Here is a 144179-nt window from a genome sequence, read left to right on the forward strand (position 1 = left end):
TATTAGCACAACACTGTAACCAATTGAGTTAATAAATCAATTACATTATAAAATAAATAATGTTATACATAACACTAAAATTTTTAATGTATATTTAATGTGCATGTAAATTTAAATAATAAATTTTGTGACAATTAATTTTGATATAACTCATACGAATTATTTAATTTGTATATTCTTTTATAAATAAAAAATATACTATTAAAAAAATTTAATATATTAATAATTAAAAAACATATTTTTGAAAAAAATTAAAAATAAAAACACTTACGAATCAGTTGATCCGTGGGCCTCAGTTGATCCATAAGCCTCTAATCCATATGAAGTTGATCCGTATGATCCCACGGATCAGCTCATATGGATCAACTGATCTGTGAGCCTTATACGGATATGGATCAACTGATCCATAAGAGGCTTACGGATTAGCTGATCCATATGAGGCTTACGGATCAGCTGATCCGTCTCCTTTTACGAAAGGGCAAAATGAGAAAAATGCGAAATTGTTGGGTATACCAGCAATTTCACTGGGTGGGCATAGCAGTGCCCAACTTTTTTTGATGAAAAGCTATTATTTTATCACCAAAAAAAGTTATACTTATAACTACAAGAATCTCAATAATTGAATAATACAAGCAAAACTATATACAACTTTTCCAATCTCCTAAGCTCTCACAAGAGCTTCCGAGAATGGGCAGTATATCATGCACCACAAGCCTGCACTACTAGAAAAATCTCATTTTACATCGGTGGAAAACGTATTTCAAAGACGGGTGGACGCCCGTCTTTGAAACGAGTGTCGTTGTAGAGGGCAGATTTCTACGACGGTCGTAAAAGGACCGTCTTAGAAACACGTGATTTTCTACATCGATGGTGTTGTAGACACGACTTCTTTTATGATGTGTTCTACGATGGTCCTTTTATGACCGATGTAGAAAGTTATGATTTCTACATCGCTACCTTCAAAGAAACGACTTTGTTTATCACATGTTCTACATCGGTCCTTTTACGACCGATGTAGAAAGCTTTATTTTCTAGACATATTCATACATTGGTGCCTATTTATATATAAATTAACCAACATAATGAAATGCACCCTTAGCTAGCATAGAAAGAAAAAAAAGTAAGCACCCCATTCCGCATTTTAAAACATAAAGCAACAAATATTAAAAATGAAATGCAATAGTGAATAATATAAAGAATAAAACCTAAAAAGGTGGTGTTAGTGTTAGTATTACCTCCTGGTGAGCAGATCTACGAGTTCTGTCAGTTTGGCAGGCAAGACATATCTTCTTGAGGACATACCTAATTTTACAAACACAAAAAATAACAACATAATAATGAAAATTTTTATATATATATATATATATATATATATGCAAGTTTTTCATGAGTGTGAGTGAGAATAAGGAAACATGAGAGAGACACGATAAGAGTGAGTGGGCTCACCTTTTGTTTTCGTGCCTGCGTCTGACAAATAGAGCTGAAGCAAAGGAACCTCTTCCAATGTGTTCAAGAATTTCAGGTAGACAAAACATGAGTTAAAAATTCATAACATATCCAAACCAAGGTAATAACATATTAAGTTAAATGATTGAATTTGTCTACTTAATACAAAGTTTAGCTTCTACCTAAGTTTTATCTCTCGAGTTTTTTAGCTTCTAATTTTTAATCCCTCAAATTTTTTATAATAACTTTTAGTCTTTTATTAATTTTTTTGACATCACTTTTAGTCCCTCTAAATTTTTTGTCTATTTTTAATCCCTCATTTATTTTTATTGTTCAAAATTACTCTCAAATATAAAATAAATAAGGGGCTAAAAATAGACAAAACATGAATTAATTTTAAGAAATAAAAATAAACAAGGGACTAAAAATAGAGAAAAATTTAAAGGAACTAAAAATACTAAGAAAAATTGAGGAAAGACTGAAAATTACCCAAAAAAACTTGAAGGACCAAAAATTAAAATTTGAGGGACTAAAATCCTAATTAATCCAACTTTTTTTTTTGTTTTCATCACTTGTCATGGAGGAGAGGTTATATACCAATTTGGCCCCAGCCATGAGGTTACGTACTTATGTAAAAGAAAAGAATAGAAACAATTTAATAGCTTGTGCATTTGATTAAATAACAAGGAAATAATGGTCATACACAAATACACAAGTAGAGGAAAACCAAATTCACAATACTAAAACTATTAATAGCTTGTGCATTTGATTAATTAACAAAGAAATAATAGCCATACACAAATACACAAGAGGAAAACCAAATAATAGTCGTACACAAATAATAGCCATACACATACTGCTAATAGCTCAACTCAATCATGTTTGACGGGGGCTTTGATCCAATGAACACAAGTCACAAGCAGGCCCATCACCCAAAAGGAAAATCCACAAATAATATTTCAAAAAATATTATATATTCCTTTAATTGTCTGTGTAAATTTTTGAAATTGAATTATAGTAATATAATCATATCGGCGAGAATGATTTAATTAGTGAAAAAAATGTGTATTTAATTTTTACCGTGATTAGTTTTTAATTCAATTGATTGGAAAGCAAATATAATTTCTGACCTAACAAATAAATGTTTATAAGATTTGTTAAGTTATACTTTCTTATTTTTTTAATTAAAATAAATTAATGAATTATAACTAAAAATTATCTTAAAATCAGAATGTAACCTATTAACATACTTTAATTAAAATACAAGTTTATAACAATAAAGCAATTTATTTTACCAGAAGCAATAACTTTTCAAGTAAGCAAAAGTAATTCATTCTCTAAAAGCAAATAAACTTACATGTTTAGCCATTCCAAAGTCTGTCAGCTTGATTTCACCATTAGGATCAACTAGAATGTTAGCCCCTCTAAAACAAATGAAGACTTAAGGCAACAGTATTGAAGGCTTAAGGCAACATGCATAAAACTTTAAAAATAATAGAATTACCTGATTAAGTTGTTTGAGGCACTCTTTTGATGATTGGTCATCACAGACAACCCTGACTTCTTTTATTGCACACAATTGTCCACTATCACTGTCAAAGTTGCAACACAAGTGTTTTAGAGATGTACAACAAACATAGGAAGCACAATATATATAGTTTCAAACTTGTCCATAGCATTGGCATTTGGACAGAGTGCAGATTCTAAAAGAAGGCTGATGATACCATTCTGTAAACATAGTTGTACTTCAAAGCTAGTTTTTTTTTCTATTGCCAATAACAAGTAGCACTGTAATATTTCCTTTTGTAACCTACAGATTTGCTTCAAAAACCACAAGTAAGTTTCCTATTAAAATTGTGCACACTCTTTATTCACATGTAGGAGCATCAAATCATCATGGCATGTACCCAAAATTTTCAAATTTGAGTAATCTTTCAAGATAATATATATATAATCAAATTCAATTAATCACTTGTTAATAAATAAATATACTTACAGGTTGTTTGCTAACACGGCACAAGTAATGCATATGCTAAGCAGAGCAAGCCAAACATTACTTGAAGGGAAAAAAAACACATCATTCAAAGAGCACATAAAAGAAAAGTAGAAGCATTAGTTACAAGAGTAGAAAAGCATACAATTGATCACAAGTAATGCAGCAACTATAGCTTCTTATGGAGATGGAGGCCAATACATTCCTGCCACCAGCCACAAAGTCCCAGGCCAAGTACTCTGATGACAAGTAACACCACCTTCATTAATTTAATTTTCTTCCAGCCCAAGAGATATACAATGTCCTAGGATATCAACTTAACTAAATGAGTACTGTTTAATGTGAAATAACAACATTAAAACTATACTAAAATGAGTCAAATTTACAGCCTTAACAAGGTTACATTAAAAAAAATCTATTCTCACCTATTCGTTTGAAGAAAATTTGAGTCAAGTATTCAAAAACCTCCACCTATACAAGATACTAATATGAATATAAACCATATGCTAGAAATCATACACATGAAAATGCAAGTATGGAGCTGAAGAAATATAGTATAAAAAGGATATATTTATCACACACATAATGTAACATATAAAAAACCAAGCATCATATAACATGACCAGAAATCTCTTACCTGGAATTGTCATTTCTAACAGTTTTTGCATTACCAAATGCTTCAAGAACTGGATTTGACTGCATCATTACAATTTAAAACATTAAGGGGAGTGATGAGTTCAACATTTGCCAGAAATAAACTATGAAATATGAACCAATTGACTAACCAAGAGAAGAGTAATCAAAACCAGAATGCTAATTTTGTGGACACTCCTATGAATCCCAATACCAAGCTACTGGAACAAGGAAGCCTTTTCTCTAATTTAACCCAATGTGATAAAAGATTAGTTGGAAAACTGAATTACCTCACAACAATTTGTCTAGATATCTAATTTCCTATTATCAACCTATTTTTTTAAATATCCATTTTGTATCAAAAAGACTGTTGAGGTAGAATTCTTTTGTCCAAATGGTTACATGCTTCCATCACAATATTCCATCCAGTAAGTCAGTAATCACACTCGATTTACGTAAATTCAGGCTTCTTTTTCTTTCCCAACTCTAACATTGTGCTTCCTTTTTAGATTTTGCACCTATGCTTTATCATTGTTGTTATTGTGTGTTCATTTTATACAAGTTTGCCTCTGTTGCCCCTGCTTAAGACGCTTTTAACATTTTTTTTTCCAGTTTGTTCTCTGAACCCAATATTCTGAGCTTTAAGATCCTCTTTAGCTTTTAGCTTTTTGGGTTTATGATGATGACAAGGGTCGATGTTAAGTTGTGAAGTCTGTTGTGCCCAATGCACAAAAATTAATTGTTTTGATTTCTTTAAATTTGCATCTAATATTGTCTATTTGACTTTCACAGATTGGAACTCCAATCTGCATTCCTTCCAGAGAGTTCATTGATATTGGTCGCATTGCCTCCATTGAGAATAACCATCTACCTGTTGATTATGCAAGGAAGGGGCAGAAAGTAGCCATTAAGGTATGTTCTTGGACTATAATAAAACTATTAACTTCCGGGTTTTTCTACTTGTTTTTCTTTCACTAATTTCTTGGTACATCATCAAGAAATGAGTTTTCCATATTTTGACAGAGTCCTATCATTTCCCTACCATGCATATACAGCACTTTAATTTGCCAAAATATAATGAGACTTTACAATTGAGAAGTAATTTATCCGTAGCTTAAAAGCTGCAGAACACAGAAAACAACTTGTCGTTTTGTGCTAAAAAAAATCTTTCTTTTATATGTAAGCTAGTTCACGTATGTTAGAACTTAGAAGTCTATCTGAGATTGCCTTCCAAATAAAAGCTACGATTTTCAATGGGACCAGTAACTTATAGGAGAAATTTTTGTATTTTGGAGAAGACATGCTTAGCAAATAAAATTAAAAAGAATATAAATTCTTACATTTTTTAAAAAAGATTGAAGAGGCTAAGGTTATCGTTCATTACTCACGGCCCTGAGAACCACCACTTTGACCAATCTGTTTGGACAACTTTCCTTTGAATGAATGAGATTGTATGCTGACTTTGTAGTGTGTGTATATATACCCCCCCCCCCCCCCCCCCAAAAAAAAGCTCATCACTACCATCAAATTGTTTTTCACAATTTATGTAACTTAGGCAATAAAATTTTATATAATACAAATTAATATATAGATGATCACATGGAGATCTTAAAAGTAATATAAATAAATAAATTAAATGAATTTATTAGTATTTTATATTAAATTATTTTTATTATAATTAATTTAAGAATTTGTCTCCTCTTTCATGTTTTTCTTTAATTTACTATCTTTGCTTGGACAGAAAACAAAGAAGATATATTATATACGGGGCACCCCGGGCTACAAAAGCTTTTTTTATCCAAATTTGGCTTAGATTAGTATCATTTGTTTCTGTAGTTGACATTACGAGTGCAGGGCAAATACTTGTAATAGGTTCTGCTATGAGCCCCATTCTGGGGTGGACCAAACAGTTGGCTGAATTCAAATACAGCAGATTTGTAATCTCAATCCTATACCTTTTAGTACCTCTGGTACTCATTTAATATACATATATATTTATTTTGGCTGACCAAAAAAAATTTGTTTCTGTAGTCTCCTTTGTTTCCAATTAAAATTTTTACTATAAGAGTCAAAAAAGGACAGTAGCATGGCTTAATTGTTCAAAATAAGTATTAATCAAGTAAAAAGCCTTCCATCCATATGAATTTATGGAACAATAAACCTCTCTCCATTTTAACAGAATAATATTTAACAAACCATTTGTAATGTCCTTATCATTCAACAAGATATTGTCTTGATTCAAAGCAACTTGTCCTTCAGGTTTCATCTCATTGAGTGTTGCATCCCCGCCAACAAAGATTTCCTTACTATCATCGTTCGAGGTATGTATGTGATTCTCACACTTATGTGCTTAAGTATGTGATTCTCACACTTATGGGAACAAACTTTTGGGTCAATTTTTTTTTGTCTGATAAGCATGGTGTTTTGATATATAGTTTGGGTGTTAATTACTATTCTAAATATATTTGCATATAGCTTTTAGCTAGCAGTCACAATCGTTTTGAAAATATTAGCCTAAAAATTCAATTTGCGTTAAAGGAACAATGTTAATAATTACTATTCTAAATATATTTGCATATAGCTTTTAGCTAGCAGTCACAATCGTTTTGAAAATATTACCCTAAAAGTTCAAATATTTGGTGGGTTTGAAGTTGAAGTCGCATGGTCAGCCTCTTCTTTACTTTCTTGATTATCATCTGAAGGAGGAGTACCTTCTTTTTCTTCCTCTGGATTTCATTCTGCTTCTTGTGATGGTTCTTTTTCAGTTGGTTGTGTTTCTTTCTTAGGGACTTTCCCCGGAATCATTGGAATTGTAATGATGACAGTTTTGCCATCAAACTTCCCCTTAATTTTTGTTGATGTCACAATATTCTGGAACTTGATATAATGCATTGAAACGTGCCCTTGTATTGTTTTCAAGTGATCTTTTACCGTAAACTCTCACCTTTCCCAAATCGTACTCAGTTTTAGCTCCAATATGCTCTCTTGCAAAACCTGTACATAGGAATATCATGAGAAACAACATGCATATGGTTATAGAAAGGAAAATGGACAACTTACACTCCAAAAATGAGGCATTGGGTAGAAGGAAGGAAGAAAGATCAAAATGATAAAGAAAGAGAGAAAATTATAGATGTGAGGAGAAATTAATAGATAATTAAGGAAGAAAAATGAAGCTGAAACGAGATCAAAGAGAAAAAAGATACATATGATAATAACTAGTACAAAAATGGTTTTGACAAACATAACTCATACACAAACCATAATAATCCAAGAAAAAAGGACTAACAAATAGAAAAATCATTGACAATACCTCCAATGTCCCATTTACCAAATTCCTACCAATTACTAACAAAGCATTAAACTTTGTTATAAAATAATACATTACATTCCTTTGGAATGATAAAACTAAATAATTCCATAGAATTGCAGAGATAATAATGTTTGTAGAAACCCCATTAGCCCAAAAAACAAAAAATACAAAATTTCAGTTTTTCTAACACCATTCTTGATTACTCAAATCATAACTCAAATTTCAGCCAGAACCTAAAGGTGTTTTTAGCTTGACGATAATGACACCCTGCTAGCATAACCTCAGTCTTAGCTAACGAACAAAATATGTCACCATGTTCCATACTTGTTCATTTGGTGTTTTTAGCTAACGAACACCAAATGAAATAGACAAATATAAAATATGAAGGAAAATTAAAAGACACACTCTTTTGATGTTCTAGCTTTTCCCCTGATTATTTATATAAAAGAAAAACAAAATGAGCAAAAATGAAAGAATAATATAAAAAAAAGAAAGATTCTGGGAAACAAAAGGGGCAGAGCAAATATGAAGGTACAGTGAAGAAAAAGTGATTTTTATTACCGGGAAAACAAGAGGGCGCATTTCTAGAAGGATAAGGTCTTTGTGTGGTTTATGTAAGTGATTTAGTAATAATTGAGATACTTACCCTTCAACATATTGAAGAAGCTCTTTCTGTTTTGGTGCAACTGCATCTCGATTCCTATCCTATAGTATCAGTTCAAACTCATCTATACCAGCTTCCAGCTTATTAAGTAGTTCAACTCCATGTTCTTTATTTGATTCAGCTAACCCCCCAAAAAATATATTAGTAGAGTCTTATTCACCAAATCAATGCCCTGAAGGAAAAGAATGCCAAATTATAAAGCAACTTATTATACCCTAGGTCATGCAAAGCGTAGGAAAGGGATTTTGGGCCACAAAAGTGAATGCCGGCTTGGTAGCTGAACAAGTTAGGAAGGCCAAGTCAGAATCAACACTCTAAGGTGTATTTGAAGCTATTAAAAAGAAGCATGTAAATTAAAAAAATAAAATGGTAGTACAAGATTCTAGTAATCACAAACTTCTTAGGCGACTAAATGTCTCAGAGGACACTTTTATCTTTTCTGAGTTACAAAATAAAGATGCCAATGAATTCCAGACAGAAATTTCAGGAAGCTTCCCCTGACTTATCATGTCCTCCAACCATATAACTGCTTCATATTGCCTACCCAAGAAGCAAAGACCCCTAATGAGTGAATTGTAACTGTTGGTACAAGGCCAGTATGATTTAATTGACATTTTCTCCAAAAGTTGGCTTGCCTCAAGATACCTTCTCTCACCACAAAGCATTACATTGAGATTGACTAGGAAAATTAATTTGATGGATGCAGTGAAGTTTTCTGAAGGAAATCAAGAAGCTCACATCACATCTTGTTATGTTCTCAAGAGGATAAATTCTCAATGTCCGGCTGGTATTTTGATCCAGCATGCGAATTCCATCCAAACCAATCTGAGCAGACAAAGGTTAACAGAGTTCAGATCAACATTATGTAGATAATGTGACCAACATATTTTAGAAGCAAAAATAAGATCAGGCATTTTCTATGAAAGCCCAAGTTTCTAATAAAATTTGCAGCAAAAGTTAGTAAAAAAAGAGCAGTATATGAACAATAAGTATGGCAAAGATTTGTTGGTTTCTTTATACTAACATGTGTGTCTTACAATGAAAGAATAGAATAATCTTAGACACAGAGAGACAAAGAGAGCATTGCATAGGCATAAAGCATCCAAAAGAGTTCTATAGACCATAATATCCTCACCACTTTATCAGCTTCATCCACCAGCCCGACATTCGCATATGTCTTGATAACAGACACAAAAACAGAATCTTTGCATTCACATGAATCCTCTTTCATCTGCTCAATCACATCCCTCATCTCATTGAGTCTCCCTAATGTTCCAAGGATGCTGATCATGGTGGCATAAACAGGACCATTGTGGTAGTAATTGGGGTACCTGGATTTGAGTCTTTTCCAATTGTAATTATTTTTTTATCTGCTTCCAATTGTAATTATAATTTTTTTATCAGCAAAAAGGTTATTAATATAACTGGTACCTAAATCAGTGGTACCTAAATCAGAATCATGTTTCAATACAAATCAAAGGTAAAGCCTAAGGTTAATGGATATGATCTTCGTACCAAAGCATAACCCCAGCAAACCCGAAATTGCATCAGCGCCCCACATATATACCTCCAGTAAATACAGATGGAGATAGCAAATAATTAGATAAGTAGATTATTACTCATGCATCCTTGGTAGTAGTTGACAAGACACAATGCAGGTGTTAGCTGGATTTATTAGAAAAGTATATATATTTTACTCTTCCCTCCCCATTTTGATTTTTGAGACCTATTGGAATAAAATTACATTTTTAAACTTGCAAATTACATTTTTAAACTTGCAAATTGTTACAAGCTTTGCTATGATGCAGGTGTTACTGTTAAGGCGTGTGGTGGTTGTTAAGGATAGCAATATAGTTGATACTTTTTCATTTAGGATACTGTCATCTCATTGAGTGTTGCATCCCCGCCAACAAAGATTTCCTTACTATCATCGTTCGAGGTATGTATGTGATTCTCACACTTATGTGCTTAAGTATTATAGGCAATGGTTGACATGTTACTATTCTTTAGTAGTACATTGTAATTCATTGAGTGAGCCATAGTTCCCCGTTTGAGATTGAATACAACGATTAATACGGACAGTTTGGATTAATTGTTGTATTCAATCTTGAATTGTCCGTTTGGACAGTTTGGAAAGACAAATTTTTTTTACTTCATTTTGACTTATAAGTTAAGTATGTTGTGTTATTTTTTACTAAATTTTGAACAATGCATCTTGCTTTGTTCTCTGGGTGCATACATGATAGGCGTGAATTGATGTCACCGCTTTCATGTTGTGTACTTGGAGACCAAAGCGAAATGCTGCCAAAATTTTGTCAAAATTAACATAACCGTCTTAACTTGTTTGTTTGAATGAAGTAAAAAATTGTCTTTCTGAATGGGGTAGGGTCATACCTTTTTATGAAAAAGAGAGGTTGACATGCATATCAGTTAATGTGCGGGCTATGGCAGAACACCAGAATGGATCGAAGTTGGATGACAAGACCACGCATAAGTGACGAGTATGACAATGGAGTTGAAGATTTCTTGCAATTTGCCAAACATAAAGCAGCACCCATTGGTGGACTATACTTATGTCCATGTGTTAATTGTTTGAATGGACGACGACAATCTTTGGATGACATTAGAACACATCTTATATGTGATGGTATCAGTCCAAAATATACGAAATGGATTTGGCATGGTGAATTACCACAAATGTCATCAAGCCCTCCGACTGCTGCAGTTGACCAAGAAGTTGGTGATCGTATAGAAGACATGCTACGTGATCTTGGACAAGAGGGTTTTAGGCAAGCACATTCACCTTACTATGAAAGCTTAGATATTGATTCTACGACTCCATTGTATATGGGATGCACAAAGTACACACGGTTATCAGCGGTCTTAGGTTTGGTGAATTTGAAAGCAAGATTTGGGTGGAGTGACAAAAGTTTCAATGAATTACTTTTGTTATTGAAGAATATGCTTTCTGTAGATAACACATTACCTAAGAACCATTACGAGGCAAAGAAGATATTATGCCCTGTGGGTATGGAATACCACAAAATACATGCTTGCCCTAATGATTGTATTTTGTATAGACATCAATTTGCTGAAATGCGTAGCTGCCCTACACGTGGAGCGTCACGTTACAAAGTGAAGTATGATGAAAGCAGTGTTAATGGAAGCACATACAAAGATTGTCCATCAAAAGTGTGTTGGTATCTTCCAGTAATACCAAGGTTTAAGCGATTTTTTGCTAATGCACAAGATGCAAAAAACCTAACATGGCATGCTGATGGGAGGATTAAAGATGGATTGCTCAGTCATCCTACTGATTCTCCTCAATGGAAGTCAATTGATGAGTTGTATCCGGAATTTGGACAAGATCCCAAAAACCTAAGGGTTGGTCTCGCCTCCGATGGAATGAATCCTTTTGGGAACTTGAGCTGCAACCACAGTTCCTGGCCTGTTTTGTTGATGATTTACAACCTTCCTCCTTGGTTGTGCATCAAACGAAAGTACATAATGATGTGCATGATGATAGCCGGTCCCAGACAGCCAGGAAATGACATTGATGTGTATCTTGCTCCGTTGATTGAAGACCTCAGGAAATTGTGGGTAGAAGGGGTTGATGTGTATGACAGGAATGCTCAGGAGACATTCAGGTTGCGTGTAATGATTTTTTGCACCATTAACGACTTTCTGGCATATGGGAATTTGAGTGGATATAGCGTCAAAGGCCACCACGCATGTCCTATATGTGAGTGATTTATTACAACATTGACAGTCAGGCATATATAAGCAAGAAAAATAGAAGATAAATAGTCATAATGCTACCCAAATTACACCAAATATATACCTCCACTTCCAAAGAAACCAGGCTTCGTCGGAGTGTTTGTTAGTGGTGCAGATGGCCTAACAAGAAAGTTCCAAACAGATTAGACCAAAAGCAGGCATAAAAAATAATTTATTAGCATAGTATAGACAAGGAAAGTACAACATGAAGGACAATCATAGCGTAGGAAGCAATGATTGCAGACCTGCATCTTATCCATTCTAGAACGCACCATACTTCTAATCACCAAATTCCAAAGGAAACAGGGCTCCAAGGGATACCACCAATGTAACCATTAGGCCACTATAGGAATGTTTTTAGACACCAAATTCTCAAGACCCAGATCATTCTACAACACTTAAAACTGATATCCAACTAGTCTGTATTAGCATCTACAAAACTGTAATCTTAAATGGCAATAATAAAAGCTCTTTTGTTTTTCTCTATTCTCTTGACAATTACACCACAATCCTAAACAAAAACAAACAGTAGATAGGAGTTCTAGAAAAAGGGGTGTTAGTAGAGGTCAAATGCAATGCACAAACTATCAGGCATTCAGGCCTCATCAATACATTATAGGGTACAAACCATACTCCACTAGAGCTCACAGAACTCTATTGGTTAAATTTTTTGGATTTTCCTTAAGTCATTTTCCAAACCCAAGCAACTGAAAATAGAGAAAATGTTTCAAGCAGAGCAGGTCATTATTACCTTTCAAAACCCATGTTCAATGGAGTACTCAATTGGCTAAAGCTTGAGACTGACAATGGACCATTACTTTATGTGGGACTTGAGTGTTTGAAGCAATGCAGCAGTTTTAGCCCATGTAAATCGCTCTAGAGACTTGTTAGGCTCAAATATGTTGGCTAGCTGCTGCTATAAAGTAAGAAAATAGGAGACTTTCGTTGCTCAACCCAAACCCTCTAGTCTTGCTTCCGTGTACCACCTAATATACACATGCTGTTGCAAATATGGGATGTTTATTTGGTTGTTGCTTTCATCAAAGTAGCATATAAAGTAGCATATAAATTAGTACGAAAATGAAGGGGTTCCATACTAATCATTCATTCAAAACAAAATGCATGTGATTATTTTAGAACAGGGACATGAATTAATAGTTAGTTTTTCCAAAAGCATCACTTGCAATCCTCACTTAAGTTATTACTTACTTTCTATATATCCAAAACAAAATGCATGTGATTATTATTTTATTGAAAGGCTTAATTATGTTTATAGTCTTTAAAATTTAGGGTGAATCCAATTCTGGTTCTCAAATTTTAAAAGAAAAAATATCTTAATCTCGCATATGATTGTGTATTGTATTAAGGCCATCTCATACTATGACTGTGCAATGTATTAGGGAAAAATGCTTCCATATATGTAGTTTTTAGTAATGTACAGCAGTAAGGTACACCAGACTGTTTTGTCAACTTTTTATAAGCAGCTTGCAACCTTCTAGTGACTGGTATATATATTATTTAATTGCGGTGGAAATGTGGTCTATGCAATAACAAATTTAACTTTGTCTATTTATTATTTTAGGCCAAATTTGACATACCTGAAGGTTTAACTGTGAAGAAGAAGGTTATGTCCACCGTTGGGACCAGATGGAGGCAATTTAAGTCCTCCCTGACAACCAGATATGTATATGCTGAGAATGACGATGAACAAAACAAGGATCCATCTGCTAAGTATGGTATTGATCGAAATACATGGGAAGAATTTGCAAAGACTCAACAGACCCCTACTTGGAAGGTTTAAATTTCAATCTTTTTACAGAACATTTTAGTTACGTAATTTAGTTGTTAATGTCAAACATGTTTGAGTTGTATTTGAAAATGCTGACAGGGAATACGCAAAAAAGCACAGGAAATTCAAAAATTCAATGAATCTCCCCACGTACTCTCTCGTGGAGGCTACGATGTGCTTGAAAAAAAATTAATGGCCGAGAAAACAAAGTCAAGACTGAATGAAGGTGACAATAGTCAAAATGCAGATATGGTCGTCGACCCTCCATCCCCTATTGCGAGACATGAGAAGTGGAAAAAGGCTAGGACAAACAAATTTGGACAAATGACATCTGCAGCAGCTCAAGAAATCGCAGACAAAATTGTAAGTTGAATATATGCCACAATTATAAATTGTAATTTGTAACCATAACAACGAGTTAATTTGTTGTCAATGTCATAGGATGAATTACAAGAACAAGCTAAACAGGGAGCTTTTGTCCCACATGGTCGTCAAGACATCCTAAACACTGCCATTGGTCGTCCAGAGCATCCTGGACGTGTTTGTGTCGGTGGACATGGTGTGACCATAACCAACTACTTTGGACATGCTTCCTGTGGGTCCCATAGTTCTTCGCCTGCGATCACCGCTGAAAGATTGGTTGAAATCATACAAACTATAAAGCAAGAGGTGAAGAAAGAGGTAGAAGACGAGAACAAAGACCGTATGGACAAGATGAAAATGGAGTTGGATGCGATCAAGAGTGAATTATCCCAAATTCATACGCAACAGTCAGCTCCCCCAAGACCGTCTAACCCTGACGTATTTGTTGCACGTGTTAGCATGAAAGAGAGTTGTGCTGAAGCTGCTAATAATGTTGTTGGTAACGAGCGGTCTACATTTGATACATGTAGTATGGGTTTCTACATTGTTTGTGGTGACAGTACACAGCTGGTGGCAGGGGGAAAGGTCTTTGGAGTAGGTGGCACGATACACACTGTTGCTTATGGAGATGATGTAGTAAGGGTGTGTGTTGACACTGTATACGATGGTGAAGTCATTGTCCCGTTACCCACTTCAGAGATTCAGTATTTCAGGGACGTCGTGAACTCATTCATTGGATGGCCCAGACATCTAGTGAAACCTGTATCTTATGTAAGTAATATAATAATCCCCCTGCCAAATTGTCATTTGAATACATACTTGTAATATTTGTTAAGTTGTTGATTAAATTTAATACTTATTTTCTTGTACCACTTAGGATTCTGACCTTAATGTGCGGAAGCCAGTTGAACATAGTAGTGATGCAAAGCTTGCAGGTGAATCTGATCCATTGGGAGAGTTGATGAAGATATTGTTTTATGTGTACCAGAATCCAGTGGGAGGCGAACCAATTTGGACTTCCTGAGATTGGGGCAAAATTTTACATCACACATGCAGATCTAGCGGAAATAATATCAGGTGACAAGTGTTTAAACATAGCGATACTACAATTGTGGAGCATGTAAGTCATTTTCCTGCAACCTTTATGTTTGATTACCTGATAACCATTATTTTTAAATCTAAAACATTTAAAAATAATCATGACTTGTCTTCCAAATAGATTTATGAATGAGTGCAGTAGAAGCAAAGCTGATCAGTCACTATATGGTTTGCTGGAGCCTCAATCTATACAAAATGCTAAGGAAAGACGTCAACAATGCCAACAATACATTGAAATATGGGACAAGGAATCACAAAGGCAGTTGTATTTAGGAGCTTACTTGCATCAGTAAGTTCAATTGTTCTTCGAATTTAAGTTTTTTTTTGTTGTTGTACAATTCTGTTATTATAATTGTCCAATTCAGGGCACATTGGCAACTATTTGTTCTCCACCCAAGGGAAAACACGGTCGTTTGGTTTTGTTCTCTGAGGAAGAAGCCTGATATTAACATCAAAGGTGCAATTAACAGGTTCTATTCAAATATACAAATCATGGCACCCTTTAGTTGGTAATTGTTGTTACATATACAGCAAAAATTGTTGTCATATATATGCTATTTTTTTTAACTAGTGCAATGAAGACAATAACCAGTTCTTTTGAAGGCATGTCTAATCAAGGTGCACCTCGGTGGGTTGAACCCAAGGTAATCAGTACTTGTTTGTAATGAACCGTTTGTACATCTTTAAGTGTTGAATGTTAAGTAACCATTAAAAATGTTATATGTAGACTAATGTGCAAAGTGGAGGGTTTGAGTGCGGATATTATGTCATGCACTGGATGTGGTGCATCGTGACTGCTGGTTTGAAGGATGACTGGCACAAGGCAAACATAATGCATGGAGTTACAATTGTAACTTTGGTTAATATTTGTTAAGTTACTAATAATTTTATCTAATGTTAATTTTGTAGTGGTTTTCTGATGGCTCATCGTTAGACGTGGAGGCCATCACAACAGTTCGACAGAAATGGGCAACTTACTTTTTATCTTTTAGGAAAAGCAGTTGCTAAATTTGATTTGTATTATGTACTAGTACATTTTTCCCATGGTTTCATCAAAGAATTAGAACAATTATGGCTACAACTTTGTATGTTGGATACATTAGAGAATCATTAATTGAAAAAAGGGTATTCAATTTGCATGGACTTATATATGTAGGATGCATGTCATTTGATGCTATTGTTCAGATTTCATTTGATGCTATTATTTAATTTGCATGGTCTGATTTAATTTATAGGTACCAGAGATCAATGTAAAAAAAATGCATCAATAAAACGAAGAAAATAAAAAAAATAGACATACAAAGACGGTTCCCGAAAACGTCGTAAAATGACAACATAATGTAGACCTACAAAGACGGTTCCCATAACCGTCGTAAATTGGCATAACATACAAAGACATTTCCCATAAAATGTCTTAGTATGCAGTCTTGACATGTCATCTAAGACAGTCATAAAAACCGTCGTAAATTGGCATAACATACAAAGACGGTCATAAAAACCGTCGTAGACGATGCGCACCTACTAAGACGGTCATCGTAACCGTCTTCGTATCCCAAAATTATCTGTAGACTTTAAGACGGTTATAGAAGAAACGTTGTAATATTTTGCACATACTAAGACGGTTATTGCTGATTGTCATAGTATTCAAAACTTACAACGACGGTTTCTATAATCGTCGTAAAATAGCTTATACATTTTACGACGTTGGCATTAACGACGGTTGAAAACCGTCGTGACATGGGCATAAGAGCTGACTTAAAATCCAATTTTTATAGTAGAAGTACTACTCGTGTTTAACATTGGAGTTTCTAAAACTAAAATTAATCAATATGCCCCTTTTTTCCATTAAGTGGCCAACCCTGCCTTGACAAAGGAAAAAACCTTTAAACACTGTGGAATGAATAAATTACGTGCACGGATTGGATTTAAGATTGATTCAAAAGATAACAAAAAGAAAGGGATGATAGATTACCTAAATAATTAAAGACTTAAACCGCTTTCTTTTCGCTTTGCTATGCATCTTGAACACGAGTACTTATTCTTCTGATATGTGGCATCAAAACTAATGACATCACCAAAGAATTCATAATTTAGTTGGCTTTCACCCTCAGGCCAGAATTTGAACTCATTAGGCATGCACCCTTTCTACACATAAGCCTTAACTTCAAATTAGTTAGTTTGGGCCACATATCCATTTTCCATAACACTTCAAAAGTCATATAATGGGCCTTGCACACAAAAACATAACCAAACCATTCAGGGGACCATAAGCAGAATTGGTTCGGCCTCGTACTGTTCAACTTCCACCTTACACCGATTATGTTGGAACTCGAACTCAAACAATAACCACCGCACTAGAGTCGAGTACAACGCATAAAAAAAATGACACAGAACATTCAAACAACAAAAATATGATATCGATTCAACGAATCACATAAATACAACTTACGCATATCGATTCAACAAATCAACCTCGGTTACTTATTAGCATCACCACACTCAATTTCTCCACATGCCCTACCATTTCTTCTCAACCTCAGTTTCGTCAAAACAACTACTCTCCCAAACAACATTCCCACCTAAAACTCCACTGCCACCGCCAATTACATTCCAACCTAGCACGTACTAAACATATCAATAATCATTTATATTAATTTTAACTAATCCTACTCAAAGGCAAAATGTGTCAAACACAATAACTTAAATGATTTATATTTAAATATAACGAAAGGGGCAAACATGTCAAAAAAACAACTATTAAAAACAATAAACAAATAGAGAAGGTTCAACAGAAACAATTTAGTCATTCAATATTATATTGTTATATCTAACGGTTATTAAAAATTTCTCCACCATATGCAAATTAGTATATTTGACCCTGTTAGCCGGCGCATGTAATGTATGAATAGAATGAAAAGTGAAAACGTGAGACTAATCAGTCAATGTATGCTTCAGGTGAGATCTTTCTTTCTCACAGGTAATGTGGGGGTAAAAAAGGATAGCACATGGTTATGTTTGATAAGAAAGAGAAAAATAATATACTAAAAAAAATTAAATTAAAAAAATTATTTTATTTGGTGAGATTCACATCTCTTATATTTTATTTTAATTCAAAAATTTATCTTTTCTAAATCAAACATCTCTTAAGGGAATGAAAGCTTTCCTTGGCAAATACTTGCAGGGCACGACAACTAAAGGTCACCAGTCCAAGGTCACAGTGGTGAGAAACTCAGGCACACGCGACGCAGAGCTCAGGTGGTGCGACAACCTAGGGTTTGTTTGCCAACGTAGGTCACGGTGGTGCACTAGGGTTCCTCTGTGGAGGTCACGGTGGTGCACCTAGTGTTCCTTTGTGGGGCAGCTGAAGAAGAAGATAGAGAGGGTTTTCGAGTAATGAGCCGCTTTTCATTATTTATTGTCTAACCTTAATGACGGCGTATAAGTAGATGCAGTCTTTGTGGTAGAGGATATCTTAGTAGTGATTCCTGAGACCAATCAATTATAGAGATAAGATATAATTTGAATAAGATACGATCAAATATAATTTTTATATGAATAGTATATGATAAGAAATATACGGATAAGATATTTTTATAAATTATAGAGATAAGATATAATTTTAATAAGATATGATTAAATATAATTTTTATATGATTAGTATATGATAAGATGCAGTGAGATACATGCACATTTTGTAATAATTTTGAAAAAAATGTGGTTAATTTTCTAAATTTGATAAAAAGTTTATAGATTTTTCCTTTGTATATTTTAATACAAATTTTCTCTTCTGTAAGAATGTTTAATGTTTCTTGCAATTGCTTTTAAAAAAAATATAGATAAATTTTCTTTTTTTATTTAATAACAAAAAAAAGTTTTACAAGCCATAAAAAATAATACAATATTATTAACAAAGTAGAAATCATATTGTAATATTATAAAATATAATTAATTTAAACTATTTAACATTTAGATAATTTCATTAAATATTTAAAATCATCTCTAAAAGATAATATTTAACTTATATTTTATAGGAATAAATTTGTCTTAAATTTATAATTCTTTTCAAAACTATCCTTATAATTAATACTCCTCTATCTTTAAATTGTTTATCAATACATTATTTCTCTTCTTTAAATTATGATTATTTCTAGTGAAAAATAATCAATGTAATGAATATTATGGATTTGATTATATTAAAAGGAATAAACATCATTTTTAACTTGAGTCTTATAAATATGAACATTCAGGTATTGAAAAACTAGAGAGGTACTTATTATAGGTATTAGTGGAAAAAATAATTAATACTATTATATTGAAAAACTAACATAATGGTTATTTTGAAATATAATTTTTTCAAATGCAACACTTATTTTGACATGAAAAAAATAATTGAGAGTATAATTGAAAACACAAATATTATCTTGAATTTTGAAAACAAAAAATAAATAAATAAATTCAAATATTCAGCAATTAAAAAGCAACCGAAGTAATTTTTATGTATAATTAATTAGTGCATTCTATATTGTTTTACACTTATAAAAAAACTAACACTACTAAAAATATCCTATTTTACGACGCACATTCTACGTCGGTCATTCAGTAGCCGACGTAGTAGTCAACGCGGTGGCATTTACGTAATTATATACGATTTTTAAACGGTACATTTTGTAAACGACGACGTTTGAATATAACCCCGACTTTGTACGTTTGGTTCAACTTATCGAAGACGGTGCTTTTGAAGACACCGTCGTAGAAATAAAAGGATACAAAGACGGTGTTGCTTATACACCGTCTTAAATTTTGTACTATATATACTCGCGTTTCCATTGATTCAACACTTCATCTCCTGTCTTCGAAAACTCTATGACGAAAACCTAAAACCTAGCGCACATTCTACTCATCCCACTCGATCTCTTTTGTGCCCACCCTCACATCGCCGTTCCCTGACCTCCGTCGTGCCCACCCTAGCTACCTGTTGTTCCCACCACCGCCATAGCCGAAGTCGTGCTCTTTGGAGTGGTGTCGCGACCTTGCTACTGTCAAGGTAAGGATGTCGAAGTACTCAGAGTTCTTGTTTGCTGATATATATGTGTTATAGTATTAGGGGTTTACTTAAGTAAGACTTTTAAAATGTGATTATTAATGTGTTGAGTTGCCCTAACAATGTCATCGTTGAATATGCCAAAAGGATTATCTAGTCTTGATATATATAGTCTCAGATTAATGGTTTCAGCCATGATACATATTGAGTTTTATCTAGTCTTTATTGTGAATTGAAAAACTCAACTACGTATCACGTAGAGATTGACTAAAACTATAGATACATAGATCATATCATAATTTCTACCAGACAATAGTATAATTTTCAAAATGAAGAGCTTCCGGTGAACATGAATGTAGCCACTATGAACAGTAGAAGTTGAAAACAATTTCAGTTGTTTTTTTGCTATATTGTCACTTATAAATGTGAAAATCCAATCATATATATTAAGAAACAAAACAGTGAAAAAAGTTTGGTGTTTCTTACTTGCAAGCCTAGCAACAGAGTGAGTGTTACTAAGTATATCAGTAACATTTGTTTAAAAACCAATCTTAATCCACAGATTGAGAGGTATACATGAGACTATACTCCAGATAAACATTCCATAACCAAAATAACCGAAAGATATAGCATTTTAGTGGTTCAGCCATTTTAGCAAACATGTATCAAGCAGGAACAAGAAAAAAAGGAAACAACACAGAAAACCAAAACTTTAAAAATCAACACCAATGTAACTCAGATCAAGATATTAATAATAAAAGAAACTCTTGGCTCATAAAACATACATTAGTCTTAAGAAATTCAATACTTTGTATTCTCTGAATTAGTCTATTAGTCTCTTCTCTTGGTGCCTCTTAGTCTACCCTTTTTTTGTCCTATGATGTGTCTCTGCAAAATGATAGTGTGTGATAGTAGAAGGAATAACATTTAGTCAATGGTCTAGTAACTATTGTGTCCTTTCTTTTGTAGTAGGGGTTTCATTAGGGAGTAGGGATCAATATATGTATACTTTGCTTCCCATATTTTGGTTCCCAATCAGACTTATGATGTCTGACTGAGGAACCATTTTTATGGTGACTAACTCTGTAATCAGTACCTCTGGTACTTCCAGGTTATATATATATATACTTTATCTTTGCTGATAAAAAAAAAGAAGACTAATAAAGCAGAAATTTGAAACTGTAGTGAACAAAGCTTCTTATTGTGGGTTTGAATTAATTTCGTTACATTTTTTCAGAGGAAGTTATATCAATTGGAAGAGTTACTCAAGAAGTTTTTGAACGTATTGCTGCCACAAGCATAAGGACTGAACCAGCTTTTGAATCTATTGCTGCCACAACCACAAGGTACTTTTTGTTTATTAAATATACTTTGTGCATTTAGAAATGATTAAAAATATAAAATTTTCTTATGGGTTGTTATTGGTTGGTAACTTTGTGTATCTTAGTTTTTTTTGTTGATTGGTAAGTTGGTATTAAATGCATGCGTGTCAATTTTGATTGATGCTTTGCCAAGTGATTCAGCAATCTTACTGCCAATACAGTAAGATGTAGACTGAATGGTTACCATGGGGTTGATTCAGCATTCTTACTGGCAATACAGTAAGTTGGTATTAAATGCACCCATGTCAATTTTGATTGATGCCCTTTCACCTCACCAAACTCAACACTTTTTCCTTTTGTGCTCTTCTCATTTATGTCTACTTTCTTCATCAAATCTTGTATGGTGATTTGGAGGTTTCTCAACTCCTGTGCATCACAATGAAGTCTTTCTAAAATCTTGCTTTGGTTCCCTATTTCTCCATTCTTTGTGAAAGGAAAAATCTAATTATTTCATATTTCTCCATTAGGGGTACAAATAATTTGAAATGTAGAAGAAACTAAAGACCTTCTCTTTTAGTAGTGATTAAGTCAAATTGAATACATATATTATAAGTGGAAAAATTCTTGCTTAAAGTATTTAACCCACTTCCATATACTTAATACTTGAATTTTAAGACTATTAGTTACTCCATACACTTGATTGATAAAAATGTCTGTAAATAAACCTCTAAAATGAATAGAAGTTCTTTGAAGTATCAAGCACACCAAAATATACTATATCTCTTCCTTTCTTTTTTGTTAGTTTTTCCCTCACTCTCTGACAGACTCCACATGCTCCTAGAGAGAGGCCCAAGCCAAATACCCACCCACGTTATTGTGTCTGCATACAAGTGCTATGAAATGACCACAGCATATCTGCCTCATCTCTGACCCACGCATTCACACACCTCACTTCCCTCCTTTTTCTTTATGTTCTTGGCAAAAAGTTTGTCTCCTTTTTCTCCGCTTCCCTAACACCTTAGACCCTTCACCTTTATAACGAACATTATTGAGACATGACAAAGGCTCGACAATACAACACATCCTTTTACATCTATTTATGCCACTTGACCCGATGGGTATATAGGTGAGTTCGACATTAATTATGAGAACTGGATTTTTTTTCTATCTTTCCTTCTCATGGATTATGTTTGCCAAATGAAAATTTTCCTCTGCAAGGGTTTTACTTTCTTATTTTTTCGATGTGCTGCGTAAGGTTGCATATTTATCTTCTCATTAATTAGAAGCAAAGAACAAATTCAACCTATAAAAAACTGCATTTTTATTCATTTACTCCACCCTCCCCCATCATTTCCACTATCATTTCCCTTTTTTTTTTTCATACCAAGAATATTTGTGATAGTAGAACTAAGATCCTTTTAAAAGATACATATATATTATCACTTTGTTTTTTTCCCCCATCAAATTAATTTTTTCTTCCTAACATTCAAAAGTAGAAAGTATTGTTGAAAGAAATGTACAAGATTAGTTATATCATTTAATTTGAAACATCCACGAAATCTCGATAGTAAGATTTGTTAGGCCGAATTGATAACGAACAATATATACATATGGAATTAAAGAAAAAAAAATGTTATTATATAGTTTGTAATAACTACTGATGCTGACTCTAGAAAACACATATACAACTAACTTTGCCAATTATTTGTTTATTTTGAAATAGTAGCTCAAGCCTCAAAGTGTATTGGTAAGTCAAGAAGTGAAGAACCCCTGAAGCTATTTTTTTAAATAAAAATTTCCTTGGTTATTTGTGCTCTAACCAGATCACTGAAAGTAAATATTATTTTCAGCATTGATTCAGCAAATGATTTGCAGTTAAAAGTTAAACATACATGTTATAGAATAAAAAATAGTTTCACCCTTAATAATAACTATTTAACTAAAAAAAATATGGCGAATCTTAGTAAGTTTCTTTTTGCTGATTATCTAGAAACCACATTCCTAACAACGTAGGGTAGACAGCTTTGACTCCACCTTCTCCCGTTGCGAAAGGTTAGCGATGTGAGGCAGTTAGCTTCTTTTATTGAAACAAATATCAAATTTTCAAATAATATAATACTACTTGAAAATTTAATGTGAACAATATAAATACATGTACATTTTTCTTTAACAGGAACTGGTTTCACACATCCCTTGATAAGTCCAGAACTGATTTCTTATGTATTTTAACAACTCTTATCTGTGTCATGCACTCAGATTTTGACACCCCAAATTCCACCCTTTTTTTCTTACGTAATGTAATTAAAAAAATAATCATACATTTTTTTATGATTAAAAATAATTGTAGGTGAATCATTTTTCATTTTAAATACATCATCAATATTTTTTTGCTATCACATTATAAATTTTATTATATTTATATTTTTTATTTCTTTTTTATTTTCTCTCTAAGTGTAGGATAATATATGGAGTATTTATGAAACATTTTCTTAAAAAAAAAGTTTTCACTGCGAGTTTTTTATTCTTCCGACCCAATTTTTTCAACACTTGCCTTGCCATCTTCATATATATAGACCCCATAACTCCTCTCTCACACACTCTTTAGGCTCCTTTATAGCTGTTTTGTTCCCTCTGCAAGAGAAAAAAGCAAAAAATTAAACATAAAAAATAAAAATATTCCTCTGGTCAGTTTAAAGAAAGAAAAACATCTCTTCTTGGGTCACTCAAATTTTCCTCTCTTCTCTGTGCATCATCACTTTGGAATTGCTTGGTTTCCACTTCTTTTTGTTCCTTCTGCTTCTGCAGGAGATTGACACACACTCACACACATATATATATTCTCTCTTCCTCTATTATGTGAAAGCCCAACATCATCCAGTTTTATGCAATTTTTCTGCTTTTGTATCTCTTTGCTCCATTCAAGGTCATGGACATTCTCTTCTGTTTTCACATGCATACACCTGTAATACATGTAATGTAACACACATAAGCATGATGAAATTTGCATGACCATGTCTAAAGCAAGTTCTAGTCAATGCACTAGTGTTATCAAATTGTCATCCTCATTAGCATCTTCTCTGCCCAGAAGGCCAATTTCTACTTATATTTCAAATTATTTGTACCCCTAAAAGAGAAGGTCTTTAGTTTCTTCTACATTCTTTGTGAAAGGAAAAATCTAATTATGTCATATTTCTCCATTCCTGTTCAGCGAGTCTATGCTAATTGCTAAACATATATATTTCCAATGAGTGTTTTTTTGTTGTCAAGCCAATAAGTACTTGGTTTGTATTCCATGGACCGTCCTTACCTATGGCCTAAATAAAGCTATTTTTGCAAATTGTGTTGCTTTGCTGCTGCTTGAAGATAACCTTGAGGTCTTTCCACCAAGGAGAGTCTAAACTGCAGTTCCTATGAGAAATCAAATCCCTCCAACCACCATATCTAGACAATAGAATTGTGGCCCACAACTGATTCTGATTATTTGCCAACTCCCACCCCCATTTAGCAAGCAAAGCCTCATTGAATTTAATCAAATCTTTGATCCCTAACCCACCTTTACTCTTAGGTAGGCAGACTATGTCCCACCTCACCCAAGGAATCTTAATGGAGTCTTGGAGGCTGCCCCATAAAAAATTCCTTTGTATAGATGTAATATTTTGCACCACAAGCTTAGGAATCTTGAAGAAGGATAGCAAATAAATGGGTAAGGCTGTTAAGACTGAATTAATGAGGGTTATTCTACCCCCCATTGATAGATTTCTTTGCTTCCATTTTGTAAGTTTAGCCTCGCATTTGCTAATAATGGGCTGCCACACAGACCTATTTTTAGAGCTCACCCCTACAGGAATTCCAAGGTAAGAGAATGGAATATCCATTTGACTACAATTGAGAGAAGATGCTGCCTCCCTACACCAGTCCTCCGATTTGCCCAAACACCCAAATTTGCTCTTTCAGGATACACTTTAGACCAGAGACCAATTCAAAGCTTTTCAGGATACACTTTAGAATTTTCCCCATATCTTCTCCATATGCAATGGCCACCTTCACGATTTGAAATCAAATAAAGATTGGTTGGTAGTGCTTTCTCTTGTGTCCAGCAATTTCTTTGGAAGAACATGAAAATTTTAGATTTTAAAATATATAATATTTAAGTGATTTTTTTTTTGCTTTTTTTATATTTACAAAAAAATTATTTATTGATTGAAATTCAAAGTGAGGTCTATTTAATAACCTTCTCATGTGTAGAGATATTCATTTTAGTAGACATGTTTGTCACATGTGTTTCTAGTTGATTAATTTATAATATGTAATTTCTATTTTTTAATGTGTTGATTAATAACAATGAAATTTTTTTTTATAGTTTTTAATTTTAATATACTTACAACAAGCAATATTAATATCATTAGAAACCCTCAATGAAAGACTGATTGAATTTTTTCGAAAAATATCATTTTTGTAGATATTTATTACGATTAATATATTTTTTCTATGATCAATTAATGTTGTATGATTATGTTAAGAAAAAAAATACTTATGTTACAAAATATAACAATTAGTATGTTTTTCTCTCGCAAGTACAAGATACTGCTAATAAACACCTTTAGCAACTCATGTAACAAAATTACTAATGAAATATGAATTGTCTATTAAAGAATAAAAGATTAATTATTTTATTTTAAATAATATTTAATTTTAATAGTTTTCATATAATTAATTGTTATTTATATTTACATATTATTCAAAATATTATTATAAATTTTAAATATCATAAATTAATTAAATCATACAAGTGAAGGAAATTTACTATTTTGGCTTTTGATTTCTAATAAATATTTCATTTTTCTCTTCGGTCTCTAATGAATTTTTAGTTTACGCTGAGTCGTTACTAAAATAACAATTTTATATTTTATTTTTGATATTTTGTTTTAGTCTCTCATAAATTAGTTAATTTGTATTTACTCCATAATAAAATAATAAATTTTTTTTAGTGTCGACTAATAACAAATAATTTTTTTTATTAAGGAGTAAATACAAAATTTACTAATTTATTAGGAACTAAGAATAAGTGTTAAGGGTCAAAATAAAATTATTTTTTTCATTAAGAACTCAACGCAAAATACAAATTTATTAAAGAGTAAACGCAAAATCAGATATTTATCAGGAATCAAAAATATATTTAAGCCTACTATTTTTACTCACAATCATTTAAAAATAGCTCTCCCACTAGATATATTCCTTACAACATTTTTAATATTATTTAAAATTATTCATTTCCCAATTATTAATAATTTAAATAATTGAAACAAAATATAGAATTTCAATTTGAAAATTTTTAGTTATTGAGGGGCATAAACAACGTAATCCTTAATGATTTTCTTTATTATTGTTATTTATATATAAAAATTTATTTTGGTGAATAGCTCTAGTTTAGTATTTTCCTTTTCTTTAAATATTTAACGAGAAATTTATATAAACAGGAAATAATGTAAACAGTGACTATGGTCTATTCTTGTCTGCTTACATGAGTTGAAATCTCACTATATTCTTAGTTGTCATGGACTCATCGCGAAGATGGGATAATGCAGTGTGTTTTAGCATAAATGATAGGAGGTTTGCACTGCAAACTTTTAGTTTCTAGTTAATTATTTTCTTGGTGCAAATTATGTCTTCGTAGCATACTAGTCCACTAGAAATCATTAGAGGACGAGTCTTGAGAAAGCCACATGCTGAGATGGTTACCTTGTATTGAATTTGGAGTTTCTTTCTTACCTTAGTCCTCCAACTTGCTGCAGCAATCACTCCTAAGCACTTCTTTTTCTTCATTCCATTCTTTACATTTTCAAGTATGAATCTCTCAGCTTTACATCCAGTGAGGATCACTGCACCATTGCCTACAGAATCAACCAACCAAGTGGAGTCAGTTCCCTTCTTATCTCCTGTTCTGCAACCATAACAGCATGAACCACAATAGTCATCTGCTGAGGAATTTATAGCCACAGACTCTACTTTGAAGCCCATTTTCTCACATCCTTGTATGAGAATTTGGTTCAGAAAGCTTTCATTGTTGCACTTTTCTGTTACACCAATCCTTCTTTGTATGATGCAATCAAATTTTATAATCTCTACAGGCTGATATTACTAATCAAGGAAAAATAGACATTCCTTGGTTTCTAATTTCATTCATTTGTTAGAGTTTTTTCCCAATATCTAAGGGGGTGTTTGTTCCAAGGTTTCTAATTACATTCCTTGGATTCTTATTTTTGGTGGCATTACTATGAGCAAGAACTCCATTCTCTGGTATTTTGGGCAAAAAAAAACCATTTGCTTAGTGTACCGTCCAGATATGTCTTGACTAAGCATGATGTGGCCCTTTATGAAGCTCCATCTGTGTTCAGAGCTTCAAGGACTGTGTACCATGGCACTCAGATATAACTCAGTCAATCCTGATGTGCCCCCCTATCAGGCTCCATTGCCTCTATTGAGTGAACAGCTTGGGCCTTTGCATCATCTGGATATAGAATCCAACATGTTGTACTCAACCTCAACCCATCCCGTTGCACATTCACTTCTCTACCCCTCCAGCCTGATAAATGTTTCTGCCCTATTAAAAAAACAAATTGACCTCTAATTCCATATGAACAATAGGTTGATTTTCAACAATATCCCTAAGTCAATCAGACCAATACCTCCCACCAATTGATATCAGGACTGGTCACAATTTAAGATCCCATTAAATTTTCCATCAATATACCACCAGTTTAACCCCATCACATGGAACCTTCACCCTTTAGACTCAGGCTAGGCTAGTCCAAGCTCCCTTTCTGGGCTAATATGGTCAATGAGAGTTGTATGCATCATTATCAATTCCTGAATACAGATGCAGAGCATTTCACCCCAAAACTGGTATAGTAGGATAGTAGATAGTGGAATAACCACTATTATGAAATTTATAGATATAAATTAAGTAATTTATATTACATTATATGCTTAATCATATTAAAAATTTACACAAATAGTTTCTTTTAATTTTTTTTTGTCAGCAAACATAGATATGATATATTAATAATGAGTACCAGTGGTACTGAAGTTACAAATTTTAGGGGCCAGCTGGTTCCTATGATTATTAGTAGGAACAAAGCCAGCACCATAGCACCCTGCTACCTAACCCATGCTACAAAAGTCCAGCCCCCACACTCCCAAGCTAAGTATAGAAACCTAGTGTTACATTGGAAGAACATTGATTAAAGTGAAGTGTAAAATCTTTCTCGTTGGACTTGAGCCATGACCAAAGTAAAAGCAGAGCATCATCCAAATGCTAGCTGTAATTTGTAGATGCCAAGATATGATGTTGTGATATCAGATTCAATAAAGGAAAGCAAAATCTAAGTACATGTCAAATGAAACAGGGCAAGGGCATAGAGATTCCATCCAAATGCTAGGACAATAATTTCTACAATACAAATCAGATCATATTGGAACATTTCCATTTCAAAATTTACACTAATTGTTTTTTTGGAGCCATTTCTTAATTATATATTCCTGTCTTGCAATGATGATTTCAGCTTTATATAGCTAGAAAGAATATGATGTAGTGAAGACCTTCTTCCATCATTTGAGATTTATATATGACTGTTGGAACTCTGTCTTCACTGCTTTCTTTAGTAAATGCCTTGCAATTTAATTCTGTATCATATCAAGTTGATTGCCACAAATTATTTTCTACATATTACACAAATGTTTGTCATAGAAGCGGTTGATTGACCAAAGTGTTATTATTTTTCAGGCTGAATCAGGCACCAAAGAATCACCAAAGAACTCCTTTCATTATTTGCAGGTGTGTTTATTGTTTCTAGTAATAGTTTAAAATATGTTTTTGAAATTCCACAAATCACAAACATGTATGATGCCTGAAAACATGTATTCGTTTAATGCCTTCATATTCATGCCGTGTAATTGTTCTTTTGAGCTGTCTAGTATGATGTTTATTATGTCTTTTTGTGCCAATATCATACAATTACGAGAGTACCATAGGTACTATAGGAACAAGTATAAATTAACCCCAATTGTGGTTGAATTTTAGGATGGTATTGTGGACCAGCTACACCCCATAACTTAATTACATGTATGCTGCACCTCTTGGAAGAGGTGTCAGCATTTACCCTTCCTTTGTTGTTTTTTTTGCAAGGCAAAAAGCAAATATATTATGTATAAAATTCAGTACTAGGTGTACTGAAATATTCTACAATAAATCTCTTCATCTCCGCCTTTTTATGTCCTTACCCGACCACCCCCAGAACATGTATTGCAAGGTGTTCAAATTTCTCGAGTCCCGTTGCATGCACACCATGTCATTGACCGCTGGAAGATGGCTAATGGAGTTGTCGTTCATGAGACAACCTGGTCTTGACCTCCACATGCAACTGCTACATATGGATGGTGTAGTCCCTGGTGTAGTCCTTCTCTGCACATTTTAACGAAGACCAAGTGTGGAACAAGGTATCATCGATGACCTTTTCAGGATCAAACGGCTGGTTCTTGAAAATCATAGCATTTCTATGATGCCAGACGAAGAAGGATAGAGCTAACCACACAAATTTCCATCTGTTGTTTATACTAGCTTTGTTGTTCCATTGACTGAATTGCAAAAAGTGGTTCTTTGGGTCTGTGGAAAAAGGACCCACTCTATTAACCCATCTCAAAGGCTCCCACCAAAGTCTCCTTGTCATTGTACAGTTGCAAATAAGATGTATGTGACCAGAATGAATCTCCTCTACAAAGTCAGCTGCCATTTGTATTTCATAGTCAAAAAAGTCCCTTCTCCAAGATAACTTCCATTCCCATCTGCCGTCCACAAATTCTCCCATAGAATTAATTAGAGAATTCTGCTGTTTACTTATTACATATAATTGGGGATACTTTCCTTGGATATTACAGTTGTCCTGCAGCCATAAATCGTTCCGCAAACTAATATTGGACCCCGTACCCACCCTCCACTTTAAATTATCATTAAAGCAGTTATTGTGTTGCTGCTGAAAGATACTCTTTAAATCCTGCCACCATTAGGAAGTGAAATTTCTTCTACCACCAGAAATCAACTACTTTGACATAGATTATTTTTCCCAAATTCAGCTGATTTGATTTTATAAATGTTTAAAAAATGATGTTGAATTTCAATTGCACCACTTTCGTCATTAAATTTCGATGTTGTCGTTTGTGCATTTTTTTCTTCATTTTTTCTTATAAGCATTGGTAATAGAGGCCAACAAACTGAAAAATGCCGAATCCCTTGAAACAACCATGCACCATTTTTCTTGTTAGCATTGCTGGTCCAACTAACTGCAATTGCTAATGTGTTTTCCACTGCAGCGTTTTGTACAAAAGGTGCAGTTCTGGTGTGTTTTCTACTGCAATTGGTGCTCTATGCTTGTGATGCATGTCAAGTAACCCCTAAGCCACTAACATTTGACATAGAAGGTGTAACATGGATCGAAGTTGGATGAACGCATCACGTATAACTGAAGAGTACGAGAATGGTGTTGAAGAGTTTTTTGCTATTTGCTCAAAGTAAAGCGCAACCTATGTGGGGAAAATTTTTTTGTCCATGTGTGAAGTGTGGAAATGGGAGGCGCCAACAATTGATGACATAAGAACTCATCTTATTTGTGAGGGAATAATTCGTAGCTACACAAAGTGGATATGGCATGGGGAATCCCTCGATACAGCTGACATGTCACAGGCTGACGATGTTACTACAGACAGCGGAAATCCTATAGAAGAAATGATTCGTGATCTTGGGCAAGAGGGGTTTGAAGAGGCACATGCAGCGTTGTATGACAACATAGAAGTTGATTCAAAAATGCCTTTGTATTCCGGCTGCATATCTTTCACAAAATTGTCAGCTGTGTTAGCTCTGGTTAACTTGAAGGCTCGATTTGGGTGGAGTGACAAGAGTTTTAGTGAGTTGCTGATGTTGTTGACAAACATGCTTCCTGCTGATAACATCTTGCCAAAGAATCACTACCAAGCAAAGAAGATTTTATGTCCAGTTGGGATGCAGTACGAAAAAATTCATGCATGTTGTAATGACTGCATTTTGTACAGAGATGATTTTGCTGAACTAGATTACTGTCCTGTGTGTGGGGTTTCTCGGTACAGACCGACCAACGGAGATTCTACTGTACTAGTCTCAGACGCCGACCGCCGTCCAGCAAAGGTGTGTTGGTATCTCCCAATAATACCAAGGTTTAAACGGTTGTTTGCTAATGGGGAAGATGCAAAGAACCTTATATGGCATGCAAATACTAGAAAATCAGATGGATTGATGCGACATCCTGCAGATAGCCCGCAATGGAAGGCAATTGATCGTCTGTATCCTGAATTTGGGGCCGAGCCTAGAAATTTAAGGCTTGGTCTTGCAACGGACGGAATGAACCCATTTGGAACCTTAACTACTAACCATAGCTCGTGGCCCGTTTTGCTGTTCATTTATAATCTCCCTCCGTGGTTGTGCATGAAGCGAAAGTATGTTATGCTGAGTATGATGATAGCTGGTCCAAGACAACCAGGTAATGATATTGACGTATATCTAAGACCTTTAATTGACGATTTGCGGAAATTGTGGGATGAAGGGGTTGATGTATGGGACGCAAATTTGCAGCATGCTTTCAAGTTGCGTGCAATGGTTTTTTGTACCATCAATGACTTTCCAGCCTACGGAAATTTAAGTGGATATAGTGTCAAAGGACATCACGCATGTCCTATATGTGAGCAGAATACTAGTTTCCGCCAACTTAAACATGGAAAGAAGACTGTGTATACTAGGCATCGAAGATTTCTCAAACAGTATCATCCGTATCGACGCTTGAAGAAGGCATTCGATGGAAGTCAAGAACATGAAACCGCGCCAAATCCATTAACTGGTGATGAAGTATATCAGCGGGTCAAGGATGTCGTAAATATGTTCGGCAAGTCCCAAAAAAAACCATCATCCACTTCAAACATGTGGAAAAAGAAGTCTATTTTCTTTGATCTTCCGTACTGGTCCGATCATCATGTTAGGCATTGTATAGACGTCATGCATGTCGAGAAAAATGTTTGTGATTCTTTAATTGGGACCCTCCTAAATATTAAAGGCAAGACAAAGGATGGTTTCAAGTGTCGTCAAGACTTGGTTGACATGGGTATACGTCAGGTGTTGCATCCTATCTCAAAAGGTAATAGGACATATCTGCCCCCAGCCTGTTACACAATGTCAACAGCTGAAAAGAGAAGTTTTGTGAATGCTTGCGTAATATCAAAGTCCCACAAGGCTACTCATCAAACATCAAGAGTCTTGTGTCTGTGAATGAGCTTAAGTTGGTTGGCTTGAAATCACATGATTGTCATGTGTTAATGCAACAACTTTTGCCTGTTGCAATCCGCGGAACATTGCCTGAGAAGGTCCGTGTTGCAATCAGTCGCTTGTGTTTCATTTTTAATGCTATATGTGCCAAGGTCATTGACCCTAAACAGTTGGATGCTTTGGAAGATGAGGTTGTCGTTGTCCTTTGTCAAATGGAGATGTTTTTCCCTCCTTCATTTTTTGACATTATGGTACACTTAGTTGTTCATCTGGTAAGGGAAATAAGGTGTTGTGGTCCTACGTATTTTAGATGGATGTATCCAGTTGAGCGGTACATGAAGGTCTTAAAGGGTTATACGAAGAATCGACATCGACCAGAGGCCTCAATAGTGGAAAGATACGTTGCTGAAGAATGCATTGAGTTTGCCTCACAGTACATTGACTCATTGAAACCTGTCGGTGTTCCTGCATCCCGGCATGAACAGCCAATAGCCGGCAATGGTACTCGTGGATACAATGTTGTGACAATGACTAGACATGACGTGTCACAAGCACATTTGTATATATTAAACAACACAACAGAGGTGTTTCCGTACATAGAGGCTCACAAAAAACATGTTAGAGATAGTCACCCCAAAATGAACATGATGGGTATTGCAAGAGCACAACAAAACTTTCATAAATTGGTTTAGACAAACAATACTTGCTGATAAAAGTGTTTCCAGACGACTGACATTGTTAGCCATTGGCCCAAATTTGAATGTCCCTACATGGAAGGGGTATGACATTAACAATTATTCATTCTACACAAAGTCCGAAGATGATAAAAGTTCGGTACAAAACAGTGGGGTCTGTGTTGATGCTGATTCGGAGCACTTTTCCAGTACATCGGATAACAACCCCATTCGAGCATCCATGTCTTACTTTGGTGTCATTCAAGAAATTTGGGAGGTTGATTATACATCATTTAGAGTGCCTGTTTTTAAGTGTCAGTGGGTGAACGGGACAACGGGTCTGTTTCAAGATCCATTGGGATTTACTTTGGTAGACCTTAGTAAGGTGGCATATATAGACGAACCTTTCATTATGGCAGCACAAGCCAGACAAGTTTTCTATGTACAAGATCCATGTAATTCAAGTTTGTCTGTGGCTCTGCAAGGAAGACCAAGTGGAATGACTTACCATAATGATGAGTCAACCCTTGACATTGGTCAAATGTCTAGTTTTTCAAAACAATTGCCTTCAATGAATGAAGCTGATGAAGTGGATGATGGACATGCAAATCGTGTAGATCATGATGAAGGTCTATGGGAAAACATCCCTACAGGCTGAGTGCGAAAGTAATGCTTTGTTTAATGTGTAAATATAATGATTATGTTAGTATTACGCCTTTGCTTTTGTTAATGTCTAAATGTAATCGTTAATATTAATTGTGTATTTTATTTACAGGATCATGGCCACAGATCCGACGTCTCCTCCACAGTCCGATGGTCAATCAGAGGCGACTTCCAAGAGGAGTAGAACAACGACACGGCTGAGAACATTGACATTAAGAACCGTGGATCAGCCCAGACCGGCTGTTTATGTGGATCCCGCTACCGGGAGAGCATCCGGACCGATGCGTGAAAAGTTCCACAGCTACCTAGGCGTAGTGGCGCGAGAAAAGGTTCCCATTATCCACAATAATTGGAAAGACGTACCTGAAACGCTAAAGGAGATTGTGTGGAATGACATTCTAGTAAGTCCCTCATACCAATTACAATATTTGAATTAAGAATCAATTTTTCTGTTAAAAACATAATTGACTTTAACAAATAGTTGTCCTTTATAATCTCTACATGTGTTTCATGCCCTTTATTTTAAATGACTTGTCCTTTATTTGAATAGTTAATCACTATCCTAGACTCCTATATTTGTAAAGAACAGCACAAGGGCAATTTTTATTTTAAACATGAATATTAGTTAGTTAGATGAGGTTGAGAACAAATATTGTCAGATCAAAGTTAGAGACCAGAACAAATCATGTGTATAATAAGTTCACAAATTTAAATTGATAACTTAAACAAATGAAAATTGGCATGGGTTTTGTGTTAGGGAGCAGGGGTAGTATTTTTATCCTTAAATACTTAATAGGGTAATGCATATTATTTTTTATGCTAATGTAACCATAAGTTTGATTTTTATGTTATACTATTTTTGTATGGAATAAATTGATTTGTATCACTGTAAACATCCCAAATTTCCTAAAACTATGACAATAGCTGCCTACCCACTTGCACCGCCAAATAAAGCATTGCTTTCCAATCCACATAATCCAGTGACCCTCCAAATATTATGATTAATAGGAACTTCTTTTCTTTTTTGTTTTTTACAAACACTTAGAATTATACAAACTCAGTTAATACTTAATAGCATTTTTGTCACACAGTTTTTTTTTTTTGGAAGGCTGAAAATATATATATTATTCATAAGAGAACCAGTACCAGTGGTACCAGAAAAAGAGATTATCATACAGTTAATACTTAATCTTGTGTAAGTATAATGTTTTTATATTAACAAACTATTTTGTGTTTGAAAAATTTACAATAAAATCAAATGTTTTAAAACACGCTTTAAATAATAATATTTTTAATATGTTTTCAAAAGAAAGTCCAAATTAAGGTTAATAACGTTAAGCACATCTGAGAACAAAACCTGAAGCTGTGCAAAGAAAATTACTCTAGTATTCATCCTTATCATATATGAAGGTACTGAAAATGAGTTATTAAATAATTTATTATTATGCATTTTTGTATCAATATTTATTATCATCCTTATCATTATATGAAGCTCGTATTAAAATCTTTATCTTTCAACTTCCAGATTTTCTTATATATGTTCCCATATCAGTTTGCTGTACTGGGAATAGTGCAAAAATTGTTTATTATGCCATGCACATTGTCAACAAAAAATTCCCATTTATTATCAACAAAAATTCCCATTAGGCTGATAGAAGAATCCTGCTGGTAGCTCACTTGATACAAAGTAGGGTATTTTTCTTGAAGAGTTAAATCATCCTCCCTCCATTTATCCTTCCAGAACCTGATTTTAGCCCCATTACCCAACTTCCAACACAAATTATTGGACAACCTATTAGTGTGCTGCTGCTGGAAAATAGATTTTAAGTCCTTCCACCAGTTAGAGAAAGCTGTGGAGTTTCTGCCATGAATCAGAGCATTCCAGCCACCATACTTGGACATTACAATTCTGGCCCAAAAGTGATTCTGATTAGTCGCCAATTCCCAGCCCCATTTGCCCAGCAAGGCCTCATTAAATTTCTTCAAATCTTTAATACCTGTATTATGGTACTATCATGCAAGTACCCTTTGCACTATAAAAATCTTACTTTGAAACCTCTTAGCCTCTTATGTTTCAAAAATTAACTTTGTTTCTGCTCCCACATAATTTAATTTTAAGCTTGGCAAAAGTTACTTGTATCTTGAATTCATTAGTATGCTTCAAGTAAATTATGCCAATCTGCTTCAGTAATTTAAGGATATGTTTCTGTTATCTGAGTCAAGGAAGCTAAAGTTTGCAAAACAAAAGTTTACTTCAGATCTTCTCTGGCTTCAAATGGTATAAGAGAACTTATAGAACAAACATGAAATTAATCAAATAACAATTATTGAAAGGGCCTTCCTAAAATATTTCCCAAACAAGACTTCTTTGGCCTCTTCGAAGACATTATTTGGGTCAGCAAAGAAACAAATCCTTGTTTTATTATTTCTACTTTCTATACAATATTTCTAAGGTCATTGATATTGTCTGAGAACACAAACTTCAAATTTTCAGGTGTCTCTACCTGCAATAGAAACATACAACATATTCATGTATACAACTCTAGTGTCTTATCTAAGCTCGAGTCCACACCACATCATGGAGTTGCTTGCTGATTGATTTAACAGTTACTTGGTCATCCTCACCATATAGAATCCAGAAAGATTAGTCAAACCTAACTTCTGGTATATGAAATTTAGTATTGGAGAGATATATTCGACAGTTATCTTCATAGGGTGCACAAGTTTATCAGTCTTATTTACAGTTTTCGGCCCTGTATTTACTGTTCCAATAGAACTTAAATCTTGCAGTTGCTGGGGTGGGGTAGGACAATTTTTAGCATGCTAAAAATTCATGTCTAGCAGTTTGTGCTGGGGACATCACAAATTCGTCTGCAGAATCCTTGGAAGCAGCATCTTTGTACGAGCAGGCAGCAATTATTTCCTTGTTTATTGTGCCATGCACAATGTCAACAACTTTAACATAAAAGAGATGAAGAGGTAAGTTACAATTGCAAGTCTTAAGTTATTTCCTTGTTTAAATCACACCAAGCTTAATATTGTTAGGCTTCTTCCTTGTGTCAACTTGTCAAAAGGTGCCCTCTTACGAACAAAGAGGATAGGCTTACAGGCATAAGTGTCCCTCACCTGAGAAGTGCTTCACAGGCAAATGCTCTTCCAGTCATTGGTGAGACTCTTGTAGAAAGCATAATACTCCTCCTTTGTGATCTCCTCAGGCTCTGTCATCCAAATGGCCTTATGCTTGTTCACCAACGAGCATTCATGTGACACTTCCTTGCTGAGGAAAAAAAAATGTGACACTTCCTTAATCTTCTTTAAATTATTTTCTTCCTTCTCCTTCTCTTTGTCAACATCCTCCACCTAAGTACATTAAAAAATTAGATATTGAAGTCAAATTGTAATTCAAAAAGTACCAAAAAAAATAAATAAATGTTTGGAAGTACTTCTTTAGATGTTATTCCTTATGGTTCAAGTAGCAATAACGATGACAATTGTATGCATGTTTTGTTTGATATTGATTTCATTTTTTGCATAAAACAAAGAGGGGAACGACCAACAATTTGAAAGTTGTACATTCAGGAACTAAAGAATTCAAAATAGCTAGTAATAAGAGGGATTTGTTTTTGGGATTTTCTGAGCACCAAGAGCGGCTACGCAAGAAGCTTGCACTTGAGGAGGGAAGGATGTTTGTAGATAATGAACAACTTTCTTAACTACTTGTCCTTCAAACTTTCCTGGTTCTTCTTGTTAATATGTACATCACAATAGTATAAGCTATAGCGTAAAAACATGGTCTATATTGACTTCTAAGATTGTTAGGGGTCAAAAAGACCATGTCCATAAGCCATAGCCTTATACTATTTATATTTACATATTACCAAAAGAAACGGTCAAATTTGAACGGCAAATAGTTAAGAAAGTTGTTCATTAGCTGCCAATATGCTTCCCTCCTCAAGTGCAAGCTTCTAGCGTACCCGCTATTGGTGCTCAGAAAATCCCAAAAACAAATCCCTCTTATTACTAGCTATTTTGAATTCTTTAGTTCCTGAATGTACAACCTTCAAATTGTTGCTCGTTCCCGTATTTGTTTTTTGCAAAAAAGAAAATTAATCGGAAACAATTCAAGCTGAATTGTTATCGTTATTATTACTCGAACCATAAGGAATAACAGCTAAACAAGTAATTTAAAATGTAACTTTTAAATTATGTGGTATTTTCTTAATTACAATTTTACTTCAATATCTAATTTTGTTAATCTACTTAGGTCATTTTTTAAATATAAATATGAATTTAAAGGTGATCTACTGATAATATAAAGTACTTGCTAATCACAAATTATGATACCTATCATTTTAAATTTTAACTTAATTTTATAAATATTAATAAATTTATAATAAGACAATTTTTTAACATGTGCTGCAGTGATTCATTTGACTTCACTATAATCTCCCTTCTCAAGCCTTTGATTGTCTATGTTAACTTCTTTGCCTCTGATACTGTATAACTCTTCAACATGCCATTGCAGCAATTATTTTACCAGGCACATACATTTTTAATTACAATTCCTTTAATTTGTATAAGGATACAAAAATAAAACACGTGTAGCTGAATGGCAAATAAAAAATGAAGGAAGCATGAGGCTGTCAAAATATTATGTTTATACATAATATGTTTATATATGATAGCATGAGACTGTCAAAATAAGTAAAGGAAGCATGTACTTTAATGTATTATTTTTTGAAATCATTAGGCCTTAGTCTTAGCTTGTTTTCATTTGGCTTTATGGCTACTGCATAAGGAATGAGACACAGTCATATGAGTTCTTTGTCTGATTTGACAGTAGAGGATATGAACATATATATGGGTGCTTTATTGTGATATTATTCAATATATCAGTTTTTTTTATGTTCTGCCACTGCTATATCTAGTAGTATCTATTTTCATATCTAGGATGCCTTGAGGGTGTATTCTGATTTGGGGTTCAGCCGCAACTTGATGGACTTCATGGTTACCACTAAGGAGCCTAAATTTCTTAGAGATGTTGATGGGACGGAACATAGTTCTAATTCAGCTGAACAAGTATCTGGTAGCTCCAGCAGGTTTGGGAGTGGAAGATATTCCACATTTTAGGTCAGAGTGAGACTACTTCGAAACAGGATGGGGTTTCTGCTTCGAATTCAAAGAATTTTAATTCTGTTGCTACTAAGCTTATCTGGTTTGAAGTTAATTGCTGAGACATTTGATTGGAGTCATGATGCCTAGGCTTGTGAACTTTCCTTGCTTGCAAAATGTGTAGATTTGTTGTTAGTGCATTATTTGTGGATTTCAGATTCATTTTTAGTAAGTTTTTGGATTGAAGGGCACATTGCTTCTTGGTTGAATAACCTGTTTGTACATAGCTGAAATAAAATTTTCAATACTAGCACTACTGGTCCTTTTTTTTGCAATTCTGTTACCAGCTTTTGGTTTTTTGATGTGTCAATTTCTTGGCTTATTTTACGTAAGATTTTGAATTAATTTAAGACATGTTTCTTCAGAGATAATTAGGCATCAAACGTAAATACCTCTTACAGCATACATTCAGACCTTTTTTGTCGCCTTGTGAGAGATAAATACCTCTTCATATTTTTTTAAATTTGTAATAAAAGGTAGGTATTCTTCTATTTTAAACACTTTGACTATATTTTGTTTCTTCTTCTATCACATCATATAATTTATTATATTTATATTTTTTAACCATGTATCTCAATATTTAATTAGATGTTAGGTGTTAAATAGGTGGTATGATGTCCACAAATTAATTATAATGCATAGTTGGTAATTTGTGATAACAACATCAGCATAAAGGTAATTTGTGATTGAACCATGAAATTCTAGCACCCAAATTTTGGAAAACAGCAAATAGTATCTGCATAGTTGGAAGATGAATTCACTAATCACCTGGTTATGTAGGCAAAGTTTGATATCGCAGAAGCTACGAAGGTGAAGACGAAGGTTATGTCAACAGTAGCGACGAGATGGCGGCAATTTAAGTCCACATTGACTAGCAAATTTGTGTTTGCTAAGACTGAAGGTCAACAAACACAGGATGTTGTGACAAAATATGGACTAGATCCTGAAGCGTGGAAACAATTTGAAGAAACCAGCCTGACACCTAACTGGGAGGTTAGTTGAATCTGTTTATGGTAACTTCAAATGAATATTTTTTTGCCAATTTGATTATTTTAATTTCAAAAAAATCTCCGTAATTATGTATGTCACATTACAGGGTATTAGGAAACGAGCACAATCAATTCAAAAACACAACGACTGCCCTCACGTACTTTCACGTGGGGGATATGATTTGCTTGAGAAGAAATTGTTAGACCAGAAACGAAAAAGGATACAAGAGGAAGCATTGTTGAGTGAAAATCCAGCAAGTGTTGATGAACCCCCATCCCCAATAAAAAGGCATGTTAAGTGGAAGGTTGCTCGGACCAGGGCTGTTGGCAATATGACATCTGACTCCGCACAGGAAATTGCAGATAAAATAGTAAGTTCACCAATATGTTGCAATGTTCATATGTTTAAGTATTTTGTAATGCAAATGACTGCACGTTGTGTATTTTTGTGTCACTTGTTTTGTGTAGGACTCCTTAGAAGAGCAGGTAACGCAGGGTTCGTTTGTACCCCATGGTCGGCAAGACATACTGAACACTGCCATTGGCCGACCTGACCATGGGGGTCGCGTTCGGGCAGCAGGCTCAGGTGTCACTATTACTCAGTACTACGGAAGGGCATCAAGGACATGCAGCAGCTCGTCCACGTCCATCAGCCAACAACAACTAGATGAAGTTGTTGCAAGGCTTAGGGAAGACATGACTGGCCAGATTAGGGAAGAATTGAGGACTCAAATTAAGGAAGAATTGAGGACTCAGCTAGAAGAGGAAAATAAAAGGACCTTGGAAATAATGACCAATGCATTGAAAGAGGCTATTAAAAAAGAGTTGTCAAATAAAGGATCCCAAGAGGCACTCCAAATTCAGCCGGACATACAACAACTAGGTGCGCGTGTCAGCACACAGGGAAGTAATGCTGTTACCAATGCGCAGGCTTCACAAGAACAGGATGCTGATGCCATACCATTGATGGGACTGTTTGTGCAGCGTAACGATGGTACACAAAGGTTTGTAGAAATATTACCTTACTTACAATTGAATCGGAGTTTTGTTTTTTCTTGCAGCTGTAATTGTTGGGTTTGGTTTGTGTTTTGTTCATGGTTTAGTTTGTGTTTTATATGCATTAAAACAAGCTTTGTTTATGGTTCATTTAAGGTTGGTGGCCATGGGGAAAATAATGGAGGGGGATTCAATCATACACACAGTGGCATATGCAGATGATGTTGTCAGGGTAAGTGTAGAAACAGTTATTGATCCTGAGGCTGAGGTCCCCTATGCCACCTCAGAAATACAATATGTGAAGCAGGCCGTCAATACATTTGTAGCTTGACCCACACACCTTGTGAAAGCTGTATTAGATGAGGTAACATGTTTCATTTGACATACGTAAAGTAAAACATTCATAGATTACAGTACAAATAGTCACCCACTTTCATTAACCATGTAGCATCCACAACGTATTCCACACAACGAGGATGCACATGTGCCGAAGCCGGCTAATGTGGACGCAGATGATCCGTTGCGTGGATTGATGAAGTACAGTTTCGATATTTACGACAAGCCACTTGAAATCAGCTTTGATGGGAGCTTTCTTGGAATTGTAGATGCATCTACATCGATATTCATCACATAAGTCTGAACATATCTGTCATACAATTATGGTTAATGTAAGTGAAATCCTTCATTTATTTATTCCTCATTCATTCTATATCATGATCCACTACAATACTTTCAAATCATGTGAATAGGTATATGCATGAGTGGAGTCAGATATTCAGTCAAGGTTTCATGTATGCATTCCTTGAGCCACAGTCGTTGGTTTGTTCAAAGGATAGACGCAGCGAATGCGAACAATATCTTGAAAGATGTCTTAAGGAATCTGACCGAGAGGTGTACATTGGACCTTACTTCCATCAGTAAGTGCTATTTAACAAACATACTTCAAATGATGTTTGGGTGTATACGTATCTAATGTGAATGACATGCAGGGCACATTGGCAACTCGTAATTTTGTGTCCTAGGCAACATGTTGTTGTTTGGTTCTGTTCTTTGCATAGGAAACCTGATATGCATATCAAAGCTACAATTAATAGGTTATCTCATACCATATAACTTTTTGCAAGCCTTCTTTAATGGTCATTATTGATTGACATTTTGTTGTATATGCGTTGATGTGGTTTTTTAAAAGCAGTGTAATGACAAAATTGAAGAAGACCTTGTCTCCTGAAACTAAGGCAGTTGCACCTAAGTGGATTGAAGTAAAGGTAAGTCAGCTATGTACCATGCGTTAGTGTTGTCTAGTTAAGTCATGAACTTATGTAATGTATACGATGTTCAAATGTTTTCCATATGTAGAGTCACGTTCAAACCGGCTGTTATGAATGTGGATATTACATAATGCATTGGATCTGGAACATCATAACCAGCGACATAAAGAGTGATTGGTCCATGGTATGCATAAACTTCAGTACAATTGGAACTGAATTTTTATATTTGCAGTACTAACTTACAATTATGAATACTTGCAGTGGTTTGCTAATGACACACCGTTGGACATCGACATCATCACCACAATTCGAAAGAAATGGGCAACATTTTTTTTAAAGACAGCAATAAGTCAAAACGGCTAATGATGGCGTTGGAGTATTTTTTTTTCCTGTATTTGAGACAATTGTTATGTTATTTGACACAGCGGCTATTTTATTTTCGGTCATGCTACTAATATTCTATTCTTAGTATTACCTACTCAATTTCATATAATTGTAGTAATATATTGTCTTTACCCCCTTCTACTGCATTGCATCTGCATTTGATTACCACAGCAACAATTTAGTGCAGCTATAGTACCACCAAGCTTGCCACTGCAGCAGTTAAGTGAACAAATGAAGTGTCCACAGTCATTGGATGGTTGCTTGGTAGAGGTACATGCTAATAACTAATAAGATTTCCTGTGCAGGGTATCATTGTTTTTGCATGACTGATGGCTACCTTGGGGCTGGAGATTTTGGTTGAATCTGCCTCAAGTGTTATTTTGAAGGTAATTGAGATAATCTTTTGTTGTTGTTTGTTTATTATATACCTAAATTTGGGTTCAAGACTAGTTATTCAATATGTGGATTATCTACCATAAGATTGTTCTAATAAGTGATTTTATCATTTGAGCAGATGATATTATCATTTGACCTTGCTTTTGCTTTGATTCCGCTCCTAAAGTTCAGTAGCAGCAAAATGACTAGCAGCACAAGCATTGAAGAGGTGTGTTTCCTCCTTGTTTGTGGATTCATGAACTATAAGTTAATACATGAAACTGAAAAATGTTCTAGTTCTAAAATTTGATTAGCTAGGCTTACATGAATTGTTGAATTGATCAGCTAGGCATACATTATATCAACTGTTAGTGTCATTTTTTCAGTCTAATAATATTTTGGTTGATATTATCATTATTATGATTAAAGAGATTGCAGGGATTCCAAGGGAAGGGGACCAAGGGATGAAAAATATGATTAAAGAGAGTTCTTGAGGAGTTTGTCACATGCTCAGGTAATTAGTGCTAAAGCAGTTGGGTGAAATTCTCATATTTTGAATGCTGCATGCAATTAATATCGTCATTTGATGAAATGCAGAATCTTCCTGACTAGTTTAGTGCATGTTTCATTGATTGCATTCCATTTAAAATATTATTAATCAAGAGGAGTCTTGCTTAATTGAATTCAGTGTTGAGCGTGCTGCATTTGTCTTATGTAGTAGTTCATTCATTTATTTAATTTTAGTTGACAACTTGTGGAATGGTGATATCAAAATATAACCTATGAAAGAGGATAATCTTGTCAGCTAATTGTTGAGTGGTTCATTTTTTTGTTTTGTCTTTTATGTTGCATTTGATGACTTTGTTTCTTTTCTTGTAGGGAAGTGGAAGATTTTGCACGAAGGTTAAATTCTGCTTGGCCTGAAAGGATGCAAATTTGATCTTTGGCCCAACACAGAAGACTAGTAACAATTTCTATGAATAGCAATGGTTCAACGCAGCTGTATACAGGTATGTTCTATCTATCTTCTCAATATTCGCGGTGAACCCTACTTGCTGCCTTGTTTTCTATCAGAAGCATCATTAAATTTTGTTGACATGCACATGACTGGAATCAACTAGTTATAAGTTACTTCATCACTCTCATGCATTTCATTCATCACATACAACACTCTCTCCAAAGTTCAAATTAAGACTGAGGGGTGAGAAAGAGAGAATTAATATGGGTGCCGGTCTACTTGCATTCCTCTTAATGGTTCTTGTGCAATTGGTCTATGCAGTGATGAACATTACTTAAATGCTTGCAATAGAATCTGGAATGAGCCCTCTTGTCCTTGTTGCTTATCGACAACTCTTTGCTACTGTGTCCATTGCTCCCTTTGCTTATTGGCTCGAGTGGTAATTATATATATATATACCCTTTCTGGTTTTGTTTTATTTTCATATATATAAACAATGCATGCATGAAAGGCTTTGATGAACTTTGAACCACCTATAACATTCTCACTGTGAGTGTCACCGTCGATATCCCTTTTCTTTTGGTTGATGCATGATTGTGTTATTTATCCTTTAAATGTATTTATATATGTTTGTTGTATATAAATGTAGCTTTGTTTTTGAAATTTGAATGGTATAACCCAAATTTTGTGAGCAGTCAACGACGGTCCTTATCAAAACCCGTCTTTATAGCCTTATTTACCAACAACGACGGGTGCTCGAGCCACCGTCGTTGAAACCTCAAAGAACAATGACGGTGTCCTCACCACCGACGTTGACATACTGCCAAACAACATCGGTGGTGAGCCCGCCACCGATGTTGACAGGAAACAAAACAAATACAGGTGTTAGGCGTACCCGACGTTGATATGGACAACAACAACGACGAGTCTTGCTAACCCGACGTTGAAATGGACCAAAACAACAACGGGTCTTAGCCTACCCGTCGTTGAAATGGACCCCAACAACGACGGGTTCTTCAAAATGTGCGTCGTTGAATCCTTTTTTATAACGTCTATTCTTTTATAGCCACTGACGTTGTATTCTTGCATTACACAAACGGGTCCTAGGATGACCGATGTTGTTGTTGTCGACATACAACGACATCTGGAACAAAGACGGTGTGGGGCCCGTCGTAAATACCGGTTTTCAACCGATGTAGAAGCTTCTTTTTGTAGTTGTGTAATAATAGTAATTTCATAAAACTAATCTTAGAATTAATATTATATTAAAAATCTAAAGTGACGTTTACAAGAGACATTAGTTGAAAAAGTAATGGATTGGCTCTACGGGTGCTAAGATAAAAAAAGAGGGCACAAAAGGTGTCTGCCCCTTCTCTTATAAATCATAAACCTCTGAATGTTTTGTGTTACCTGATAGACAACTGCATCATCTTACCAAGGTGTAAGGTTTATTATAAGGTGAAAGGCAGGCACCGTAAAGTCTATACTTTGGCTGATGGGAAAATAACTCGTGATGGAATCAAGTGTAACTGTTGCATGGGAATATACAGTTTTGTTGGCTTTGAAAATCATGCTAGTGGCAATAGTACCTGCAGACCCTCTGCTAGTATCTTTTTGGAAGATGGTAGATCACTATTAGATTGCCAGATAAAAATGATGCATGATCATAAGACAAGGGAAACTAGTGGAAAATCATTCAGTGGTTTGTCTTTAGTTGAGAATGACTACATTTGTTATGTTTGTCACTATGGTGATGAACTTATTTTATGTGATAAATGTTCGTCTTCATTTCATAAGACATGTCTTGGTTTGGAGGTAGATTAACCATTTTCCTTCTCAATCATGCTATACTTAGTGCTATTTTGTTTTTACTTATTATATAAAATCATTTTGGTACTTAACTAACATTTCTAAAAATTAGCAAACAGTTAGTTAGTTTGTTAGTAACATAATTAAACAAAATGAATAGAATTGCACAAAATTGAACAGAATTGAACATGTCAGCATAACTGACTAGACAAAGCCTAGAACATGTTATTGACTATTACATTGAAAAACTAACATAATAGTTATTTTGAATTTTTTTTTTTAAATGCAACACTTATTTTGAGATGAAAAAGATAATTGAGAGTATAATTGAAAACACAAATATTATCTTGAATTTTGAAAACAAAAAATAAATAAATAAATTCAAATATTAAGCAATTAAAAAGCAACCGGAGTAATTTCTATGTATAATTAATTATTGCATTCTATATTGTTTTACACTTATATAAAAAACTAATAATAGTAATTTCATAAAACTAATCTTAGTATTAATATTATATTAAAAATCTAAAGTGTCGTTTACTAGAGACATTAGTTGAAAAAGTAATAGAAAAGTTATCATTATATTTATTTTAAGACATTTTTTTCAAATGCAAACACTTATCTTGAGAAAATAATATTGACAATGGTATAACTGAAAACATAAATATTATCTTAAATTTCAAAAACAATAAATAAATAAAAAAAAATTTCAAAGATTCAAAGTTAAAAAGAAGAGGTTAATGGATATGCATTCTAATCACAAATCACCGTTTACAATCAATAATGTAGAAATATAATATTACTCATTTCCTCCTTTTCTTTTTAAAAATTTTATTGAATTTTTATATGTTTATTTCAAAAGAAAGTATTATTTACTCTATTTCATTATTTTTTTCAATTCGGATATTTTACTGTATTTCAAAATATTTATTACATAAAAAATGAACAAATTTAGTGTAGTTTTCATTTCTAGATTAAATTTCATAGAATGAACCATTCTTTTGATTTTTTTTAAAATGTAGCATGTAATGGAACAAGATTAGATGAATGTCATAATCGTTTACTTACAGCCTATATTAATTTATTAAATAATTTGATTAATGATTAAGTAATAAGAAATTTTTATATAATTACAAATGGTCATAAAGATGCAAACTTTTGTATAAAGATATGGTCACTACTAACCAACTGCTTATATATATATATATATATAACCCTCTTGTTTATTAGAAGAAAGAGTTTTTGGCTAATCCGAAGTTTAATTAAAAGATAAATAACATTTGATCAAGAATTATTTTTGCTCAAAAGTGTGAAACACTGACACAATAATCCCTAAAAGATAAAAAAAATTCAAATTTAGTCTCGTGCAAAAGTGCGACAAATTAGTCTTGTGGATAATTTAATGACAAATTGATTCCCAAAATTTACAACTTAATATGTCAAATTTGTCTTTAAAAAATATATTTTTTTTATCAAATTGGCCATTGAACATTAGAACTTAGTGACAAAATAATCTCACACATATAATGACAAGACTAATTTGTCATACTTTTTATATATTTAGGGATTAAATTTATATTTTCATCTTTTAATAATCAATTTGTCTAATTTAATTATTTGTCTTTATATTTTCTCACTCGATCTTGTACAATGCAGAATTCCTTATAAGCATAATGATAAGAGCATCTCTAATGAGATTTCTTTAAAAAAAAATTAAGTGAAAAAACTGTTTTTTTATAGTTTTTTTTCATTGGAGTAAGTTTATGTGACAAAAAGAGTTTTTTAAAAATAAGGTTTGTATCATTTACAAAAAATTGTTTCTTAATAATAAAAAATAATATTTATCTAATATATAATAATACCATAATTAAGTAAAAAATCAATAAAAACATAAATTTTTTGAAATTTCTTATCACGATAACAAAATTATATATGAATTTTTTACCAAAACACTACCAGAACAACCTACCAATCAATTATGTTATTTTCATAAATTATAGAGATAAGATATTTTCATAAATTATAGAGATAAGATATAGTTTGAATAAGATATGAGCAAATATAATTTTTATATGATTAGTATATGATAAGATGCGGTGAGATACATGCAAATTTTGCAATAATTTTGAAAAAAATATGGTTAATTTTCTAAATTTGATGAAAAGTTTATAGATTTTTCCTTTTTAATATTTTAATACAAATTTTATTTTCTTTAAGAATGTTTAATGTTTCTTGCAATTGCTTTTAAAAAAATTATAGATAAATTTTCTTTTTCTTATATAATAACAAAAAAAAGTTTTACAAGTCATAAAAAATAATACAATATTATTAACAAAGTAGAAAACATATTGTAATATTATAAAATATAATTAATTTAAAATATTTAATATTTAGATAATTTCATTAAATATTTAAAATCATCTCTAAATGATAATATTTTACTTATATTTTATAATTTTAATTATTTTGATCCCTCTTAATTTTTTCTTTCAAGTTATTTTGTTGATAATGATCTTAGCCCACAAGATTAGCAAACAGTTAGTTAGTTAGTAACATAATTAAACAAAATGAATAGAATTTCACAAAATTGAACAGAATTGAACATGTCAGCAGAGCTGACTGGACAAAACCTAAAACATGTTATTGAACCCAACCACCATGGTTTGGGATCCAAGTGGATTGAAAAAATAGCATTTTTATTGAACCCATAGTGATCTATAAATATACTGTCACCTCTAATCCAATGTCTCCTTTGGTTGAGTTTGAGAGAGGGGACCGTAAGTTCGGTCTGTGTGTTGATGTGGACTATGAGAAAGCTTGGTGGGAAGGTGTTATATTCGACGACCACTGTGACGGAATGGAGAAGAGGAGTGTGTTTTTTCCCGATTTGGGTGATGAAATGCAAGTTGGAATTCATCGGTTGCGGATTACTAAGGACTGGCATGAAGTTACTGGGGAGTGGGAGCAGCAGGGGAACTTGGTGTTTCTTGATTTGGTTGAGGAGCGGAAGAGGAAATCGTTTGTTGCAGTTTCGGCTAAGCAGATTTGGTATGATGTACGCATAAAAAATGGAATTGAGAAGATTCGAGAGTGGACATGTAATATGAAGTACTTGTGGAGAAATCTAGTAATGGAGGTGATTAATGACTACTTATCTCTTACGGTAAATGAAGTTATCTTAGTGTTGAACCTTCCATGGAGTTTATTAAATGAAGCACCGGAACCCGAATCTGTTGAAGCTATGGCTAGTGTTGACTTAAGCGTGACCTTTCCTGATAAGGAAATTGTTGTGCAAAAAGAACCAGTTCCTCCTGTTAAAGAGGTCTTACCCAAGTTGCAAAAAGAAATTGGCCCCGGTGGTGCTTTCTGGTCTGAAGAAAATAGAGAAAATAGATCCTCAACTCATTTAAGGTCACACTATTGGAAACCTCTGAAGTTGCATTATGTAGGGAATATCTACTTGCTCTCAACCGAGCAGATAGGGCATTATGGATGGAAAAATTACAAAAACATCTTGTATGTCTTGGATGGAAAATTGAGTGGTTAAATAAAAATAATATTAAGCGTTACAGGTATAATGTTCCTGATAAGCAGGGCAAAAAGTTTTACCTTTCGCTCATTGAAGTTTGTAGAGATATGGAAAAGGACCCCAACACGAACTCCTTGCAGCTCCAAAATGATCAGAGTATAGTTGATCCTACAGTAGACTGTCATCTTCCATATGTGCCTCTTAATCCATCAGAAAATTTCAGAATCCAGATATCTTTCCTCCAACTATTTCATCTTCTCTGGTTGAAGATGAAGTTGAAGATGTACCTAAGTTTTGTCCTGAGGCTGTTGAGCAGTATTATCGCTCGTATATATCCAACATGAGTCGGGCTGATAAAAAACAATAGATACTGAAAGCAAAGAACCATTTGTTAAAAGGATGAATTTTTGACTATCCACCTCCAACTAATAAGAAAAGGGGAATAATATACATTTCTCCACTAAATCGAAGATTCCCAACACTCCATGTAGCATGCAGATTTTGTATGGGAAAAAGTATTTCTAAATTGGCTAGGTCTGACATGAAACATTTAAATGTCTCAGGCATGAATGAAAAAAAATGTTGATCAGGTTTGGAGCGGGGATCTAGTTTGTAGATCAGCTGGAAATCGAAAGCGGAAGAGCTTGGGGAATTCAAAGGCCAACATACCCAAGTGCCAAAGCAATGGATTGGCTCCACGGGTGCTAAGATAAAAAAAGAGGACACAAAAGGTGTCTGCCCCTTCTCTTATAAATCATAAACCTCTGAATGTTTTGTCTTACCTGATAGACAACAGCATCATCTTACCAAGGTGTAAGGTTTATTATAAGGTGAAAGGCAGGCACCGTAAAGTCTGTACTTTTGCTGATGGGAAAATAACTCGTGATGGAATCAAGTGTAACTGTTGCATGGGAATATACAGTTTTGTTGGCTTGGAAAATCATGCTAGTGGCAGTAGTACCTGCAGACCCTCTGCTGGTATCTTTTTGGAAGATGGTAGATCACTATTAGATTGCTAGATAAAAATGATGCATGATCATAAGACAAGGGAAACTAGTGGAAAATCATTCAGTGGTTTGTCTCTAGTTGAGAATGACTACATTTGTTCTGTTTGTCACTATGGTGGTGAACTTATTTTATGTGATAAATGTTCGTCTTCATTTCATAAGACATGTCTTGGTTTGGAGGTAGATTAACCATTTTCCTTCTCAATCATGCTATATTTAGTGCTATTTTGTTTTTACTTATTATATAAAATCATTTTGATACTTAACTAACATTTCTAAAAATTAGCAAACAGTTAGTTAGTTAGTAACATAATTAAACAAAATGAATAGAATTGCACAAAATTGAACAGAATTGAACATGTCAGCATTGCTGACTAGACAAAGCCAAAAACTAACATAATAGTTATTTTGAAATATTTTTTTTTCAAATGCAACACTTATTTTGAGATGAAAAAGATAATTGAGAGTATAATTGAAAACACAAATATTATCTTGAATTTTGAAAACAAAAAATAAATAAATAAATTCAAATATTAAGCAATTAAAAAGCAACCGAAGTAATTTTTATGTATAATTAATTATTGCATTCTATATTGTTTTACACTTATAAGAAAAATTAATAATAGTAATTTCATAAAACTAATCTTAGTATTAATATTATATTAAAAATCTAAAGTGACGTTTACTAGAGACATTAGTTGAAAAAGTAATAGAAAAGTTATCATGATATTTATTTTAAGACATTTTTTTTTTCAAATGCAAATACTTATCTTGAGAAAATAATATTGACAATGGTATAACTGAAAACATAAATATTATCTTAAGTTTCAAAAACAATAAATAAATAGATTTTTTTTTCCAAAGATTCAAAGTTAAAAAGAAGAGTTTAATGAATATGCATTCTAATCACAAATCACCGTTTACAATCGATAATGTAGAAATATAATATTACTCATTTCCTCCTTTTCTTTTTAAAAAAGTTTATTGAATTTTTATATGTTTATTTCAAAAGAAAGTATTATTTACTCTATTTCATTATTTTTTTCAATTCGGATATTTTACTGTATTTCAAAATATTTATTACATAAAAAATGAACAAATTTAGTGTAGTTTTCATTTCTAGATTAAATTTCATAGAATGAACCATTCTTTTGATTATTTTTTTAAAATGTAGCATGTAATGGAACAAGATTAGATGAATGTCATAATCGTTTAGTTACAGCCTATATTAATTTATTAAATAATTTTATTAATGATTAAGTAATAAGAAATTTTTATATAATTACAAATGATCATAAAAGATGCTAACTTTTGTATAAAGATACGGTAATTACTAACCAACTGCTTTTATATATATATATATATATAACACTCTTGTTTATTAGAAGAAAGAGTTTTTGGCTAATCCGAAGTTTAATTAAAAGATAAATAACATTTGATCAAGAATTATTTTTGCTAAGGTTCAAACTCGAATATTACCTAAACGATTTAACTCAACTTCAGTGTATTAATCACTTGTGTCTAGTAACTTAATTTATTTATATTTTGGGTAAATAGTCAAATTTTTACTCAAAAGTGTGAAATACTGACAAAATGATCCCTAAAAGATAAAAAAAAATTAAATTTAGTCTTTGAATGTACAAAAGTGCGACAAATTAGTCTTGTAGACAATTTAATGACAAATTGATTCCTAAAATTTGCAACTTAATATGTCAAATTTGTCTTTAAAAAATATAACTTTTTATCAAATTGGCCATTGAGCATTAAACTTAGTGACAAAATAATCTCACACATATAATGACAAGACTAATTTGTCACACTTTTTATATATTTAGGAATTAAATTTATATTTTTCATCTTTTAAGAATCAATTTGTCTAATTTAATTATTTATCCTTATATTTTCTTACTCGATCTTGTACAATGCAGAGTTCCTTATAAGCATAATGATAAGAGCATCTCTAATGAGATTTCTTAACAAATTTTTTAAGTGAAAAAACTGTTTTTTTATAGTTTTTTTCATTGGAGTAAGTTTAGGTGACAAAAAGAGTTTTTTAAAAATAAGATTTGTATCATTTACAAAAAATTGTTTCTTAATAATAAAAAATAATATTTATTTAATATATAATAATACCATAATTAAGTAAAAAATAAATAAAAAGATAAATTTTTTGAAATTTCTTATCACAATAACAAAATTATATATGAATTTTTTACCAAAACACTACCAGAACAACCAACCAATCAATTATGGTATTTTCATAAATTATAGAGATAAGATATTTTCATAAATTATAGAGATAAGATATAGTTTGAATAAGATATGAGCAAATATAATTTTTATATGATAAGATGCGGTGAGATACATGCAAATTTTGCAATAATTTTGAAAAAAATATGGTTAATTTTCTAAATTTGATGAAAAGTAAATAGATTTTTCCTTTGTATATTTTAATAAAGTTTTCTCTTCTTTAAGAATGTTTAATGTTTCTTTCAATTGCTTTTAAAAAAATTATAGATAAATTTTCTTTTTTTTATTTAATAACAAAAAAAGTTTTACGAGCCATAAAAAATAATACAATATTATTAACAAAGTAGAAACCATATTGTAATATTATAAAATATAATTAATTTAAACTATTTAATATTTAGATAATTTCATTAAATATTTAAAATCATCTCTAAAAGATAATATTTAACTTATATTTTATAGGAATAAATTTGTCTTAAATTTATAATTTTTTCAAAACTATCCTTATAATTAATACTCCTCTATCTTTAAATTGTTTATCAATACATTATTTCTCTTCTTTAAATTATGATTATTTCTAGTAAAAAATAATTAATGTAATGAATATTATAGATTTGATTATATTAAAAGGAATAAACATCATTTTTAACTTGAGTCTTATAAATATGAACATTCAGGTATTGAAAAATTAAAGAGGTACTTATTATAGGTATTAGTGGAAAAAAATAATTAATACTATTACATTGAAAAAGTAACATAATAGTTATTTTGAAATATATCTTTTTTAAATGCAACACTTATTTTGAGATGAAAAAGATAATTGAGAGTATAATTGAAAACACAAATATTATCTTGAATTTTGAAAACAAAAAATAAATAAATAAATTCAAATATTCAGCAATTAAAAAGCAACCGAAGTAATTTTTATGTATAATTAATTATTGCATTCCATATTGTTTTACACTTATAAAAAAACTAATAGCAGTAATTTCATAAAACTAATCTTAGTATTAATATTATATTAAAAATCTAAAGTGACATTTACTAGAAACATAGTTGAAAAAGTAATAGAAAAGTTATGATCATATTTATTTTAAGACACTTTTTTTTTCAAATGCAAACACTTATATTGAGAAAATAATATTGACAATGGTATAACTGAAAACATAAATATTATCTTAAATTTCAAAACAACAAATAAATAGAATTTTTTTTTCAAAGATTCAAAGTTAAAAAGAAGACTTTAATGAATATGCATTCTAATCTCAAATCACCGTTTACAATGATAATCTAGAAATATAATATTACTCATTTCCTCCTTTTCTTTTTAAAAAGTTTATTGGATTTTTATATGTTTATTTTAAAAGAAAGTATTATTTACTCTATTTCATTATTTTTTTCAATTCGGATATTTTACTGTATTTCAAAATATTTATTACATAAAAAATGAACAAATTTAGTGTAGTTTTCATTTCTAGATTAAATTTCATAGAATGAACCATTCTTTTGATTTTTTTTATAAAAATGTAGTATGTAATGGAACAAGATTAGATGAATGTCATTAATTTATTAAATAATTTTATTAATGATTAAATAAAAAAAATTACATAATTACAAATGGTCATAAAGATGCAAACTTTTGTATAACGGTAACTACTAACCAACTGCTTTTATATATATATATATATATATAACCCTCTTGTTTATTAGAAGAAAGAGTTTTTGGCTAATCCGAAGTTTAATTGAAAGATAAATAACATTTGATCAAGAATTATTTTTGCTAAGGTTCAAACTCGAATATTACCTAAACATTCAACTCAACTTCAGTGTATTAATCACTTGTGCCTAGTAACTTAATTTATTTATATTTTCGGTAAATAGTCAAAAATTTTCTCAAACAGTGTGAAACACCGACAAAATGATCCCTAAAAGATAAAAAAATTCAAATTTAGTCTCTGAATGTGCAAAAGTGCGACAAATTAGTCTTATGAATAATTTAATGACAAATTGATTCCTAAAATTTGCAACTTAATATGTCAAATTTGTCTTTAAAAAATACATTTTTTTTATCAAATTGGCCATTGAACATTACAGCTTAGTGACAAAATAATCTCACACATATAATAACAAGACTAATTTGTCACACTTTTTCTATATTTAGGGATTAAATTTATATTTTTCATCTTTTAAGAATCAATTTATCTAATTTAATTATTTATCCTTATATTTTCTTACTCGATCTTATACAATGCAGAGTTCCTTATAAGCATAATGATAAGAGCATCTCTAATGAGATTTTTTAAAGAATTTTTTAAGTGAAAAAACTTTTTTTATAGTTTTTTTTTTCATTGGAGTAAGTTTATGTGACAAAAAGAGTTTTTTAAAAATAAGATTTGTATCATTTACAAAAAATTGTTTCTCAATAATAAAAAATATTATTTATCTAATATATAATAATATCATAATTAAGTAAAAAATAAATAAAAATATAATTTTTTTGAAATTTCTTATCACGATAACAAAATTATATATGAATTTTTTACAAAACACTACCAGAACAACTAACCAATCAATTATGGTATTTTCATAAATTATAGAGATAAGATATTTTCATAAATTATAGAGATAAGATATAGTTTGAATAAGATATGAGCAAATATAATTTTTATACGAAAAGATGCGGTGACATACATGCAAATTTTGCAATAATTTTGAAAAAAATATGGTTAATTTTCTAAATTTGATGAAAAGTTTATAGATTTTTCCTTTTTTATATTTTAATACAAATTTTCTCTTCTTTAAGAATGTTTAATGTTTCTTGCGATTGCTTTTAAAAAAATTATAGATAAATTTTCTTTTTTTTATTTAATAACAAATAAAAGTTTTACAAGTCATAAAAAATAATACAATATTATTAACAAAGTAGAAACCATATTGTAATATTATAAAATTAATTAATTTAAACTATTTAATATTTAGATAATTTCATTAAATATTTAAAATCATCTCTAAAAGATAATATTTTACTTATATTTTGTAATTTTAATTATTTTGATCCCTCTTAATTTTTTCTTTCAAGTTATTTTGTTGATAATGATCCTAGCCCACTCCATACTAACAAGATTGGCTATGGGAAAGAATATCTATATATTTTTTTATAAAAAAAAAAGTTTGAAGTTGGATTGACTGGGTCCAATAGTGTTTAATCTTTACCACTCCTGAGTAAGTGTGCTGTTGGACTGAAATATTTTCTCACATGTCATTTAAGAGTTCTGATTTAGAGGAATGGAGAGTTTTGCTGGCATCTATACTTCAACCCTATGTTTTTAATAATAATCCTTGAATATCGTTTTTCCTATTTTCTATCAGGGTGGAAGTGATATAAATGGAAAACTAGATGAAGGTGCTGCAAGTTTGATACTTGATACAAAGCCATCAAAAGTCGTATCTGATGAAAGGACTGTAAGTAACAGTTTTTATTTATTATATTTTAACGTTTCTGTTTGTTTTGAATAGTAAATTTATATAATTGTGTTTTGAATTGAGACATATTACTGTTGTATTTCAGAAATTGATTAGAGGAACCAAGGTTAATCTTTTTTCTTTTTCCTTTTCCATTTTTGCACTTTGAATGTCATTAAATTTCATGATTTTCTCAAAGATTTTAAGTCTATCTGTTCTTGAGATTTTACTAAAGATGATATTTTGTCTGTTTTTCCTGCAGTCATAGTAATCCTGCTACTGAATTGTTCCTCAAACCTATTATTTATTTCTTAGATACTTGTATGTGTCTTTGTTCTAAGTTTGTCTCACAGGCATCTTATGTTTTTTTCCGTATAATAAATCAAGCAAAATATAGATGTAATTGGTTAGAGTTGGAATCACTTTGTTATGTGCATTTTGAATTTTATCATGCTCTTCATCATTTGTCACCCCTCTTAATTGGGGTGCAAAACACATCAGATAGGGAGCATTTTTGTGGGACATGGAATCTTCTTTTAATTATTGATGTACAGATGCATTTCTTGTGTTTCTAATATCTAGTGTTTATCAGTCTACTTCTATAAATCTTAAATCTGCCGAATTTACAAATGATAGTGTAAGGTGTTGACATTATTTTTGTCCAGGTGCAAGTCAGGTGTTCATTGGTTTAAATGGATTTTGAAGGACGTTCAGATGGAAGATCCATTAAAAATATTCTCTCTCATGTGGCTCCCTTGAAGCTGGTATGGATCACTTTGGTGCTTTTCAGTTAACTGAAGCACTGCATTAAATCTTCTGTAAATTATATTTGGATGTTCATGATTTTTTAAATGAAACAGCTTCAATTAGGTAGTTTATCTTGCCACCTTTAAATACCATGGTATCTTGAGCAAAGCAATACTTTGACCAGGGCTGCAATTCAATTGAGTGGTGCAATTCAATTGAGTGTTACACTTAATCTTCAGTTTGCCTTTTTGTTTCTGTATCATGCATGATGACGAATACATAATGATTTTTCGAAAGGTTTTGGTGCATGGATCAGCTGAAGCTACAGAGCATCTGAAACAGCACTGCCTGAAGCATGTCTGTCCACATGTTTATGCTCCCCAAATTGAAGAGACAATTGATGTTACCTCTGATTTATGTGCTTATAAGGTACAATGATTTCAATTCTCATACATTTCTGAAACAGCTTTGCAAGATGTCAAAATTAATCATGGTATGCTTTTCTGAGTATAGGTTCAACTGTCTGAGAAGCTCATGAGTAATGTACTCTTCAAAAAGGTAAAAAAATATGTCTGAATGAACTGTTCCTTTTAATACTTGCATGTTATTTATCATGTTGAATAGCAACAACAACCTAACTTATCCCACTAGGGTGGGGAATTCATAATTTTGAATAATGAATATAAATTCAACTGCAGCTGGGAGATTATGAAATAGCTTGGGTTGATGCTGTAGTAGGGAAGACAGAAAATGATCCGCTTTCGCTGCTCCCTGTTTCTGGAGCAGCTCCTCCGCTTTCGCTTTCGCTTTTCCTTTATAAAGTTTCCTTCTGGTTTATGATCCATTAATGTAATTGACTTTATGTTTGGCAAGTCTGAACATACTCTCGAATAAGTAAATTAATTATATTCCATCCATTGAAACTTGCAAGTTCTACTTCAGAATACAAACATGATATAAACACTAAGGTAGATTTTTTGAAAAAAGAAAGGTAGATGTTTCAAAAAAGAAACTTACATGCTTTGCTGTCTGGTCCATGTCTTCATCCCTAATTACATAATCATCTGGATTTATGACCTCACCAAAATCATCCCACTCTGATGTATTCTCATAACAGGGAAATATTGGAGCAACACTCGTTGAAGGGGGAACAAATCCATCAATAAATATGTCCCGGTAACCTCCGCCTCGTGGACCAGTCACTGCAAGTGCAAATCAAATAGTGAAGGAACTTTATCGAAATTGTAAGAACTAATAAAAAATGAAAAAAAAATCAAGATATGCATATTCGCAGATAAATCCATACCCTTGATCTGTTTATTTAAGGTAAATCATGATTTATATTAAATAAAATTAAATAGTAATGTCACATTAGAAAATTCATAAAAAGATGAATAATGTTCCAAAGACAATTCAATGTGGTTGAAATGGTAGTCTTTCATTTTAAAACTCACAGATCAGGAGTATGTATTTGTCTGTGAATATGCATATCTTGAAGGAAAAAAAGTTCATGTTTTAAGGTAAATATGACATGATTTATATTATAGTAATATCACATTCGAAAGTTCATAAAAAGATGAATAATGTTCCAAAGACAATTCAATGTTGTTTGATGTGGTTGAAATGGTAGTCTTTTATTTTAAAACTCAGAATGCCCAGTACTTATCAAGACACAAAACCAGTTGAAGACAAAAAGTCCAGTTCTATAATCATAGAAATTTTCAAATATACACAACACAACTCAAAATCAGACAGTTAAGGAGAAAATGTAATTATTACATGAATCTGAAATGGATAATTCTGATTACCTAATTACATTTTACATTTAACAGAACAGTACCAAATTTATACAACAACTCGTACCTTCAGGTGGTACATGGTTATTGCCAGAATCAATGACCATTGGATCACTAGTATCATTATCAGCCCCATGAGATGTTTTCAATTCTTCCTCTTTCACAAGACTGGCTTTTAAAGCTTCTTTTTTAATTCGATTTTGTTCTTCTTCATAGGAGATTAGCTCTTCCCCAACCAAAGGCACACACTTGGACACAATGACTTTGACAGCTTTTGGAGGTGGATCAGCTTGAAGCATACGAGCTAGTGTGGCAAACTACGCATCCAAACACATGAGGATCAGTTGAAACAAATGATAACTGTTGAGAAAAACCCAAGTCCCACATTGGCTAGAGATATAAGGCCAAGATAGAATATATAATTAAGATGCAACCCTCACTCCATGAGTTAGTTTTTGGAGTTTTTGAGTTAGGCTCAAGCTCACATTCTAAAATAAAAAACATCAAATTTAAGCTGTTAAAGAAAATACATCACAGATAAAAAATATTACATGACCAATGATCTTTTCTACATTCTCATTGCTCAAAAATGAAAAAAAGGAAATCAAACATTATTAGCACAAGCATTGAGCATATTTTTATGAAAATAAATTTGAAACAATATTCTGTAAGGCTAATAGAAGAGAAGATACAGCCTGCTAAGATAGAATTTAAAAAACACAACAATAACAAAAGACAAAAGACGGAAAATTAGCAGCATTTGTATCTGTTTATGTGTGGTTGAAAATTGAGTAAGATAAAGGCAAGACAATTATTGGGTGGGAAGATTGTAAGGGTGGAAACCAGGATTGTATCACCTCAAATGCTAATTGAAAAGATATATCCAAACGGATACAAAGATGGGGATGTTTTGGTCACAAGCATTATATTAGCGAAGACAAGAGAGAAAGAGCAAGCCAAGGTATATTACAATTTACAAATAGGTAAGGCTATGAACTAAACTCGATCACTATCCAATAACCAACAGAAGAAGCTCAATTCCAAAAGTTTGAATTATCTAATATTTTCACAACAGAAAAATCAATGCCCATGCCACATTACTTTAGAAACAACATGTGAACAACATTACGTTATATTCACAAGGACCAGTATCAAAGTAGGTCATCAGTAAATGCAAAGGAGAATATTTTATAGAGCACTGCAGTAACTAGCAACTGCAAACTTAAGCACATCCTTTCCCTCACTTATTTAATCTTTGATGCCTCAGGAAAAGCTAAAACAATGTTCATATTGAAATTCAAAATGCAAATGCAACTGAAATCAACATTTAAGGAGAATAAACGTAGAGAAACATGCAATAATTTATAGTGATTCACATGAATACTGAAAGACAAAGGAAAAAGAAATTTTTCTAAAGAATATACCTGGCCTCTTTCGGTAAAAAGGACAAGATTTTTTACATCATTGGCCCACTCAACAAATATATCATGAGAAAAGCCTGCTTCCAAACTTGCCATGGATGCTAGAACAACCTATGAAAGGTACATGTGAAAGAGTCAGTAAGGAATTTGGTCTGATGATAGATAAGCATACAAAATAATCAACCTTTGGGCCATCTGGAGCATTGTCAAGCTCAGTCTTGTTAATCAGAAGGGTGACATACCAACAGGTACAAGCATAGCAGTCTAGTTTTAGACACAAAATAGCATTAGCAATCATAATCATAACAAGATATTATTGATTTGTTTGATAACTTAAACTGCGACAACAAATAGGCTTTGAAAGGTCATTTTTCAATTTTCACTCCTTATTGGAAAAAACCTTTACTATAGATATCTCAAGAAACTCAAAGAAATCATAGGTTTAACATGTCAACAGTAAGTAGGCGTCAATAGCATTTCTGAGAACCAAAAAACAACATATAAATAAACAATCGACATGAATATCTTACTCCAACTGTAAGTTAAGGATGAGACCACTTACTTCAAAAGAAATATATTTTCACGAGTTTTTTCAAAAGACTTTGCTATGGTATCACTCATCCACTCAAGGAAACTCTTCACATAATCAATTGTGCTGGATGCAACATATGTAAGAAAATATATAGGGTAGTTCAAGTTTTCATCTGCCCAATACTGCAAAAAACAAAATCTGATATTAACTCACATATACTGTAGGGAAAAAGGGGAGAAAGTGAGTATAAGAATGTGTCTTATACTGACCAATTCCAACATCAGAATAAGTTCCAACAGTCGTCCAACTGTGTCAACAGGTAGTAATACATTGCCACCTGCCCTTAGAGTCTTCTTTAAGATATCTAAATAATAAACAAAATATATGATCAGAATAACCAAAGCACATAAATCCTAAACAGTTTTTTTTCATTTCTTGATTAAGATTAAAGTATATGCTTGCCTCATCAGTGAATGTACTAAACATAAAACATTTCAGTTTTCTCTTAACAGCTTTCGAGAAAGCAAAAACTGAGAAAATCCATCTTAGTCATATCACAGTGCTGCAATACAAGATTAAAAAGATGGTTACCTCCAAATTCTTAGTCATTTTGACGTCTGTAAGGCTGATTGTTCAAAGCATTGTAAGCATCAGTTATTAGAACAGCTGGACGCACAAAAGAACCTAGAACAGTTCCATTCAAATGCCTAATAAAAATTTGATTGATAAGTAGCTTCCTTTTTTCTCTCTAAAGATATATAAGATAAAATTTAACCATGGGTAATTTACCTTTCTTTCCTATGATTAAAATCAACAGCATATATGACGTCCTCACCATCCTTTGTAATTTTCCAAATAGTACCTCCCAGAAGATGTCCAGCAACATGAGGTGCAATCACTATCCCTTCTCCCTTGCCTAAAAGTGGTTAAAAATTAAAATGTCAATAAAGATAGCACAACCAAAATGAGGGGATATTAATTAGTTGTCAGAACATGGGTTATGAGCCTAACTCAGCCCTACAAAACCGACGTGTAATGTGAGAATTGCCTCACTTATATAGTTATCTCGGTACTATCTTTAGTCAATGTGGGACTTCAATATGTCCCCTTTTGCCCACGACTACCCGCCATGTGAGACTTTCAACACACACCCTCTATCTAGGGGTGACCACAATTTAGGTGACTTTTTCCAACATCCCCCCTCACACTCAAAGCTAACTGGCCTTAGATAGAGAGGGTGCATCTTATATATTTATTGGGAAACTTTACTTAGAGCCAATTGGTTTTAAGCTGAAATCTAACAGTAATGAAACATGAAGGCATATTAGAATCAGAGAGGTACTCTAAAAGATTAAATAGCATTGATCGAGAAGATTACATGAGAGGTTGGGGTGACAATACCCTATTTCATAGAAGTGTCGAAATTTTTTTGTCTCACATAGTCACATCAAAAGCTTTAATTTTATGAATTGATAATGCATGCTTTAATTTCATATCATCAATCACTGTATGCATTTATATCATTCTAACTTCTGCAACATGGATAAATACTTCACATAGTGTAAATCAGTAAACTTTTTACCACAAAAATGTGTATTAATTTTCTGAAAATACTATGAAGTGGATTCACATGAATACTAGATTTCTTTCAATTCAAAGCTCCAAAATATTTGAAATTGAGGTGCATTCACAAATAAACTAAACTTTTGAATCAATTTTCTCTGGTCGTTAACAAAAATCTTCTATTCATGCAAATAATTCTAGACACTAGACACTGAAAATATGTGAAGTTGTTATTATTCAGGGCACTTTCTATTTTACCAAATAACCATGAAAGGTGACAAAAGAACATATTTTCACTATATAGCATGGTAAACATAAAAAAATTAGGCTAGCAACAGCTTCAAAATTGATCATTTTTGGCTCCCCTATGAGAAATACCCTTAGCTTCAAAGAGAGCTGCTGCTCAGTTAAAGGGTTTCAGTTTGCAGGGAACTTTGGATTTCCTAAAGGCCTTTAATTTCATTTCAACAAATAAAGGGTTGAATGAGATTATGGTTCAGAAACTAGCCTATATTATATAAAAACTAAAAAGATAACAGTGGGGCAAAAGAAGAGAGAATACGGAGGTGAAAGAGTGGAGTTAAACAAAATGCATACTACCACTTCAATGCATCACATTACAACAATTGTTCAAATTCCTACCAGAGAAATGATGATTCTGAGAATATGTTATCCTCGTTACACTCTGGAAAGCAGAATCAATATCATCAAGCGTGAACAGATCGAACCCCGACACTTGCTACAAAAAGAACAAGATACCTCAACCTAACCATTCAGTTATATAACACACATTTTCCAAATTCTATCTAGTCATTAAAAAGGCAATCACACACACAGAAGAGGACGAGATATTCAACATCCTACAAACCACCAAGCACAAAAAATCTTCCTCCTAACAACAAAAAATCAAACAAACCAGCATGGAATTTCACCTTTCATGAGAGGTACTGGTCATACATAGTGAGAAGGCCCAATCTGTAGATAGGCTCCGTTGAATAAACCGGGGCAGAGAGTCCAAGCCGCTTCATGGCATATGGAAGGGCACCAAGGTGAAGTGTATCCGCATGTGAAAGCAAAACAGCATCTATGGTTGATGCTACCCTACATGCCAACCACACAACCTCAATATGAAATCAAAGGTAACAAAATAAAACATTCCTAAAAGGCTAAAACACAAGCTTCATTCCACAAAAAGAAATTTATAATTTTCTTCTTTCTAGTTCTACTGCCTCAATAACAAACAGGGAATGAAGGAAAAGACCTCATAGAAATCAATATTCGAGCTGAAAATCACATTTTGTTATGAAGCAAAGATACCCACATAAAAAAGTTCACCAGAAACATTCCTAGAACATCAATGCCATTGGCTTTCACAATTATAACCCCACCCCACGAAAAAAAAAAAAACATTGTTGTTCTTCTTCTTTCTAGTTTCAATGCCTCAAACGGGGAGGGGTTTGAAACAAAGATACCCACATAAAAAAAATCAATTTGTTTTGCTCCCTTAAGAAGGGTAGGTCATAAAATGCAAGAGAGAGAGAAAGAGAGACCTGGCGAGGGGTTGAAGGTGGGAAGGGTCGAAGTGGTCGTTCCAGTCACAGTCGACGAGGAAGTTGAAGCCATCAATGGAGACCAAATACGAGAGAGGGTTCTCATTGTACACTCCACACAGTGGCGTTACTCGCACTGATGTTCCCATTTTGATTTTGCTGCCACAAATCAAATTGTTCTTCGTCAAACCAGTGGGGTTTATGGAGAGAAAGAGGAAGGACGGGGAAAGGAAAATGTAAATGGTTTTGTGACAAATAAGGGTAATTTTTTTTTTTTTAAAATGTAAATTATATTAAACCTAAAATGATACAATAATAAACGGGACAGTCATTACAGAAAATCAAAAGTCTCCCTAATACACGGAGGCTTATATCAAGATGTTAAAACAAATACAACAGGTGTGCTTGAACACCTAATGTGGATTTGCCCCTAACTAAAGAGTCAGTAATGCATGTGTTGCAAAGAAGTGAAACATCTACTAAAATGAGCCAAATCACAAATGTGAACTAAACTTGGAGAGATTTCCAGAAAAAAAAAGTTTTTGACTCAGGCTCATCTGAACATGAAGGGCAAAGGGAATCCTTGTTCAAAAAAGCAGTTTTGTCGAGAGTAAACAGTCGGTTCATTTTAGCAAGTCATAGAATGGAAGACATCTTAGGAGAGATTACTGGGTTCCATATACCAGAACACCAACTAACAGTAGGCTTGACACCTCTAATGTATTCATAGACTTTTTTTGGGGGGGAAATGTAAATTATATTAAACCCAAAATGATACAACAATAAACGAGGCATACCCCGCAGCTAGAGAAAATAAAAAACCTCCCTAATACAAGAAGACTTATATCAAGATGCTAAAATAAATGTAACAGATGCGCTTGCCAGGCATACCCCGCAGCTAGAGAAAATAAAAAATCTCCCTAATACAAGAAGACCTATATCAAGATGCTAAAACAAATGCAACAGATGCGCTTGCCAACAAGTAATTGTTCATTGGTGCTACAAGATTGAATCCTCTTTTTGGCAATAAGGGTAAAAAAAAAAATTTAACAGAAACATAAAAATAAATTAAAATTAAGCACAAGTAAAATAACAAATTTATCGAAATTAATAACCTAAATTATAGATTTATAATTTCAGTCCTCTGTTTATTTTCAGTCGGTGATTTTGGTTTGTTTGTTTTTTTTATCTATGATTTTAGTTATTATATATGAAAAAATTGTTCATTTTAGTATAACCCTTGATTTTACATATGTTTTTATTTATTTTATTTAACTTTTTTAAAAATTATATTTCAATTTTCAATCTTATATATTAATAACTAATTCTATTTTCGTTTAGGTTTAAAATTATAATTTTTATTAATCAATAATATTAAAGATGAAGATTCTATCAATTATGTTTGTTATCCTTACTAACACAATTAATAAACAACTAAGGTTACTCTGGCTGTACGCCTTGAATCCTACTGTTGTATTTAGTTCAATACATATCATTCAACTAATTTTTTAGATTTAATTACAATAATCAACGTTAGTTATTAAACTCAAGAGTTTACGTAGACTCGTGAGAGTTTCATAGACTCGACTCGTAGACTCTTAAGAATCTACTTCATATAAAACTAATAACAAAATATCTATAAATAACATATTAATTAAACATTTTAATAATATAATAAAACAAAACAGTAAATCATAAATTTCATAATATTTAAATAACCAAGTTTAGTAATAATACATCACTACTAAATAATAACTTGTAGAGGTTATAGTAGTGTTAAATCATTCTCATCGAGGGTTTGATGTTATTAGAGAAAAAGAGTTTGATATTATTAAAGGAGATAATTTTATATTTGAGAATAACACTATATATGTTGAATGCTAAACAGATAGAAAACAATAAAAAGTGACTTACATTTTGGTTAATTTTTTTAACTTGCTAACTCGTTGACTCAGTGCTAAACTTGAGAGTCTACTGAGTTTACTTAGAGTTTATAAAATTTACCTAGAGTCTACTAAAAAAAGAATTTACTTAAGAGTTAACTCGCAAAGGACAAGTGGAGTGGACTTGTAAACTCATAAGAGTTAGTGAGTTAACTCGAGAGTTTGATAACCATCACAATGATTATTCTTGTAGTTTATTCTTATTATATTTCTCATTCTTCTTTTTTCTAACATTATTTTTAATGGCATTTATTAATTTCGTGAAACTTTCATCATGAGATTTAATAAAAATCATTCATTTATGAAAATAAACAAAGACAAAAGAAAATTATATTTAAATAGTGATATAAAAAAAATTATCGTTAATTATTTTACTATTCAATTATCTGTATAAAAAATTCTTATTTAATTAAACTTTAAATCTTAATTCATCTTGTTAAATTTTAATATAAATTATTTTACACATGTATTTCTCGACAATCATTTTAATATAAAATAATTGCAAAGTTAAAAATTCATTAAAAATTATGTGTTTGAACTATAATAAATTTTAGAAGGCCTTTTACTTCCCACTCCCCCAAATGTTTCAAAAATTCCAATGTGTCTGTTGTCCTCTATCTAAAGTGAAATCAGACTGACATAAAATTAATCTGTGTTAGAATTATCCTTATTAATCTTGCTAAATATAATTGAACAGAACAATCTAGTTTAATCAAAACTGTTCTATTATTTTTAATGCCTCTACTTTTATCCTGAACTTTGGTTCATTTGTTCAACGCCATGCTGTGTGACAAGAAAAATATACTTGTACAATGTCTAGTAGCACTATCTGAAAACATTTTTGCTCCTTTGAATTAGTTTGTAGAAATGATTTTCTTACTCTAAATTTAAAGAGCAATCATGATGGCATTCAGCTAACTGCAAATTGTTATGTATGATAATTTTATCTTATTGGAATTTTGTTATCGAATCGGGAATTATTTATGATAGTTTTTCTAAATTTTATAATATTTATCTTGAAAGTGAATATTTTTTATGAACTTGTGATTTTTTTATTGGCAAATTATAAAAAAAATTCATACATACAAATTACACTCTTTTTTAAAAAAGAACGGTTATGCACTGTTAAAGTAGTTCAAATGAGTTGACTTGCTTATCTCAGTTGTCGAAAAAATTTCATGGTTAGGAATATTCTGTCCTCAATTTATTAAAAATTGATGCTAAATTATACATTCTGGCGGCAAAATAATATTCCTTCAACACCATCTCTACTTTTTTAAATGTGGCATGAGCTTATACTCCTATTTGATTATTAAAAAGTTGAAATAATTAATATTGAGTTACAAATAGATAATAAAGTATGGTTTTAAGGTAACATGTTAATATTATATATTGCTTGTTTAGAATAAAAGAAAGGATGCACAATAAAAACATGTGAGACAATCGATTACATGATTGCATAATATGTATCTTACTAAGTCATGAAAGATTAAGAACACTAAGTCATGAAACATCAAGAGGCACAAAAAAGATTTGAGGAAAAATATAAGTCCACCAAATAAGTTTATAACTAATCAAAGCAAACCATAAATTGTTTAGTCAAAATTAAAAAGAAATTGAAAAATTATTTGATATCCAAAGGTATTGAACTTACAACATTAATAAAAATATGAGAAGAAGGCACATGAAAGAATCTCTGGGATGCACATGACTATAATCAGATATTAGTAGTGTCAGACTGTGCCTTCAAATTGTTGACTGCATTTTTTTCTCTTTTTTTTTATCGAATCCCCTTCATCATAAATTAAAAAAAACAATACACACACTAAAATTACAAAGAATAAATCTTTCGTCCACGTTTAATCTACAATTAAAATTCATAGAACATTATACATGGTAATCGAAATCTTACAACATTAATAAAAATATGAGAAGAAGGCACATGAAAGAACCTTTGGGATGCACATAACTACAATCAGATATTAGTAGTGTCAGGTCGTGCCTTCAAATTGTTGACTGCATTTTATTTTTTTCTTTTTTATTGAACTCCACCATAAATTAAAGAAAGTAATACACACAAAAATTACAGAGCATAAACCTTTCGTCCACGTTTAATCTACAATTAAAATTCATAGAACATTATAGATGATAACCGAAATCTTACAACATTAATAAAAACATGAGAAGAAGACACATGAAAGAACCTTAGGGATGCACATGGCTACAATGATTATTTTCATATCCTAACAGAATATGCTTATTAATTCAAAAATTATGATAATTTTCTTATCCTAATAGAATATTTAAAATTGATTGTTAAGTACCCATTAATTTGAAATGAAAACTAACAAAAATACAAATAAAATATGCTTATTAATTAAATGTTAATAAATTGACAATGATTACGGTAAAAACAAATACAAAATTGAAGCTGATTTGAATAATATGTTATTGATAGTGTAATATTTTAAAAAATTGATTGTTAAGTACCTACTAATTAGGAATAAGTCAACGTTTAAATTATCATTATTTTCATTTCCTAACCGAATATGGTCATTAATTTGAAAATTATGATTATTTTTATATCATAACATAATATTTAAAATTGATTGTTAAGTACCTATTAATTTGAAATGAAAATTAACAAAAATACAAAATAAAATATGCTTATTAATTAAACGTCCATAAAATATGTATCATTTAATATTTAAAAGGAAATTTTTCTCTTCTATAAAAGATACATATAATTTAGAAAGAAAAAAAAAAGAATTTGGTGGATATATGATTACACTTCATCTTTACATGGAAATTTATCTGTATTTTTATAACTATTAAAATTCGCTTACTTCAAACACTATAAACGTATTTAAATTAACTGACTCAAACATATTTGTTAAGAAAAAAAATTTGGTGGATACATGATCGCAGTTCATCTTTAGATGTAAATTTATCACTATTTTCATAACCACTAAAATTCACGTATAACAAACATTGCAACGTATTTGAATTAACTTTATTTTAGTTTAACTTTTCGTTCAAATTAATTTCAACAAATCTGAAAACATATCAAGTACTCGTAAGTCAGATAATATAATTGTATTAATATCGAATGGTTATAAAATTGTATTAATCTACAATTGTATATAAAATAATATAACCCATTTTTATTATTATAATAATAAATTATTATAAATGATTGTTATTATAAATTATTATCATTAATTATAAATGTTGAACCACGGTCTAGAAGGCTTGGTTTTTGTCTCCAATCATGAATTGACAATATTAGTCTAATCATGTTTATTATTATAATAATATATTATTATAAATTATTATTATTATAAATTATTATCATTAATTACAAAAAATTATTTTGGTTATTATTATTTTTATTTTATTATTGTTATTAGATGCAAGACTTTCACTCAAACAGTCACACATTTGAATTCAAAATTGGATTGGATGTTCAACAATACCTGTAGCGGCGCATTTATTCAAATCAACTTTTGAACTCAAACAGTCACACATTTGAACTCAAACAGTTACACATTTGAATTCAAAATGGGATTGGATAAAATAACCCATAAATCATTTTTCAGCCAAACTAAGCAAAAAACTGTCAAACCCAGCAAAAAAACTTCAGCCAAATGCATGCATAATTTTTGTGTCAAAGTGGAATACGGAGAGGATGAGAATAGAAGTGTATCACTGAAACCCTTCAGTTGGTGAAGCAAACCCTTCAAAATGCATCGATCAAAGTGACGCCTCGGTATTACGTTTCTTGAAAATGCAAACATTTAATTTAATTTCTTAATATTATTTTATTAAAATAAAAGCGTAAATATAAAAAGTTGACACGTAACCAAAAGCTTGATGATATTTTTGGGCGAGAAACCGGTTAATCACAGCGCAACACGTCATCAAAAAGGGTCACGTTAGCCAAGGACAGGACCTTGTTTGTATAAGGATAGTAGATAAACAACACAGTATAATGTTGGATGATAGTAATTATAAAACTTGCAATTTGTGCATGGATGAAACTTTTTGGGCACTGCTACGCGCACCAATTTCATATTTTTCCCATTTTGCCTTTTCATAAAAGGAAGTAAAAATACTATTCCAATTATAATAATAAGAAAAAAAACAACCTTAATAAATGAAAGAAACAGACATCTTTTATCTAATATTGAAGGATTTGAACCAAGATTGATAGGATAAGATATTCATATATCTGAATCTCCACCACGACAACAAAACCCATTTTAGATCAGTTGATCCAAGGATCAGTTTACGAATTAATTTAAAATTAATGGATCAAGCAAGAATTGAACATGTGACTTTCAGGTTATTAATACAACACTCTAACCAATTGAGCTAATAAGTCAATTACATTATAAAATAAATAATGTTATACATAACACTAAAATTTCTAATGTATATTTAATGTGCATGTATATTTAAATAATAAATTTTGTGACAATTAATTTTGATATAACTCATACAAATTATTTAATTTGTATATTCTTTTATAAATAAAAAAATTTACTATTAAAAAAATTTAATATATTAATAATTTAAAAAAATATTTTTGAAAAAAGTTAAAAATAAAAACACTTATGGATCAGTTGATCCGTGGGCCTCAACTGATCCGTAAGCCTCTGATCCATATGAAGTTGATCTGTATGATCCCACGGATCAGCTCATATGGATCAACTGATCCGTGAGCCTTATACGAATACGGATCAACTGATCCATAAGAGGCTTACGGATTAGCTGATCCGTATGAGGCTTACGGATCAGTTAATCTGTATCCTTTTACGAAAGGGCAAAATGAGAAAAATGCGAAATTGTTGGGTATACCAGCAATTTCACTGGGTGGGCGTAGCAGTGCCCAACTTTTTTTGATGAAAAGCTATTATTTTATCACAAAAAAAAGCTATATTTATAACTACAAGAATCTCAATAATTGAATAATACAGGCAACACTATATACAACATTTCCAATCTCCTAAGCTCTCACAAGAGCTTCCGAGAATGGGCAGTATATCATGCACCACAAGCCTGATTATGTTGCTGCCTGATGATCTTGAGATGTCCATGCACTCTTGGAGGTCTGCATCACAGGCTATCAAAACTCATTCATGATCATCATCCAGATATAGGGGTGGGTAAACAGACCCAGGTCCATGGAATGGCCCGCGGGGCCCGCGGTCCGCACGGATAAAGAACCGATTTTTTTAAATAGTCCATGGTTATGCAATATTTTTTGGGCCGACCCCGCTTAACCTGCGAACTATGCAGGTTTGGCCCAAAAGGTTCGCAGGTTGCCCGTAAGCCCGCTTAATCCATGGTTTGAGAATTCCACAAACTACAACACCTTAAGAATCTCGCTTAATCCAAATCTTTAATTGTTGGCTTGTGATATTTTGAGCATCTAAATTACAACTATGGCTTCCAAATCGGCATTTAGTATTGGCTCACGAGTGCTTAACAAATATCGAACTAGGCTTCTTGGTGATAATGTGCAAGCCTTGATATGTACTAAAAATTGGTTACTAGGATTTTATAAGCAAGGTAAATAACGTGTAATAATTATTATCTTTTAATCACTTAACTTGAGTTGATTCTAATATTTATTATCATTTTGAGTTTTAGGAAAAGAATATGAAATGTGGAGATGGAGAAAGCTCAAGCTACTTCAAATATGGAATCATTTGTTGTTGGAGATGTTTAAGTTTCATATTTTAGATTTATTGCTTGGATTTTCTTTTGTTAAGACATTATTTATTTTATTGATGTAATTGACTAATTGTTGATATTTTATTTACATTTGTGTTGAATTTAATTTGATTGTGTTGCATTTTTGTTGAAATTGAAATTCTTTTAAAACTAGGTCCGCGGTCCAGCCCGTTTGACCCGTAGGGTCCGCGGGGTGGGGACGGACCAATTTATTAGGTCCGTATAAGAATATGGGGCAGGCTGGCCCGGTCCCCTGTCAATGCAGGCGGGCCTTACGCGGGATGGAACGGCCCGCTTACCCACCCCTATCCATATACTTGATATCAAATGTTCCCACCTTTAGTTTCAATCTTTTGGCAATTTCCTCTTTCAATTCCACAATACCACAATCCATAGAGACCTTAAACCTTATGATATCTTCTTTATATGTTGCCTTAATAGTCATGCTCCTCACCTCTTTCCTAACTACAAAAGGTGTCAGAGTGTTATTAAGGTTATCCATGTGTTGCATTTGAGGCACAATCCGCAATACCACAGTTCATAAGGTTGTTTTGTTTGACTACAACCAGTGATGTTTTTAAATTGACATCAACTAAGCCTATTTTTTTTGTCGACATCAAATATGGTTTTTTTTGTCAAAGTATGTCGGAAATATTTGTCAGCTGACGTCAGCTGGAGCTATTTTTTTGGCTAACGTTGGTTGAGTCTATTTTTTAGCCTATGTTGACTAGATTTTTTTAACCAACGTCGGTTAGGGTTTTTTTGGCCGACATTGGCTAGGGTCTTTTCAAACGGCATTGACCAAGGCTATTTTTAACCAATGTCAGCCTAAAAAATCCTAGCAGACGTTGACAAAAAAATCTACCCAATATCGGTTAAAAATAGCTTGGTCGATACCGACCAATAGAACCTACCCGATGTCGGTCGAAAAGCATCATTGGTCAACATTGGCTGAAAAATCCTTAGTCAAAGTTGGCTAAAAAAATAGCTCTGACCAATGTCAGACAAAAAACCCTACCCAAAATTGGCTATAAAATAGCCTTGGCTGATGTTGGCTAAAAAATAGCTCTGACCGATATCGACCGAAAACCTCTAGTGGATGTCGACTGTAAGAACCTAGTCGATGTCGACTAAAACTAGTCATGTCCGATGTTGGTGAAAAAATACCTAGTTGGTGTTAGCAGAAGAAACCCTAACCAACATCAACCAAAAAACCTAGCTAATGTGGTTAAGAAATAGTTTCGGCTGATGTCAACCAGCTAACCCTAATTGATGTCAACAAAAAAATCCTAACCGATGTCAGCTAAGAAAATCTAGTTGACATCAGCCAAAACACCCTAGCTAACATCGGCTAAAAAATAACCTTAACCGATATTGGCTACAAATAGCTTTGACTAATGTTGGCTGAAAAAACCTAGCTGACGTCAGCTAAAAAATCTTAACAGGTGTTTACTCAAAAGTTAGTCATGACCGATGTCAATAGAAAAAATTTAGCCAACGTTGGCTAAAAAAATCAGTAGTCAACATCAACTGAAAAAACCTGGATGACAACGGCCAAAAAAATCCTTGGCCGACATTAGCAAAAATTTCCCATGAGTGACGTCAGTGAGAAAATAACCCTAATCAACATCATCTAAAAAAATCTTACCGATATCGACAAAAAATAGCTTTGGTTGACATTATACAAAAAAATTCTGACCGAAAAAATCTCGACCAACGTCAGTGAAAAAACAACTTATGTCGATATCGGCCATAAAAACTTTGGTCACCCGTAGTTGTGAGTGTTGAGTGAAAAAAAGTCGCGAGAAAGAACGTGAGTTAGAGTGAGTATCTCCGAAAAAAGAATTTCAAATTCTATATTTTTTAAGAGAATTTGAAATCCCACTATTTTAGTGAATTAAAATGATTCATAAAAAAATCAAAAATTAAATTTCCTTTCAAATACTCTATCCAAACAAGCTATTTTATCATGAATCATTTTAAATTTCTTGAAAAAACGAATTCTCCTGCTAAATTGCTCCATCCAAACACAGGAAATGTTATATAATAATTGATATTTTTATTAAAAGATATTTTAAATAATACAATATACTAATTAATAATTTATATATATTAGTTCGAGTAATATATATACTAATTAATACAATATACTAATTTGTTTGGATTAACATATAATTAGTTACAAGATATATTATTAAAAAATTAGTATAAAATTAATGGTAAGTGATAACATACATTATCAAATTTATTAACTAGTATATATATTACTGGAACTAATATATATAAATTATTAATTAGTGTATTGTATTAGTTCTATTAATACAATATACTAATTAATATATATATTTCAAAACCCTCTCTCTTTTTTCTTTTTTTCAGGGTTATTCAATGGCCATTTTAGAGAGTGCAACCCCTAATATATAATTATTTTCCAGAAGCGATACATCTTCAACCAGAGAAGATGGCGCAGTTGGAGGAAAGCTATCTAGATTATGAATATTTTGTGATGGATTAAGAGGCACATCTGAAAGATGACAATCAACTATAGTATCAACTATACTCTGATCATTTTGGAGCTGCAAGGAGTTCATGTTGGTGTCCTTTTTCATAACTCTACAAACATCAACTGCCTCAGGACAAAACTCAGGTTCATCTTCAACCAGAGAAGATGGCACAGTTGGAGGATAGCTATCTGGATTGTGAATATTTTCTGATGGATTAAGAGGCACATCTGAAAGATGACAATCAACTGTAGCATCAACTATACTCTGATTATTTTGGAGCTGTGAGGAATTCAGGTTGGTGTCCTTTTTCATAACTCTACAAACTTCAAGGCAGAACAATCTCCTCTACTTCCAAGTAAGTCAACTGCTTCTCAATCTCATTCATTAAAATGTCACACAATCCTTCTACACTGCACCCTGGTAGCCACAAAGGGTATTTCAGCAACCCTCTTGCCAAAAATTCTTAAAGTGGCAACAGAAATCATTTCCCCCTCCCTCTCTAAAATCACAGTGTAAAAACCACAAAGTTCAAACAATTGAGTTATGAACCTCTACTGAAAATTAAACAACATCAGAAATTATATTATATCTCTCCAGAAGAAAGCATAAGTGATTGGATTAAAACACTCACGCAAAACATTAAGTGCCTCACTAAGCTTGCTCTGCTTTTGACTCAAACCTTCAACTTCATCCCATGTAAGATCAGATTCTCCCCAGCTATCAGTATCACTTTTTTTCAGTGTCTTCAACAAGGTCCAAGTTACATTACCTACACCACCAACATTAATCGCTTTTCCCACCAGCTTCTCCAGAGTTATTTGCATCACGGCAGAATACCAATGAATACAAAGCCACCACATTGTTATCTATCAACCAAGGGATAATTGCTCCACGATGTTTCTGCTTTAAAGACTGATCAAAATCATTTGTTACCTCAGCCTCACGCGTCATTTTTCTAATTGCCGCAAACCTTTATTATAATTATTATTATTCATAGAACTAGAGGCTTCTCCTAACTCATAATCATCATCATTATCACTCTTTTGTCTTTTCTTGCATACCCTTGTTCTTTTGTTCTTGGACTTCCTTGGTTTCTTTGGCGCGCAGAAGGTGAAGGGTTCTAATCAACATTGCTGTTGTTGTTTTGTTGAAGATTAATTTGAGGGTTTCCATTGTTGCAGCCTCCTTCTTGTATGCAAGCATGACATGCCCTTCTGAGCGAAATGTAGTTCTTGCCAGTGATGGGTGACGTGTAAGAAGCTCCCACAAACAAAGATGCTTCATGGCTTGGGAGGAGAGGTCTCTTCTTAATGCATATTGCCTCAACCACTTTCATATACTCTCATCTATCTACCTCAATATCTATATTTATTTTATCTATATATTATCTATAAATTACATTTAATTATTTAATTTTTTTAATTATAATAGTATATAAATAATTGTATAATTTATTTTTTAATTTTTATATTACGTAAATACTTGTAATTATATTTTTTTAGTTTTTATTATATCTTTTTAATCTTTATATTTGATTTCAATTGTAAATTAAAAGTAATTCAATTTTAAAAGATTGCTTGAATCACACGTAAATTAATAATTTAATTAAATAGAAACAAATAAATTTTAAAATATATTTTGTGCAAAATATAAAAAAAATAATAACTATTATTGTTTGAAATTTGTAATCTATTTATACTGTGACAATTTAAGAAAAGATAAGATAAAAGGATATTTCAATTTTTTTAAGTTTAAAATTACAATAACAAGGAAAGAAAAATATTTTTCATTTATGCCATCAATATCAATATATCATATAAATTAGTGTTGTTGACTGTATCCCAAGTAATTAATTATTTTTTCCGTTAAATAGAAAAAAAATAAAAAAAAATATCATCATAAAACTTACAAGTGTATTTAATTTGTTTTCATTAAATCAATAGCACATGTATTACTGAATTTTTATTTTAGCATTTTTATCAATTTTTCAATTAATTAACAGATCTTTATATATATATATATATATATATTATTTCATTATATTTTATGACAATTTATCAATAAATTTGTATATAATTCTAAAAATTATTTCCTCCAAATTTGATGCACGAGTATTATCTAATATGCATAAGAACCAAACCTTTTTCAATTCAATATTAGTTGAAAATGAGACCAAGAAGCGCCAAGACAGAATATTATCAAGCAAAAAAAAACTAATAACTTTATTTTTAATATATATATATATATATATCTAAATAAAAAATAATTATCATAATATATTAATATATACTGCATATCATGCATTAAGAATAATTTATTGGAGAGATTTAGAATTGTTTTTCAATTAATTTAAATTCTAGATTTTGCTGGAATATATAATTTGAAATTAAAGGCATAGATTTTTTTCCACAAAAAATAAAGTTTGATTTTTTTTTTTGTTATAGTATCATATATATTTATATATCTATCTGTAGTCTATCTATAATATATACCTACAAAAATGATTTCTAAGAGAAAAATTTATAAATGACAGTTCTAAATAATTAATTATTTGTTAATTCAAAATTAATTTGCAGACCAGTTCAATGATTAATTGATTGCAATCAAATTTTTATAATTGTAATTATAATTAAGTAAATTCAAATACATATTTCATAAATTAATTGAACCTTAATTTTTGTTAATTTATTCTTAATCCATCATTAATATTTTAAAATGAAATTTAATGAATCCATTTAAATTAAGCCTAATCAGATTTTATATTTAAAAAAAAAACAGAATTTCTATTTATGTCATTTGAAACGGCTAAATCAATTACTAGAATAACAACTACATGAACAAATCCACTTATAATAATAATAATAATAATAATATTTTCTATAAAAAGTATTCATATATATATATATATATATATATATATATATATATATATATATATATATATATTAGCAAATAATCTGAAATTTTTTTAAAATAAATTATTGTAACAATTTGCTGAATTAAAAATCCACATATACTTATGATAAAATAATAATAATTTTTAAAATGAAGTTTAAAATAAACAATATTTTAAAATACGTTCGAGCAAAATTGTATCAATTTGTAAATATCAATATTAATATTTTAGGAGACAATAATTTGTGAATCAAATTCAATTCCACATTAAATCTCTGATTTTTCTTTTAAAAAATATCCTCTTTTGCTGTTTCTTTATATATTATCATATTCAAAGTTTAACTGCAACTAATTTCTTTTTGCCAATTAGTTGTCTAGCTTTTTCAATGATATATTATGATTGATTTTACATCTTTTATTTATTGCTTATAATGTCAAATTAACTTTTATAAAATTATATTTTATTATTATTATTATTATTTTTACTTCATCAGGTAATTTTTTAAAATTGCATTTATTTATTATTATTTCACACATAACACACAAGCACGTATACTAAGCACTATTGTACCTCATCAGCTTGAACCCCAAGTATACAACATCACACTTGCTCAGAATATTTTATGATTAAATTTTATTTAATAATAAAATTTCTATAAGATTTATTAAATAAAAAAATTAAATATCCTAAATTTAATTTATGATATTTTAAAATATTTCAAATCTATTATCACTATGACCACTATTACAATCATAATCATTTTTGTCACAAATGTCATGACAGTTATCACAGTCACAATCATTATCACTAACACCAGCTACCATGACTATTGTTTGATGCTCATTTCACAAATCAGATAACAATATTGTGTTATACAATTTTTCTATTATATATATAATAGATATTATATTATTATATATTATATATAAATCATATTATATACTTTGTTGAGCACTTCTCATTTCTAGTGCTATGTTTTGGGCCTCCCTTGATGTCTCATTTATATTCAGTGATCCGGTGGACCAATGCCAAAAAGACTAGATAGCACTTTACGAAAAAGGTTGGATTGAAATTAATGTAAAAAAGATTATCCCAAAAAATTAATGTATTTTTTTATTTGTGAGAATCAAATAAAATGTCATAAGATTTACATCTTTACAATAATTCACGCATTGTTAATCAACAAAATTAGACTTTCTTGACAAAAAAACCCATGATCCTTCCATCAAGTTACCATGATAATTTACTATTAATCTTCTTTTTTAATATCAATTGAACAGACTAACAAACACTAACTAAATATCAATAAAAATATCAAAAATTGTTGACACAAGTGATTCGCTTTTTGGGTTCTTTAATCAAGGTTTGGAGTTTGATCCCTAACTTTGGTATGGAGTCACAACTGAAAATATCATTTTAACTCATAATGGACCGATCCAATGGAAGAAGATTAGTTGAGTGTCAAATAAAAAGTCTTAAATATCCATGATTAAATAAAAAAAATATCAATCAAAAATTAATTTTAAATACACTCTTAATTTGCATTTGAGATATGATTATATGTTTTTAATATTAATTGAATGGTTTAACTTTCTAACTATCAATCTATCATTTTCAAAATTTTAAGTTCTAACTTTAGTTTTAATATTTTTTTTAAATATCAATAATATTTATGATAAATCTAAAATACAAGTTATATGTTCATAAATATTTATTTATTACAAATTCTAATTATAATATAATTTATAACATAAATTAAAACATTTATATTTATAAAATAAATATTTACTTTATACAATACACATGCTAAAATACTAGTTAATGATATGTTCTATAGAAGGCAGCAAAATTTAAGATATGATTTTATCAAATTATTATCTTCTTATAGGAGAAATGTTATTATTGTTTGCTTTCCAAAAAAGAAATGTTTGCTACACTCTTTATGATTGATTGAAATTTATTAAAAATTATCAATTTTGGTGGGTCTCACATATAATTTAGTGATTCTTTCTCTTGATTTAGTTGTGAGACCCATTAAAATTAGTAATTTGTAATAAATTTTAACTAATTAAAAAGAAAATGTAAAAAAAAGAGTGTCATGAAAAGTTCCACTAACATTTTCCATCTAAAATGTCATTGTCTGGCACTAAATATAGACGCATCATCGAACAAAGTTCTTACCTTTCAAGTGAGAATTCTTGTTATTGTGAAAAAATAAAAATAATTCTAAATCTTATAAACATACATAAATAATAAAAAAAAACTTATGTTCTTGTGATCATTTAGAAAATATTAAGTTATTGACAAAGAAATTAATTATTTTTTCTTCTTACATTATCAGTTTTTTATATTTTTGGATCCCTTAGTTATGAGCCCAATGTGGTCGCTACTCAAAACACCCCTCACGGCCGGGCCAGAGTATAAATACTTTTTCACTATAACCAATTAAAAATTACTTTATAAATGTCTTTTGAAGTTACTTTTATCATTGTGCTTCTTTTAATAGATTTGGTGATTATTGGTTGTAACTTTTCATTTCCAATTAAGCTATACATGTCTGATTCCCCGGGAAACAAATGGTTTGCTTTTCTTTCGTGGTTTGGTATTAGAACTTTTAACTGGTTAGGCGTGACCCTGCTTATTCCAAAAAAATCTTCTGCAACAGTGTTTTCAATTTGGTTGATTGGCCAGTGGTTCCAAGAACTGAAAAGTGTGGGGCTTTTGATATGGAATGCAGTCGTGTGATAGATTTATATTCAAGAAGTTATTAAGAAGAGTAAACATTAAGGTTTTTTCCCTCTCTATCACATCCCTTAAAAATTAACTCCTAAGCTCTTATGTGTTGGTATTGATTGGTAAACCATAACAAGACACTTGAAACCAACAACGATAATTGTTTCTATTCTTTAATTAAGTAATTCAGGATTTAAATTTTGGTTAGTCTTTGGATATGAAATTTTTCAAAACTTATTTTTGTCATTCTGTCTCATTCCGATTATGATACAGATCACAAATATACATAATTAATATATTTGTATTCAAATTTAATCCAAATCAACTAAAAAGGAAACGATTATGCATGTGGTGAGATATGTTTCCAATATACTTCATTGATTAGAGTGTTGAAATTAATTAAAAATGATTTTTTAAATAAAAATAAGGATAGTTTAGGTAAGAAACATAGCATGTAAGGATTAATCTTTTTCAAATAAAAAAGTAATTAGAATATTTTTGGATGAAACAATTCAAATAGCCTTGAGCTTCCGCGTGGTGTGTGCCTGAGTTTCTCACCACCATGACCTTGGGCTCGTGCCCTTTAGTTGTCGCGCCCTGCAAGTGTTTGCCAAGGTAAGCTTTCATGTCTTTTTCTTTGCATATTTGGTGTTGAAGAATTAGTTTGTTAACGGTTGCAGGGCGCAACAGAAAGTGTTGTTAGATATGTTATAATTGTGTGTTATATTTGTTAGATATGTTATGATTGTGTGTTATATTTGTTAGATATGTTATGAAAAATCCAGGCTTCGATAAGCCACAATTTATAGACATTTCCATTAGTGAAAGTAGCTAGCTAGCCAAAGGCATGTGATCCTATTTCTCCAGTACCTTATATTTACCTATTCTTTAGACTCAAACTTACAATTTCTTAGATGTGCAATCTATATTTTCACCATGTCTGCTTTGAAATGTTGTAGGCTTAATTGATTATGCATCTCTTAAGCTCAGATGTGCTTTGACTATTTATGGGACCTGTAATTAACATGTTTCTTTATGACATTGCTTATGAATATTACCTCGTTAGCAGTTGCAAAGGTTGAAATTATTTGGTAGTTAGGGGCCTGGGGTTTTCCAAATCACTAACATAAATATGATAATTGTTATGAGAGGAGGTGCTGAGGGGTACCATCAGCAAGGGAGGTGCAGGAAGTAGCACGGGCTAGACCGTTACGAGCAAGGTTCATACCAGCATACTTGAAAGATTATGATTATGGCCATGCAGAATGAAGCACGTGACAAATGTGAAGGTTCAGAGATTAGCCTTAGGAGAGAGAGAACGAATCTGGTTGTTATTCTGTTAGAAGGGTTAGTTGTTTAGTTGTTAGGAAGCTTCGAGAATCCTATACGCGCCTATAAATACCTTGTAATTCAGCACGTGAATCATGAATAAAATTCCTTTCGATACTTCTTTCTCCTTCTCAGTTCTGGAGGTTCCTTGGCCCTCGAACGCCAAGATAACAGTGGTGCTTTCATTGACCATCAATGGCGGAATCCACGTGCTCGAAGACTTCCGTTGATCATCTCAAAGATGCCATTGCTAAGCTTATAGCATCTCAGTTCGCCATGAACTCAAAGATTGACGATCTCCTCCACCGCATGTCACAGCTCGAAGCTCATCAGCAACAACCACAACCTCTCACGCCACCGTCATCATCAACAAGCCACACACCATCTCACAACCTGCAGCACCGCATGAAGTTGGATGTTCCACGCTTTGATGGCTCTGATCCAACGGGATGGATCTTCAAAATAACGCAATTCTTCGAGTATCATGCAACGCCGGAGCAGGAACGGTTAACAATAGCTTCCTTCTATATGGAAGGACCTGCACTGGCCTGGTTCCAGTGGATGCATCGCAACGCGTAGTTATCTTCATGGTCTGCCTTCCTTCATGCCATTCATGCACGATTCTCCATGATGACATATGAGGATCCCACAGGATTACTCTGCAAGCTGAAGCAACGTTCGTCAGTAGCAGCTTACCTTTCGAAATTTGAAGCACTAGCAAACAAGATTATCGGGTTACTAGCGCCATTTGTATTAAGTTGCTTTATTTTCGGATTAAATCCAACGATTTGAAGGGAAGTGCAGGTATTGCAGCCTCTCTCTTTAACTCAAGTTGTCTCTTACACGCGATTATAGGAGGAAAAACTACTTGATGCTCGTCGTTCTTCAACCTATCGTGCCCTACCGTCCACAGCTGGATCAGCTACAACACGCTCTTCGTCTACGAACACAACTCCACCATTGTTACCCACACCAACGCGCAATTCATCAAGCATTCCCTTTAAAAGGTTAACCCCGGAAGAATTAGCTAGCCGCCGTGAGAAGGGGCTATGCTTTCAGTGTGATGAAAAATTCTCGCGCGGACACAAATGTCAATCCTCCTTGTTCCTGTTAGTCATGGAAGATGAGAAAGAAGTGGAAGACATTGAGCTCGTACGAGAGGAGTCTCCAATACCGAAACCGCGATCTGAATCACCTCCAGCGTAGTTGAGTCTTCACGCATTGTCCGGTCACTTGGCACCGGAAACATTGCGTCTGAGAGGTCTCGTCAATAACCAACCTATCAGTATACTGATAGATGGAGGGAGTACGCATAACTTCCTCCATAATCGTGTGGTTATGAGACTGGGCCTAACACCAACGGAAACGACTTCACTGCGTGTCACAGTGGGCAATGGTGATGAGATCAGGTGCCATCAGTTGTGCACTGTAGTCCAGGTTCATATTCAACAGCAATTGTTTACCATTGATTTTCACGTATTGCCGTTGTGCGGTGCGGATGTAGTGCTGGGTGTGCAGTGGTTAAAGACCCTTGGACCAGTGCTAACGGATTACGGCGCCTTAACAATGAAGTTCATTGTGAATGGTAAACTCATCGAATTAAAGGGAGATCGTGAGAAGGAATGTGAGCAGGTTTCCCCATCGCAATTACGCAGATTCGTTCATACCAATCCTGCAAGCACTTTTTTTCATATTCGCATTGAAGCCACAACTAAAACCAAACCTCAGATGGTTCATCCTATACCAGAGATTGAGACTTTACTAACCTCATATGCTTCCCTTTTCCAGCCTCTCGCAACCTTACCACCATCACGAGCCACAGATCACACTATCAACTTACTACCAAACTCCATTCCCGTAAACGTTAGACCGTATAAATACCCATATTTTCAGAAGAAGGAGATCGAAGAACAGGTGGCAGCCATGCTTGCACGAGGACTTATACAACCCAGCTCTAGTCCCTTTTCATCACCCGTCCTGTTGGTCAGAAAGAAAGACGATTCATGGCGTTTTTGTGTGGATTATAGAGCCCTTAATGCCATCACCGTACGAGATCGTTTTTCGATTCCGACGGTGGATGAACTGCTTGACGAGTTGGGAGGGACGCGGTGGTTTTCTAAGTTAGATCTAACGCAAGGCTATCATCAGATATTGATGAACCCTAACGATATCAGCAAAACCGCATTTAGGACGCATCAAGGGCACTACGAATTTCGCGTAATGCCCTTTGGATTATGCAACACGCCTTCATCATTTCAAGCCACAATGAATCAATTGTTTCAGCCTTACTTGAGAAAGTACATTATCGTATTTTTTGATGACATCTTGATATACAACAAAACCATTCACGATCATCTTCTCCATCTAGAAAAAGCTTTTCAGGTGTTAATGGCGAGACAGTTCTCCCTTAAACGTTCAAAATGCACCTTCGCGCAACAACAACTAGAGTATCTTGGGCATATGGTGGCCGGACATGGAGTTACGCCGGTACCAGAGAAGGTGCAGGCCATACAACAATGGCCAACACCTCGATCTCCACGAGCTTTACGCGGTTTTCTCGGCTTAGCTGGGTTCTATCGGAAATTCATCCAAGGTTATGCAATGCTAGCTGCTCCACTCACCAGACTTTTATGTCAAGGTCAATTTGATTGGAATCAAGAAGCCACGAATTCCTTCCAAAACCTTAAGAAGGCCCTCACGGCGGCCCCCGTGCTCGCGCTGCCGGACTTTAGTGTCCCATTTGTGGTTGAAGCTGACGTGTCCGGTGCCGGAATGGGCGCGGTGCTCATGCAGAAAGGTCATCCTTTTGCTTACTTTAGTAAGCAATTCTGCCCTCGACTCTTAAACTCGTCTATGTATGTACACGAGTTGGCAGCGATCATAACGGCGGTGCAGAAGTGGCGCCACTACTTGTTAGGGCATCACTTTATTATACTAACAGACCATCGCAGTTGACGAGAACTTATGAGTCAAACGATTCAAACGCCGGAGCAGCACTGGTACCTTGCTCGTCTATTAGGATATGACTATACAATCCAGTACCGCGTCGGTAAAGCCAACATTGTCGCAGATGCGTTATCCCGGTCCATGGAAACTGCTAGCATCTACCTCTTGTCAGTACCATGCTTCGTCTTCCTCGAAGACCTTCATAAAGAATTGGCTTCCCTACCAGCCTTCCTGGCCTTACGTGATAGTATTCTGAAAGAGCCTGAGGTGCATGGAGACTACACACTATCAGACGGGCTCATATTGCATTAGGGGCGTATCTGGTTACCTCCTACCTCCTCCTTCATCCACCTCTTGCTCGAAGAGTTTCACCAGTCACCAATGGGGGGCACATGGGCATTCAAAAAACGCTACAACGTCTCCAGGATAACTTCATATGGGCCTCGAACAAGGAGGATACGCAGAATTTTGTGGCGGCATGCATCACCTGTCAATTCACTAAATACGATAACCGCAAGGCTGCAAGGCTTCTCTGTCCCATCTCCGTTCCGACATTGCCCTGGGAACACCTGTATCTTCGTGGTGGTTGACCGTTTTTCGAAAGGATTGCATTTGGGAATGCTACCATTGCAACACACCGCTCACACCGTGGCCCTGCTGTTCATTGACATGGTGGGTCACCTCCATGGTATGCCAAAGAGCATAATTTCAGATAGGGACCCCTTATTTGTGAGCAAGTTCTGGCGGGAGCTCTTCACCTTAAGCGGTACCAAACTCCGACTAAGTTCTGCATATCATCCACAGTCGGACGGGCAGACTGAGGTCGCAAACCGAATAGTGGAGCAATATTTACGGGCCTTCGTACACGAGAAACCAGCAACTTGGGACGATACTTACCCTGGGCCGAATGGTCGTACAATACGTCGTGCCACTCCGCCACAGGAATGTCACCCTTTGGAGTTACTTTCGGCCAGAAACCGCCCACGTATCCCCAATATCTCTCAAGTACTTCCAGTGTCGATGCAGTTGATGCGATATTAAGCCAACGTGAGGCAGTCTTTGAGCTTTTACGACGTAAGCTGGTCAAGGCCTAGGAACGTATGAAGACAAGTGTTGATCGCCACCGACGTGAGCAAGAATTCATGGTGGGAGACTGGGTGATGGTTAAACTCAGGCCACGAAGACAAACCTCAGTCACGGGTACAACATACTCGAAGTTAGGAAAACGCTACTATGGACCATTTCGAGTGATTGAACGCATGGAGAAGGTAGCCTACAAGTTACAGCTTCCGAAATATTCACGCATTCATCCTGTCTTCCATGTGTCCCTTCTCAAGCCAGCTGTCGCGCCAACCACCGCGGATACCGTTGACCTTCCGCCACTAACTACCGACAACCACCCAGTCGTCATGCCCTTGGCCATTGTGGCTTCCAAAATTGTACCATCCGAAACCAGACCCAAGCACATGGTGTTAGTCCAATGGCGAGGATTACCACTCGAGGAGACGTCATGGGAAGATTGGTCTGTCTTGAAGACTATTCACCACCTTGAGGACAAGGTGTTCCTCGAAGGGCAATGGAGTGCTATGAGAGGAGGTGATGAGGGGGTACCATCAGCAAAGGAGGTGCAAGAAGTAGCACGGACCAGACCGTTACGAGCAAGGTCCATACTAGCATACTTGAAAGATTATGATCATGGCCATGCAGAATGAAGCACGTGACAAATGTGAAGGTTCAGAGATTAGCCTTAGGAGAGAGAGAACGAATCTGGTTGTTATTCTGTTAGAAGGGTTAGTTGTTTAGTTGTTAGGAAGCTTCGAGAATCCTATACGCGCCTATAAATACCTTGTAATTCAGCACGTGAATCATGAATAAAATTCCTTTCGATACTTCTTTCTCCTTCTCAGTTCTGGAGGTTCCTTGGCCCTCGAACGCCAAGATAACAATAATCATGGGACCTGGTAGTTAGAGACAGAGCCAAGTCTCTGTCATTCAAGATGGATTGTCGTGGTTCATGGGATTCTCTGGAGCTAATGAAGGGAACCCACAGATCAGTGCCAAGTTTGTTGCACCATGTTATATGATGAACAAGTAAGCCAATGGCTTTTGCATTGTTCTCAAGTCTTGGTGCCAATATTATTGCCGAAGGAAATCATATGGACTATATGAGTATATGGCCAAAAGATTTGTGCTCAACTTCAAGGGAAAAATGTTAGGTAGCTTTTGAGTATCGCGCATTCGGTCATAGGTGTCTCGCATACTTTTGTAATGAAAATATTAACTTTTAAACATTAAATAGCTTCCTCAAGATGTGGATAATTCAACAGACAATCAATTTGGAGAGTTCACATCCAATATTTTCTTCTTTTTTTTCCCTTTACCAATTTCTCTCTTTTTCACCCTCTAAAGGACAACTGGGAAATTAATATGGAGAATGTTTAACTTTCTGATTAAAACTTAACGGTTAATGTGCTGATTGGGATGGGACATATGTTACTAAGTAAGTTGTACCTTCACATGTAGTTAGTATGTGAGGTTCTTGGAAAGGATAATGTCAATTTAGGTAGGTATATTGATTTTAAGAGTGAATGTCTTGGAGGCATATATGACTAACTGAATCCTTTTTTAAGTTTTTATATGTATATTTAAGATGTATTTAAAATAACTATTACTTTATTTTGGGATAATGTTGTTTTTTTTTCATTTGTTGCTACTGAACTCAACACACTTGGCATTATTATAGCAGGATTTAGATTGATACCAAACTCCCTGTAGTTGGTGAGCAAGCTACTTATTTCTATGGTTTTCCACTAATGTATCTATACAGGTAATCTGTTATGTCCTGATGATAATGGTGTAGCTAATTTTGTAGTCTCAAATCAATTTGAAAAGCTGAAAGAATTTGTAATTTGTCTAATTTGAAACTATAGTTAAATGAAGAACACTATATAGAAAGTTTTTGTTTTTCCTGAAAAAGGTTGAAGAGTGGCCTTGAAGCTTTCCTCTTAGGACCTACAAAATAATTAGGTGCTTCACTTACACTAAAATTGACATAAAATGTATGTATAGTATGGTAAATGAGATTCATCACCATAATGTGGCAAAATTATAAAGAGATGCTGAAAATTAGTTTTTCTTACAATAAAAATTGTGGTAAGGATGCTAATTAAATTTATTCTACTTTGAGTAATACATGAAGGGTGTTATTTTTTACTTTTTATGTGGACATGATTCTCATTAAAAAGCCCATTCATTTTGAACACCAAGGAATGCTATTAACACACTCCGATACATCTTTCTAATTCCTTTTTATTTTATAAAATTCACGTGAGACCAAATTTGTGCACATATTTTTATCCACTAATAAGAAAAAATGTGTTGCTATCGTATCTGTTTGTGCTAGAACTAAATGAAACCAACTACAAATTACAAACCAATTAATAACAAATGAGAAGTAAAAGCTACAACAAACTAGCTACAAATTACAAACATGAATGTGGAAAATCAAATAAAAACATGTGAAAATAGCTTAAGATTTTATTTATACCTCAAATTCTGCTATTAGTCGTGATACAACAGAATCATGTAGTAAAAAATGTATCACAAGGGACAAAGAAATTTAATTCATTAGTTAGAACGAGACATGGTAGAAAAGCTTGAAATGCTATACCAAGACTAATTATCTATTTTTTTTCATTAGGGTTAAATATGATTTTAGACGTAACAAAATTGATCAAAATTGGCTTCAGGCCTTAATTTTCTTTTCCCTTGGTTTTGGTTTTGAAGTTTTTCAAATAGGTTGAATTAGTTCCTCATCCTAACTCCGTTATTTTTTTTCTAATGTGGTTGAGGAAGTCTTTTCATTTTTATAGGAAAATAAAACAAAATACTTATTAATGAATGTAGTGTCTAAAGTATTCGAATGGTGTTCGATCGATGCTTTATCGAAGGAAGCATATTTTTTTAATTGCAAACCATGTGTTGCACACTAGTTTCTCCGCAGAATCCAATGCCAAAAATTGTTGATTCCACCATACAGAAAATTACGCACACTTTTGCACACACACATTTATGTGGCCCTTTATATCTCACAGATCTATCTATATTACAGCTTAACATAAAATAATAGAATGTTAACCAACTAACTCCTAACTACCACTAAACAAGGTCTGAATTGACTCCAAGCTTCAACACCCTCTCTCAATTCAGATCCTTCAAGCTACTGACCAGCTTACCACAAATTTGCTTGAACCTTGAAACTAGAACTGGCTTAGTCATTAGGTCTGCTAGTTGCTCTTCCGCTTTACAATACTCCACAACTACATTCCCCGTCAAAACTTGCTCTCTGATATAATGGAACCTCAGTTCAATATGCTTGCTTTTGCCATGCAAGATTGGATGCTTGGCCAGATTAATGGCAGACTTGTTGTCAATCATCAAGCACACATATTTCCTCTCCCTCAACTTTAGTTCTTCTAGTAAATTCATCATCCAAACTGCCTGACAAGCACCAAGTGATGTTGCCACATACTCAGCTTCACAAGTGGATAAGGCTACCACTTCTTGTTTTCTAGAGCTCCAAGCCACTGGTGCACCATAGTACATAAACAAATATCCACCAGTGCTCTTATTTTGCTTTGGATCTCTCTTCCAATATGAGTCAGTGTAACCAAGCAAATATGATTTTTCTGATCCTGCTTCGAAAGGAAATAACACCCCACTATCAATTGTTCCCTTCACAAACCTCAACACCCTTTTGGAAGCTTGCATGTGTGACATTTTTGGTTCCCTCATAAACCTACTAATTAGGCTCATTGCAAAAAAAAATATTAGGTTTGCTATTGCACAAGTATCTCAAGGATCTAATTAGCTTCCTGAATTCTGTTGCATCAACCAGCTCTTCCTCTGGGTCTTTTTCCAGCTTGAGTCCAGCTTCAGCTGGTGGTGAAACAAAATTACAATTCATCATGCCAAACCTTTTGAGGATCTCTTGTGCATACCTGCTTTGGTGCATAAACACTCCCTTATGAACTTGATTAAACTCTAATCCAAGGAAGTGTGATAACTTGCCTAGATCTGTCATTTCAAACTCAGCCATCATGAATTGTTTGAACCTTTGAATTTCCTCTTCACTGCTGCTAGTCACAAGCAGATCATCTACATAGAGGTAGATTAGAAAAAGATTTGTTGAGCAATTTGCTCTTACATACACACCATGTTCACTCTTGCACTTGTTGAATTTTTGTTTGGCTAGAACTCCACCAATCCTTAAGTTTTAGGCCCTTGGTGATTGCTTCAAGCCATATAGTGCCTTTCTGAGCATATACACTTTCTCTTGCTTTTCCTTTTCAAAACCTGGTGGTTGTAGAGTATACACTTCTTCCTCCAAGTATCCATTCAAGAAAGCAAATTTTACATCCATCTGGTACATTGACCAACCTATGTTGCAAGCAGCAGCCACAATCATTCTGATTGTCTCCAGCCTAGCTACTGGAGCAAAAACTTCAGTATAGTCGATCCCCTTTCTCTGCAGAAAGCCTTTTTCCACTAGTCTAGCCTTGTATTTGGCTATTTCTCCATTTGGCTTGTGTTTGACCTTGTACACCCACTTCACCCCTATGACCTTCTTTCCTTTTGGAAGCTTGACTAACTCCCAAGTCCCATTCTTTTCAATTGACTGCAGCTCTTCTTTCATTGCTTCTATCCGTTTTCTTTCTTTGACAGCTTGAGCAAAGGATATGGGCTCTATATCAGCAAATAGTGCAATGTGCACTTCTTCACTGGGTAAGAGTTCTCCTTCATCAGTCACCCTATCATCTGAGTATACCTCATATTATTGGAGTCTTGACGGATGGACCCTAGTTCTTTTGACCCTCCTATGGATTGCCTCTTATAGGTTCTGACTATCCTGATCCAATATGTCATGATTCATATCCTCATGCCCTTCAGCTGGTTCTGAGGCAGGCTCATCCAAATCAAAATTGAGATCCTGCTGCATATGATTAGTTTCTACAGTTATGTTTTCCCAATTCAGGCTTCTATACTCATCAAAGATTACATCACTACTGATCACTACCTTCCTTGAGCTGCAGTCATAAAGCTTGTACCCTCCAATGGTATGGTAGCCCAACATAATCATTTGCTCACCCTTCTTGTCTAGCTTTCTTCTCAGCTGGTCTGGGACATGCTTGAAGCATAAACACCTAAACACCCTTAGATGTTTAACATCTGGCTTGTTTCCACTCCAAATTTCTTCTGGAGTCATATCCTCAAGCTTCTTTGTTGGACTTCTGTTTAACAAATACACTGTTGTTGATACTTCTTTGTTGGACTTCATGTTGACTAGAGTTCTATTGAACCTCTCAGCTACACCATTATGTTGTGGTGTGTAGGGAGGTGTAATCTCATGTATAATGCCTTCATTTTCACAGAATTTCCCAAACTCATGTGATGTGTATTCACCTCCACCATTTGATCTCAACTTCAATATTTTGTTCCCACTTTGGGTTTCACTCATTGCCTTGAACCTTTTGAAGGTGAGGAACACTTCACTCTTTCTGTTCAGCAAGTAAATCCATGCTTTCCTTGAGTAATCATCTATGAAAGACACAAAATAAGAGCTACCTCCTAGAGATGCTTTCTCAAAGGGGCCACACACATCAATGTGGACTAGGTTCAGGACTGTTGAAGTTCTAGTAGCAATTTTAGCTTTATAAGACTTCCTTGGTTGCTTAGTCTCACAGCAGTTGTCACACACTGTACCTGATTGCTGTATATTGTAAATTCCAGTAACCACTCTATTATTGCTCATAATTCTCAGCCTTTTAAAATTTAAGTGATCATACCTCCTGTGCCAAAGCCAGCTTTTGGATTCTTCAGTAGCTGAAAGACACTCCTGATCCTGTTGGCTTTGGATTTCAATCTTGAAGGTCCTATTGCTTGACACAAGTGCCTTGATGATCATCCTGCCCCTCTGATCATAGATCTTCATGTGCTGGTCCTCAAGCATTGTTTTATATCCCTTCTCAGGCATCTGTCCCAAACTTAACAGATTGTTATGCATATTAGGTACATATAGAACTTCACTTATGAATAACCTTTTTCCATCCTTTCTGTGAATCAGTACCCTTCCAAGCCCCTCTGCTTTGCCAGTGCTATTGTCTGCAAACCTCACATTCTTCTTTACAGACTCATCTAGATCAACCAGCCAATCCTTCCTCCCAGTCATGTGGTTTGAACACCTTGTATTCAGGTACCATTCACTGTTGGTGGCCTTATCTGAGTCATTTGTCACCATCAAGAGGATTGGATCCTCTTCTGACTCACTTTCTTGAGCCAACTGCACTTGATCATCTCTTTCCTTCTATTGCTTCTGAGCCTTGCACTGAATTGCAAAATGGCCCCACTCCCTGCAATACCAGCATTGCACTTGCTTTCTTTTGGTGTTACCATTCTTAACATTGTGAGGCAAGCCCTTCTACTTGGATTGTGACCCACCATCATCGCGGTTAGCTTCATCAGCACTTGAGTCATCAGTGCTATCATCTCTTGCTCCTTTCGATTTGTGGTTTTTTTGTTTGATCTTCACTTTACCCGTGCCTGGCCCAGTCTTGTATTTCCTCCCACTCTGGGTGAACAAGACCTTTTCAGATGGCCTATCTGTTTCCCTTTCTTTAATTCTTTGCTCATGTACCTCAAGAGAACATTGAAGCTCATCCAACTTCATCTCTATGAAATCCTTAGATTCTTCTATCGCAACAACCACATAATCAAATCTTGAACTCAAGGTCCTTAAAACCATTTCTACAAGATCTTGATCCTTTAGATTTGCACCACAAGCCATCATTTGGTTCGACAACCCTTGCACCCGATTAAGATATTCTGCTACACCTTCTTTCTCCTTCATCTGCAATAGCTCGAATTGTCTCTTCAATGCTTGCATCTTGACCCTCTTCAATCTTTCTGACCCAGCATACATCTTTGCAAGGATATCCCAAACTTGCTTGGCTGATGTAGCCAAAGCAATCTTGGCAAAATTTTGAGGGTCCACATACTTGTGGATGAGGAAAAAAGCTTTACAATCAAGCTTCTTGGATTCTCTGAACATTCTTTTCTGTGCTTCGCCTGCATCTTTTTCAAGTTCTTGAAGTCTTGCCATTACGATGTCAAGAACATCCTGCATCCCGAAGATGACTTTCATTTGAATGCACCATGCATCATAGTTCTTCCCGTCAAGAACCGATAGGTGTGTCGAAGGCCCGTTCCCATTCATCATTGCAATGCCTAGACCCACACTGGAACCACGCAAGACCCTTCTAGGATTGTTAACAAACAAAATCTCTTGATACCACTGTTATGGCCTGTGTCAATTGCACTATCACCCAGAACACCAAGCTTGACCTTGAAGATAGAAGAAAAGAGATGTTGAACGAGAGAGAGCTATTTTATCCAAAAGGAGAAAATTACTATATCTCACAGTTCTATCTACATTACAGCTTAACAGAAAATAAAAAAATGTTAACCAACTAACTCCTACCTATCACTAAACAAGGTCTGAATTGACTCCAAGCTTCAACAAGTATCCTATGTATGCCTCTAAATGGTTTTGTAGCATGTTCTTGGTAGGTTCAATGGGGTGGAGTTTCTGTTGCAAATGAAGGGCAAAACTATGATGTTTGTGGGTGACTCACTAGGGCGCAACCAATGGCAGTCACTGATTTGCATGATATATGATGTAGTTCCTCAGACACAAACACAATTGGTCAGAGGGGAACCATTCTCAACCTTCAGATTCTTGGTTAGTGTGAACACATTAATTTCTTCTGAGCAATCATAATGTTTATTTTACTCACTTGACATTTTTTTAACAACTATTGAGGTTTTAGATTTAGGCCATGATGTTGTGCAATTAATTACCTTACCCCTATTATTATTTTTCTGGGCAAAATTTCTCAATTTTTTGGTTTAGGGAAAAGGAAAGTAAGCACAATGGTTTTGCAGCAGGTAGGGATGGGTAAATGGGTCGGTCCGTCCCGTGTAAGGTCCGCTTGCATAAACCCACATTGGCAGCGGACCGGGTCAGTCCGCCCCGCTTCTTGCACGGACCAAATAAATTGGTCCGCCCCCACTCCTCGGACCTCGCAGGTCAAACGGGCCGGTCCGCGGGCCTAGTTTTAAAAGAATTTCAATTTTAATAAAATACAATACAATCAAATTAAGTTCAATACAAATGTAAATAAAATCTAAATAATTAGTCAATTACATCAATAAAATAAATAATGTATTAACAAAAGAAAATCCAAGCAATAAATCTAAAATATGAAATTTAAACATCTCCAACAACAAATGATTCTATATTTGAAGTAGCTTGAGCCTTCTCCATCTCCACATTTAAGAGTACAACAACAATGAATCAGCCTCAACAAAAATAGGATAAAAATAAATTATAGAGAGAGAAGAGATGTACTTTGTGTGGTGGCGCAGTGGTAGGCTGAGGTTGTGCCGCTGTGGTGTGTTGCGTGACTGCGTGGTGGAGAAAAACCGTGAGGAGAAAAAGTGTTCTTAGCTTGCTACAATGATAACTGTTAAATATGATGTGAGCTATTTTTTATAATAAAAATATATTGAAATATCTTTAAAAATATTTATTTAACAGTTATTTTTAGCTCAAATGATAAGAAAAGAATTGATATTTTTATTATTTATGGTTTGCAGATATGAAAAAGATAGATTAAAAAAAAAGATCGAGAAAATATCAAAAAGGAAGATTTTTAGCATGTTATTACTTATCTTTTTATCTTAATCTTTTATTTTTGTTATCTTTTATTTTTCTTATCTTATCCTTTTTTATCTTTAACATCTTTTAATTTAAACCTTTTATTTTTATCTTTAAATCTTTATCTTATCTAATATATTTCTTTATCTGTTATTGTAAAAGAAATGTTTAAAGTGAAAAAGAGAAAATCAAACCTAATATAGTCCGCGGGTTAAGCGAAGCGGATCCAAAAATATGACATAACCATGGACCTTTTAAAAAAAAATAATCCATAACTCGCGTGGACTACAGACCCCGTGAGTCAGTCCATAGACTTAAACCCGTTTACCCACCCATAACAGCAAGAGAACAGTATGTGTTGTGTCCCTTCTTGCTATAGGCTACATTCAAAATTAGATATTTTGAATAGGACAAAGTATATGTTTGCAAAAGGTGGTGTGAGGGGGACCCAATTTTACTATTAAGCCATTATTTTTTAGGACAAAGTATCTCTTTGCAAAAGGTGGTGTGAGGGAGACCTTAAAAATTTCTAATTAGTTGATTGTGTAAAACTTTTTTACTAATAATACATAGAAATTAAACTCATTACTAAATATTTCCTTAAAAAAAAAAAGGAAAAACTACCCATTTTCATTTTCTTCTTTTTTTAAATTTGGTATTTGGGTTATTGAGTGCAGGTGGGATTATATGGAATTAGGAGGCAAATACTACCAAGATATGGATCGTTTAGCAGCTTTGGAAAGGGGTAAGAAAACATGGGCTAACTGGGTGGACTCCAATATTGATAGAAGCAGAACCAAAGTGTTCTTCCTGGGAATTTCTCCTTCACATACCAAGTATGGACTCTTACTCTCTCTTTCTCTGACATTATTGTACTATATAACATGTGTCGTATGTCTAGGCTTCTTGATTGTGTTTGTTCAATTTTAATAGCATATCCAAACCGGACACATTTGCATTCTTGGATTTGGATAGTTTACCTTAGTATGGTGGTGCCCCCTATGTTGTGACTTGTCATTTTATAAGCTAACCAATAATTTTCCTAAAGTTTTGAATGATGCAGTTAGTAATTTTAGTCACAGATTTGAATCTTAAAGTAAACAAGAGTAAAGTAATTTTATTTATTAGTGAGAAAATTAATTATTAATATTTATAGTGGGTTTTTTTTTTCTTTTCGAGAGCAACGTATTTATAGTTTGTTATGTATATGTACGCAATATCAACTAATATTTATTTTTCCATCAACTATTGAAATGATTTATTTTACTCTTTAAAGTAAATTACTTATTTTAATTTTAGTTCCTCGACTAGATCCGTAAAAGAATGCACTCTGTTGGCTAAAGATTTGTTACATTTGTATTATGTTGGTTAATATCATGTGCACGATGCTTAATAGCATACACTATATACATTTTTGTTGTTTGATCATATTGTTCAACTTTACTTTAGTGACTATATAATATAACATATGTATGTGTATACGTATTTTGAAATGGTAAAAATAAAAAATTGGAGCTATGCAATTTGTGCAAAGGCACCTTTTTGTCGCTTTCGTGGTCACATGAAGTGCAGTTGGCACTTTTATTGCCCTTCCATAGTTCTACAGTCCAATATTCCGATTCAATTTGGAGAAAGTTAGATCACGGTTATGCATGGCCTGAGAAAATTTCGATTTTTTCTATCCAAATGTCGCTGAAATAAAATACATGCATCATCCTATTTTAAACGCCTACTAAATACGTTTTGTCCAGAAGAACAAAGACTACATATATTTATTTGTGGGCCCATTTCATACATTTTGTTCTTTTTTGTGAACTTCTTATTCAACATATGCTTAAATGTCATAGGACAGTGACTTGGTGGATGTGTTTTGCACCACATTATTTAAACTTTAAATAAAAAACATATATAACATGTTTTAAATAATAAAATATTAAAATAAAATAATAATATATCAAATAAAATCATTAAAAAATATACTAAAGTCAATTTAATATTATTTATTATATATTTAAATATATTTTTTAATTTTTTATTTAAAATAAAATTAAAACTGTAAATAATTGTGAATTAAAAGAAAAAATAGATTTAAAAATAGAAAAAGGGTTAACAAAACAAAAATAGGGGTACGAATTGAAAAAAATCAGTTTTTTAAAATAAAAAAACATGTTGAAGTAGTAAACCTTTAAAAAAATAAAAGTTTTATAACTTTAAATTAATAAAAAAAAGTCTTAAATAATTTTATGACTTCGGTTTAAGAAAAATAATTTTTTTTACAATTGTATAAAAAGATAATATTTAAATTGAAGTTATAAATAATTTTACGACTTCAGTAGTGATACCTATTATTACTTTATTTTAGATAATTTTTTAAAATATATTTTCCATTTGAAAAATTAAGAAATTTTTTACCCCTAATTAATAAAAATGCCATTTTTTTCTTTGCACTTTTCGAAATACTAATCTTCGTTGCCCAACCTGAAATCTTCTTTAATGAGAGTATCACTCAAAGTATCAACTTATTCTTCTCAATGTAATTTTAAAGTTAAATTAATATATATATATATATATAGTTAAATTATATATATATATATATATATAATAGTGTAAGCATAATAAGAGACTTAATTATTAATTTGTTGTTTAAATGATTTTATTTGTATTTTAAATTTTAAAAGAGTTCAATTTTGGTCCCCAAATTGGACCAAAATTTAAAAAAGGTTCCCGAAAATTGTTCTTCTTAAAAAATTTAAATTAAATTATTTAAAATAATATAATCAAATTAATTTATTTAAAAAAAATAAAGACTTAGATCAAATTGATTATTTATAAAAAAATATATTGAATTTTTTTAAAATCTAAAAGTCAATTTAAATTATTTAAAATAATCTGGAACAAAATTGATAATTAAGCCCTATTAATACTACCGTTACCTGGTGACGCTGTAGAGCAATTAGTTCTCTTTCGTTCAGAGGTGGAGGCTCTTGGGGTTTCCGTTTCCGTTTTCTGAGAGAGGAACTATCGGTGGAGGAGACGGAGTTGGGGATTTGAAGAAACGGGAATAGTAGGTAGAAGGAGAAACGGTGGTAGGAACGATTGAGAACGCGGACGGGGTCGACGAAAACGAACCTGGCTGGGATAGTGACGCCCATTTCTAACCAGTTTCGAAAAGGTTCGCTCATGCTGGAGGGAGCATCCGCACTTAGTGATCGGTCCGCTAGTTCGTGCAAATCCGAATAAGTTATCACGGACCAGCCACATGCAGGGAAACTTGCACGTGTGATTCTTCCGAACAAGAGAGGTTTGATGCTTTTGAATTCATTGTATTAATTCCACTTCCTACTCGCAGTATGCTCTTTATGATCTCGGCTCATGATTCAATTGCCATGTATTTCTTTTTTCTTTTTTTCAGGGTTATTCACTGGCATTTTAGAAAGTGCAATCGCTACTGATGGACATGGTCGATAATAATCAAAATAAGCAAAGACCAGGGTTTTCAAGAAAGCTTGGTGTCAATGAAAAAGTGGAGGTAACACCTATTTTTTTCTTCCCTTTTTCTTGTTGTTGTCTTCTTTTGAAAAAGAATAAAAAAAAATTGTGGGGTACCGTATCCTGTTGTCGCATCCTTTTCTTTTTCTTGTTAAGTTTTTTTATTGGCTTTCTAATTTCTATTGTTTGTGCATGTGTTTCTTTTTTTGGTTTTTGGTTTTTGGTTTACGTTTCTGTTCTTCTTTTTTTTTTTCCTTGATTGGGTCTGACGTCGTTTCATAGTTTTTTAGGCACATTACCTATGACATTGTCGTTTTCGTTATTCAATTCCCTTTTTCGCCACCGTGCATGCAAAGTGAAAGTGCTTTTTGATTTGTCGCTCTATTTTTAGGCTACCGTAACACGGTGTCGTTTTTGGTTTGCAAAGTTTGGATTTTTCCCTTGTGATCACTTGCTTTGGTAGTAGGAAACATGAGTGAGTGGTTTTTTATTTTATTTTTTTATCCGGGATTCTTTTGAAATTTGGAAAGTTTTGGAATTTTGCAGGTGAGGAGTGTGGATTTGGGGTTTCTAGGATCATGGCACCCTGCGACAGTTATACAGTGTGAGAAGCTGAAGCGGCATGTCAGATATAACAATGTTTTGGATGATAGTGGGGTGAATTATCTTGAGGAGGCAGTGAGTGTTTCAGAAGCTTTGGATGGTGATAATGAATGTTACAGCTACTCGCGTGGATCCATTAGGCCAATGCCTCCTTTGGTTGAGTTTGAGAGAGGGGACCTTAAGTTCGGTCTGTGTGTTGATGTGAACTATGAGGAAGCTTGGTGGGAAGGTGTTATATTCGACGACCACTGTGACGGAATGGAGAAGAGGAGTGTGTTTTTTCCCGACTTGGGTGATGAAATGCAAGTTGGAATTCATCAGTTGCGGATTACTCAGGACTGGCATGAAGTTACTGGGGAGTGGGAGCAGCGGGGGAACTGGGTGTTTCTTGATTTGGTTGAGGAGCAGAAGAGGAAATCGTTTGTTGCAGTTTCGGCTAAGCAGATTTGGTATGATGTACGCATAAAAAATGGATTTGAGAAGATTCGAGAGTGGACATGTAATATGAAGTACTTGTGGAGAAATCTGGTAATGGAGGTAATTAATGACTACTTATCTCTTACGGTAAATGAAGTTATCTTAGTGTTGAATCTTCCATGGAGTTTATTAAATGAAGCACCGGAGCCCGAATCTGTTGAAGCTATGGCTAGTGTTGACTTAAGCGTGACCTTTCCTGATAAGGAAATTGTTGTGCAGAAAGAACCAGTTCCTCCTGTTAAAGAGGTCTTACCCAAGTTGCAAAAAGAAATTGGCCCCTGTGGTGCTTTCTGGTCTGAAGAAAGTAGAGAAAATAAATCCTCAACTCATTTAAGGTCACACTATTGGAAACCTCTGAAGTTGTCTGAAGTTGCATTATGCCCTGATGCTGTTAGGGAATATCTACTTGCTCCCAACCGAGCAGATAAGGCATTGTGGATGGAAAAATTACAAAAACATCTTGTATGTCTTGGATGGAAAATTGAGTGGTCAAATAAAAATAATATTAAGCGTTACAGGTATAATGTTCCTGATAAGCAGGGCAAAAAGTTTTACCTTTCGCTCATTGAAGTTTGTAGAGATATGGAAAAGGACCCCGGCACAAACTCCTTGCAGCTCCAAAATGATCAGAGTATAGTTGATCCTACAGTAGACTGTCATCTTCCAGATGTGCCTCTTAATCCATCAGAAAATATTCAGAATCCAGATATCTTTCCTCCAACTATTTCATCTTCTCTGGTTGAAGATGAAGTTGAAGATGTACCTAAGTTTTGTCCTGAGGCTGTTGAGCAGTATTATCGCTCGTATATATCCAACATGAGTCGGGCTGATAAAAAACAATGGATACTGAAAGCAAAGAACCATTTGTTAGCCGAAGGATGGATTTTTGACTATCCACCTCCAACTAATAAGAAAAGGGGAATAATATACATTTCTCCACTAAATCGAAGATTCCCAACACTCCATGCAGCATGCAGATTTTGTATGGGAAAAAGTATTTCTAAATTGGCTAGGTCTGACATGAAACATTTAAATGTCTCAGGCATGAATGAAGAAAATGTTGATCAGGTTTGGAGCGGGGATCTAGTTTGTAGATCAGCTGGAAATCTAGTTTGTAGATCAGCTGGAAATCGAAAGCGAAAGAGCTTGGGGAATTCAAAGGCCAACATACCCAAGTGCCAAAGCAATGGATTGGCTCTACGGGTGCTAAGATCAAAAAAGAGGGCACAAAAGGTGTCTGCCCCTTCTCTTATAAATCATAAACCTCTGAATGTTCTGTCTTACTTGATAGACAACAGCATCATCTTACCAAGGTGTAAGGTTTATTATAAGGTGAAAGGCAGGCACCGTAAAGTCTGTACTTTGGCTGATGGGAAAATAACTCGTGATGGAATCAAGTGTAACTGTTGCATGGGAATATACAGTTTTGTTGGCTTTGAAAATCATGCTAGTGGTAGTAGTACTTGCAGACCCTCTGCTAGGATCTTTTTGGAAGATGGTAGATCACTATTAGATTGCCAGATAAAAATGATGCATGATCATAAGACAAGGGAAACTACTGGAAAATCATTCAGTGGTTTGTCTCTAGTTGAGAATGACTACATTTGTTCTGTTTGTCACTATGGTGGTGAACTTATTTTATGTGATAAATGCCCGTCTTCATTTCATAAGACATGTCTTGGTTTGGAGGTAGATTAACCATTTTCCTTCTCAATCATGCTATACTTAGTGCTATATTGTTTTTACTTATTATATAAAATTATTTTGGTACTTTGATATTGATAATTGGTCTTGGATCTGAGTTGCTTCCTTTGGCTTGTTTTATTGCTTTTTTTTTCTTTTCTATAGGACATCCCTAATGGTGACTGGTTTTGTCCATCATGTTGTTGTGGGATTTGTGGCCAAAGGAAAATTGACGGAGATGATGAGGTTGGACAATTACTTCCTTGCATTCAGTGTGAACATAAATGTAAGTTTGCTACTCTCTTTTTTTACTTTAATATTTTATCCATGCCTGAATATCTTGAGTATATATTTGTCTACATATGTAAACCTGGTGTCATCTTTGTCAAACTTGTGTAGATCATGTTAGGTGCCTGGAAAATGGAGCTGCAGATATATCAACAAGATATCTTGGAAATTGGTTCTGTGGAAAAGACTGTGAAAAGGTACAGTAAATCAAACTCCTTTATTTCTTCTCATTTTAGAAAAATTTAGTCATAGCGTGCATGAAATATTGTTTGTTCCTATTTGTTTACCTTCAAGCTTTTTGTTTGTGATTTGATGAAAAGTGGGATCTCCATGACATTTGTTTGGTTCTAATTGGGTGAAACTCAGTTGGCCGGCCAATCCATCAGCAGATTTGGCATTGTCAGGGGTTGGCTTATTTGCATCATGAAGATCAGCCTGCCATCTTGCATTTTTATTTCAGGAGATGGGTGAGTGCAAACAGAAGGGTTAGTTTATGGTTTTCTTTCAGGAACCATGTCTGTTAGCAGTGATAGGAGCAGCAGTATCATTTTCATCTTAGCTTGAGAACAATCTAGCATCAAGAGGTGCTTTTTTATTTTATTTTTAACTTCAGTTAAAAATTAACTTTTAAGTCACAAAAAAGCTGGGCAAAATGCACATTTATTCTGCTTACATTCATTGGAAGAATCATTCTCATTTTTAATGTATTTTCGGTGAAGCAAAATTATGTTTATTGTCAATAATTCTGCATGTGACTTTGGTCAACAATGCTTATGCAATTTCATAGAATTAGTGATGTTACTTGTTATGTTACGATTTAACAAGCAGATGAAATGTGCCAGAGAAACAATTGTGGGTTGTGTGTCTTCATTGAAGGTCTTTTAGGACAACTGTTCTATTTTACATTATGGTGTCTATTTTTTGCAGATATATGAGGGCCTTCATAAATTATTAGGAGAGCCAGTTTCGGTGGGTGTGGACAATCTAACTTGGACATTGGTGAAGTTTATCAACCCCGACAGTTGTGAACATGATAGTAGTAAAAGTGACTTATTGGCAGAAAGTTACAGCAAGCTCAATCTTGCTATTTCGGTGATGCATGAATGTTTTGAGCCCCTTAAGGAATCCTTAACAAACAGAGATCTTGTGGAAGATGTTATATTCAGCAGATGGTAAGGAATTGTTATCCTTCAAGATATAGTCATTATGTTTTATGTTGTTTGTTATAATATTTGTTTTTTTTTCTTCAAAAACCAAAATATATTAAGAACGGTATAAGTAGTTTGATGCACAAGGAGTGCAGCAAAGCAAACCACCCACCGAAGATAGAAAATACTACTGCTATATGTCCCATTGGATCATACATAAGTGATAAGACAAACTAGAAATCATAAAGGCTCTAAAAAATTACCTGTTACACCCCACTCAAACCAAACTCACCGCATGAAAATAAAACAGCACAACCCACATGCTTTTCGTGTTCCAGACCCCAACTAGATGCTAATAAAACAAAGCATATCTGCCACCCGACCACCCCACTCACAACATAGCTAACATGTCCCCTTCTTACTACAAACCCAATCACAAAAAAAACAGCTTTTCCACCATGGATAAAACAGCACAGACACCTAGATTCTCTGTTATAAGGCCATCTAGTATTATGAAATGAACAAAGACCGTCAAAGATAATTAACAATTCTCATTAGAATAAGATTTTCCCACACTCATTGTACCTGCTTTAAAGCCCACCACAGGCCACTCATAAAAATATGCTGCAAAGTGATCCTGTTTTTCTTTCTACCATAACCAAGATCTATACTTGATAGAATCAAAGAGCTGTTTAATATTTCACCTTCCATTTTAAAAATAATTTGATTTCTCTGTAGCCAAATGGACCAAACCGTTGCAGTCCATACCACCCACCAAGCTGAATTTCAACTAATCCTGCATGTTGCCAAAACTGAGCCATACTATCGTTAGAGCTTGCTGACTTCCTATCCATTCATAACATAGTGTTCAGACTTGGTAGGAAACCTTGCACTTATGGTTTTGTGTTATATACATCGATAACATTTACTTATGGATTTGCTTACACGTTACATCTACTTTATTTACTTTGTCCATGATCATGATATCCGCCTCTAAATTTTGTTACATTATTGTTACATCTGTTGGCCTATACCTGATATCTGTTCTTTGGAACTTGGCAGGTCAGAGCTAAACAGATTGAATTTCCAGGGTTTCTATACTGTGCTACTTGAGAGAAATGAAGAACTAATTAGTGTGGCAACTGTTAGGTGAGTATAGGATCTTTTACAATCAAGTATTATGCTTTGTTTGAGTTGTTTTTTATGCTTTGTCATGTTATGGTCATATTTCATTTGCTATGTCAATTTTGTAGGGTCTATGGGAAGAAGGTTGCTGAAATACCTCTTGTTGGTACCAGATTACAATATCGTCGACGTGGAATGTGTCACATTTTAATAGAAGAGCTTGAAAAGGTAACCCACAAAACACACATTTGTCCTTTTTATTGTCTTTTACTTTAATTAGAACATAGAAGAACTTGAAAAGGTAATCCACAAAACATTCGTTTGCTCTTTTTATTGTCTTTTACTTTAATTAGAACATAGAAGCCATGTTTTGCCAGGATTAAGTGGCATAGTATAACTGTACTGTGTCATTTTCTGAAGGCACTCAAATAAATGGTATAGTATAACTGCACTATGCAATATACCATAAAGCACAAACACCTTTGCAGAATGACACGTCAGTGTGTCGGACACTTGTCAGACACACCTTGGATACATGGCAGACACGCTTTGCCGGGTCACAATTAATTTAATAAATGATTTATTTTGCTCAAACATCTCTTTAACATGGCTTGGACACCTCTCTGACAAGGCTTGGAGCCTTGGACATGGGTCAAGAGAGTAAGTCGACATCAACTCTTGGCTAAATACTTCTCGCATCTATCATAAAATTATCAAAAAAAAAAAATTAAAGAAAGTCAACATATAAATATTGCAAGACTCAATATTTTTTCATTTTCATAGGAATTAACTAGTTTTAATTTTAAGAGATTTGATTCACCTTCTTATCCTGAGATTTCTTTTGTAAAGATTGCATTGTAATATGATCCCTCTTTGTATTCTATTGGTGAGGGTCATTATTCTTTGGTGTTGGTTATTGTGTGAACTCATGAAACTTTTTTAGTTTATTTGAATGCAATCCATTTTTTAAAATTTTTTATTTATATATATTTTTAATCTATTGTTTTGTTAATATTTATATGTGTGTGTGTGTATATATATATATATATATATTGTTTTTTTGTCTGCCATGACGTCCGGCATTTGCCGCTACGCCATCCACCATTAACAACATTGCCGACAAACAAAAAATCAAAAGAAAAAAAGAAGGGTACACAAATCTGGGTTCGTGGAGTTAAGGGTGGGGGTGCATAGTTGTCGTGATGGTTGGGTGCTTGCGATCGTGTGCATCTAGGTTCGTCGTTGGCGGTGCGCAGATGTGGTGGTCACACGGATCTGGGTTTGTGGGGTCGAGGAGGGCGGTGTGCAGTCAGTGGTGTGCAGCGGCACTACAGTGGTGCCAGGGCTGCGCGGTTCAAACTCTCTCTCTCTCCTTCTCCAGATACAAGAAAAAGGCTTGTGTCTAGACCATCTCAGCCTCCACTTTGCCGCCGCCATCGTCAATGGCGGCGACGACAACGACCACCACCACCATCGCAAGCAAGGGAGTAACTTGGGGTTTGTGAACGGGAAGTAGATGAAGGATTGTGAGGCGAGATCTGGAACCTTTCCCTTTCACGCTATGGAAACCTCGAAGTTGCGCACATACTCCTCCACTCCATGTCAATCATCAACATCACTTCCCGGAATTCCATGGTTGTGTGGGTCTAACACAATGACCTTGATGCTGATGAACATGCACAGGAAGCTCATTTGAAGCTTTCCTTTGGGGTTTTGGTTCCTAACTAAAGCTTTGACTTTATTGAACATTGATTATTTTATCAAACTTTGCATGGCTGGTATGAAAATGGATTAGTAAATTTGTTTCTTATTGGTTTTCTATGGTCCACTTTGTTTCACACTCATTTCTGGTACCTCATTTGGATGCTTTTAAAAGGTTTACCAAATTATCTATAATATGACAAGCTGCATAATCTGGCTATAGTAACAAATCATGATTTTTAAAATTGTGTGTATTCAGTTCTGATATTGAATTTGTATGCAAATGAATAAAAATAATGGAAATAATTAAAATATTATAATATTTTTGAAGTCATCACTTTCTAACTTGTGCTTTTCTTTCTTCAGAAGCTCAAGCAATTAGGGGTGGAGAGGCTTGTTTTACCTGCTGTTCCTAGTGTGCTAGAAACATGGACCCGCTCTTTTGGTTTTGCAAAGATGACTAATCTTGAGAGATCTCAATTTCTGGACTATACTTTCCTAGATTTTCAGGGTGCCATCATGTGTCAAAAGCTCTTGACGAATAATAATCCATCTCCGAATCCAGTCTTGTTAACAGGTATGCAGTTTTTTTTATATAATACAAAAGAGGAGACAAGTAAAATAAGTTTGTGCCACATAAAGGCAATTACAACTTTGATGTTTCCTTCTGCAGAGTCACAAGCAAAATGTGATGTTTCTTCTGGAAGTTGCTGTGCTAACCTCAGTGAGTCTAGTCCAGTATGTGAATTATACCAAGTAGAAGAGATTGATCTAGGAGGGATGATGAATCATCAAATGGAGTAGTAAGTCTTACTTATATCTATTTAATCCTAACCATATGAGAAATTATATTTGGGTTTCTGCAAATGCTTTTGCGGGGTAGTGTTTTTTTTCTTTTCAAACGTGATGCTTTGTTCTCTAACTTACCAAAGGTCCAAAGCATGTTTATATTCTTTCAGAGTTACCATACTTGTGCACAAACATCACACTCTATAATACCCTCCTTCCAACACATTCTTCATTACTAGGTGAAATTAATGTTGGTCCTACTAAATAATGAGACTCATTAAGGGGTGATGTATTCATTATTCACGAAATAAACCATTCAAAATAGATTTCCACTCTGGTCATATGCAAGAGTCACACTTAATCAATCTCATGGTAAAATATTATAGATACTTTGGCCTTTTGTCGCCTTTTGTTGACATAACTGTTCAGAGGTTTTATGTTGGAAAGTGATGACGACGGCATTGTATCTAACAGATCGTGATATATATTTTTTTGCAGTACTTGTGCTGGCAAAAATAATCAAGTTATTGGTGCTATTGACCTAGTCACCATTGTACTATTTTTTTCTCCTAACTTAATTCTTTTAGTGTGGTTTCTTGCTTCAGTGAAGACTGATAATTTTATTGGTTCTTAGGTGGAGCAACCGAGTCCTGGGGATCAACAGTGCCAGAATGGAACAACCAGCTTAGAGTGCTCTATTGATAATAATGGCCTGTATAAGTGCGTCTACACGCGAAGGAAAGTGAGAAAGTCATGTGAAGGATTTAGCATGCCATCATGAGCGTGAGCTTGCTTGCATTACACGGAAGATGATCAATTCTCCATCTGTCCACAGTAACTCCAAAAGTTGAGTTTTTGCACATACTAGTATGAACTACCTTGTACAAAAACTCTACTTTTCTTACAATCTTGCACAACTGCACTTTTGCATACCACATGGTGTTACAACCTTGCACCACTGCACTTTTGCCTTCATGTGAGTTTTGTAAAGTAAAAATGGTAAATTTGAGTGAGAGGTCACTTGTATTAACATTACTTTTCTTATTTTAAAATAGGGTAAATAGTAACCTTTGTTCCTAAATGTGTAATTCATTTACGAATGTGTTCCTGAAAGATAAAAATATAAAATTTAGTCATCGAAAATGTAAAAAGTGCGATAAATATATCTAATTGTTAACTTTCGTCTGTTACCGTTAATAAAATAACTTTATGTGGTACATAGAGACGAATTTGTCACTGAAATGATTGTCAATGGGATTATATCGAATTGTTAGTTTAGGGACATATTTGTTATATAATATTTTTTGACTTTTTGTATTTTCACCCGTTGATAAATGCATTTTTAAAAAATGAAAATACAAAATTTAGTTTCTAAAAGTGTGATAAATATATCTGAATGTTAATAGTAGATTGTGATTAATTATTATAATTTAAAATAATTTATACCGATCGTGAAATATTTTTTTTAACAAACTTGTAAATTAAATTGAGTCTAAAAAAAGAATACCAGTTTAGCAAACTCGTAAATAACTTTTTTATACTTCCATGCTTGATAAAAGGTTTAAATTAAAAAAAATGCTTATTGTAAAGCATTATAGTTGAATTAGATCTATGAGTAATTTTTAGGAAAAATTATAATTACAATGATACTTTTAATTTGTAAAAAACACTCACCTCCTTGGAATGAATATTTTTAGGTCATGACTTTTAAAATGATAAGTCAATAAAAAAATAATTATATATGATATAAAAAATAATTTAAAAATCACAATTATATAAAAAATTACAATCACAATGATACTTTTAATTTGTAAAAAACACTCACCTTCTTGAAATGAATATTTTTAGGTCATGACTTTTAAAATGATAAGTCAATAAAAAAATAATTATATATGATATAAAAAATAATTTAAAAATCAACAAACTTTTATTATAATTTATAATTTGATGTCATTATATATACTAATAGATATTCATATTTTATTATGAAAAATTTATTAAATAAATATTTGATTAAACAGAAACAATGATTTCTTATCATTTTATACTAAAAAAATTATATTAATAGCATTTATTCAAGAGTTAATAACTATGATTGATTTTTTTTGTTGTAGTTGAAGAGAAGTAAGAAGAATTCGCTAAAGCAATAAAAGTTCACTTACATTGATAATATTTTATCGCAATCATTATAAAATTTTCAAAATTATAATAATTAGTCATAATCTAATGTTAACATCCGGATATATTTGTCAGACTTTTTACACTTTCGGGTACTTAATTTTGTATTTTCATCCTTTTGTTAGTAAAGTGGAAGACGAAAAGTAAAAAAAATAATCTATTGTCACATATTTACACTTCGAGAATTAAATTTTGTATTTTCATTTTTCAGAAATGAATTTGTCAGCGAATTATATATTTAGAGACAAAAGTGTCTATTTATCCTATTTTAAAAGAGACAATAGTTATACATTGAACATTATCAAAGATTTACATCTATTAAACAATTGTTGGTTAAAAGTAGTCGTCCCCCGACTCCCGTTAGAACCTAAAATCTTTGTAGAATTCGTATAGAGCCAGTTTGTTTAAAATTAAAATAAGCAATTTTGAAAGAAGTGCTTTTTAAAATTCTAAAATTCTTATAGAATTCTTATAGAGCCAGTCTTATTTCATTTTCCAACAGCTAGGAGGGTATATTGATTAACCAGACTTAGGTATCTTGCCTTTCCATTTATTTAACTTGTGAATTTCCCACTAGATGTTTCATACCATATGGCCAAAGATTTGTAGTTATTTCCAAAATTATTCATCTACGAACAACAAAGCGAATAGATCGCACATGCTATTGATGATATCTACTTCTTTACACAAATAATATAATCATTTAACAGTGTCACTTGTTTCTGATTCATGCTCAAATAGGATTCTTGGATTATTAACAGTTTCTGAGCTGTCATTAGTGAGCACTCATTCACGAATTTGAAATATCATAACAAAGGCACAAAATTACATGTGCAATAATATAAGGGTAAGTTGACAGAAACAAACTTATATTTAAATAAAATATTAAACATGTACTATCATATTCATAGAAGGTAAGCAAATTAAAACATAATGAATCCATTCTATTATGACAATCACAACAAATCCTTAATCAACATGTCCTAATCATGCACTCTATGCAAACATGACTCCATGAAGATTTTCACCAGTGGAGTGATTAGCACAATCAAATCCCTTAACATAGATTATCAGTCAACCATTTGAGGAAACATCCATATTGATTGTGAAAAGAAATAAGTGGTTTTGTTAGGACAGGCATACGTGGATGGTGTTACCACCACACAAGATTTGCAACAACCTTAACCTGAGTGTTCACTCATCTCTTGAGTCCATGTACACGACCCCACTAATCTTTTTGACACTAGGTTGTGGTTACATGTAACACTCTATTTTTCGTAAAATAAATTAAAAAGGATTTTATTTGAAAATAAATAGAGTTTTAGAAAAATAATGAGGTTTTTGTGATTAAATAAATAAGGAGAAATAGTTTTATTAATTAAAACAATGATTTTAAGGTAAATAAAATAAATATATATTTTTAGAAAATAAAAATGATATTTTATTTATTCACTTGATAGGGAGTAAAATAGTTTATTTTTATAAAATAGTAAAATAAAATAAAATAAAGTAAATAATAAGCTTAGAGTACTCTAACTATAAATAGAGATATATTATGTCAGTTTTCATATTTATGATATGTTTCTATGCTCTCTCTCTTCCTCCCAAATTCGTTCTCCTTTCTTTCTCTCCTAAAATTTTTTCTTTTTTCCACATACACTCAAACATGACCTAGTAAAACTAGGATTCCAAACTCATTAACCGTTGGATCGTCCTGAAATTTAGGCACCATCTTTGGAACTTATTTTCATGCATTCCTAGCATTGGGATTTTTGAAATAATGTCTATAACGAGAGAAAGAGAGAGAGAGAGAGAGAGAGAGAGAGAGAAAGAAATGTCCCTCACACAAAAATAGTAAAATTGAGGTTCCAATCTCTTATCCTTTTATCTAGTGCTTGGAAACCCTAACAGAGTAACCAAAGGAAAAGCTTGAGGAATCTTAGAAAACCGCTAGAGATGCCACTATCGCTGTCAGACTACACATGTGAGCCCGCTTAGAGGTAATGAATGGTTTTATCGCAATTAGGGTTAGAATGAACATCTGTAGGGATCCTTAAATGATCAAATTGGGGTTTATTTTGGGATATTTACTGTATTGTAATTCTATCTTTATGACTATCATCACAAAAATGTTATGTTTGACGAACCAATTGATGCCCTAATGCGAATTGGCTCATAAACTTGAGTGCTCTTGGTGTTTTCATGTTTTTGAATCTATGATTTTGATTTCTTTGATTTTGATATAATTATGTGAAATTGCTTGAGGATTTTTATTCCCCATGTCGTGAGAAACATTTATGTATAATTTGTTTGTGTTTTGGACAAGATTTACTAGATTAGTGTGATAATTAGATTAATGAAAACGTTCTTTGTCATGTTTTGGCCTCATATGCTTATTACGTATTGATGATTATGACACAGATATATGTATATGAGTTGTTAAAATAAATTAAGAATTAATAGTTCAAATAATAAAATTAAATTGAAGGAAATTAATATATTAAGATTCAACGATAAATACATTCAATGTATTTTTAGTTTAATTATTTATTAACTATTTTTAATTGAAAATAATATAGTTAGATTAAATATATATATATATATATATATGTTTTGTACCATGTAAATATTAATATTGTGTGATGTTTATATGATTCATGAGGTGTGAAAACATGTTGTGTTGGGATTATAACATTATGATTGAGATCGAGTGTATATGATAAATTGAGTATGTATTGAACTGTAAGGTACATGAGTATTGAGATTTTGTACGCATTGAGTTGTGAGTTATGAACGGTGCAATCACACAATTGTAAGACCCTTGAAGAGCGATGATTTAATGTGGGACGAGTATTGTGATGGGATTCACTGTGAGAACTCGACAAGTTAAATTACTTTGAGACGCAATGAGTTAAAATAATTTTGAAAACAATTGAGGAGTTGTGTGTATTACATAATTCAAACTCCAGTAACACATATATGATTTTAAATGTCTGTTTTAATGAGATGATTAGTCATATGAACATAACATATTAAAATTATTATTGTATGATATGTATATGATGTATAAGGCATGATAATGTGATGTCTTGGGATTATGAAAGTCCGATGAGTAGTATATAAGTGACAAGTTGAGTGTGTTAAATTGTGAGATCACACGTATTGAGATGTTGTGTGTATTGAGTCGTGAGTTATGAATTGTATAATCACACAACTGTAATAACTTTTAAGGGTGACGAGTTAATGCGCGATGAGTATTATGATGGGATCCACTATGGGAACCTGACAAGTTGAATCACTTTGAGGCGCAACAAGTTAAAATTATTTTAAGAACAATTGAGGAGTCGTGTTTTATATAGTTTATAAATAGATTTTGCGTGTTAAAATGTTTTCTTACCTAAATCAAGGGGGAGAGACCCTAACGGACTCTTCAAAATCTAGGCCTTGGGGGTAAATACACCCGATTTGAGTGCTCCTTTAAGCATGTGTCAATCACACATGGTTGGAGCATTCTCACAAAATAGCCCAAAATTGAATTTCATAAAACAAAATTGAATTTCATAAAGCAACCCAAAATATCCAAAATTAATCCTCTAGGGATCTTTACATATGTTCATTCTAATCCTCAAGCGTGAATAACTCATCCCTTACCTCTAAGCAGACTCACGTGTGTAGTCTTACAACAATAGCGGCATCTCTAGCGGATCCCTAAGATTCCTCAAGCTTTTCCTCTTGTTGCTTTACTAGGATTTTCGAGCGTTAGAGAGAAGGAGAAAGGATTGGAGCCTCAATTTCACTATCTCTGTGCGAGGGACATTTATCTCTTTACAAACATTATTTTGCAAATTCCCACTGTGGGAATGTGCAAAAATGAGTTCCAAAGGTGGTGAAACCAAGACGATCCAACAATTAACGAGTTTGGGATCGTAATTTTACTATGACATGTTTAAGTGTCTGCGGGAAAAAGAGAGGATTTTTGGAGAGGAAGAAGGGAGAACGGATTTGGAAGGAAGATAGAGCATAGAAACACATCGTTGTTAATAGATTGGCAAGTGTACCAATTTTATCACAAATAGTAAAGATTAAAATAGAAGACCGACTGTCAAGTCCACAGGGATTTATTTGTACTTGCATTGAGATTTACCCAATTTGTAAGCAAGAGAAAAGGGAGCAGAATAGAAGAAAGAAACAAATTGAATTTAAAAAGGCAATAATAAAATAAACAAGAAATTAAACGGGAAAAGTGAAAAATATGAATTCAAAATGCAATTATGTTGGGGCCTAGCATGCTTAACTACCCTTGATGCAATATTAATGTTTTTCTCTATTAATTGCTTTCCCAATTTCCATCCAAATCTACTAATATGTTCAACCTTGATCCCTCATGGCGAAGAGCCTAATTTATGTATTCTCTCTCCCAAATCTCTTTGCAAAGATTGAGTCATAAATAACATTAAGTATGAAGATGTATGCAGAGGCACAACAAAGTCACTCTATCCCTAGTAATGTAATGTTGAGATGCCATTTCCCAGTTCTTTAGACATTACCATTTCCCAATGTATAATCCCTAAAAACAGATGCATGGATGACCAAATCACACAATAGAGATGAAGAGTAGAAAAGAGGCAATAGAAATTGAAATTGCATTAATAGATAAGAAGAGCAGTTCATTATAAGGGCATTGGCTGCTAGACTCCAACAGAGGAAGTTTAGCCTCTCATAGCCATAAGAGACTTTACACTTCAAAGGCTAATAGAAGATGGCGACAGATGACTAATAACAAGAAAATAGGGAATGGCTAAGAGAGAGGGTTTCCCCTAAGGGATAGGCTCAGACTTTGAATAGCTCTAGGACACCATGTGTCTTTTCCTTTTGCTTCCTCCTCCTTATATAGGCTCCAGGTAACTTAATTTTCACCCTGACTTCGCGCTTAGCGCGGGCTTCCGCACTAAGCGCGCCTTTGGGTTTCGTTGTGGGATTTTCCATGTGTTAAGCCTGAGTTGTGCGCTAAGCACGGGCATGCCCTAAGCCCGTGTGGCGCGCTAAGAGAGCTGTCCACTTCTCCAATTTTTCTTCAAGATTTTCTTCCACTTTTTGCCTAAATTCAAAGCACTTGAATTCTTCTTCTCTTGACTTCTGCTGATAAAAAATAGTAAAGATGTTAATTTCTTCATTATTTCATTAATAATAATAATAATAAAGTAAAAAAATTACACCCATTTATTAGCCAAAATTGACTGTCAAGTTAGCTCATATTTCGTAGTTATCAATCAAAAATGTAAAAACTGACCAAATATATCTCTATTTATAGTTAGGATACTCTGAGTCTATTATTTATTCTGTTTTTCTTCATTTTATTATTTTATAAAAATAAACTCTATTTTACTACCTATCAAATAAATGAATAAAACATCATTTTTATTTTCTAAAAACACATTTATTTTATTTACCTTAAAACTATTATTTTAATTTATAAAACTATTTCTCCTTATTTATTTCATTACAAAAACCTCATTATTTTTCCAAAACTCTATTTGGTTTTAAATAAAACCGTTTTTAATTTATTTTACAAAAAATGAGATGTTACATTACACACCCACCACAACTTATATGTCAACTTGTTTCCAGAGTCACCATCCACTGTGGATTTATGCATGTATGCATGTATAATTCAACAATAACATATTCACAATCATCACCTATTGTAAACTAAAACAACGACTTATCCATAGTCATCACTAACTATGGACTAATCCAACAACTTATCCACAATCATCACTCATAGTTGATTGATCCAACAACAACCTTTTATCACCTCGATTTTTCTTCTCATGGTTAAATATTTTCTGTGTAGTTCATTATAAAATTTTATGTAAGTATTTAAAATTCTTTCCACTTGAACTTTTAAATATTTTTAAATTACAACAAAGTTAATTGTTTTTACTTTTAAACCAAATTTCTATACACTTCTAGAAAAAACATTTCCTTAAGAACCATCTTAGTATGTAAGACAATGGCAATTTTGTAAATATGGGGTCTTAGAAACTACCCTTCCACGACGATTTCGCGAAATCCGCCTTAAAATACTATCATTCTAAGAGGGTTTTTACAAAATCGTCTTAGAATATTTTTCGCTCTTTTAAATATTTTGTTTCTCCCTCACTCTCTCATGCTTCTCTCTCTTCGACTCCCCCCTCTAGGGTTCATTGCGTCATTGTGGCCTAGTGAACATGAACTCCCTCTTCACGATTGGTGGGCCTCTCCCTCACTACCCCGGGCTAGTGCAGCCTTGAGAATCGCTCTTCTTGTGACATCAACATCGATGTAGCGAAGAAGCTCCTCATCTTCGAAGTGGTGTCGTTTAGCTTCTTCCTCTTCTCGTCATTAGTGGCATAGGGGCTGAAGCTAGCATTGAATCTGCTCAACAACAAGGATGCTAACAAAGCCTTCCAGGCCCACATCAACCTCAGGGCCCTAAGGCTCGACATGGTGGGCTCCACCATTGGCTCTGTCATGGGCTGCCTCCTCCTCATTCTCTCCATGGCGTTGAATTAAACTCTTATTTTTTTATACATATGATGAATGTAATTGGGGTATGTTTCCAATGAGAGGATTTTGAAGATAAAACAAATAGGGGCCCTAAGTGGATTTGTTTGTTTTTCAGTGGTGCCTATATGTCTCTATTTGTGTGTGGATGGAGTTTCTGGTTTATTTTTCTTTTTAATTTTTTTTTACATAACTAATTCTTGATATTTTCTATATGGCATAATGGAAAACTGCTAGGAAGCTTAAAATCACATTGCACTGCCATTATATGTCTCAACTGGAGGAGGAGAGTGAGCTAACTACAGTATGCTTCTTCCTATTTGATGGATACTCTTGATATTTAGTTTGATTGATAGATTTTGATCCAGTGGAATGTTTTGAAGATACTTATTATCTACTAATATATCATTTCTCTATGTACCTTTATTTAGCAAATCTAAGTGAAATATGATGCTTAGCCATTGTTAAACTATGGATATCATTTTCTAATTCGTAGATTCAATTCTTACATGCTCTAAATGGAAAATAGTATGTGGTTATGTTTAAGTTGGTATTAGAGTTAAGGATTGGGTTGGAAGAATGTGTATAACTTATGGTGGAATTTAATTAAAAAAAAAAGAGGAAAATTATGCCAAAATTTTAAACACTGATTGCATTCTTTTAGTTTATTGTTTCTCATATTTCTACTTGATTATTAAAAGTTTGTTCCAAACTAGAACTCTCACATTATATCTTGAACAGAACATATACATAAGTACCATTCCATATCAATTATTCTTTAATTGATGGTGTTGAGAGGGAGAAAAAATGAGAGGACCTGTGAATAAATTTGCGTGGCTTGACTACACAGTGAAGGCTCTTATATATGATGAATTTGTGTATCTTGACTATATGAATCTACTTTATTTTTCTTTCTACTTCTACTTTGATATCTTCTCCCTAAATTTTCTTCTAGTATGACTATGGTAACACTTCCAAATATGAAGATAGAATCTCTTGTTTCTTTCCTCCTGCTCTCGCTCCAAGAGTTCCTCGGATGCCTGGATTGGTATCCGGGGATAATGGCTTCATGGATGATAGTGAAGATTCATTTTAGGTGCTATCAAATTCTTCTCACCAATGATTCAACATCCTATGCGGTGCGGATAAAGATGGAAACATTTCTTTTAGTATATTTGGCATATTCCCTATAAGTTGTAAGTCATTGTTTGTCATAAACAAATAATTAATACTAAACATTAATATCAAGTTAGCCTTGTTTGTTTCTTTGTTACCTTTATTTTTTATTTGCTTCTTAGTTTCTTTTTGCGATTAATATTATAACTTCTTGATGAAGACACAACTAAGGGCAAGGACCATGAAACACTTGAAGGGCCCATGACCAGAGGCATACTTAAAAAGGCCCAACACAGTGATGAGGACACAACTAAGGGCAAGGACCATGAAGTACTTGAAGGGCCCATGTTTCCATAATTTTATTTTTATTTTATTATTATTTAATTATTGCAATTAAATAAATAAATTGGTGGTTGTGACTGAAATCTGTGTCTTTTCAGCTGCACCAATTTATTTCATTTTAGGGTTTGGTGAACTATATATACTTTCGTCAAAATGAATGAAGGACTTTTGGCATTCTTTTCAAATACGTGAGAAAGCTTCTCTCAGGGTTCCTGTTGAACCAAATTCTGACTTATCAAGGTTGATTCCTTGTGGCGTCACTGTGACTTATCTTCCATCTTTGGAAGTGGTGTCCCTCTCCGTCAACAATCCTGTATCAAACGTTCTGCCGCGTAAGATTCACGTCATCTGATATCAGAGCTTTGGCTCTTGATACAGGTTATGCTGTTGTTTTCATTGATTGTCAATTTCGTTTATTTTTATTGATTGTTTAAGTTCGTTTTGTCGTTGCTACTCTATTCGTATTTTGTTTGTACTCTGTTCATTTTGTTATGTTCTCGCCATTTTTGTTTTGTCTTCTATTTTCGTTTTGTCTTTTGTTCATTGCTCTCATTTTCTTATTGTATTCTGTTTGTGCCTGTCGAATTGTTTCAGCCTATTCAAATTCTGTTTGCGTAAAAATTGACTAATTGCCAAATTGCTAAATTGTCAAATTGCCCAATGTGTTTATTGCCTATTGACTCATTTAATGAATTCTAATATCTGGATGATTGTTAAAAAAATAGTTACAAAAAAAAAGTTTGGAAGAAATTTGAGTGTTTGATATTTGAACACAAAATTAAGGTAGTTAGAGGAATTTTTTGGGAAAATTGTGGCACCATGGGACTTGCGCAAGGATTCTCCTCTCAATTCTGAGAATTTTGATATATAGTGGGCCTCAAACGGACATTTGTAGCAAAAGTTATGGTCATTTGAAATTTGCATGTCAATTTTGTTATTTCTGTGTCTTATTCTCTGTTGATTGCATAGTTTCCTTGTTGTCAATCCTATCTGTTTGTTCTTTTTATGTCCTTGAACTTTTTTTTATGTCTTTGCCCCAAGTTTGCCTAAGTCTACGTGCGATTTAGTTTAGGATAGTCACTGTTAATTGTGTTTCTGTTAATTTTGTTAAGTTCTGGAGCGTCACTTCTTTGTGCGTCTAATCATTGTTGCAACCTTCTTATAAGTTCAATTTGGTCCATCCAGGAACTTAAGAGGGAACACAAGTGGTAAAAGGCAAGAGGGAATACATTACACAAAAGCCTATTGAGTGCATCAAACACAAGTGTACTACCATTTGAGATAAACATGTGAGTAGAGTTTGGTGAGGTCCTAAAACCTTAATAATTTTTACTGCAAACTTTTCTGTTGAATTATGGTAGGAGCAGGTGGTGGTGGTGGTGGTGATCAGTATCATCAGTTGGACAAAGCTCAGTGTATGTCTGGACGCGATGAATGCACAGATGCAACGTTTGCTGGACCGTAACAATGAGGAGGTCTTTGAATGACTAGAATTATTGGAGAACCAAGTGAATCAGAATGCTAGACGGATTACAAGTGGGAACAGAGGTAATAATGGTGGTAATGACGGATCGAGGCAAAACCGGGTTGAGGGAGTAAAGCTCAATGTTCCTCCTTTCAAAGGCAGAAGTGATCCAAATGCCTACCTAGACTGGGAAATGAAGATTGAACATGTATTTGCCTGCAATGACTACACTGAAGAGCAGAAAGTCAAGCTAGCAGCAGCTGAATTCTCCGACTATGCCCTTCTTTGGTGGCATAAAAAATAGAGAGAAATGCTGAGAGAGGGAGGGCGAGAGGTAGATACATGGACTGAGATGAAAAGGGTGATGAGAAAAAGGTATGTGCCCACTACCTATAACAGAACCATGCGACAGAAACTCCAAAGGCTGTCCCAATGGAATTTAACTATGGAAGAGTACTATAAAGAGATGGAAATGGCGTTAGTGAGGGCCAACATTGAAAAGGAATCCAAAGACACAATGGCTCGTTTTCTGAATGGTCTAAACCCTGAAATCAGAGATTTTGTTGAATTACAGGAGTATGTGGAGTTGGAAGACTTGCTACATAAGGCACTACGAGTTGAACAAAAAATTAAAAGAAAAAGTGCAACAAGGAGGAACTCACTCAATACTTACAACCAGAACTGGGCCAACAGATCCAAGAAGGAGGGAGGTAATTCGTCCAGCCCAACAGCAACATCCCCACATGGAAAGTCAAGAGCGTCCAGTGTTGGTGGAAGCAAACATAACACTTCAACTTCCTCATCCAATATTGGAACTAGAAACATAAAATGCTTCAAATGCTTAGGCAGAGGACATATTGCTTCTGAATGTCCAACCAGGAGGACCATGATCATGGAGGCTGATGGAAAAATCACTAGTGATTATGAAATCAGTGAAGAAGAAGTGGAAGAAGAAGAATATGAGGAGGAAGCTATGTAGGGTGATATGCTGATGGTGAGAAGGCTGTTGGGAAATCAGATGCAGCCACTGGATGACAACCAAAGAGAAAATATTTTCCACACTAGGTGTGTCATTAATGGTAAGTTGTGCTCTTTAATTGTTGATGGGAGCTGTACCAATGTTGCAAGTTCCAGGTTAGTGACCAAACTGAATTTGGAGACTAAACCCCATCCTAGGCCATACAAACTTCAGTGGCTTAATGAAGATGAAGAGGTAAAAGTGACTCAATAGGTTGAGGTGTGTCTCACCATTGGGAGATATAATGATAGGGTGTTGTGTGATGTGGTCCCAATGGAAGCAACCCATGTGCTGTTAGGAAGACCGTGGCAGTATGATACCCAGGCAGTGCATGATGGCTTCACCAACAAAATCTCTTTCAAGCAAGATGACAAGAAAATTGTTCTCAAACCATTATCTCCTAGAGAGGTTTGTGAGGATCAGATAAAAATGAGAGAAAAAAAAAGTGAGACACTTGAGAGGAAAAAAAGTGAAACACTTGAGAAGGAAAAGAGAGGAAAGAAAAAGAGTGAAACACTTGAGAGGGAAAAGAGAGAAAACAAAAAGAGTAAAACACTTGAGGGCAAACAGCTTTGTTTAGCAATAGAAAGGGAGGTAAGAAGGGTGCTTTGTGCGAGACAACCCCTCTATTTATCGTTTTGTCAACGTCAGATGTTGTCTGCTAACCAATTTGATGAATTTAAATTGCCTTTTGGTATTGAGTCTTTTCTGCAGAATTTTGATTATGTGTTTCCAGCAAGTGTACCGAATGGTTTGCTACCATTGAGGGGAATTGAGCATCACATTGATCTCATTCCAGGAGCATCCTTGCCCAATTGGCCAGCTTATAGGAGCAACCCACAAGAAACTAAGGAGATCGAAAGGCAAGTGTCCGAGCTCCTGAGCAAAGGTTGGATGAGAGATAGTATAAGTCCGTGCATTATACCTGCCATTCTAGTACCCAAGAAGGACGGCTCATTGTGGATGTGTTCTGATTGTAGAGCCATAAACAACATCACCATTAAGTATAGGCATCCAATCCCCAGGTTAGATGATCTTCTTGATGAACTGTATGGTGCATGTGTGTTTTCTAAAATTGATTTGAAAAGTGGCTATAATCAGATTAGGATCAGAGAGGGAGATGAATGGAAAACTGCCTTGAAAACAAAATACGGTTTGTATGAGTGGATGGTTATGCCATTTGGTTTGACTAATGCACCTAGTTCTTTCATGAGATTGATGAACCATGTTTTAAGGGAGTTTATTGGAAAATTTGTGGTAGTGTACATTGATGATATTCTTATCTATAGCACTAGTCTTGATTTGCATGTTGAACATTTGCAATCTGTTTGAAGTGTGCTTAGGAAAGAACAATTGTATGCCAACCTAGAAAAGTGCTCCTTTTGTACTGATCATGTGGTGTTTCTGGGTTTTGTTGTTAGTGCTGAGGAGTACGGGTGGATGTGGAAAAGGTTAAGGCCATCCAAGAATGGCCAACACCTAAGACCGTGAGTGAGGTGAGGGGATTTCATGGTTTAGCAAGTTTCTATAGGAGACTTGTTAAGGATTTTAGTACATTGGTTGCACCTCTAACTGAAGTTGTTAAGAAGAATGTGGGTTTCAAATGGAGTAAGAAACAAGAAGAGGCCTTTGTTGCCCCCAAGCATAAGTTAACTAATGCACCCATTCTTGCTATGCCTAATTTTTCAAAATCATTTGAAATTGAGTGTGATGCATCAAATGTGGGTATTGGGGCTGTTTTGTTGCAAGAGGGTTACCCAATTGCTTATTTTAGTGAAAAGTTAGGAGCCGCTACCCTTAGCTATTGCTTTGGTTAGAGCTTTACAAAATTGGCAGAAATACCTGTTACCCAAAGAGTTTGTCATCCATAGTGATCACAAGTCCTTAAAGTACTTAAAAGGACAAGGAAAGCTTAATAAGATGTTGGATCAAGTGGCCTCAGAATAACTAAGAAGGGGGGCTTGAATTAATTATTTCTAAACCTTTACTAATTAAAAATTTACTCTTTTTAGGCTTTTACTATGTTGTTAAGGAAATAAAGAATAAACAAGAAACTTAACCAAAAGTAAAAGCAAGAATTAAAGTGAACAACGGAAATTAAAAGAGTAAGGAAAAAGGAGACAAACACACTAGAGTTTTTATACTGGTTCGACAACAACCCATGCCTACATCCAATCCCTAAGCGACCTACGGTCCTTGAGATTTCTTTTCAACCTTGTAAAAATCCTTTTACAAGCAAAGATCCACAAGGGATGTACCCTCCCTTGTTCTCTTTGACCAACCTAGTGGATGTACCCTCCACTAGAACTGATCCACAAGAGATGTACCCTCTCTTGTTCTCAGTCAACAACCCAAGTAGATGTACCCTCTACTTGTACCACAAAGGATGCACCCTCCAATGTGTTAAGACAAAATTCTCAGGCGGTTAAACCTTTGAAACTTTGTGAGTGGGGATACAAAAGAATTCTCAGGCGGTTAGTCCTTTGAAATCTTTCGTATATGGGAAAGGGAAGAATCAAAAGAATTCTCAGACTGTGTCTTATTGAATTCTTTGACAAGAGAGAAGGGAGACACAAAAGAATTCAGGCGGTTAGTCCTTTGTTCTTTTGGAAAAGGGAGAAGAGAGACATAAAAAGAATTCAGGCAGTTAGTCCTTGGCGAACTCTTTTTGGCAAAGGAAGAAGGGAATGAAAAAGATGAATAACACAGTTTTCAAGGTTTGGAAAACCATAAAATTTTGCAAAGCTTTTGGTAAGGAAGAAGAAGAAGAAGTTCAAAGAGATTCAGAAATCAATTAGCAAAAGTTTGTTGTCAAAAGAATTGTTAAAAAAATAATTGAAATGCAAATCAAAGTCTTGCTTTTATAGACTCTTCATGTCTGGTCAAGAAAACCATTAGAAGAGTTATAACCTTTAGAAAAACTTAAAAACCATTTGTAAAAGTTATAACTTTTAGAAAAACGTGAAAACTATTGGAAGAGTTACATCTTTTGATTTTGTTCAGAAACTATCACTGGTAATCGATTACCAAATCAGTGTAATCGATTACACAAAGCTTTTTTGTGAAAGGATGTGACTCTTCATAATTAAATTTGAATTTCAACGTTCAAACACACTGGTAATCGACTACCAAATACTTGTAATCGATTACAACATTTTGAAATTAATTGGAACGTTGTAAATTCAGTTTGAAAGCTTTTTGAAAACCATTTTGCTACTGGTAATCGATTACAATAATCTGGTAATCGATTACCAGAGAGTAAAAACTCTTTGGTAAAAGGTTTTGAGAAAAATTCATGTGCTACTTAGTTTTTGAAAAAACTTTTTAATATTTATCTTGATTGAGTCTTCTCTTGATTCTTGGATCTTGAGTCTTGAATCTTGATCTTGATTCTTGAATCTTGAATCTTTTTTATCATGAAGTGTTCTTGATTTTTGAGTTTTTTTGTCATCATCTTTGTTATCATCAAAACTCTTTGAATCAATCTTGATTCATCATGAAGCTTGCTTCTACATAAGAGGCATGCTAAGTGGGTAGAGTTTTTAGAGCAATTTCCATATGTCATCAAACATAAAAAGGGGAAGGGGAATGTAGTGGCTGATGCGTTGTCTAGGAGACATGCTTTACTTGCTATGCTTGAGACTAAACTGTTTGGTCTCGAGTCTTTGAAAGTCATGTATAAGCATGATGTGGACTTTGCTGAAATTTTTGCTGCATGTGAAAAGTTTTCTGAAAATGGTTACTATAGGCATAATGGATTTTTGTTTAAAGCAAATAAATTTGTGTGCCTAAGTGTTCCATTAAAGAGTTGCTTGTGAGTGAATCACATGAGTGGGGTTTGATGGGTCACTTTGGGGTTCAAAAGACCCTGGAAATTTTGCAAGAGCATTTCTTTTGGCCTCATATGAGGCGTGATGTGCATAAGTTTTGTGATCGTTGCATTGTGTGTAAAAAGGCTAAATCTAAGGTTAAACCTCATGGATTGTATACTGCTTTGCTTGTTCTTGAATATCCTTGGATTGACATATATCTATGGAATTTGTTTTGGGGCTGCCCAAAACAAAGAATGGAAAGGATTCTGTGTTTGTTGTTGTTGACAGGTTTTCTAAGATGGCACACTTCATACCCTGCAAGAAAGTGGATGACGCTTGTCATGTGGCAGATTTGTTTTTCAAAGAAATAGTGCAGCTTCATGGATTACCGAGGAACATTGTCAGTGATAGGGATGCAAAATTCCTTAGTCACTTTTGGAGGACCTTGTGGGGTAAGATTGGTACTAAATTTTTGTTTTCTACTACTTGTCACCCACAAACTGATGGTCAAACTAAGGTAGTCAATAGGACTTTAGGCACACTGCTTAGGACTGTTTTAAAGAAAAATCTTAAATCTTGGGAAGCATGTTTTCCCCATGTTGAGTTTGCTTATAATCGGACTGTCCATAGCACAACTAATTGTTCAATATTTGAGATAAGGATATAATCCTTTGACTCCCCTTGATTTGTTGCCTATGCCTAACATTGCTATGTTTAAGCATAAGGACGCACATGCTAAAGCTGAGTATGTGAAGAAGCTGCATGAGCAAGCGAAGGCTCAAATTGAAAAGAAAAATACGAGCTATGCAAGGCAAGCCAACAAAAGCAGAAAGAAAGTTGTGCTTGAACCAGGCAATTGGGTTTGGGTACACCTAAGGAAGGAGAGATTCCTAGAACACAGGAAGTCCAAGCTTCAACCTAGAGGAGACGGACCATTCCAAGTGTTGGAGAAGATCAACGACAATGCCTACAAGATTGACTTGCTGAGTGAGTATAATGTAAGTGCCGCTTTCAATGTGTCTGATTTATCTCTTATTGATGCAGATGGAGAAGCCTTGGATTTGAGGACAAATCCTTTTCAAGAAGGAGGGAGTGATGAGGACACAACTAAAGGCAAGGACCATGAAGCACTTGAAGGGCCCATGACCAGAGACATACTTAAAAAGGCCCAACACAGTGATGAGGACACAACTAAGGGCAAGGACCATGAAGCACTTGAAGGGCCCATGACCAGAGATAGACTTAAACAGGCTCAACACGTCATAGAGACAAGGCTGGTCATTTGTATAGCTGCCATTGATGACGATTGAAGGCCCATGTTTCCATAATTTTTATTTTTATTTTATTATTATTTAATTATTGCAATTAAATAAATAAATTGGTGGTTGTTACTGAAACCTATGCCTTTTCAGCTGCACCAATTTATTTCTTTTTAGGGTTTGGTGAACTATATATACTTTCGTCAAAATGAATGAAGGACTTTTGGCATTCTTTTCAAATACGTGAGAAAGCTTCTCTCAGGGTTCCTGTTGAACCAAATTCTGACTTATCAAGGTTGATTCCTTATGGCGTCACTGTGACTTATCTTCCATCTCTAGAAATGGCGTCCCTCTTCGTCAACAATCTTGTATCAAACTTTCTGCCCCGTAAGATTCACGTCACTTCTTATGGTGGCTGGTGTTTTAAAACATGCACAACCTCACTTTTCATACTTCTCGTGATGGTTCAGAAATGACTAACAGAGTTTCAAATGCTTCAATACACAAGATAGGTTCTCCTTTTATTTTGATCACTGGACTTCATTGGCTGATCCATTTCCCTTTAGTTGGAATAGAATTAGGAAAACGCTAAACTATAGTTTGATGCTTGAAATTATCTAGTCAATTAATTAACATGTGAATGAGTATTTTAAAATTTTGAAATATGAGAGGAGCAACTTAAAATACAATCAAAGCAGCAAAAGAATTACATCAAGGATGACAAGCTATCTTTATCTTCGTTTGAAATTCTGCCAAAAGATTAAAGATTAATGAATTAGTAGATCTAATTCTTCTCACTCCATCTTTAGACAAGTAGGCGGCGAAAGTGAGATTCCATGTTCATTATGTGTTTATGCATCATGCATGAATGAATCATTGAAGAAAAGTATTGAACCTTCAACTTGTGGAAGTTGATGTTGTTACTAGTCACGAGGTTTCTTTATCAAAAGATCTTTGTCATTTGATAGTCAGGTGCTCTGGAGAACTTGTTAAAGTTGGTGATGACTTGAGTGAAATTCAAATGGATAGGTACAATGAGCATGGTCTAAATTTCTTAGCATTGAACACAACCATATTTTGGAATAGGTAAACATTATGTGAGAAATGAAATCTTTATGTCTTGCAACATGTAAAATCTTTATGTCTTCAAGACTAATGCAAATGAAATTGATGTGGTCATGCTTTACAATGGAACACAACCATTCTTATTCTTGCAACATGTAAAATCTTTATGTCTTCAAGACTAATGCAAATGAAATTGATGTGGTCATGCTTTACAATGGACATTTTGTTTGCCTTTTATTTCTATGATTTAGTTCTTTTACCTTTATATAGGAAAAATGAGCTTTACTAGGTAGCTTAACAAGCTTCTAATTGACTGAGGTTGTTCGAACATCATTATCAGTTATGTGTAGGCAGTGGTCTGATGCCATGAACACATTTTAGGAGAAGTTCAACTCTTTGTCTACTTTGGTTATAAATCATGGTAACTCAATAACAGTTATGAGTTTATTTATTTATTTGGTTATTACCCTTTAATTCATTTGTTTCCATCTTCCATTACTAGGACTTGTTTCGTTACCTTAAGAGGATTTTCTACGCCTTTTGGGTGGTGCAAGGACTAGCCCACCAGTTCATTGATTTCTTGTTAACACTGTTGGAGAAGTGGTATATATAAAACCTTATCTAGGTGTATTCCCCTTCTATATGAATGTACTTTCATTCAGCAACTTTGTTGCTTTACAGGGTGTTAAGCATATTTCAAAGGTTCTCTCCGGTGTAGGCAAAAAACTTGAATGTATTGTCTTAGACCACCTCCAGGTGCATCAATATTTACTAATTTATAGATAAAAAGAAATGTTTTATTGTTTGAAAGCAGATATTTTAAAAATGTTCATGTCAAATAGCTTCTTATTGCACCCCGTCATAGTTTTTTTCCCTAGATCAATGAAGATTGTGTTAAAGGCCTTTTTGCTATAACTTTTTGTTGAATCTCAATCCCATTAGTGGGCTTGAGCTAGGCCATTGTTGCACTCCTACCATGTGTTAATCAATATTAGCGAGACCAAATTAAACAATAAAACTTTAATGCAAACAATAATACTTAATCAATACTAGACTAGAGTAGTTTACTAACAAAGGTTGATCTAGTTGTTAAGGGATGAGCTTATATTTCACAAGAACGTGGGTTTGATTTTTGTTGCAGATGTGAGAACCTTGCTACTGAATAATTTATAAATACCTCTATACATACTCATTGAATCTTGAGGTCTGCTTTGATCTTGGTAAACTTTAAAACACCAAAAAAATAATTACAATGGGCTTAAAATGCCTTTAAGGACCCACAGACTCTATATTTAACCCATGGGTTAAAGGTTTGGGCTAAAAAGTTTGCATTTTGAATGGGCAACAGAGCCCATATACCATGCAAGTTAAGTTGGTGGCCCATAGGCCCTGATGCATAAAATATGTTTGCTAAGGGCAAATATACCTCACACAGTAGTATTACAAACTCTAAAAGTTTAGATATCATATCCTAGAGACTAATTGAGTTTTCAAATAATTTAATTTGCACAAAACTAAACAATTTGGATTTTATCGGAAGTTGAAGGATTTACATCTAATTACTTTGTCGAAAAATAGTATTCTAGAGTAATTAGAGACATTACACCCTAAGTAGCTGTCGAATATGATTATATTTTTCTTTGGGATGAGGACCTAAGAGTTGAGCATTTCCATCCAGATAAGTAAGTATAATTATGTTTTAACTTTTGTTAATTTTCCACTTGCTTTTTCATTCAAATATGAAACTATAAGTTTCTTGTCTAAAGTGTATTTTACCCCTAATATATCCTATTCATATTCTCAACAATAAGTTACTCATGTGCCTTTGTTGGTACATATCCTTTCGTTGGTCACATAACATTTGAGACATATGTTTCTTGCTTTAACTATTGTCACTATTGTGTAACAAAACATACACTATGCTTAGATATGTTTTATCTGATTCGAGAAAAATGGAAGGAAATTATTGAGATAAGACTATTGTTGTTCTTATTAACTTTATTTGATTTGTTAATTGCTATCATAATATTTGTTACACTGTCAGTTGGATTATTTTATTAGAAAGCAATTGAAAATTAGTTTTTTTTTTAAATACCGTTTTTCAGTTTTGAACTTGTTCATAACTGGTTCAAAACTAGTTTTAAAAATAAGGTTGGTTTCGAACTAGATTTTTAAAATCAATTTCTGTTCTGAACTGATTTGATAAATCAGTTCACAAATTCAATTAGCAAATCAAGCCGTTTAAACCATTCCGAAATCAGGTCAATTTGATTTTTTCCCCAAATTGGTTTTTTCACACCCCTACAAAATTGTGGCATGCCCAAACTGGTATGACAGTGTTTGATGAGTAGAGAGTAAGACAAGGCTAACGAAAATGTCTTTGAGACTTCTAGCTTTCAAAACCAAGAATATGCAATCCTCAAAATTAAACATATTGCCAGTAAATTAGTTGTGACTAATTAACTAGTTCCTAGGCATTAAGAGATCTCCCTATGAATGTGAAAGTTGTTCACCAAGCATAAAAAGTGAGGAATTGACACTAGGACAATTTGGAACTTACAACCATGAAAAGGTAAAAATTTGTACCAAATTATTATCCACTTATACCTACTTGTGTTGGAACTCAATGGCATGTTTAATGTTGTATTTTAACTCTCAAAACATGGTTGTGTTCCAATAGAATGAGACGAAAATCAACTGCAAATCAATAAGTATTGGTTGCAAAGAATTGTCGCAAAATTAAGTGTGATGATGGGGGAAATTTTAGAGGATGAATATATGCAACTCACATTCCCAGGATCTAAAACTATTATTGAGACTTAAATCCACAAACTTCAGATGTCAAAGTTTCTTATGTGTCAAAACTTTCTTTTTCTTTTAGTATTACACAAGAATATACATTAGTAAAATATCCTTAAAGTGTTTTTTTGTTACACATTTATAAATTATCTTTTAAAATTATTTTAGTTATAATAAAAAGAACTATTTGGATAAATCCCTTAACCTTAGACATAATTTTGTTAGTAAAGATAAGAGACATGCAATGACCAATTTCAAATCATTTAGCATATGCTTTGGTTAACGTTGTAAGGGTATCCGACCAAAACATTTCTTTCATAATTATTTTTCATTTAATCATGTTGGAATTCTTGCTATCAAGGTTTAATCAGTTAAGCAAATATATATTTAGTATACTTTGTACTCTTTCATATATTTTTCCTATATTCTTCAAATCCTATCTCTATACCAAAATCTCCTTCAAACAAATAAAACACGATATATAATTTTATATAATTTATTAACATTTCACGGATGATATACTTATATTTTTATACTGATAACATTTGTATAAGATATGTCAAATATGAAGAGAAGATGAAAATGAAGACTCTTGTTTATTTTGATGATGTAATTGTTTTAAGGAACCATAGTCATTATTAGTATGATAGTTTATACTTAAAATGTTTGATTTGTGTGATATTTATGCATACATGCATTCTAGACTAGGAGAAGTAGATCAATATTTTCAAACATGATGAACATTGCATTGATCATTGATCTTAAGCCTTAAAGAGTTGAAATTCTTAAATTAGCTTTTAAAATCACTAAGTTTCAACTTTGCATAAGGATAATCAACTATATGTTATTATAGTCAATGATATCGAGCCTTCAATTTCTCAAAATTGAGAATAACTAAAAGATAGTTGACTATCTTAAGTGTCTAATCGACTATCTGATTTTGAAGAAGTTTTTCACATTCGCAAACAATCAATTAAATGTTAATATAATTAATTATATGCTCTTCAAAAAACCCAGATGATGTGAAGAATAATTTAGTCAAATATCTCTTAGTTGTAATCGACTATTTTAGTTTTGAGACTATAAAAATGAGTTTTTAAAAGGACTTAGTGTGTGACACCATTTCTCATATTTTTCATTACATTTCCATTGAGTTTCTACAACCATGGAGTGTCATCACCACCTTGATCCTTGATTGAAAACATCATTTCACATAGATTAAATGGATCTTGGCATAGATCATGAAGAGTAATTTGAGACTACACAGGAAGTATTTCAAAACTTTTATATCTTTCACAGATTAGGTGAAATCTTTCCTTAATTGTATTTTGTTTTTTTATTTTTCATTGGGTAGGTTTCTCAATGATTTGCATGTAGTGGGTTTTCTACATGTAAGTTTAGTTCTTGATAGGTTTTCAAGAGTTTAGCCATTTGTGGAGTGTATTTGCTTGTGAACTTGTTTGTAACTCAAAAGGTTATAGTTGAAAGATTCAATTGGGTTACTTGGATCAACTAGATGTAGATTTCTTTAAAACGAACATGTATAAATTATGTGTGCATTTTTTCTCTGATCTTTAAACTCTTGTATTGCTTCTTGCATAAGTTTCTTATCCTTTGAACTTTGAATAATTGTTGTGCATCATTGGGTAAGTGTTTGATTGAGTTTAAGGAATCAAAGAACACTTATAACACATCTAATCTCTTGGATTAATGAAGGTATTTGTGAAAAAATTTCATTTGAAGTAAAAAATTATTTTGTAACCAATTCACCCCCTCTTGATTTATGATTCAACTTGTCATTATTTCTAATATATTAAAACAGATTATTAAATATATATTATAACATAGCAAATATAGATTTTTTTAATATACTATATTTAAAATAAATTTATTAAAGTAGTTAAAAAATAATTTATAAAATAAAAAATAAATGGAAATTATAAATATTTTACAGGTATTAAGAATTTAATTAACATGTCTAAATAAAAATATTAAAATTTTAATAAAATTATTAAGTATATGAAGTTAAAAAAATACATTTAAATATCATTAATGCATATTAAAAAAAGCTATTCCATGTAATTTTTTATATAACTATACTTTGTGAAATTATAGATGTTTTATACATACATTATGTAGGTAATATATGTTTATCATTTTTAACTATATATTATTTTAAAATATTTTAACTATGCAATATTGTTAACAATAAATTACTTTAAATATACGCTAAGTATTTTACATAAAGTAAACAATACATAATCCTAAATATTTAATTTGAATAACCTAAACTAGTCTTTTCAAAAGATAAAAATTATAACCGGAGATAATGTCTTAAGTACTTGGCTTTACACATGAGGATTTTAAACTCTTCAGGAGCAAGTTAGTTTGTCTCAATAAAAGTTAGTTTATAGTTGTATTAATTTATTTATATGTTAATTAGTTTTTAACATAATATATGTCATTAATACTTAAATCCTAAACTATTTGATTAAAGGATATAAGTTATAATTGTTTGTGTCAATCATTGTGTGGTGATGATATGATACTTCTATGAATAATAATATGAGCTAAGAAAAGCAAAGATGTAGTAAAAGTATGTTCTTTCATGGGAAGGGGCAAAAGGTTCTACTTTCCAAGAAATGGGCAAACCGACCTTTTGGCCAATGTATGCTCTCATAGTGCAAGTATTATTCTCAGGTTTCCTTATCCAAATACTAGAGATACTAATTGGGAAGGGAAGCATCCTCAAATCTCACCCTGTCACCCACCTACGTTACCTATGGGGAGAATAACTTCCAAGGTTTTGCTTCACATTGAGTTTTCATCTAAGATTATTTAATTATAGCATACTCACATTGTAAATGTTTTTTTTTTTTACAATAATCTAATTATATATTGATATGTAATTAAAAATTGCTAACTTTTGTAATAATCATTCCAAAAGGTATAACTATATTTTTATTGGTTGATAATGTAAAAAAAATAAATACATTGATAATGTAACAAAATTAAGTTCCTTTTTATCATTAAAATGATTATTTACCAAGTAAATTAATTATTTTGATAGTTTTTATTTTAGATTTAGTATATTAATAAATAACATGCAAATACATCCTCTTCATCTTCACTCATTTTTATAAGTGAATATTATGACTAGACTCAATTTCACTTAACAAATAACATACAAATCACTTATCAATGATAAATACACACGAATATTTTTAAAAATCAATACAATTGGTAGTGATAAACTTTGGGGAGAATTAATTAGGAAGTTTTAAAATTATTTATGAATAACCACGTTCAATAATCGAATTGATTAAGAGATTTTAAAATTATTTATGAATAATCACATTCAATAATTGTTTGTAATAAACACAAGCTGTAGACTGTAGTTCCTTTCTTGTGTACCCTCTTCTCTATTATCTCTCATAGCCTTTAAGAAATCTCCTATTACAACTAAGTAGGACCCACCCCAAATGGCCTTTCCTTGACTCGTCTTCTTCATTAAAGAATCTTACATCTGACATAAAAAGTGACTTTTTGAAAGAAAAAAAGAGGAAGATAAAAACAACAATTACATACCGTGTTCATATTATGTAGACAGATGCAATTGCATAACACTCCCCTCTCTCCTTCTACCCATGCTTGGAAGAATGTTTTGTTTCAGACTTGGAGATCCAAATTCAGCCACCCAAAATATCAGATCTGGATTAATTGCATGGATTTACACATTCACCCAGCAATGAATGGGTAAAATTGGATGAAAATCACAAAATTCAAATGTTGTATGATTTAAGGGGTGAATTGAATTAGGATTTTAAAAAAATTATTTTAGTATAATTTTTTTTTTAGATTTTAAAGATTATATAGAAATATTATGATTTATCATGTGTATTTATAAGACTTTTTTATGATAGTTTAAATTTTAATAAATTTATATGATAAGAATTTAAAAGATTTGAATTTTTTTTATAGATTTACAATATCAGAAAGAATTATGTAAATTTTTAAAAACACATTCAAAATTATATGAATTAGTAAAAAAAATAAGAAATAATAAAATTTGGATAAAAAAGTAAAATCAATATAATTTTTTAATCTTTTAATAATTATAGTGATTCTAGTTTTATATCCTTTTATACTAATCTTTCTTGCAACATCTTCTCATTCTCACTTTTGAATTTAAACAATAGATTTAAAATTATATATTGATTTTTTAATTACTACAATTAAATTTAATGACATATTTAAATGGATTGTAATAATATGCATATACTAAAGTAATGAGGGTAAAAAATTGACGGAAGGATTAGTGAATTATGTGGATGAAGAAATTAGAGATGACAATCACAAAAATAATGTGTTGAACATGTGGTTAGCATAATCTGTATAAGAAAAACATGACTAGTCTTGGGACATAAAATAAACATTAATTTAATTTGGAAAATAAAGGGAAAGAGCATAGAAGGTGTATATTTAACATATTTTTTTATTCCAAAAGAATAGGAGAAATATATATGATCACACATCTTGAAAAATATGAAAGAGAGAAGAGGGTATGTGTAATGAGAGAAGAAGAAAGTTTGACAACCAATAGAAAAAGAAAAAAAAAGTCTATCAAAATCTTGTTTGAATGAGATTGTTTGATATATGTTTTATACTAAAAATGGAGTGAAATCCATCAAAATCCTTCTTAAAAACAATCCATCCAAATTTATATATTTTTTAATATTAAAAGACTTTTTATAAGTTATAAAAAATCTTAATCGAATATCATCATTTTGTTGTCTTCCTTAACAAATCTTAAAATTCTTAATTAAATACCATAAAACTTATTTGTATTATTTAAAAATCACGATTGAATATCACAAGACTTTTTTTATATAAAAAGTCTTTTAAAATCCTTTAAAATCTTAATCCAATACACCCCTAAATTTGATTTGTTATGATGAAATATGAGAACTTTTTATTCAACCATTCCAATTAATTAATTGTGTGAATGCATCAAATTTCCAACTACAGAAATCTTGATCCTCAAATACCATAATTTCACTGTCATTTTATTTGAGATTTTTTTCCCATTCTCTTCTAGAGAACAACTGTTTGTAGAATGTAAAGTAATAAATTTGAATTGATGATGACAAAATTAATGTTCAATATCAAGTATACATGTCTTTCAAAAAAAAAATATTAAGTATACACTTATAATAAATTATAGATTTATTGAAGAAAATAGCTAATAAACATTACTTAACATTGAACAAATTCTTTTAAATACATTTTCTTAAAAATATTTTTAGTAAATTCAAACAAAAATAAAATGTGTTGAAAAAATAAATGACTGAGACAAAAATGCACACCTAATCTCTTCATTACACACTAGAATGAGAAAGAACACAATAAATAAAAGTATAACACTATAAGAAAATATCACAATTCATTTGCTTATCGTGATTCAAACTTTTATTCTTACCTTCAGGATCTCAAATTTATTTAATGTGATATCACAAACAAATATTATTTATAAACTTAGATTATAATTTATAAATAATATCTTAAAATCTAAATAGCATTCTATAAATAACATAATATATTTTTTTAAAAATCTAAACAATATTATATAAATTTAAAACGAAGAATTTGAATTATTTCCAACAACTCTCCTCCTATATTAAAATATATGATCCATTTTCTCATCAACAACTAAAAAATTGCATGCTCATACTTTTTTCTTATGAGAGGGACGAACAAAAGTTCAAAGGCATGTACAAAAGAAGTCTAACTGATTAAACATAATATATTTACATCAGTATTGTAAACATCTTCATTCTATCTTTAATTCGATTAAAAAAATACTTCTTTTTATTTACCACAACTTACCACTTTAATGAGTCTACCTTCTTTACATGTACACAACAAAACATATCTCCACCATTATTCTAACATTATTTTCACAGACACCAAAAATCCTCATCCTTTATATATTCACATCTTTTCAAAACAGTCCAAACATCCTTCTTCCCTCTCCCCCATCCCTTTTTGTTTCCAACATTTCCTTTCCTCTCTCTCCTATGGCACTTCTCCATTCCCTATTTGCCCTTCTCTTCCTTCTCCTTTCCCTTCAACTCCATACAGTCTCATGTGCCCTCCTACTAAGCCTGAGACACCACCACAACACTCTCCACCAGCAGAGGCCAATGATCCATGCCAACCAAACCAACTGTGCACTTTTTGTGGGAACTTGGGTCCAAGATGACTCTTACCCTATCTATCAATCCTCTAACTGCCCCATCATAGATCCACAGTTCAACTGCAAGATGTTTGGCCGCCCTGATTCTGATTACCTCAGATACAGATGGAGACCCCTCAACTGTGACCTCCCTAGGTACCCCCAAAAGCTCAAAACTAAGACTTTTCTCACAAATATTACATTTTTGTTGTTTACAAAAACATTGCAAGTTTCTTCAGAAAATGGGGTGTGTTTGGTTTTTTGTTTTCGGAAACTGTTTTTGGTTTTTAAGATGTAACTAAAACAAGGTTGTTCAAATAGATGATAAAGGGTGATGTAAGACACAATGAAAAAAAATATTTCCTAGTTGTCTATGTTTCTTCTTCTTCTTTTTTTTCAAACCACTTGTTTTTTAAATAATTTTCAAAATTTATTAGATTTTTTTTATGAAAAATTGATTGTTGAATTGTGTGGAATTGTTAAAGATACGGTTTTTAAAACCAAAAAATAGAAGTTAATGAAAAAAGACCTCAGTATCCTATGTATGCCTCTAAATGGTTTTGTAGCATGTTCTTGGTAGGTTCAATGGGGTGGAGTTTCTACTGCAAATGAAGGGCAAAACTGTGATGTTTGTGGGTGACTCACTAGGGCGCAACCAATGGCAATCACTGATTTGCATGATATATGCTGCAGTTCCTCAGACACAAACACAATTGGTCAGAGGGGAACCACTCTCAACCTTCAGATTCTTGGTCAGTGTGAACACATTAATTTCTTCTGAGCAATCATAATGTTTATTTTACTCACTTGACATTTTTTTAACAATTATTGAGGTTTTAGATTTAGGCCATGATGTTGTGCAATTAATTACCTTAACCCTATTATTATTTTTCTCGGCAAAGTTTCTCAATTTTTTGGTTTAGGGAAAAGGAAAGTAAGCACCGTGATTTTGCAGCAGCAGAACAGCATGTGTTGTGTCCCTTTTTGCTATAGGCTACATTCAAAATCAGATATTTTCAATAGGACAAAGTATCTGTTTGCAAAAGGTGGTGTGAGGGGGACCCAAATGTACTATTAAGCCATTATTTTTTGGGCTAGTAGATGCAAACTGAAACACTAAATTATGCTCATGCTTTTGTTTGTATAATAAAGTAGACTTGTATAAAAGCAAAGTTTTTACAGCTGCAAAAAAGATTGTCCTGAATTGGGTTTTGATATGGTATGTGCAGGACTACGGTGTGACCATTTCATTTTACAGGGCTCCTTATTTGGTAGAGATTGATGTGGTCCAAGGGAAGAGGATTTTGAGGTTGGAGGAGGTTGATGGGAATGGTGACGTTTGGAGAAGTGTTGATGTGCTGTCTTTCAACACTGGACATTGGTGGGATCATCAAGGCTCTCTTCAAGGGTAGCCAACTATCTCTTTCCTATTATTGTAGTTTTTATGTAGGTGAATTCAATAAAATGAGTTACACATCATCAAAATAAGATTTAAAATGGTGTTTAAAAGTATAAAAAAAAGTGATTAATTTTTTAAATGGACTAACTTATCATGAATTAAATAAGATAATTATTTTAGAATTTTAAAAAGTTAAAAGACTAATTTAAAAAAAAAAAGATAAAGGACTATTCCTATATTTCAGCCAAGAATAAATAGTATATGCAAAAGTGTATAGGACTTTTATACTATCATGTTATCACTAACAAATTATTATATATGATAAATTAATTATTTTTATAATTAAAAACCTTACAAATTATTTCAATGATGATTTCTAATTAGTTGGTTGTGTATTTTTTTTTACTAATATTATATAGAAATTAAACTCATTACTAACTATTTCCTTAAAAAAAAGGAAAAACTACCCATTTTCATTTTCTTCTTTTTTAAAATTTGGTATTTGGGTTATTAAGTGCAGGTGGGATTATATGGAATTAGGAGGCAAATACTACCAAGATATGGATCGTTTAGCAGCTTTGGAAAGGGGTATGAAAACATGGGCTAACTGGGTGGACTCCAATGTTGATAGAAGCAGAACCAAAGTGTTCTTCCTGGGAATTTCTCCTTCACATACCAAGTATGACTCTGACTCTCTCTCTCTCTCTCTTACATTATTGTACTATATAACATGTGTGGTATGTCTAGGCTTCATGATTGTGTTTGTTCAATTGGAATAGCATATCCAAACCGGACACATTTGCATTCTTGGATTTGGATAGTTTACCTTAGTATGGTGGTGCCCCCTATGTTGTGACTTGCCATTTTATAAGCTAACCAATAATTTTCCTAAAGTTTTGAATGATGCAGTTAGTAATTTTAGTCACAGATTTGAATCTTGAAGTAAACAAGAGTAAAGTAATTTTATTTATTAGTGAGAAAATTAATTATTAATATTTATAGTGGTTTTTTTTTTCTTTTCGAGAGCAACGTATTTATAGTTTGTTATGTATATGTACGCAATATCAACTAGTATTTATTTTTCCATCAACTATTGAAATGATTTATTTTACTCTTTAAAGTAAGTTACTTATTTTAATTTTAGTCCCTCAACTAGATCCGTAAAAGAATGCACTCTGTTGGCTAAAGATTTGTTACATTTGTATTGTGCTGGTTAATATCATGTGGACGATGCTTAATAGCATACACTATATACATTTTTGTTGTTTGATCATATTGTTTAACTTTACTTTAGTGTGTATATAATATAACATATGTATGTGTATACGTATTTTGAAATGGTAAAAATGAAAAATTGGAGCTATGCAATTTGTGCAAAGGCACCTTTTTGTCGCTTTCGTGGTCACATGAAGTGCAGTTGGCACTTTTATTGCCCTTCCACAGTTCTACAGTCCAATATTCCGATTCAACTTGGAGAAAGTTAGATCACGGTTATGCATGGCCTGAGAAAATTTCGATTTTTTCTATCCAAATGTCGGTGAAATAAAATACATGCATCATCCTATTTTAAACGCCTACTAAATACGTTTTGTACAGAAGAACAAAGACTACATATATTTATTTGTGGGCCCATTTCATACGTTTTGTTCTTTTTTTGTGAACTTCTCATTCAACATATGCTTAAATGTGATAGTGACTTGGTGGATGTGTTTTGCACCACATTTTTTTAAGTTAATATTTTAATTTCAAATATATTAATTTCTTTTATCAACATTTTAATTCCAAAAGTAATTTATAATTTCTCTTTCACAAAAATTTAAGATAATAGTTTAAAAATAAAGGATAGTGGCATATAATGCTATTAAAAGAAAAAAAGTGATGTAAAAAGTAGAGAGACTTAATATATTTTAACTTGGCAAAGGGCACATTTAGGTTATGTTGGATAAAATTAACTTGTAGTTGGAAGTTGGTAATAACTTATGTAATTAGAAGTATTCAGTAAAATTAATTGTTAGAGTAACTAAAAAGTATAAAATAACTGAAAAATAATAAAATCATTATTTATTTAAAAAGGTATAAGCAGAAACTTTGATAAATATATTAAGAACAAAAAGGAAAGAAAATATAAAAAGTTAGAAACCAACGTTTTAAAAAATACTACTTCAATTAACATTTTAAAAAACATTACAAGTGACTAAAAAAAGCTTGTCTACGGAATAAACAAATGAACTTTTCAACTAGTATAAAAAACTAAAAATTAATTGAAATGTTTTGCCAAACATAACTTTAAGATGGTCTTGATCTATAGCCTAATACAGATTTGGTACTTTTGGGGCTTAACTATCACACAACTTTTTGGGACCCAAATAAGAAAAAAATCACACAACTACTTGACCAATATGGCTAGTATTATCCTTACAAAAGTTTTATCTAAACATTAATGGATTATATTAAACCACTCCTTACACAAGTTTTGTCTAAGACTTGAAAAATTTTAAACACAATCCTTCCCATTATAACATGGATATGCTGATATGCACCCTTTGAAATAGTGGCTATGTATGTGGTAAAAAGTAAAAAGAATGATTTGTGTGTCACAAAAGTTACATTTAACATTGTAAAATCTTTATTAAATTTGGTTAGCCTAGTCTGTCTTTTTTGTACAAATTCCAACTGTGATAAAACTTGATGGCATTGTTATGCAGCCCAAATGAATGGAATTCTGGAGTGACAGCAGGACTGACTACAAAGAACTGCTATGGTGAAACTACTCCAATTACTAGCACTGGCACAGCATACCCTGGTGTGTACCCTGAACAAATGAGGGTTGTGGACATGGTAATTAGAGGAATGAGTAACCCTGCTTATCTTCTTGACATCACAATGCTGTCAGCATTTAGGAAGGATGCACATCCCTCCATTTATAGTGGTGATTTGAATCCTCAACAAAGAGCTAACCCTACCTACTCAGCTGATTGTAGCCACTGGTGTCTTCCTGGATTGCCAGATACTTGGAATGAACTATTCTATACTACCTTGTTCTATTAAATTTTGTGGTTTGCTAACTAATTAACACAGTTCCTCTTCACTGTTTTTTATGAGTATTAGTTGGTAATGCATTTATTGAGAGAATGAGAGGGTTGCATGATATAGCTGCAACTGATTCATATGTAAAGATGTGCTAATGAGATGAAAGAATTTTTTATTTATTTTGAAAATTTTAGGAAAGGAGGATTAGGATAGATTCCGGTTCAAGGTATATGAAGTCTACCTTATCAAATGTAACCTATTAATTATGAAAGCTCCACTTGGGCAATCCCTAGAGATTAGGAAAGGAGTTTTCTTTTTCCTATTAATGTAAGCAAACAATTTTAGTATACATTTCCAAAGTAAAAAAAAGTTCAAGTAAACTTGTGCATTTGTTTTGGAAATTAATTTCATGGATATGTACTTGAAAATATGTTTGACTTGTGGACCACTATTAAGCCTACTTTGACCCCGACAGCCAAATAAGGGCAATTTATATGCACTTAGTTCTTGTTTGATGCACCTCAATTTTTATATCCCCACATTACCCTTAACCACAGCCTTGGCCCTTCGATTCCATCTCCCGGGCTTGCGACAGCTCCCTCCACCTCTCTGCTTTCACTAGTGACGGTGCCAAGGTCGTCGAAGTGAAGCTCATCGTGAAGGTCCAAAGATCCCTAGCGCTCACTAGCGCATTACGAAATTCTTCACATAATGGAATCGTTGATCCATAATATATAGGTATTTTATATTCCAAAATTATTATTATGTTGATATATTACTAAACAAGCATTTTGGAGTACATTTCTAGAATATTTGTATCATTCTAGATCTATAAATTCATAATAAACAGGTATTCCAAAATGCATATTTTGTAATATATTTTTATTATTATAGAATAAACATTTTGAAATACATTTTAAGAATACATGTATCATTTTAGATCAATGAATTTGTAATATGTTGGTATTCTAGATTGCATGTTTCGTAATACATCAACATATATTATAAAATAGACATTTTAGAATATATTTTCGAAATACGTAAATTATGGATCAATGATTTTGGGAAACACTTAACACAAATGGATGCTGAAAAAAAAAAAAGCACCACACATAGCCCTGAGAAGTGGCTTCAACGATGGTGGTTGCGGTGCCTTCATCGATGGTTTTGGAGTGACTATTTTTGTTGAATGGCGGATGGCAACGGTGTGACAACTGCTATTATGAACAAGGAGCGACACAATAGGAAGAGAATGGGGTGCAACGCAAAAGGAAGGAAGGTAGGCAATGGGTGCTTGAGTAAGACTAACCTAGTTGCAACACCAATACACCATTTACACTCATCCTATGTTTTCATAGATACTTTGATAAATAGTTATTTTGGTCCTTAAAGTATGTAGTGCTCACAAATCTGTCCCTAAAAGAAGAAAAAAATAAAATTTAGTTTTCAAAAGTATAAAAAGTAAGACAAATTTGTCTCAGTTAATTTTCGTCCGTTAACGTTAGAGAACTCGCCTACATGACATGCAAGAACGATAATGTCATGAAATTGATGATGACGTGAAAATAAGAACTAAAGTCATAAATAAATATGTCTTTAAGTTAACAACTTAATGATATTTTCATCCTTCAAAGATACAACTTATTGGCAAATATATCTAGAAAATAGATAATCTTAATTAGTTGATATTAGTAATAAGATACGTACACCAACAACCCATTAAACTTAGAAGTTTTTGATTTTTTTATTGCACATATTTATTATAATATATTATAATCATAATTATATTTATAATGTCAACTTATTACATAGAAATCAAGACTCAAAAGGAGACAAGACAAGTAGATTCTCAAATAAAAAGTCAATTTGCCAAATTTTAAATGATTCATCCACAAGCAAAAAAAAAATAACAAACATGAGAGGTCTAGTAACTAGAACTATAATGCTTTTGTAGCTTCTCCAAGTCCTTAAATGTATCTTGTTATTGATGTTAACTAATTAGGTTTATATATTTTGTGGATATATCTATCAATAAGTTGTATTTTTTAAGGATGAAAATATTAAGAAGTTGTTAAATCTAGGAAAGTATATGTTATCTTTAGTCTTTATGTTTACCTGAGCATTAATTTTGTGACATTTTCATTCCTTCATACCATAGGCAAGTTCTCTAACATTAATAGATGAAAGTTAATGGTGGAACAAATTTATCTCACTTTTTATATTTTCGAACACTAAATTTTACTTTTGAAATTTGCTTTTTCACCTTTCAATGACGAATTTGGCAGTACTATCCATCTTCATAAATGAAAATAATTATTTATCCTAAATATTTGAAATTATGTCTGTAACCATTGCTCTTGTATCCAACATTTGCATAAAGGAAAACAAATAAGAAGGAATAAAAAAAATTAAAGATAGAAAGAAAAACATTTCATAAAATAAGTTTCAATTTTTTCTTCATTTGATTTTTATTCAAATTTTAAAATTGTTTATCATTTCATTTTCTTTTACCTCGACCAAATAAAAGATTAATATTTTTGACGAAAAAAAACCACTATAAACAGTTTAATCAGAATTATAAATTTGAGAGATATACATCAAAAGTATTTCGTACTATTGAGTGGCTTGGTTAGTCTCTTTATCAACCAATCATTCCCTAATATCTGCTTATACATAAGGCCTATTTTGAACATTAGTTCTTTAATTTGTGTTGGGCTATAAGTTTATAAGAAGTTTTACAATCATTTGTTGAAGGCCATTTGTTTCATGCACTTCTACTATTGAATCTTGTATTCTTTTTTATTGTATTTTGAAAAATTTATTCCAGAATACAAATTTACATTATGAAATGGACATTTCAGAATACAAATACAATGAAAGGTGCAGGTTCAAATAAGGGAGTGTAGAATTCAAATACCTTGTAGAAGTTAGCATACAAATCTTCATACTTGCTATGTGTTTGGAAAACCGGTGCCAAGGCCCGGAATGTAAGTTGGATCCAAAAGTAGGTCTTTCCTTGCTTTTGAAAACGTAAGTTGGGTTGCGGGCAACCCAAACACACTGCTATGTCACTTGCCTTTTTATTTTTGTCTGGTTATGACATGAATAGTACGCTTTCAGTTCAGATAGTTAAAATTTTTGGTAATACACAGGTATTGAAAGTCTGAAATAGTGAACTTTGCATTCAAATTTAACTGAACATTTTCTTAGAAATCCAGTACATTATGATAGTGCTCAGATGACATAAATAGAAAACGAAGACAAGATGTGGATGGCACAAAGACGACTAGATAGAGAGCCTTATCTATTTATATATAGCCTTGCCTGAATAAACTACACAGCAGGCCAAATTTTCATTTATGATGATTAATGAGTGATTGATGACTAGTATAATAATATATTTTGGTTCTAGGGCAACTACTAGTTTTTGCTATGGCTCATACTAGCTCTATATGGCAACTCCTAGTGGGGAAACTTCCATCTTTGGTATGATCTTCTCTGGTTCTACAGCTTTGACCTGATTTCCATAAGCTGATGCATGCACTCCAAGTGCTGCCCTACCAGATGGATCAAGGTTGTTAGACCAAGCAGCATCCCACTCTACAGCTTTGGCTGTGCTACATGCAACACTTGGTCCTCCAGGAACACTCAGCCTGGCTGAGTTCTACAAAACCAAATTAAGGGACACAGATTTTGATTAGCTCTTGTTAAATCAACATGAATTATTTTTTCATATCTAGGCATGGTTGATTAAATTTACCTGAGGGAAGAACCTCTCAAATATCATTCTATAGTAGTATGCTTCTTTGGTGGTTGGTGTGTTGAAGGGGAAAATGTTAGCAGCATTGAGCATCATTCTGTCAGTCACCTATAGGAAAATTTCATAAGCCAATAATTAAAAATATGAGATGTCTTGCATGATAATTGAAACCAAGAGAAAAAAATGGGATTAGAGAATAAAAGGTTTCTATCATGTTTTACATGTTTCTCAGCATGAGCTTTAAGGCCATCAATCCAACCATAGCCAACTCCATCACTGAATTGTTCTTTCTGCCTGTATAAAATGTGCTGCATAAAATTAAAGTCTAACATGTTAGTTTAACAAATTAATTTTGCAAAGTTATACAACATTGCTGCAAATCACATAGTAGTACCTTTGGCAGATAAGGATGTTCTTCATCATCAAAGGCCCTCCTCAGTACCCATTTCTCAATTCGCCCTTCTTCCTTTTTAATCTGAACAGATTATGTAGTAAACCACTTTAATAAAATATAACATTTTTTAAGTGATGGTGCATTGTACTATTCTGTATCCATACCATTTTATAATCAGGATCAATGTTCATTGCAACTCTGATAAAATCTTTGTCCAAAAATGGCACTCTGGCTTCTAGACCCCAGGCAAAGGTCGATTTATTGGCTCGCAAGCAATCATATTTGTGGAGTGCTTTAATCTGCATTAAAGAGAAAAAGTAAATCATCTGATGACCCTTTTACTTGAATAATCCAACCATATTTATATTTTATTTTGACAAGAAGCATGATAACTCTAAAGACCTTGCGGCATGTTTCTTGATGAAACTCTTCTTTGTTTGGTGCCTTGTGGAAATATAGATACCCTCCAAAGATCTCATCAGATCCTTCTCCAGATATAACCCATTTGACTCCCAATGACTTGATCTTACGAGACATAAGAAACATGGGAATGCTTGCTCTAATTGTTGTCACATCATATGTTTCAATGTGATAGATCACATCCTCAATGGCATCTATGCCATCCTGCATACACACCATATATAAAACATTTACAAATTATTATTTTAGGCATCAAAACCCCTAAATATTTTAGCAGTAAAAACACTATCTCATTTAGATATACCTGAACAGTGTAGTGAAATTCATGATGTACAGTTCCTATGTAGTCTGCTACTTCCTTTGCTGCCTTTAGGTCAGGTGCACCCTACTCAACATAAGATGATTAAAGATTAAGACAAATTTCATGGCTTCCTTCTTATATTAAAAACATCCACTGCAAATTCAAGAATATGTACACTTACATACCTCAAGGCCTACACAGAAAGAGTGTAATTTGGTTCCCCATTGCTTGGCAGCATTTGTGCCTGCCAGGTAGCGAGCCGTGACGGCTGCAACCAATGAAGAGTCCAAACCTCCAGAGAGCAAAACACCAAAGGGAACATCAGTCATCAACCTTTTTACCACAGCCTGCAATAAACATTCACTTATATCAGCTAGAGTGTAGTAAAAGTTTTTATGCAAAGGGCGAGTTTGGATAAACAACTTAATTAATTACTTATTTGATAAAAGTTTATCACCTGAAAGCATATTTGATAAGCTTTATTGAATTAGGCTAAAAGGAGTTTATAAGGCTACAAGCTACTTTTATAAGTACAAAGCTTCCAAGGCATGAGTTTTTGGATAAACTATCAATTTCAATGGTTTATTGAGCCTTCTTTGAATCTTACCTTCTCAAAGGCATGCCTCAAAGCAAGAGGATCATAAGGTGCTGAGGGAATAGCCTCAGAGAACCATGGAGGATTGTACCATCTGCGGAACGCTCTCTCTTTGCTAGAGTACAAGTGACCAGGTGGAAAAGACTCAAAATGTTCGCAATCATCATTCAACCCCTTCAATTCTGATGAAATCCAGACGGAGCCTGAACAGAATATGCAAAATTTGTCACCATTTATTCAATTCAAGTATGTTGTTATAGTTCAAATAGAACACATGAATTCAATTCAAAAGCAGGGCATATAGTATAACATTACCATCTAGACCCCAACCAATGTACAAGGAAGTGACCCCAATTGCATCTCGTGCCACTATAAAACTGTTGTCACGAGTATCTAGCAGAACAAACGAAAATATACCATCAAGCATGTCCACAAAGTTTTCTCCGTGCTCCTCATACTAAAGTAACACCATCAAGAAACAAGTGATAAGAACAAGAATTCCAATCATTAGTAAAAGCCATATTCTATATGATATAATTTATGGAAATTTTGATCAAAACTTAGAATAAGAATAATTGATGAATAAAACAAAGTTTCAAAATTTTCTTTTGATTTTTAACTTTTCATGTATATATGATCAGGTTAAAATTTGTTGCAAAATATAGATAAATAAAACTAACCAGGTGAGCAATAACATCACAGTCACTTCCTGTACGGAAGGTGTGATTAGGCAACTGTTTCCTGAGTTCTTCATGATTGTAGATCTCTCCATTCACCTGGTTTTCAGTGTAACATATTTAACATAAGTCATAGTTTATAGCAGTTGAATTGGTGAGATTAGTAAATAAAAGCATAAAAAAGAATATGTTACTGTAGATCTCTCCATTCACATGGTTTTCAGTTTAACATATTTAACATAAGTCATAGTTTATAGTATATGACAACTTATGTATTGTGAGTTAAATGCTTATCATACAAAAACATTTCACTATCAAGCATCCAGAAGTGATTGTTAATAATTTGATATAACTTTTAAATAATTATTATAAAAATTCACAAACTTAACATATATATTGATTTGTGTTCGAATAATAGTACTTAACATATATATTAATTTGTGTTCGAATAACAACAGAATAATATTACTTGTAATCATTGAATATCACAAGACTTACCGTAACCACGACAGTTTTGTCTTCATTGAAGAGGGGTTGATCACCAGAAGCTGGATCAACTATGGCTAACCTTTGATGAGCCAAATAGTTATCACCATATTGGTGGAGCCCACTCCAGTCAGGACCACGGTGCTTCAATCTGTGACATCAACAAACACAAAACAATAAATGGTAAAT

At 33.0% G+C, this 144179-nt stretch overlaps 7 protein-coding genes and 1 pseudogene across 8 annotated transcripts in view; 6 read left to right on the forward strand and 2 right to left on the reverse strand.

Moving 5' to 3' along the window:
- The first annotated feature begins 10509 nt into the window (after positions 1 to 10509).
- LOC112997637 (uncharacterized) lies at positions 10510 to 11799 on the forward strand. The gene has a single exon (XM_026124308.1). It carries the CDS (start codon positions 10510 to 10512, stop codon positions 11797 to 11799), a length of 1290 nt encoding a protein of 429 aa, XP_025980093.1.
- Positions 11800 to 31040: 19241 nt separating this feature from the next.
- Positions 31041 to 32783, forward strand: LOC100817331 (uncharacterized). Its single transcript, XM_041006839.1, has one exon. The coding sequence runs from the start codon at positions 31041 to 31043 to the stop codon at positions 32781 to 32783; it is 1743 nt and encodes a 580-aa protein (XP_040862773.1).
- Positions 32784 to 34233: 1450 nt separating this feature from the next.
- LOC121173066 (uncharacterized) lies at positions 34234 to 41908 on the forward strand. Its single transcript, XM_041006840.1, has 6 exons — positions 34234 to 34518; positions 40070 to 40282; positions 40386 to 40649; positions 40747 to 41282; positions 41431 to 41596; positions 41723 to 41908. Exons 1-6 carry the CDS (start codon positions 34234 to 34236, stop codon positions 41906 to 41908), a joined length of 1650 nt encoding a protein of 549 aa, XP_040862774.1.
- Positions 41909 to 56262: 14354 nt separating this feature from the next.
- On the forward strand, positions 56263 to 57911 carry LOC102662981 (cleavage and polyadenylation specificity factor subunit 2). The gene is made up of 5 exons (XM_006591164.4): positions 56263 to 56316; positions 56982 to 57080; positions 57361 to 57492; positions 57577 to 57621; positions 57762 to 57911. The coding sequence occupies exons 2-5, from the start codon at positions 57009 to 57011 to the stop codon at positions 57909 to 57911; spliced, it is 399 nt and encodes a 132-aa protein (XP_006591227.1). The 5' UTR covers positions 56263 to 56316; positions 56982 to 57008.
- LOC100816785 (cleavage and polyadenylation specificity factor subunit 2-like) lies at positions 57616 to 64170 on the reverse strand (annotated as a pseudogene).
- Positions 64171 to 96719: 32549 nt separating this feature from the next.
- LOC100814680 (uncharacterized) lies at positions 96720 to 106174 on the forward strand. Of its 2 annotated transcripts, XM_006591161.4 has the most exons (12): positions 96720 to 97091; positions 97203 to 97319; positions 97826 to 100048; positions 100208 to 100328; positions 100442 to 100527; positions 101258 to 101502; positions 102541 to 102627; positions 102732 to 102831; positions 104671 to 104881; positions 104978 to 105107; positions 105592 to 105646; positions 105728 to 106174. In XM_006591161.4, exons 2-12 carry the CDS (start codon positions 97242 to 97244, stop codon positions 105872 to 105874), a joined length of 3483 nt encoding a protein of 1160 aa, XP_006591224.1. In that variant the 5' UTR covers positions 96720 to 97091; positions 97203 to 97241; the 3' UTR covers positions 105875 to 106174. The 2 variants fall into 2 exon arrangements, with proteins under 2 accessions (XP_006591224.1, XP_006591225.1); XM_006591162.4 differs by lacking the exon at positions 105592 to 105646 and having other exon boundaries at positions 105728 to 105860.
- Positions 106175 to 132653: 26479 nt separating this feature from the next.
- LOC100813612 (protein PMR5) lies at positions 132654 to 137704 on the forward strand. Its single transcript, XM_003539289.5, has 5 exons — positions 132654 to 133084; positions 133509 to 133680; positions 134158 to 134336; positions 134848 to 135006; positions 137033 to 137704. The coding sequence occupies exons 1-5, from the start codon at positions 132771 to 132773 to the stop codon at positions 137373 to 137375; spliced, it is 1167 nt and encodes a 388-aa protein (XP_003539337.1). The 5' UTR covers positions 132654 to 132770; the 3' UTR covers positions 137376 to 137704.
- A 2808-nt stretch (positions 137705 to 140512) lies between these two features.
- LOC100798318 (asparagine synthetase [glutamine-hydrolyzing] 2) overlaps positions 140513 to 144179 on the reverse strand; it is a 4878-nt gene continuing 1211 nt past the window's right edge. The window contains exons 2-13 of the mRNA NM_001360409.1: positions 144003 to 144141; positions 143508 to 143603; positions 143143 to 143284; positions 142840 to 143030; positions 142418 to 142579; positions 142236 to 142316; positions 141914 to 142135; positions 141676 to 141810; positions 141512 to 141592; positions 141339 to 141425; positions 141118 to 141225; positions 140513 to 141021 (exon numbers count right to left, since the gene is read on the reverse strand). Coding sequence (NP_001347338.1) covers positions 140806 to 141021; positions 141118 to 141225; positions 141339 to 141425; positions 141512 to 141592; positions 141676 to 141810; positions 141914 to 142135; positions 142236 to 142316; positions 142418 to 142579; positions 142840 to 143030; positions 143143 to 143284; positions 143508 to 143603; positions 144003 to 144141 — 1660 coding nt within the window. The 3' untranslated portion in view covers positions 140513 to 140805. The remainder of the gene's footprint in view (positions 141022 to 141117; positions 141226 to 141338; positions 141426 to 141511; positions 141593 to 141675; positions 141811 to 141913; positions 142136 to 142235; positions 142317 to 142417; positions 142580 to 142839; positions 143031 to 143142; positions 143285 to 143507; positions 143604 to 144002; positions 144142 to 144179) is intronic.

Source organism: Glycine max, chromosome 11 (genome assembly GCF_000004515.6).
Source record: "Glycine max cultivar Williams 82 chromosome 11, Glycine_max_v4.0, whole genome shotgun sequence".
NCBI classification, from domain to species: Eukaryota; Viridiplantae; Streptophyta; class Magnoliopsida; order Fabales; family Fabaceae; genus Glycine; species Glycine max.

Excerpts from the sequence above, each read along its gene's own strand:
- LOC112997637 (XM_026124308.1), top strand. The coding sequence starts at position 10,510 with ATGGATCGAAGTTGGATGACAAGACCACGCATAAGTGACGAGTATGAC.
- LOC100817331 (XM_041006839.1), top strand. The coding sequence starts at position 31,041 with ATGTGTGAAGTGTGGAAATGGGAGGCGCCAACAATTGATGACATAAGA.
- LOC121173066 (XM_041006840.1), top strand. The coding sequence starts at position 34,234 with ATGGCCACAGATCCGACGTCTCCTCCACAGTCCGATGGTCAATCAGAG. Across the intron at positions 40,650-40,746 it reads AGGAAATTGCAGATAAAATA|GACTCCTTAGAAGAGCAGGT; the intron begins GTAAGTTCACCA and ends TGTTTTGTGTAG. Across the intron at positions 41,597-41,722 it reads AGCAGGCCGTCAATACATTT|CATCCACAACGTATTCCACA; the intron begins GTAGCTTGACCC and ends TTAACCATGTAG.
- LOC102662981 (XM_006591164.4), top strand. The coding sequence starts at position 57,009 with ATGGATTTTGAAGGACGTTCAGATGGAAGATCCATTAAAAATATTCTC. Across the intron at positions 57,081-57,360 it reads ATGTGGCTCCCTTGAAGCTG|GTTTTGGTGCATGGATCAGC; the intron begins GTATGGATCACT and ends ATTTTTCGAAAG. Across the intron at positions 57,622-57,761 it reads GTAATGTACTCTTCAAAAAG|CTGGGAGATTATGAAATAGC; the intron begins GTAAAAAAATAT and ends ATTCAACTGCAG.
- LOC100814680 (XM_006591161.4), top strand. The coding sequence starts at position 97,242 with ATGGACATGGTCGATAATAATCAAAATAAGCAAAGACCAGGGTTTTCA. Across the intron at positions 102,832-104,670 it reads TAATAGAAGAGCTTGAAAAG|AAGCTCAAGCAATTAGGGGT; the intron begins GTAACCCACAAA and ends TTCTTTCTTCAG. Across the intron at positions 105,647-105,727 it reads CTATTGACCTAGTCACCATT|GTGGAGCAACCGAGTCCTGG; the intron begins GTACTATTTTTT and ends ATTGGTTCTTAG.
- LOC100813612 (XM_003539289.5), top strand. The coding sequence starts at position 132,771 with ATGGCACTTCTCCATTCCCTATTTGCCCTTCTCTTCCTTCTCCTTTCC. Across the intron at positions 133,085-133,508 it reads CTCAACTGTGACCTCCCTAG|GTTCAATGGGGTGGAGTTTC; the intron begins GTACCCCCAAAA and ends TGTTCTTGGTAG. Across the intron at positions 134,337-134,847 it reads CATCAAGGCTCTCTTCAAGG|GTGGGATTATATGGAATTAG; the intron begins GTAGCCAACTAT and ends TATTAAGTGCAG.